The sequence below is a fragment of the Adiantum capillus-veneris genome, chromosome 14 (genome assembly GCF_014529385.1).
Source record: "Adiantum capillus-veneris isolate H3 chromosome 14, ASM1452938v2, whole genome shotgun sequence".
Lineage (NCBI taxonomy): Eukaryota > Viridiplantae > Streptophyta > Polypodiopsida > Polypodiales > Pteridaceae > Adiantum > Adiantum capillus-veneris.
Genome location: NC_140944.1, coordinates 127,129,773 through 127,273,951, shown reverse-complemented (window position 1 = coordinate 127,273,951; position 144,179 = coordinate 127,129,773). Strand labels below are relative to the sequence as shown.

The following is a 144,179-nucleotide window of genomic DNA, read 5'->3' as shown; positions in this document are numbered from 1 at the left end:
CCAAATCCTATCAATAGCAACACGCTCCTGTACACACTAGGAAACAAAAGGAATACCTCCAGGAGGCACATTAGTGGGAAAAGAGAACTTCGCTAATCTCTCAACTCTAAAACAGAAACACTCCTATCGTACTAATCTTACCTACCCTCCATCAGTCAAGTGATGAGGATCAAAGGTGTTTTATGGCATAGGTTTCTGTTTCACTATACCAGATGTGACATGGGTAGGTCTGAGTCAATGTTTTGACTTTTAATGTGCATACTCGTTTGCTAATTGCTCTTGCTCTTTATTTTTTTTTTATTTTTTTTTTGTGAGTATAAAGCTTTATATGTACATTCCCTAAGATTGGGAGATATAGAGGTCAGGGAGAAAGGTTGAGAGGGAAGCAAGTGAATGATGGATGTCCACAAACACTCCCCCCTTCCTTGGGTAGATCATACTGTTTGAAATGAGCTTGTCACCCTTTGAAACCAATTGTTCCAGTTGGTAATAGGTGAGGATTTTTGCCAGTAGTTTTTTATTACCCTAGGCGCCTCGTCGAGTTGCAAGGGTGGTAAGGTACTCTCCCAGGATCGAACTTGAAGTGGTTCATCAGGTGATTCTTGAACACTGGGAGATGTGGATTCTTTTGTAGCTTCATGGAGGTCCACTACTATAGATGGAGGCTGTGTAGAAGCTTTTACCTCTATGGATGTATTACATGAGGAGCTAGAAGCTTCATGGGACTCCCCCCTTCCTGAGCTAGGTGGAACAAATCGTTCTTTCTTTGGTACCCAAAATAGCTCGGGAGCGGGTGTGTAGCATTCTGTGATTTTTTTCTTTCCACGATCATTGATTGGTTTTGGAGCTACGGGATTGGGCTCACTTGGGTCAGGTGATAGGTAAGAGCACAATCTACATTTTGGCACCCAGATTTGATCATTTTCTTGATAGTAGCCTTGGGCTTCCAATAGTCGTTTAGGGATCCATCGCAACATTTTCTTACTTTTCTTGGAGCGAGTGGTACGTTTCTTACAAGGCTTCTGTTTTTTAGCACTAGCTATGGTCACTAAAGAAGCTTTAGGGACCCACTTGTATGTTTTCTTCGTTACATTAGGATGAGTCTTGTCGGAAGCGATATGCATTGTTTGTAGCATATTTAAGGGTATAGGCATTTCATCCCCCTCAGGTGTTACCCAGGTCGCCCCCCTATTTCCCCAAGTGTCTATGGTTGCTGCTAGGTGGACCCAGTCCACATTGTCCGACGCAGTCATCCCAGGTAGGATATCCATATAAGGAGAATCTTGGCCAATGTCTGTATCCTTCTTACAAGTGTAACAATATTGTAGTGGGGCCGAGTGAACTGTGGTGTCAGAGCGATGATCAATAATGGTTTTACTCCCTAAGGGGTGTACCTTACCAGTCACCAAATCCACTCTATATAAGGACAGAGTCTTGGAATTGCAAATAGACATGATTTTTAGACCAATCATGAACCATTTGTGCTTCCCTCATGAATGGTCGTCCTAAAATCATTTCATATGACATAAGGTGTTTAGAGAAATCCATTACAATGAACGTATGTCGTACCTTGTGTCCTAGAACTTTGATCTTAAGATCCTTGAGCATCCCCATAGGTTTGGCTATGGTACCATTTGCCATCTTTACCACAATGTTAGTAACACTGAGGCGGGGTTTTCCCATGGATTCCCAACAATCTTTTGTAACGATGCTAACTCCCGCACCACCATCAAGAATTCCTTTATAGTTAATCCCTTGGTAGTGATGGGTAGGGTCGCATTAGACTCGTCGCCTTCAAAATACTGCCCTAATTCGTTAATGGGTACCTCGATCACAGACTCGTGTCCATCTAAGTCAAGTGATTGCACATGATTTTCCTCATCAATCATAATCGAGTCAGGCCTATTTGGTTGCGCAAACTGCGGTAATCCCGTTCGTAGCTCTCCGTTAAGGAATGCTCGAAGTGCAAGGAATAACTCAGGATCTCCATACAGCTTTGCTATGATCGTGGTTCGGACCTCAGAAGACATGAATTCCACTAGTTTGGCAACATTCATTGGCATTTTGCAGGGTGTTTTCAGAGGCTCTTTATGGTTTTCTCTTATTAGGTTTTCATTTGGTTCCATGTTACGGTTTTCTTTGTTGGTCTTTCCCTTTGTGGTATTACGGTTTTCTTTGTTGGTCTTTCCCTTTGTGGTATCTGAATCATCCTCGAGGTCATTCATACACGGGGTCATCTCCTATTCCTATGTTTGTTTTGGAACTTGGCTTTGAATTTCCCATATTCTGCGACTTCTTCCTTCGTGTCTTCTTTTTCTTTGCTTGGATAACTGACGCGGTATCTCTCTCTTCGAGGATATGGCCTGGTCCTTGAAGCATGGACCGTGTAATCGCATAAGCGGGTGCGATGGGTGGTATTGGCGATGTCACACTAGCAATTTCGACCAAATTTAGGGGTGTGATTTTAGGCACATTTGGGTTATAGGGGCATTGGGCAATCAAGTGATCTATGCCACAACGATTACATGTGAGTATTGGCATTGCAGACGTGCTTCCTTGATTCATTTGCATCTGGGCAACATTCTTTTGCAGCCTAATAGGGCACTCCGCTGCCCGATGTGGTCCACCACACTCGTAGCATTGAAGAGGTGGCCTCCTAGCCTGGGTGTTGATATTTTGACCTCTGGATGCAAGAGCAGCAGCTTGATAAACCGGCTTAACTTGTCCCCAACAATCTTCCATGTAGTATATAGGACACTCTTCCAATGTATCAAGTCCGTAGGCAATACTAGTGTCTATTTCCTCCTCACAGCCATCTGCATAAGCATTAGATGACTCGCAACCCACTTGGTTCATAGGAGCGACTCTTGGATGCGGGGGGTGCGGTCCTAGCACAGGAGGTGGTAGCGGTGTAGCTTGTACAACATTTTGAGATCTAGGGACCATGTGTTGCGGTAGTTGCTCAACAGGTGGAGCACGCATCAATACAGGAGCTCGAGGCGCATCCGTCCAGGCTATAGGTGGTCTATTTGCCATCATACGTTTGATCATTAAACAATCCTTATCTTGGTGACCATACCTACCACATGCGTTGCAAGTTCCATTAAATTTTACTCTAAACGTAGGGCACTCACTAGTGCTATGTGGTCCTAAGCAAATGGAACACCATTGTTGCTCCCTTCTTGGATACATGTGACTATTTTGAGGGGGTCGATTATCCTTAAGAGACTCTTGGATTGCCTTGGTGAGGTCTGTCAAGAATGTCTCAAATACCTTTGGCTCATTGGCAATGGGCTTTGCAGTCATGGGTTCATACTCAATGGCTTGTGAGCTAGTGGATCTCGTGTCAGTAGACACCCTCATGCCTGCTATCATCAATTTGTCCTCTAATTGGATTGCATTGGCAGTGACATCTTCCTAGGTCGTGATACCTCTAATCACTAGTCCATTATAGATTCCTTCATTCCTCAACCCTCGAATGAATCGATCAAGCAGTTGGTTATTGTTGAAGCGCTCATTTACAGGGCAGCGAGAGTTTAAGTGCTTTAGACGACTAATGAAGTCCCTTACTGGCTCTCCTTCCTTACGTTCGGCCTTCTGTAGCTGAGATGCTACACCCCAAAGCACACCTTCTCGTATGTACTCCTTTAGAAACAACCTTCGAAGGGTAGGGTAGATTGTTTTCTCGTCCATACTTAGGGTTCTATACCAATCTCTAGCCTTCCCACTTAATGTCAAGCTTAAGGCATTGCACTTATGTAGTTCGTTGGGTTCCCCTAAGGAATCACATACTTGTTCAAACACTTCAATGTGTTTTCTAGCATCTTCGTCCCCATTGAATTTTTGCGTGAGTTTGGCAATTTGTACTGCCTTACTTCTAGGTTCTCTATCAGATGCATGACGCATATTTTCCGCGATAGATCGACCTATGGTTTGAGCAAACACTGCCAAGTCACCTATGTGAGGAGGCAGGGCCGGTGGAGGTACTCTTGGAATCATATGTGGGAGAGGGACGGGTACCGGTCTTGGTATATGTGTGGATGATGCAGGATATGGAACATAACCGGGCATAGGTCCACTCGGATAAGGAGCGGCACTCGAGGAGCATGAACAAGTGGTACAATTGGAGGTGTGGGGGCCATGTGTGCATAAGGGCTAGAGGCACATACGGTCGAGGCCCCATATTAGGTACTACGACACTAGGTAGTGGCACTGCGCTAACCGTAGATGTCATCGTACATTCTCTGTCAAGCTTATCCCTGGAGTGAGCACTGTGTTTTCCTTAATAGAGGGTTGAGCCAAGTTAGGGAAGCTAAAGTTGTCGCTCGGAGGCTCAGATTGCATAGAGACCCCAGGTGAAATGACGTAAGATGGGTCCATGGACTCATTAGAGGAGTCTCCATTTGTGATAGAGTGGGCTGTTGAGCCTTGCTCGTATCCAGAAATCTCATGGGGCCAGTTGAGAGTATATTTACCCCTCGGTTTGCCTTCCGATTGAATAATGCCATGGATAACATTACAGATCATTTTCTGTTGATCTTCGATGCTCATGGCACTAGAGGTGGATTGTACAATCTCTATCCATCCTACATGGTAGGCGTGGCCAGAGTGTAGATCCGTCAACACCTCAGTGTGGAGGTCATATGTCCAATGATCATTAATGAACAATCCTTCTAGAGTCGACGTGTTAACGGTTTCTTGTGAGGTAGAAGCAATGTTGCTCCCCGTGGTTTTACTTGTCACCAACGGTACTCTAGAGGGAACTTCTGAAGGAGGCAGCTCAACAGGGCCTTCTTGGTAAGAAGTTGGCAGGATATCCACATGGACACTCTTTGGGGGTGTGGGGTCCACGTGTGATGTGAAAGGAGAGTCCACTTCCCCACCCCCTTCGTGTGCTTCATTTGCATCAGGTTCCGAGCGAGTAGATCTACCTAATGTTTCCATGAAACGGCTAAACATACTAGTACTAGGCTGTGGAGCTTCGGGAGGTGCATGGCCTTCTCTCTCAGTGTTTTGGGTAGGGTATGCTTCCATGATTTCTGAGTCGGAAGAGGAATCACTAGCGGCTATTTTAGGGTCTTGGGTGGTGCTACCTTGTGTCCCCGTTGAGGGTCTAGAGCCTATCGTGGATGGGTAATGGGTGTCCGTATGAACAGAGGCACCCTCAATATGCTCGTGTTCTAGCACCAGCCCATAGCGTAAGTGCATGTGCTTTTGATACCCTAAGGTGTCAAAAAACTGCTCTAGGAGGCCTTGTGACTAGTTTTTTGCGTGTTTTTTTGTTTGTTTTTTTTGCTAGATTTTTTAGAGCGTGTCGTGGAATGGGCCGTGTGATAGCTCGAAACGAGCGTATCGCTAGGAGGGACGCGCTGTGCTTTATAGCCCACCGTTTGGTTCTATTTTGCTCCAGAAAAGCCCGAAACAGTCTTTTCCTAGCTGGGGAACTAGGCTCCAAATAGCAAGTCTAAGGGTGCAAGTGGGAAGAGAAGGGAGGAGAGTGGAGGACTTGTCCCACATGCTCTCATTCCCTCTTGAGGGAGTAGGGTATATATATAAAAGTGAGTCTAATATATATCATAAGACTGAGGATTGAGGCCTGGGACTGGGCTTGGGCTTGGGCTTGGGGAACCGATCCCGATCTAACTTTTATACAAACCAACCTGTCTATTTTAAAACTCACGTTTTTTATTTTTGAAAATTTAACCTCCCCCTCACTCACGTTTTTTTTTTCGAAAAAAAATTTATTTATTTATTCAATTTTTTTAATTTTTTTTTTTTTTTTGGTACGCGTTTTGGTGCGCGTTGACCTCGCCTACCTACTTTCTGTCTCACCTAATTACTAGCCTACTTAATTAACTAACTGTGCGTCTAACTGTGCACAAACCAGAAAACACAGAAAATGCAGAAAATTGAAACTTGACAGAACTGTGCAGTGCAAACCAGAAAATAAACGCAGAAAAGAAGAAGAACGCAAGAAACGCAGAAATAACTGTGCAGTGCAAACCAGAAAACGCAAAAAACAGAAATCTCCACAAATTACACACACTCATTCCCGGCCTTTCTATGATAGAAATTGCACCACAAGAAAGGTAAAGTGCTTAACCGAGCTTAGTGTAGGGATTTTCCCAGCAGCGGCGCCAAAAATGTGCGCTCCTTGCTGCACTGTCGAAGCAAGGGACTTGCCAATACACGTGTGCCAGCCACAAATGGCTCCAAGCACACAACAAGCCTAAACTAGCAAGCTCAAGAGAGCAAAGGGTGTGTCACTCACCGCTCTACGCTCGCCTTCGTGGTGGATTCCTCGCCGCGATGAAGAAGAAGCTGCAGTCGTGCCACGCTCAACCGCTTCGCCGCCGTCGTGCCTTCGTAATGCTCGATCGCACACACACTCTCCCTCTCTCTCTCTCACACACACACACACACACACACAAGGAGGTGAAGAAGAAGGATGGAGATGGAGATGGAGCAAGAGCACTCTTCTATTGCACAAATGAGAGAATGAGTGAATTTTAGGTTTAGTTGGCTTTTATATGAGCTCACCCCATTCACACTTGGGCGCCCATGCTTAGCCAACTAATCCCTTGAATATTCCAGTTAGAGTGCGCCTGTCATCGGCGATCACTCTTACCCTTTTCCTATTGGTCCGACAAGCCCGGTACCTGACTCTACCAAATACATATACTCGTCGGTCGTAGGTGATGGGTGTCGTGAGCTGTGAGGGTTAACAACGTGACATGTTCATTTGGTCCCATAGGTCATATTTGACCTCCGAGGACGATAATAGAGCTAATATATCTTCTCTCTCTCTCTCTCTAGAGTCGTGTATGTACACGTTGTTGCATCCTAGCCGCTCAAAGCTAACTGGTGCCACATGTTCGCTTAACCGTGATCTGTCTATGGTGTGCATCGGCTCCTGGTGTTTTCAAAGCCGTCAGGATTCATGTCACACTTTGCGCCCCGTTAGTGCTTTGCTTGCTCTAGTAGCCCTTCTTCATATGCTCATGCTAGCACTCTATCTTTAGGGGCAAAGGGTCTGATGGTGTGTGTTCGATAAAGCTCCATTGCATAGGACTCACAAACCTTTTCTAGATGTCATTGAGTTTTGGTCCAAAGAGAATGGCGTTCAATGTGAAAAATCATGTATAAAATGCTTCTTTGAAGGTGTTCATGAAGTAGGATGGCATGAACATGAGATGTTCAAAGAAGCCATGTAGAATTTTCTCATCTGACTACTTACTGATGTCGTAGACCAAACCTCTCTTTCCTTTCAAAAATGATAACCATGGAGTTTTTGAAATCTAGGGTTTACGATACATTGTGATGCATGCAACCATCGTTCTGCATATTTTCCTTAGCATCTGACAAGATAACTCAAGAAGTCCTTCATACTGCTCGACTATTACCAAGAGAGTATTGAGCATGTACTTCTCATCAAGTCTATTGTTACCTTTGGGCCCTTGCAACACTGGGTATTTCATTCAATTGCGGTGTCATTTGTGTAGCATTTCATGCTAAATCCACATCCGTACCTGGGAAACTGGGCAAAAAGTGACATCTTTTTCAAGGGGAGTGAGTGCCCTCATCATGTGATCCTCATTGATTGCTGTTGGATTTAGGAGCTACAAATTAACTAAATGAAGGATTCTAATCTATGGCCTATGAACATTGATAATAGCGGAATTAAGAGAACTATAGTGAGCATTTTTATGAGACTACTTTGAGAACATAGAGGGTGAATTTAATTAGCATAGAAACACAACCATTATACTTAGTCAACTTGGCATGAACAATAATTTTGCAAGAGAGAAAATTAGAGAACATGAAAACAATTGAGGACTCGATTTATGTGGAACCGGTCCTCCCTCCAATAGGATTTTGTATTATAGATTCTCCCATAAAGAGAGACTTGATACAATACAATCTTTGGGTTCCTTGAGACCTGGGGGATGCAATGAAAATGGAAAACTTCATGCATCAGAAGCATAACATACCCTTTGTAAAAGCATTGACCATCCCCGACCTCAGTCCCAAGGTCTCAAACACCTTTGAAGGTGGAGAGAGCTAGCGGGGAATGATGGTAGATAAGAGGAAGAAGAAGTAACATAAGAGAAAGAGATGGTTCCTCACTTATCATCACTCTTCTTGCATAGCATAGCATAATAGCATAATAATGATGATGAAGAATATGGAAATATTAAGCATTGAAGCATGGCTCTTGGTTGGATTTGCATTCCATAGCGAAGAGTATTGGTGAAGGCTCTCAACTTCTCAACAAGCTTGGAGAAGGAGATGTATTTCTTGCACTTTTCCAAGTGAGGATGAGCATGAGATTGTGTGTGAGAGAGAGTATACCCCCAAGCACACCCCTAGCTTCCTTGGTCGAGCCCTTTTTGTAGCTCAAGCTTCAATTTGATTGGACCCCTACAAGCTTAGCCAATCACATGCTTGTGTCATATCAAGCAACCATGCTAGCATTAGGACAAGTGTCTTCCTTTCCCCTTTGAGGAGAGGACTTGAATAAATGCATAAACGATTAATTAATAAACTAAAATCTCATTGGACCCCTTTAGAAGCAAACCAATAGGCTTTAGGCACCTTATGAGGGCAACATGTAGAGAAACTTGACATGTGTCCTTGTTGCTTCTTTAGACTAGGCTTGCCTTGTGTGATAGGATGTGTGTGTTCTCTCTCATGCCCCTACAATTAGGGCTCTCCCACCCATGAGTAGGGATCTTGGTTGACTTTTGGAACACCTTGAGGCCCTCAAGCACCTTAGTCATGGAGCACCTCAAGCACCTTAGTCAGTAAGCACGACAAGAACCTCAAGCACCTTAGTCAACAAGCACAACAAGCACCTCAAGAACCTTAGTGAGAAAGCACGACAAGCACCTCAAGAGCTTCGACCGGGTTCCCATCTCAAGCACATCCCCAGCTTGCCTAAGGTCTAAGGACTTTTAACACTAACCTTTGGATGGCTTTAATGAAGCTAACCCTAAGGTATTCAAGCTCCATTATCTAGCGTTGCTCTTTTTGACAGACCATCTCTCATTTGGACCCTTTGACCTTGGCCCCGTGTTGAGATAGATCCATAAGCATATGTCTATATTCTAACCCTTGTTCCCATTTATTCTCCCACATTAAATGATCAATTTAATATGAGAAAATAATTTGGGTTGGTTAGATGTTAGATTTTATGAAATTACCTCTCTCTTGAAATCACAGTCGTCCTCGACTATGAGGTAGAAGAGATAAAGCCTTAGTCATTAGTCGATTTGTCCTACTGGGTAGAGGATCCCTTTTTACCCTATAACATCATTCCAAGATGGATGACTAGTCCATTTGGGGCTTGGGAGACTGAACTGCCACAAGCATGTCTGCTCTTTAGTCCATATCATAGTTCCAAAGTAGAGTGACAATTTCTACTTGGTGTTTCATCAACACAAACATGATTCTAAGCGTGCATACTACTTCGATTTGTGCACAAGAAAAAGAGAATTAGTCTTATAAGCCAAAAAAATTTATCATTTAAAAGAAACATGTACATTTGCTTACTCTAGTGTAGCATTGTAAGCATTGACAAGGTTCATACTATCCTTAAGCTGTATTCCTTGCATCCACCTAGCATCTTCTAAAGGATGATTCTTGAACTTAATAAGATATCTTCGGATAATCTTACCATGTCGTAGTACCTTGTCCTCCTGCAGAAGGATAGCTTCAGGTCGTAGCACCTCTTCTTTGTCTTTGATTTCTTAGGGGTCTTCAATAATTGGTTCTCTTGGTGGCTCTCCTTTGTAGGGCTTAAGCAGGCTCACATGAAAAGCATTGTGTACAAACCAATGGTTGGGAAACTTGAGTTGATAAGCCATGTCCTTGATTGACTTCAAGATTTGAAAAGGACCATAGTATTTTTGCTAGTTTAGTATAATACTTTTGATGGCCCGCAGAATTTTTGCTCATCGTTTGCCTCAATCAAGCCTTGGGAAACTTAGGTAGGACCCAATTATTTTCTTTGAATGTTAAGACCCTTTTGTGCTTATCAGCAACAACTTTTTGCCTTTGTTGAGAGATGGATATAGCCTCCTTAATCTTTTGGAAAGATTCTTGTAGGTCACGGCTATACTCATTGGCAGCGAAGATCTTCCCATGTGCTTTAAGTAGAAAGGGACTTTTAGGTATTCCCTCTATGATCTCAAAAGGTGTCTTTCCCATAGTAGTATGGACATTATTATTTCACGCATACTCTACAAGGGGTAAGTACTTTTCCCATTGTGAGCGTTGATCTACTTCTGTAACATAAGTCTTTAGTAGATTAAGAATTGTAAGATTGGCTATCTCACTTTGGCCATCCATTTGTGGGTCATAGGCCGAAGAGAAATTCAATCTTGTACCTAGATTTTCAAAGAGACCTTTCCAAAAATTACTGATCATTCTAGGATCTCTATCCAACATGATGGATGTTGGCAATCCATTGGTGTTTGAAAATCTGAGATATGAAGAAGGTTGCCATTTGGTGTGCCTTATAGTCTTTTTGATAGGAATAAAGTGTGCTTGCTTTCTAAACTTGATGACTATTGTCCATATTCCCGTAACCCCATGGATAGACTTGCGTAATCCAAAGATAAAATCCATGGAAATAGTCTCCCGTGGTGAATTAGGGATTGGCAATGGATGGAGTAATTGAGTTTGCTTCCCTCTATCATACTTGGTCTTTTGGCATACCACACATTTTGAAACATACTCTTGTATGTCTATTTTCATGGTAGGCCAATAGAAGTATGTCTCTACTCCTTGAAGAGTAGGTTGAATGCCTCGATGCCCCGCATAAGGAGGAGCATGGGATTCATACATGACTTTCTCACAAAGGGAGTGGGTAACACATAGCCTATTTCCATGGAGAAGATAACCATCCTGCAAGGTGAATGGTTATTCTTTTTCCATAATGCAAGGGCTGACATTATGTCTTTAAAGTCAGGGTCAATAGCATACTCAGCTATCATAAAAGATAGATCATTGTGAGTTGCTATAGACACCGCATTGACTCTTGGTGATCATGAAAGTGCATCGGCCACTTGATTATGCTTACAATAAATGTGAGAAATATGAAAATAAAATTGGGAAAGAAAATTTTCCCACCTCATTTGTTTATAGGAAAGCTTGGTTTACATAATGAAGTAGTTGAGACTTTGGTGGCCTATTCGCAAAATAAACGGAGTCCCCAGTAGATAGTGCTTCCATGTGTCTAGGGTATATAGAAAAGCTAAAAGATCTTTTTCGTATATGCCCAAGACCCATTCATCGGTATTGAGCCTTCAACTCTCATATGCTATGGCATGCCCTTCTTGAAGAAAAATTGCTCCAAGGAAATCACCACAAGCATCACATTGGACCTCAAATGGCTTTGAGAGATCCGGAAGCATAAGCAATGGTTGGAAGGTAAGCTTCTCTTTGAGCTTGTCAAAAACATTTTTCTCTTTAGCAGTCCATGAGTACTTTATGTCCTTCTTTGTTAAGTCATGTAATAATCCTGCTATTTGAGAGAAATTTTTTATGAAGCGTCTATAGTATGCACACATACCAATAAAGCTTCATAGATCATGTAGATTCCTTGGATTAGGCCATGCTTTTATTACTTCCAACTTTGATGGATCCATACGAATAGCATCTTGAGAGATAATATGACCTAAGTATTGAATCTCTTGAAAGAAAAATTTGCTCTTCTTTTTATTGTTGATGAAAATCTTGTTCTCCCTCAAAGCTTGAAAAATTACCTAGAGATGTTGCTTGTGCTCCTACAAGGACTTGGAGTAGATGATAATATCATCAAAGAACACTCTAGCGAATTTGCGGTAGGATCTAAATATTTTCTCCATCAAGCGATTGAATGTGGCTAGAGCATATGTCAAACCAAAAGGCGTGACAAGGAATTCATAAAGACCAAACATAGTACGGAACGCGGTCTTTACGATATCTTCATTCACTATCCTTTTTTGATGATAGCCACTTTTAAGGTGAATATCTCCTTTGTTGATTTTTCTTCGCTCTAGGTCTTGTTGAGTTCTTGAGATCTTCATGCAGGTCTAATGTAGTTGCGATTGGCTTGTGGTTGACTGGTAGCCAAATCTATGTATACCCTGTGTAAAATCCTTGTCTAAGAGGAAGATTCCTTGAGAACCATCTTTGTTTTGTATCCTCTTGAGAGTTGTGGTTGACTTTAAGATCTTTTAATGTTGTTCTGTTGTATACCCATATCTGTCTGTTACCTCCATAGTACTCCTGTTCCTTGAAGCTCCATTGTGATGCTATCCATCCCATGTGTTTGTCTTTCTGTGTTGATTGACTTTCTTTAATCCAAACCGGATCAATGATTTTGACTAAACTACTCGGAACAAACACTTGCTTGACTTTCCTTTGATTTCTTGTGTACTTTGGCTGAAATATCTTTTCTTTTTCTGGGTGTCTCCTTAGAGGCTTCAGTTGGGTCAGCAATTGGATTGAAATTTTGAATACCTGACTTTCTTGAAGAAGTTGATCCATGAGGATTCTTTGATGTAGAGGCATATTCTGTCCCACCTTTTGTGCTAATCGGTGGAGGGTCCACTTTTGCTTTTAACTTTGTTTGCAAGGTTTGTCTTTGATTCCTGTGACTTTTGTAAGTGTGAATCTGGCATTAACGGTACCTGTAAATGTTGTTGGCTGCCTCTTGGACAATAGAGTATTAGCATTTTATCTTCTTTGTAGGTCTTGTGTTGGTCTAGCCACTGATGTCCAAGTATGACATCTGCATGCATGTCTTTTGAAGATTTTACCTGAAACTTTACGTGCTCTTCATGATTTTGGATGCTAGGGGTAGCAATCAATTCTTTTTGACCCGTAGCCTTACCCATGATTTCTCTATAATCTGGATTTCCTTGAGTAATCTCTAGAATGCTTTGAATGTGATCTGCAACCATATTGTATTGTGCTTCATTATCTAGTAGAGCATTGCATCTGACACTTGCTCCTTTTGTACTATTGAGAACTATAGCTATTCTCATTGTTGGTTCTATTGAAGATCTTTGTCTTGATTTTTCCATGGTCTCATCTTGATCTAACTGTGTCTCTATGGAGGGTGACTCGAGACTTTGTTTTCCAATCTGACTTTCTTTAGCTGATTTAGATGGCAATGTCTAACTGATCTTTGGACTTCCTATTGCTTCTTGGTTGACTGCAACCTCAATCTTCAAAACTTTTGGCTTTGATGGTATTCTTTGCTCTTTTTGATCTGCACTTGTTGTTGCATGATCTCCTTCTAGCTCTTCTGAAGTTCTGTTTGATGGAGATGAATCATCTTCCATAAGATTTGCTTTGATATCAATCTCCATTCTAACTATGCTTGAGGACTTTGTGCTCTCATCTGCGGGTGACCAATCCTGGTCTTCATTCTTTGTTTTCTGTGATGACTCCGTCATGTTTGAATTCTGTATCTCTGACATCTTCTGGGCCATTGGAATTCCTAATATGATGTCGTTTGCCATATCTTTTGCTATGATCACATGGAATTGAGCTGTGATAATCTGTGAACTTCAATGGTGGTGGAGATGATTCCCCAACATTCTGCTCATTTGTTTTCTGATATGGCTGAAAGCATGCAATGGTGGTACAAAAAGGACTGTCCTTGGCACAACATGAGCTTAGTGGTTCATTTGTGTATAAATTGGACCTTTTATTTGGAAATGGAGAGGGGCCATATATTTCTTTGTTTTTAGATGTTTCACTATTTGGAGGGGCCACTCCAAGAGAGGAGGTGGGGGGAGAGGGTTGGACCCACATTATGGTTATTGGCTTTCACGACACCACCTCTCTCTCTCTCTCTCTCTCTCTCTCTCTCTCTCTCTACACACTGTTGTGTTGCTCTTGTGCACCTTCCATGCTCCATAAACAGCGAACTTGGGCTGTGATCTCGTTATCTCTCTTTCTATCTCCCTCTCCACCAACAAGTTGAGCCCTGGTTGCAAAGGATAAATGGATAAGATAATCGAATTGACCAGCCGCCCACTATATCTCTTTCTCTCACTCTCTGCACCAGAAAGATTCACACGAAACCCTGGTTTTAATTGATTTTTATTGACCATTTCTCTCTCTCTTTCTCTATGTGTGTGTGTGCGTGCGTGCGTGCGTGTGTCTCTCTTGCTCCTTTCCAAAGGACAATACTACAAGAGTTTACCGCTCGGGTGACTCACAGCTACTCTCTTTTGACGAGCTGGATGAGGATGAATCATGCATGGATGAACAGATACAAAACCATCCCATTGTCAGTTCCATTGAGACATGTGTCACTAATCAAGCTTTTCTTTGTGATTATTGGGCTGCAAAGAAATGCGCAAAGAGAAGGAAAGAACGACATCCTTCTTTTGCACTTGGATTACCAAAAGCCAGGTCAAGGAAGAACATTTTTTGGAGCGGTGGAACGATGTTGGCGCAAGCAAACACTCGGGATGTCAAGGAATGAGCAAAAGAAAATATTTCAGCAACTATTGGACCACCAAACATTTTCCGAGCTGCAAAAATCAAATTTCAACAATGTTGAAGACACCATTCTATCGGGTGTGCGCAACACTTTGGCTCAAATTAAGGTCCCGCACTCAGAAAGTGAGTTTTTTGTTAAGAGAACCTCTCTGATGATGATCTTGAACAATAGTACAGGTGTAGCCTTAGTAAACCAATCCAAAACTGCTAGTATCCTAGGTGTCCATCGAAGGAATATAGCTGTTGCAACTTCAAGGCTGGAGAATAAAGATGAGGATGAAGTGTTGCCATTGAGTGCTTGTGAGAGACAATTGCCACAAGGAACCATTATCACTAATGAAATAAGAGATTTGGTGTATGCCTTTTGGACATCAAAAACCAAAGTTTCACTTAACAAGAAGGACATATGTAACAAGAGAATTGGAAGGAAAAGTGTTGTCAAACATCCTGTGCATCTACTCGATGACTCTCACGTACCAACAAATCTTAGCAATTGTAATTTATTTGGTGATTCTTAAGGATGATTTGGTCAAGATAGTACCTAATTTGGTGTTCTTCTATATGGTAGTGGTGCTATACTGTACCTTTGTAACATTTAATAGCCTAAAAACTTGTGTGTAGCGGAAATTAGCATGAACATAGTGGGGATTTCATTAGAATATATTCCTAATGAGAATTACAAGAGTGCTTGGGTAGAGAGCACAACAAAAATCATAACACCTAGTTAGATAGCATGAACAATACTTTCAAAAGAGAGAGAAATTAAGCTATTAACAATAGTTGAGGACCGGATTTGCATGGAGCCGGTCCCCCGTCCAAAAGGTTTTGTATTATGGTTTCTCCCATCAAGAGAGACATTGTACAATACAATTCTTTGTGTTCCTTCAAGACTAGCTAGTGCAATGAATATGAAAGCTTCATGCACTAAGAAAAACACTTAGCAAACAAAACATCAATTATCCCCGGTCTCAGACCCAAGACCTCACACACCTTCGAAGATGGTGAGAGCTAGCAGGGTATGAGAGTAGATTGAGAGGAAGAAGGAGTATCTTATGAGAAAGATGTACATCTCCTCACATAATCACTCATATTAGCATAGATTATCTTAGTAATTATCTTGGTAGAGGAGATAAGCATGCATTGAAGATTGGCTCTTGGTTGGATTTGCATCCACATGCCAAGAGTGTGTCGATGTAGGCTTCTATCTCACAAGCTTGGAGTAGGTGATGAGCTCTCCATTAAAGCTTGGGAAGAGATAGTCTTCTTTACCTAACACATAGACTGTGTGTGTGATAATGCCTTGAAAAAATCAGCCCCCTCTCTCTCTTGGGCGATCCCTCTTGCTATTTGCTCTTGCTATCTCCCCATTGGACCTCCCCAGGGCTAGCCAATGACTATTAAGCAGCATAAGTGATAGCCTTCTGACATGTGTCCCCCTTTCCCCTTTTGAGAGAGCTTTAGGGAATTTAATAATTCAACTAAACTCTCATTGGACCCCTTTGCCTCCTGGCCAATAGGAATCAGGCAAGCCATTGGGCTGCTGAATGCTCATTGGACCACTTTGGAGACTGTCTAATAGTTTTCTAGAGGACTTAATTCTCATTGGTTATTTTATTAAGTGTTTTTAAATTAATTAAACTAGATTTACTCTAGCTTAATTATTATTGGTCCACCTCCAAGGCCATCCAATAGGAATTGGGTACACCTTGTGGGCATCTGGGCTAGGGAGTTGACATGTGTCCCTCATTCCCTTTGTGTAAAGGGAGCTTGTGTGTGTGTGTGTGGATTTCTCTCTCATCCCCCTACATGCAAGTCTCGCCCCCTCCCAAGTAGGGATTGCAAAGACTTTTTTGGTACACACACAAAGCATCCAATTCCCTTAAGGTTGACCTTTGAACACAACCTTTGAATTTTGGAACCTTAGCATTTTGGAAGTCTTAATGGGCTGAACCTTAGGGTCTTTTAGCCCATTGTTTCACATGGCTCTTTTGCAGATTGGCCCCCCTTTGGATCCCTATTTTCCCTCCTTTGGATCCCTACTGTGGCCGGTCTGCTAGCTTAACCAATATTCTAGCTTTTTCTCCCCTCGCACTTTCCCATATTAAATGATTAGTTTAACATGAGAAAATCATTTAGGAGAATAAGATATTGATGATTATGACAACCTTACAAAGGCTGTATACAGAACCAGTGCATTCTGTGTGGTTCCAGAGCTATCCTTTATAGAACCAAAGCCCTTGTGCAGTAGCAAATTTGGTAGTCTTCTATATGGTAGTGGTGGTATACAATATCTTACAAAGGTTATATACAGTACCAATGCACTCCTATGTAGTTCCAAATCTATCTTGTAAAGAACAAAGCCCCTGTGCAGTACCAAATCTGGTAGTCTGCTGCATACTCGAAAGCCTATCTGTACAATACCAAAGCCTCTGTATAGTACCTTTCCGTCCCTAAGGCACCAAAGCCTCACTCTATTTTACCAAATCCTACTTGTGTAGTACCAAAGTCTTTCTACAGTACTAGAACTATTCCCAGTATAGTACCAAAACATTCTTGTTTATCACCAAAGCATTTGCAAAGTTTCCATATGGGTACTCTTCTACAAACAATTCTAAAATGAGTCAAAAGCAGACAGATAGTACAATTTCTGGTCGTGCTTACAACCAATTTGGGTTCTACAATACTATCTTTGGTACTATTTACAACCAATGTTGGTTCTACAGTACAATATTTGATACTGTTTACATACAATTTTGGTTCTACATTACTAAAATTGGTACTATTTACATCCAATTTACTATCTTTGGTAATGTTTACATTCAATTTTGGTTCTACAATACAATATTTGGTACTTTTTACATCCAATTTTGGTTCTACAGTACAATCTTTGGTAGTGTGTACACCCAATTTTGGTACATTACTATCTTTGGTACTGTTTACAACCAATTTTGGTTCTATAGTATAATCTTTGGTACTCTTTACATCCAATTTTGGTTCTACAGTACTATCTTTGGTACTGTTTACAATCTTTTTTGGTACTACAATACAAGCTTTGGTAGTGTGTACATCCAATTTTGGTACATTACTATCTTTGGAAATGTTTAAAACCAATTTTGGTTCTACAGTACAATCTTTGGTACTGCTTACATCCAATTTTGGTTCTACAATACATTCTTTGTTACTGTATACAACCAATTTTGGTACTACTGCACATTAGTGGCATTTTACCATTTGCATGAAGTTGGAAATTTCTAACTCTTATTGTATTTGTTCCACAAGTAGAGCTATACCAAAGATTCAAGAGGACTCACCCTACAGTGGTCGTGTCTCTTAGATTCTTTGAGGCATCAAAGCAGTACTTTGTTTGGAAGTTGAAAGAGTGGTATACGTGCCTGCTGCTGTGTATCCCATGTGCAGATACTCTATTTCAAAGAGGCTTTTAATCAGATGCGGTAAAACAAGTTTGGGCATCATGGGAAAGGTCACCTTTGCACTTGCTCCGTGTGCTGTAGAAGTGATGATATAGGAGAGTGTTTTGCAAACCAGGTAGTATGTTAGCACATCAGTAGTATGTGGGAATGCATCATGTGCCCAAAGCCAAGAGATAGTGAATACCATGCCAAGAAATGCTTGATGGGGGACTGTTCCCAATGTGGTGTACAGAAGTTGAAATTTTGTCCCAATGAGATAGCAGAGGATAGCAGGGAGGTGTCTGTGAAGGTCTTCATGGATGTTGGAACATGAAAACTTGATGGAGGTGGGAATGAGAAGAAGAGAAAGGACTTGATTGTGCGATGGATGAAAAGTGCTGCTTTTCTTAGCCTGTTTTTAGCCCACCTCACAGGCTTCATCAAGCACAACTTTGTCTTTCGTTGGCAAGCCCAACAATTCAAGGATTGTTTGGTCAAGTTTCCTAGCAATGTCATTGTATCAGTTGTTGACTTTGGAGAGAATTATTCTTTTAAAATTCAGAATGAGATTCATTCAATGCATGGGTGGTCTACCCAAGTCACAATACTTCTGCACATCACTTATGTAAGAAATGCAGTTGGTGGTGTTCAAAAGACGTTGCACTTTTACATATCCGATGACAAGTAGCATGATACATTATTTGTACAACATTGTCTCTTGCTTCATGACAGGTGGCTGAAATAGCAAGGACATTGTTTGCAACACCATTGGGTGTGGCCAGATGGTGTGGCTTCACAATTCAAAGCATGTAGACCTTACTATTTTGTGGCTAGGTACTATCAAATGACAAGCTTGCACATAATGCATAACTTCTCAGCATCCATGCATGGAAAAGGAGAGCATGATGAGGCAAGGGCAGTCATCAAGAGAACCTTGAAACATGAGGAATTGAAACCAGATGTCCGGCCTATGAAGTGTGCGGCTGATGTGGTGAACTTTTTGAATGCAACATTTCAGCCAAGAGATCAGTCTCACAGGTGTACTACACAGAGATTCTTCTGGCTTATTCGTGTGGATGATGTGCAACGTGATCTCCAATGGGACTGTGAGCACATTGTGGGCTCCCACTCATTTCATTGTGTTGATGGGTATTCAAAGGACAACCCGTGTGTTGTGCACTTTAGAACCCTTTCATGCTTCTGTGATCCATGTATGAGTGGGTTATGGAGAAGATGCAAAAATAGACTATACATAGAAGAATGGAGATATGTTTCCATCAAACCACTCCTGGAGTCTATAAATACAGGAAGGTATGAGAGGATGAGGAGGAGGATGACAAATATTCAAATTTTGTGCCGATTAGAACAGTTTCTAACCGGCCATTGTATGAAGGAAGCCCTAAAATGTTATGTGAAATGCTGTCCATTGGGGTTAACTTTGCATTCAAAGTAGCCAAGACTAAAGAGGACTTCTACCTTATCAAATTCATGAAGGAGTTGTACCAGACGATGAGATCACAAAAGGATATGTGGCATAACAATATTGTTAGAGGTGGGAAGGTTGTTGAAGGTTTCTACTATGGCCAAGTCAAAGGAAAAGTTAATACATATAGCTTACTGGATCAGACACCTATACTCATGATCTACTCACATCCTGTAAGGGCCATGAGTTTCCCAATGGAGCCTATTGTTGGAATCCCTAATCAGTTCAAGTTATCTGCTGAAGTATATGAGAACATATACAATAGCATGTCATATGATGATGATGATGATAGTGATGATGGTGCATCCATGATACTTGAAGTTACACAATGCCAAAACCCCTAATTGGGCAAGTCCATGCTTTTCCTCTTGGTCAGAATATATATTTTTGTCCTCATGGTTTACTGTTGTTCTTTCTATCCTTCACTTCCTATGTTCAGTACTTGAGATTGATGTAAAATAACTGTTTGGATATATCTTTTTTTCCTCATGGTTTATTGTTGTTCTTTCTAGCCTTCACCTCCTCTGTTCAGTACTTGAGATTGATGTAAAATAACTACCTGGATATATCTTTTTCTCCTCATAGTTTACTATTGTTCTTTCTATCCTTCACTTCCTCTATTCAGTACTTACTTGAGATTGATGTAAAATAATTTCTTGGATATATCTTGTTGACCTCATGGTTTACTGTTGTTCTTTCTATCCTTCACTTCCTCGGTTCAGTACTTGAGATTGATGTAAAATAACTGCATAGATATGCACCAACTTGACCCTAGCCAGTATCAAAAAAATACTAATCAAAAGGGTCCTAACCAATGCCAAAATGATGCCAGGAAGTACCAAACTTTGGTACTATAGCCAATACCAAAAGGGTCCTAACTAGTACCAAAGTGATTCCAGGAAGTACCAAACTTTGGAACTGTAGCCAACTTTTCATAATTACAAGACTATGGATCCAAGCTGCAACCCTAGGCTACCAAAATACAAGTATGCACATCACGGTCTCCAATTACTGACCTACCCCTAACCAGAACTAAAATAATACTAGCCAGTACCAAAAGGGTGCTAACCAGTGCCAAAATAATGACAAGAAGTACTGTAACACAATCTTAATAGTACCAATAAAAGAGAGCAAACAGTACCAAACAAAAAATTTGGTACTTTAGAAGTACCAAAACTTGATACTGTGAGTACCAGTACCAAAGGAGGTATTGTGTAGAACACGGATACATAGTGCTAGTACTTGCTGATACCATTGTATTAACACCAATGTCAGGGATTTTAAATAAGTTCCTTTTAGACTAGAAACTACTAGACAACACCAAAAAAAAGACAGTACATGTCAAGTACCAAACAAAAAATTTGGTACTTTGGAAGTACCAAAAGTTGTTATTGTGAGCACCAAAGCAGGTACTGTGTAATACCTAGATACACACAGTACTGGTACTTACTGATACCATTGTATTACACAAATGTTAGAAAAGATGCTTTTAGACTAGAAACTACTAGACAACACCAAAACAAAGACAATACAATTCAAGTACCAAATAGACAATTTGGTACTTTGGTAATCCAAAACTTGGTACTGTGAGTACCAAATCAGGTATTGTGTAACACCCAAATACACACAATACTAGTACTTACTGATACCATTGTATTAACACCAATGTTAGGGATCTTAAAAAAGATGTTGTTAGACTAGAAACTACTAGACAACACCAAAAAAAAGAGAGTACAGTTCAAGCTCCAAGACAGTGTACAAAAATAGTGGGTTTCCATTATATATGTGTACGACATGATACAAATTTGGTTCAAGTACCGAAGTTCAGGAATCTCCATTACATTTTATGTGACATGATACACAAGTTCACCAAGTACAACACTTTAGGAATCTCCTAGGACAGGGGGATCTAATCTGTAAGAGTACCCCTCCATCTATATGAAGTAATCAGCAACGTATGCAAAGACATCATCTTGTGTGTCAAAAATTGGGTTTTTGCGAGTGTATGTTGTTGGGTATCGATCATGTATCCATCCTTGCAACCAGGGCAAAATACGGTCCAGCAGGTAAAAAGGGTAATCTTTTTCAACCACCAGAGGTTCATATGATCTAATGGCTAGACAATTCTCATAGACATTTTTCAGCGACTTGTATCTCTAGTCATCCACCAGTATTGTGTTGCTAGCATCAAAATGGGGGTGCCTTGCCCACACTGTCCGTAGTTTATTAAAAAAACAGGCTTGTTGGCCACATCTTCGGGCACGTGCGGCACCTCCGCCATACTTTGCTGCCAGGTCTCACAGTCTTCTTGTGATATTATACCTGCCATGCCATAAAGGCGGTTTAGAAGTCTGAGTAGCTTAACATCTAAAGCACTCAAGGCATTGTTACTTGCAAGCGTTCAACATATCTATCAATTTTTGCCTTCTACACCAAGACCACACAATTATCTTGGCTTTCTTCTTAAGAGTTTGTATGAACTCGTCAGCATCTGGCCTTACACAAAAAACCAGCGAGCGCCTCACATGGACAATCCGTGGTTGGAGCTCATCCGCCAAAACCCAAAGGCCTTCTCGAAGCTCTGTGTAGCTTGTCAAGAAGACCCCATTAAGGTCAAGCACAATCATCCGGCCAAGTTTAGCAGCCAGATCAGCCGCAAGTGTTTTGTTTGGTTGTGTCTCATCTTGCCACCAAGATCTTACTTTAGTCCAAATGAGTGGTGGCAAATATACAATGCAAACATTATATAAAAAACAGAGCACCACTATGACACAAGAAGTACAAAATTTGATATTGTACTGTGCAGAATTTGATACTGTATTGTACCAAAGTTGATACTATACAGTACCAAATATGGTAGTATATAGTACCAAATTGGGTACTATACACTACCAAACTGGGTATTATACATTATCATATTGTGGTACAATATTGCACAATAGAAGCGTAACATTGGAAAACTACATTGTACTATACAGTATCATATTGTGGTACAATATTGCACAGTAGAAGTGTAACATTGGAAAACTGCATTGTACCATAGTGAGTAGTAACATTGGAAAACTGTATTGTACCACAGTGAACAGTTACATTAGAACAAAAGTGATGAAAGACAAAGGCCAAAAGCTGATTGTATTGGAAGAATGAAAAGCACATTGTGCAAAATACATAAGCATATGAGAAGGTCTACAACTTGCATGCACGAGAAAATTGGTCACGGGCACGGTTGCGCTTCTTTCTTTGCAGACTAAAAAGCTCCGACTAGGTCACCAAATCAGTGGAATCACCTGAAATCTTTTGCACAGCATCTTCAGCTTCACGATCCGCATTCCCGTCAGTACTGTCCACTTTTACATTCTCCACTACCACTTCCTTCTTGGCATCCTCGGGCCCGTCCCCCTTCATCGCATTGACTGCGTTTTCCTTTTCTGCCTCTTCCCCCTTCCTGGCCTCCCCGTCATCCCCTTTCTTGGCATCCTCTTCACATTTGTCATCCCTGGATTCCACCCCCCTCTTGGCCTCCCCCTAAACCAACTTCTTATTCTCCTCTGTTGGAATTAGGGTTGCAGAGAAACGTACACAGCTTGGAGAAGACGAAGGAAGCTCAAGGCACACAATAGAGAGTGTGTTTCTTAGTGTGCAATGGAAAAGATAGATAGCCCTAGAGTGATGGGCGTATATACAATGCATGGGGGAAAAAACCTCTTAAAGTGGGAAAAAAATGCCCCGACGGTCCTAGTGTGTTCACACACATCACTAGCACATGTATATGGTAACAAATCGCCCCTGGAGTGATGCGGTGAACGAGAGCTGGCACATGAGTAAAGGGAAGTGCCATGCCCTGAGGACGTGATCAGTCCACAAAGGGGAGTAAGCCCAAAGCTTTGCGGAAAGATTCAAGCTTCTCACAAGACAATTCCTTTGTGAAAAGATCTGCAAGGTTTTCTTGTGTTGGCACATAAGCCAAGTTGATCTCTCCTGCTGAGAGCCTCTCCTTGACATAGTGGTAATGCACCTCAATGTGCTTTGTGCGAGCATGAAAAATTGGATTCCTCACAACTACCAATGCGCTCTGACTATTAGTGTAGATAGTGTTGGCAGTCTTGTCCAACACCCAAATCAGCCATAAGGCGTCTGAGCCATACACACTCAACCGTAGCTGTGAAGACTGCCTTGTACTCAGCCTCACAACTCGAAGTATCCATAGTAGGTTGCTTCTTGCTCAACCATTATATACATGAACTACCAAGAATGAAACAAAAACCACTTGTGGACACTCGAGTGTCAAAACAACTAGCCCAATCTGCGCCCGAAAAAGCATGTAAGTCTAGTGGCAATGATCCCCCCTTGGGATAAAACAAGCCAAGGTGTAAAGTGCCACTAAGGTAGCGTAAAATCCTCTTGACAGCCTGCCAATGATTAGAACCTGGGCTATGCATGAATATGATGACCTGTGAGACTGCAAACTGAATATCTGGCCTCGTGTTGCATACATAAATGAGGCAGCCAACAACAGTTTGGTAAAGAGTGACATCAGCAGGATCGCTAGCATCATGTAGACTCAACTTCAAACCTGTTTCCATGCGAGTGGCAATAGGTTTGCAATCCTCAAGTCCAAACTTACATAGCAATGTCTCTATGTAACTTTTCTAACACAAGGCAATACCACCATCACACTGCTTAAACTGTATACCCAAGTAATGATGACACAGCCCCAAATCTTTCATCTTGAAAGTAGCATTCAAATCAGCCTTAAATTCAGCAATATGTCTCTCATTTGGTCCAGTGATCAGAAAATCATCAAAATAAAGAACCACAATGAGAAGTACATCACCCTCACGCTTTACATACAATGTGCTTTCTGTTGGACTGTTATGAAAGCCTCGTTTAACCAAATGAGTGTCAGCTTTCTCATACCAAGCACGAGGAGATTTCTTCAACCCATACAAAGCCTTCTTACATTTTCACACTTTGTCCTCTTGTCCTTTTATGACAAAACCGCGAGGCTGCGTTACATAAACTTCCTCAAATATGTCACCATTCAAGAAATCAGTAACAATGTCTGATTGATGTACATCCCAGCCAAAATGAGCTGCCAATGCACATAGAAAATGCACAGTAGTCATACGACAAGTGGGAGCAAAAGTCTCTCAATCCATGCCTTTTTGTTGTGCATAACCCTTTGCAACAAGTCGAGCCTTATGGCGATTGATCTCACCATCCGGCTTGCGTTTCAACTTGTAAACCCACTTCGTACCAATGGCCTTTTTGCCAGGAGGACATAAAGTCCATGTGTCATTTTCTATAAGTGCATCATATTCTGATTGCATGGCAGCCATCCAATTTTCTGAATTCTGTGCTTCATCAAAGACAAATGCTCCTCAACATCATGTAAGCTAGAGACAGCCAAAGCATAACAATCTGATGCATAAGATGCATGGAGGGAGCCTGAACGAGTATGGCTAGACAAAGGTGCATCCAATTTACTGTCACGAAAAGTGTGCACCAACCATTTTGGCATACCTCTAGCCTGCTCATTTTCAGCCCTTTCCTCATCAAGTACATCATGTACATCTGCATCAGTAATAGGCTGATCTATAACATTTCAGAACCCCCCATAGGCTGTACATTTGCCTCATTGGAACTTACATTAGTATTTCCACCACTGAAAAGAGGCAACAAAGTGTCATCAATGTCCTGTGAGCTTACATTACTATCTCTAATACATGACAGCAAGGGATGAACAGAATCTTCCACAAACGCTACATCCCGTGAAACCAGAATACGTTTTGTTTGTGGATGATATAACCTGTAACCTTTGCTTTCAGCACTATAACCAACAAAAATACATTTGACAACCTTATCATCCAATTTTCTGTGCTGCAATTGTGGCACCAAACAATATGCCAAACAACCAAAAACATGAATGTGCTCAATAGAAGTCTTTCTATCATGCCATGCTTTATATGGAGTAATAGACTGCAAAGCTTTCATACGACACCTGTTAAGTACATAAGTGGCACACATGATGGCCTCAAGCCAAAAAGAATGCGGCAAAGCTTGACTTTTGACCATACATCGTACCATTTCCGTCCTTGACCTGTTTTTCCTTTCAGTTACACCATTTTGCTGAGGTGTATATTGCACTGTACATTGGTGTTTTATCCCACGACTAGCCAGAAATGCATTAAATTCATAAGACATATACTCCCCCCCTCGATTGGAACGGAGGGTGCCCATAGTACATTTCAAGACATTTTCAATCATAGCCAGAAATTGTTTAAAGCACATAAAAACTTCAGACTCCTCTGTAAGCGGAAATACCCATGCATGCCGGGAGTAATCATCAATTAAAGTCACGAAGTATAGGTAATTGCCCAAGGACGGAGTTTGCATGGGCCCACAAACATCACTATGCACAAGCAACAACCTGCATGTGGCCCTAACTGAACCATCCTTTGGAAACTTAGAACACTGCATTTTACCCAAAATACAGCCTTCACAAACATGTTTGACGGGTGCTTCAAGAGGCGGCAAAGAAGCAACCATATCATATTACTGCAAACGTAGCAAACTCTCAAAATTCAGATGACCCAAATGTGCATGCCAAAGTTTTGCATCTAAAATAACCCTTGAAGCTACAACAGCATTTGCAAAATTTTGTCCACACTTGTCGTACAAAGTGAGCTTATAGAGCCCACGGCAAAAAAGGCCAGATGCAACAATTTCATCACCAAAACTGAGATCATGAATTGTACATCTGTCATCCACAAATTTGACTACAAGTCCAAGTCTAGCAAGTGCGGATATAGACAAGAGATTATTCTTGATCCCAGGTACATAAAGTGCATCAACAAGTGTGAATGAACTGCCATTAGCAGCAGTAAGCACAATCTTTCCAACTCCCTGAATGGATAAGAGGATTTGTTGGCACAAGTGATTGAATTCCCATGAGGGACAGACTCGAGAGAGGTAAACAATTCACGATGTGAGGTAATGTGCTTTGTAGCACCACTGTCGAAATACCACACATGTGAATCTACAGCAACTGACAAGCATGCATCATGGACAACTGGATTTTAAGTGCACTCTGCACTAAAAGCCCATTCTACATCAACATCAGAATCACAGTCTCCTTTCACAGAAGACTCAACAATGGTTGCATTTGTAGTGGAACCAGCATTTGCAGTGGAACCTCTTTGGCCTTCAACTTAGGACACGACATGATCAAGTGATCATTAGCTTTACAATAATGGCAATGCATCTTCTTTTTGCCCTTATCACCAAAATTGCCAGAGGAAGTGCTGCCAGCAAAAGCATTAGGAACATAAGTTTTGCCACTCGCAGCAGAACCATAAGAAGTGGCTGCATTGCTGTTACCACCCTTTCTTTGAGAAGCAATAAAATCCTGTTCAACTGGACGTTGTCTAGTCCTGGTTTTTTTGGAAAGTGACTCTTGCAACAGCAATGTGCATAATGCATCAAACTTGAAAACTTGGGTCAGAACTCTCCAAGTACTAGCAAAAGTCTGGTAAGAATTTGGTAAGGATTTAAGAACAGTATGCACAAGGGAACTGTCTGAAATGAATTCACCTGCCTGCAGAAATAAGCTGCTCATTGATATCCTTGACACTAGCAAGGAAAGTGTCCATATCATCTTCCTCATGCATAGTCTTCGACTCCAGCTCTTTACACAGCAAAGCAATTTTAGCCTCATTACGACTTGCATAAAGACCTGCTAGAATATCCCAAGCCTGTTTTGTAGATTTTGCTGAATGGATGTGAGGAACAATGGTGCGCTTCACAGAAAACGCAATCAGTGCATGAGCCTACGCATCCTTAACATCACAATGAGCTTGTTCTACCGTAGGCAAAACAACTCTAACAGCAGCAATCCTTGCAGCAAGACCTGCAACATCCTCAACATCGCATATATCCTCAAAACTAGGACGTACATCAATGCCCTGCACAATGTTCCAGACGCCCTTTGACACAAGAACATGTTGCATCATATAAGCCCACATAGGGTAGTTATCCCCATCCAACCTGTCCTCAACAGCAAACATCTTGAACACATCTGTGTTGTTGTTGTCAGCCATGGTAAATGCTGCACCTGATGTGAAAACTGCCCAAAAATAGGATAAACGGAACCGAAACAATACATGCTATATAGCACAAACCGTAGAAGAATATAAGGCACCTGGTATGCAGAAAACGCTACTAACATAAATTCTGCACATAATGATGAAATAGCATGTGCAGTACTGCCTGTGGTGGAAACGGAGGCCGAAATGAGGCCAAGCCTCACTGTAATCGGATAAAGTGAGCAGGCATGTACTAGAGCAACTGGCGACTAAGCCCGGGAGGACACAAATTTCTCTGATACCAATTGTTGGAATTAGGGTTGCAGAGAAACGCACACAGCTTGGAGAAGACGAAGGAAGCTCAAGGAACACAATAGAGAGTGTGTTTCTTAGTGTGCAATGGAAAAGATAGATAGCCCTAGAGTGATGGGCGTATATACAATGCACGGGGGAAAAAACCTCCTAAAGAGGGAAAAAATGCCCCGACGGTCCTTGTGTGTTCACACACATCACTACCACATGTATATATTAACATCCCCCTCCCCCCCCCATAGTGGCCTCTTCCCTTGCACCTTCCCTTTGCCTATTCTCATCCTCGCTAGTGACTCGATCCTCAAGCCCCTTGGCAGTAGCATCTGATCCATCCAGCTCTAGAGGCACTTTACCTCCAAAATTGTCTTTATTCGTTTTAGCATCTTTTTCCTCACAGTCATTGTTTTCTTCGCTATCTCGCATGGTATCACAATACTGTCCCTTCTTAGTCCCTTTACCTTCCACACCACCATGATTTAAATCCCAGAGAACATCCCTTATCTGTGAAGTATCCTCATCCTCCTCCCATGCATGACTTGCAGCAAATTTTGTGGCATCTGGTCCATCCTTGATTGCCTGTCCATTTTCCCCACCGAACCAAGCCGCTGTAGCATCCTCTTCCTCTATAAAAAAAAAGAAATAAAGAACATACTTACAAACAACCTCACATTTAGTGCAGGTAAGCATATGATTTGCAGAACACACACATACTTACTCTTCACACCACGATGCCCATCGACCCAAGACTTTGCCACCTCGGGGATCACCATGTTACAACCAGGTTTCACACAATGATCCCTGCTTAGTAGCAAAGAACTAAAGAAAAGGGGGTGATACCAATGCCAACACTCAAGCATAAAGGTTCATACAACTCCTAGAAACTCCAAGAGCTCACCACATGCAACACACATTCCAAACACATGGATCATCTCCCCCAAATCAACAACCTGGGGCCTAGGATATAACATAAATCTCTTCCCGCAGTGAACATCAACAATCATCTACTTCACAAATAGGACATGGCCTTGTCTTCCTTCCATGTTGCCTCCAACACATCATACTCAGCTTGTTGTCAACCAACAACAATACAAACAGTCCCAAATTAGACAGTACCAAAGGCATCATGCTACCAATTAGTACCAAAATGTAGCAGACAGTACCAAGGCCATCATACTACCAATTAGTACCAAACAGTATCAGATAGTACCAAGGCCATTATACTACCAGTTACTACCAAAAACTAGCAGACAGTACCAAGGCCATCACCAATTAGTACCAAAAACTAGTTGACAATACCAAAGCCATCATACTACCAATTAGTACCAAGAAACTAGCACATAGTACCAAAGCCATTATACTACTAATCAATACCAGAACCTAGCAAAGAGTACCAAAGCCATCATACTACCAATTAGTACCAAAAACTAGCAGGTCATCAATGCAAGAAGACAACCATAAACTACCAAAATTAGTACCAAATCATAACCAAGAGCTACCAATTAGTACCAAATCATAACCATGAGCTACTAGTTAGTACCAAATCATAACCATGAGCTACCAATTAGTACCAAATCATAACCATGAGCCACCAATTAGTACCAAAAATCATAACCAAGAGCTACCAATTAGTACCAAATCTTAACCATGAGCTACCAATTAGTACCAAAAATCCTAGCAGCCACCAAAAAGCATTGAAGGAAGCTACCCTAAAACCCTAAAACTACCAATACATTCAAAGTAGTGTCGTTACAAAAGAACCATAAATTACCAAAGGGAGTGCTAGAATAGTACCAGATGCTACCAGTTAGTACCAAAAGCATTACAAATACACCCAAGTCCACCAATAAACTACCCAGAAGCAACCAAAACTACCAAAAGAACATTGTTAGATCCACTCCAAAAACTACCAAAGCATTACTAAAAGCTACCTGTAAGGGTTTAGTGGTACTAGAAACACAACCAGAACTACCAAAACTACCAAAACAACAGATTTATCAAACTACCAAACTACTAAAAACAACATGATAGAAGATACCAAAACAAGAAATTATATCCAAAAAAACACAAAAGATACTAGTATGTACAAAAAGTACCAAAATAACATAGAGAAAATTCAAAATTTCCACCTGGACCTAACAATCTACCTAGAATATGCAACTGCCATACAGAAGCAAAACCACCAACTCTGTCAAACTAGCTAAGAAACATTTATAGATACAAAAAAGATGCATGCACTACCAAAACCACTTTCTTACATGGTAGGAATTACTTGCTATAGATGAACCTCCTTCTCTAGCTTCATCATGTCCTCACTCTTTCCAAGTTGGCAAAGCATGCGTCGCGACTGGCTCCCAGATCAGCCTCAACCTCTTTGATGTCCTCATCATTGAAAGGGTTTTCCTGCTTTAGCTTTCCAAGCTGCACTTCATAGTGCTCTATGACATCCTTTATCCACTTCACAACAGCATTGGAAACCTCAGCTCTCAACAATGTTTCCTTGTTCTGCTGCAGAGATTCTTTCAGCTCTTTCAGCCTGTTCGATGCTATTGCACTTTTGTGAGGCACTCTCTCAACAATACTTTCCAATTCTGTAACATAATCAGGCAAGTCTACATGAAGCCGTGGGGGGGCTACCTCTATACGCAGGTTACTACCACTTTGCGTAAGGCGGGGCTTCTTAATAGATGACCCTAAACCGCCGTGGGAGGCACCATTTTCCATTCGCCAAGTTTTGACCTTCCACTCCAACGCGGCTGGAACACATGTTCAGTACTTCCTCTCCAAACCTTGCCCATGCGGCTTTATGGTGCGCAGGGTCCTTTGTTGCCGCATGGCATCTTTCAAAATCATAGCAACGCACAAACTTTGTAGTGATTTCCCCACAAGATGTAGGGGTTTGATATACCTTGTGGAAGAGGAACCTGCAGTCTTCAAGGAGTCTTGGGTGCACGTGATTCAAGTAGATCTTTGCATTCTTCTGGTAGCTTTGCTTGAACACAATGCATGCAATGTGAAAAAAGGATAGAAATGCAAAGCTCCTGAGCAAGAAACAAAAAATCAACTTACATGCAATGCATAGATGAAACAATACACTCGTGCAATTGTTGAAATTTCTCTTGAAATTGTGCACATACGCTTTCATTAATGCATAATGCAAGGCTCTTGAGCAAGAAACAATACATAAACTTGCATGCAATGACCTTACAACCTTTGACATAGCTACCGCTCATGAAACAAAATCAAATCCTATAATAGGACATGGCAACGTAGAAACACCAACCTCTTGTTTTGGTTGAAGACAGATTCTTGTCCTCGGCAAAGGTGTTGTAGAATTTCCTGATTTCTCCACAGAAATGATCCCCTTTCTAGCCCTCGTGTTCGGTGTGTTGATGCTTCAGGGAGACTTTGTGCCTTGAGGGGGGAGGTTTCATCCATTGTCCTGGGCTTCTTGCCTTTGTCGGGTGAACCCTTGGCAGCAGCAGACTTCCTCGCAGGTGTCCTCATTGTGGCGCCGATTCACAGCAGGAGACCACGCTAACTGCACAGGGGAATCTTGAAGGTGATTCCTGAGAGCTTTGTGAAAGTGTTGCGTAGTCGAGAACCACTACAAAAAGCCACTGGTACTACGCAGGACACACATGCCATGTCACACGAGTTCAAACGTGCTGTAACTCCAATCCAGCATTGGCCCCATCCACAATGTCTCTTCAAACGGAGTGGTCATTGGATTTTTCATTTCTACTAGCTTTTGACCTACACCATTTAATTTTAGAGGCCGAAAATGGTTCCCTCCAAAACACCCTCTTGCTTTTGTAGAAGTACCAACTAGGTACAAACTAAAAAGGTCCTTTTTTTGTACCACCATTGCATGCTTTCAGCGATATGCTCACAAATTCATGAGCATCTTCCAGTTGTGGTTGGCAACATCTTTTCCAAGTGCGAAAATACATGAGGTTCTTGTCTAACTGAAAATCTAGCTTTACTTCGCTTGAAAGATTTTCTTCGTTTTCACCAACAATGTTGCACTTGATCATCTCAAGATTCGTGTCTGAATTGATTGCTTTTGCTATGGCAACATCCTTTGGTTGAACTTCATCTGCATTTTCTTTGCTTTGACCACTTGTTTCAATCGATGTTGACTCCATTGACTGTGATATTGTACCTTTTTGCAATTGTTGAGCATTTTCCATCTGCATTTGAGTAACCTTTGATCTTAGAAGATCCATTGTATTGTCTAGAAAAATATGTCTCTTTGGAGGAGATTTTGGTGGTGACCTTTGTGTAGCCTTCTGGACTTTAGCTCCCATTGACTTGTACTTTTCTATCATCTGTTCTGGCAGCTTCAGGCTTTGCATCATCTTCAGATAGTCTTTGACTTCAGTCACGCCATCCATAGGGGTTTATACAAGATCATGATCTTGCTGATATTTTTTATCATGTGCATCTTGATATGCATATGTGAGCTTGATCACATGTAAGTGTTTGAAGACTATTGGATTTGTTGGCTTTTGGCTTTGACTTGTGGAGATCAACTGAAGCTTTTGTCCTTGATAATCTTCATAGAGGCATTTGTCTATAGATTTTGAGGGAATCTGGGTCATTTGGAAACTTACAACAACCATATGATCTTTCAATGGTTTCTTCTTTGAAGGGATGTATTGGTTAGAATCCCTAGGGCTTCTAACTGGTGTAGCATTTCGTGGAATAAGAGCTCAACTTGATGGATTTATAGCTCCCCCCTTCCTAGGGTGATCACTATAGCCTGCTTCATTGTAAGCGTTCAAAATTGTTTGGCTCTGATTTAGTCTCACCTTCTAGGACTGTGAAGGTACACTTTGGTTAGCACTGTTGACATTTGGCATATATAAACCTTCTGCATAGTTTCCTATGTATCTTCTTGAAACATCACAAATTAGTCCCCAAGTCAAGCTGTAGATAGCATTATCTTTGCCTTGATATTCTCTATCCCATGGGTCTCTTATGATATGAGCTTCTGTGGTTTCAGGACCCAAGGCATCATAGATTCTAGACTCTCGTCTATATCTATGCCTGTTTTGGTCAAAGTATATGCTCCTTTGGTCACAACATCGAAGCTTGATTTCCAATGGAGGAGAGTTTGGATCTGAACAGATTTCTGGGTTCACTTGGTAATATATTTAAGCTCTAGAGAGGATAGGCTATAATAGATTCTTTCCTCTGAAATGAACCATCCTTTCTGATCTATCACTGGACGCACTTCTATAGTTGGTATGTGGGCCGTTCAAACATTGGTTGATCCTCTTTGTACAATTTTCCTTTTTGGTCTACATGGTGTGCATATGAATTATGTGTACCATACAATGTTAACATCATTCTGTTGGATGTGTCCCTTAGACTCGTGAATGATTGCACACTTGTGACTGTGAATGTAAAATCATTTGCAAATTTAACAGTCTCTTCAACCTTTGGTGATATCTCGACACCTATACTAAATTCATTCCAAAAAAATTTGTTCAAAGAATCAATTTTAAGCTTTTCAGGTGCCTGTGCATCTTTATGCTCATTTTGAATTTGCAGTGCTTTTACTGGTGCTTCTAATGGTAATGTAGAATCATATGATTGCATTAAAAGTGACGAGTTAAATGAACCTACATCGAAATTCACATTCCAATTTGCGATGTATCTTGATTTTTAGCAGTTGATGTATCCCTGTTGTCAAGATTTCTTGGACAATCTTCAAAAAAATGTCCACCTTTTTGTCCACAATCTGAGAAATATGCCATGACTGGTGGTATTTCAATTGGTTCTGTCATGTCAATCTCTAGCTGAGAAGTTTCTTCTTCTATGCTTGCCAAGTTGTCGGCGTCTTCTTTTAAAACATTGAGCATCAAGCTGTAGATTGCTCCGTCTTGACCTTTGTACCGTCTTTGGCTTGGTTCCCCAATTAAAGTTGCTTCTATTGGTTGATCTATTGGATCTTGCAATCTGGCTCTCGACTATAGATCTGACCACTGTAATCCATGTACAATGACCATAATTGCATATGCACCAACTGTATGTTTTGGTTGCTTGTGCAGATTTCTAGATAACCATTTGGATCAATTTTTGCACTTCTATTTGCACTTCATCTTTAAGCTTGCAATACCTGGCTCCACTGAAGTCTGTGAACATCTGGGATTTCTCTAAATCTGTCTTTACTCTGATCAATAGGATCTTGGCTCTTGTGCTGCTTTTACTACTCATCAAGTATCTATGGCTTTTTGAATCTGCATATAAGACTTTATCTCCATTGTAGCCATATAGCTATAAAATCAGGTCTTGTGAAGTTGTGCACGTGTTACCACTGCTATTGGTTTGCTCTGCTGTACTTGAACTCTCGGCTTGATTTGAGTCCATAAAAACCGTCCCTTAGCAGATGCTAGTGTTGGTTAGCAAAATTTCTCCTGCTTCGTTTTGATTAACTGCTTTAGCCAAAGCACTTTTGCAGTTGACTGCTCTTGAGAATCGTAAGAGTCCATTAACTATAGCTTGACAGTTTCAAAATTAATTGCAACCTTTTGAAACGATGAAAAACTGGGCCTTGAACAACTTAATCTCCAATTCAATGTCATTTGTGCCCTATTCGTCCAATTAGAAAGCTCAATTTGAAGTGCAATTACTTGCACTTGCCAATTTCTAGCATGCACAATTCTTGAAATTTAACTGACGCTCCACTATTGGTGGTTTCACTTGCTTTTTCCGACCGTTTTTATGCTTCACTTTGCACGATATGCTCGGTTTGCGGTGTTTGCTCGGTGTGAAATACACTACTTCCCGGCTTTGATTTTCGGCTTTTGATTTTCTCGTTGCTATTTTTCTCGATGCTGTCTTTGCTTTTTGGCCTCATTCTGGCTGTTTTTGACACTTTTTGCGACTTCCTTTTTATTTTTCCTAATTATTTATGAAATTCTGAATTTTCTAATATTTTTAGTCTTTTTATGAACTTTTTACGATGTTTTTAGGAAAGTTTAGATTTTTTATGAATCATTTTAAGGATTTAAGATTTTTTTTGAAGGTTTTATGAATTTTGTGATTTATTGTGAATTTTTTTGATCAATTTTGAATTTTTTGTTACCTTCTTGAGTTTTATTAATTTTTGAGCTTTATCTGTGCATTTTTCTAATTTTAATGTGAATTTTTTAAAAGAATGTTGTGTGTTTCTTATGAAAATTTTTGATTTTATGGTGATTTTTTGTGAAATTTTGATTTTTTATGAATTTCTAAGAGGTTTTTAAGTTTTTTATGAATTTTTTGTTTTTTGGTGGATTTTTATTATTTTCTTGGTAAATTTTTCATGATTTTTTAATCCCCTTTCTTCAGATTAATCTATTGGATTTTTTATTTTTTTTATTTTTAAGTTTTTTGTGATTTTTTTGATGTTTTTACTATTTTTATGATATTTTTCTTTTTTTCTTTTTGTGTTTTTATTTGTTTTTTTTTAATATATATTTTCGTTGATTTTTTTTTCTTTTTTATGGTTTTTACGATTTTTAAAAGCCATTCTTTTCTCATTTTTATTGATTTCTATTGGTTTTTTTGTTTAAATAAAAAAAATAAAAAAAAATAAATTAATTAACTTTAACTAAACTAACCTAAGGCTAACTAAACTAGCTCATTGGTCGTGCAGCGCGTTGACGGGCTGGTGTTGACATGGCGAGTGCGGGGTCACAGGCGGCGTGCAAGCAGGCGTGGGCGCTCAGCGGTGCAGTGAAACAGAGAGAGAGAGAGAGAGAGAGAGAGAGAGAGAGAGAGAGAGAGAGAGAGAGAGAGAGAGAGAGAGAGAGAGAGAGAGAGAGAGAGAGAGAGAGAGAGAGAGAGAGAGAGAGACGGGCTAGCGGGGTTTGAACTTTGGCGGCTTGGCGCATAGGGCGGAGATTTTGGGGCTGACAACGGGTCTTGGCGTGTAGAGCAGGGCATGACAGTGCGGGGGGGAGTGGGAAGCAGAGTTTCAAGACGCAGAGAGAGAGAGAGAGAGAGAGAGAGAGAGAGAGAGAGAGAGAGAGAGAGAGAGAGAGAGAGAGAGAGTGGACGGGAGTGTGTGTGATGGGTGGTGTCTCCCCAGAGAGAGAAGAAGAAGAGTAGATTGTAAAGATCTATCCGCCACGGAAGTTTTATGCGCCGCAAGGCATGAAATCAAAGTCCAACCTGGCTTTTTATCAAAAGAAAATAATTTTTAGTTTCCAATCGTCCAGAAATGCCAGAAATAGACCGAAAATTAGTCGAAACTCCAAAAATCAACAAAAAATCCCTAAAATTACCAGAAACATCCAAAAGATTCCCGAAACATTTTAGAAACCTTAAAAAATCATCATCATTTACAACCGAGTATTTTCGGCATGCAACAGCACACTGAAAATAGCAAATTTTACCGAACATGCAATTTGTGACACAATCGTCAACCCGATCCCCGGAAATAGTAAAACGCTCAAAACTCGACCACGGAGGGCACAAATGTGGACAAAATGATGCCGTAAATATGCACACATAAAATAGCTCGTAAAGATCGCAAAATATCAATTTTTATGGAATTATGCAAAAATTATCAAAAAATTGCACAAATTATCCGAAAAATACCCAAAAAATTTCTACAAATTCTACACACATTGGGAAATAGTACAACCAGATAAATATGTAAAAACCACATCAATTCAATTGCCAATTAAATTCATCAATAAAATCAAGACTAGGTAATTAAACCGGTAAAATTACCGTCAAAATTAGGTGAAAAATTGACGCAATTAGAGTGTAAATCCTTGTTTTGAGCACAAAAATGTAGACATTAATCATTACACACATCAATTATGCAATCCTTAATCATGCAAATTTAAACACTTTTTAGACGCGCACACACAAAAAAATTGGCAATTTTTACCAATCTTTAGGTGCGCACACAAAAGGGTTAAACTCGTGATATTTGTAGTGTGACTTCACAAATCATTAGTGGGCATGAGAAAAACGCACATCAATCATCACAATTGAAAAATCATAATGCACACATTGATTTCTAGGTGCTCAAACATGGGCAAAATAGTGCACACACACCTAAAATTAGCATAGACACATCAATTAGAATGCACACACACTTTATTTTAGTGCACACACACTTGAAATTGACCATCCAAACATGCAATTAACTCAATTAAGCATCCAATCAGCAACACACATTCACGAGTTAGTAGTTAAAACTTGTCAAATTCACGCGCCACCAATTCTTAAAAATTTCGGCATTATGATGGCGTGAAAATGAATAATCGCAAAATTTTTCAATCCATAACATCAACATTCCATTGCATCAACATAGCATAGCATTAAATTGCATCAACATTATATTGCATCATAGTGGGATTTCTACAGAATTCTACACATCCTTAGATTCTAGGGAGGTTGAGAATACCACGTTAATTACCTTCCGTTGAAGATCAATTGACTGGTCGAATGCTCCAATCCTTCATAGCACATTAGTAAATTAGCAAAAATTAGTCAAATTAGCAAGGGGTTATGAGAAATTAGAGTGTGTAAACACACAATTGGCAAGATATGGTTACACATTAGGGAATTATGAACACATTGCTTCATGCACACATATTCAAAATCCACAGAAACATAAACACACAAGTGAAATTAGTGAGGGAACGCGTTCGATAATGCCACAATAACATAGGCCATTGTTCCCGGCAACGGTGCCAAATGTTGGGGGTCCCATCGTTGCAATAGCTCCAATGACAAACAAAATTATCAATCTGAAGGGATGAGCTACCCGGCAAGGGTATGGAAACACTCACACGGTTAGTGAGCTAATCGTGGCAACACTAATGGTTAACTCTATGAGGTGAGCTTCTTGGCCTATGGAGGAGCTGAGCCACAATGAAGGGCAATCTCCATATCCACTTCTCTTCACCTCTAATCAACCCAAACACACATGCTATAATTGCAAGAAGCACCCAACACTAATCCTATCATGCAACACACTAATCGCAAGCACACACACATAGATCTATCGAGCACCACACTCCAATCAAACCTACATGCACAAACAAGAAAAAGAGGGTAATCACACAAGATTAGAGTGGGATTAACCACTAATTAGTTACGATCTAGCTAATATAAGGATCATAGGCAATCATAAGAAGTATGAGAGAGGTGGAATTGGAGTTGATCTCTTGAGATAGCTAATTCCAGTGCTAGAAGCTTACAGCTATGTATTATTTCAGATAATAGACTGGACAAAGGAATAGAAACTGAACTGGAATACATCTACTGGAATAAGAACCAGACTAAGTACTGAGAATGATATTCAGATTTAGATTCACAGTCAGATTCAGAATAACTGAGTACAGAGTAGGTATAACTAGAATATACTGCACTGTTGTAATTCATTAGGAAAAATATGAACCCTCTAGGGGCCCTTTGGGATTAAGGTTAATTAGAGGCCAGCCAATGAGAAGTAGGGGGACAAAGTAGTCTTATACTTCTTAAATGGGCTCTTACCTAGTGAGAAGGTGGGGTGGGGGGGGAGGGGTTGGTGGGCCATATGGAACCTCCAACTTTCCTCCTTTTTGATCCGGTTTTGAAAAAATCCCAAAAATTTAAAATTTTTCAAAAATTTCAAAACTCAAATTTCATCTTCTGAAAACCCCCCTAAAACTATTTTATGGTCTAAAAAGCATTTTTTGATCTCAAAAAGTCAAAACGTGCATCCAAAAACCCTAAAATTCAATTTTTTTTAAAAACTTAAAAAAAAACTTTTTTTGCTATCCAGAGCTCCACCAAAAGTAGTTATTAGGCAAAAAGTGATTTTCTCTCTCTAGAACCCCTTTTCCAACCCCTCCTTGGTTGCAACCATCACACTCATCCTCTACTCCAACACTCTCTCTCTCTACACCATTTCCATTGCTGCAGCAAGGAAGCTCCTCTCTCCTCCCCTACCACCTTCCATTGCCACACCAAGCAAGGGTTATCCACCTTCTCCTCCCAGTGCCACACCAAGCAAGGGTTGTCCACCTTCTCCTCCCATTGCCACAAGGGTTAACCACTTTCTCATATCACTTTATCCCACCTACATTGTAGCAACAAGCAAGGTTCTTCTCCTCCTCCTAGTTTTCTTTGCTCAACCATGGCCAAATCTACTTTGCAAAGGCAGCCAAAGGATGAGGTCACAGCACTTGCATGCCACAACACTAGAGGTGTAGATGATGAGTGGGTGCCACAAGAGTTTACCAAAGGTGCTTGGGTATACATGCAACCATCTGCTGTTAGCCCTCATCGTGTGCGGAATCGTGCAAACTTGGATCTTCATTGGAAAGGAAAGCTCCTTAGCTTCAAGAACCGCAAAGAGAAGGGGACCGTAGCCATTGTGCAACATGTTTTGTCAATGTCAACTATGCACTTGCAACAACCACCTCGATTTCCAACACATTGTAAGTACATGTTTTGAGAATACAAAGCTAGGTGTGAAATCACAGTGTAATGTTATTATGGATTCATACTTAACATTTGTCATTCATTTATCGTCATATTTTCATCCACGTTGGTGGAGGAGCAGCCACTACATATTCTCTCCGGCACATTGAATGCTATACATGCAGATATTGGAGCAATAATGTTCCCACATCTTTGCCCAACCAAACTGGTTCAAAGAAGGATTTTCTTCTATTCTCACTCCTATATTGTCCCTACTTCTACACAAGCATTTGGAACGCTTGAACCCATCAAAGTAACTTCCTTATTAAGTATGGAGTGGCCGGTCCCAGATTTGTGGTCGGTAGCATCTTTCAAGAAAAAGATGATAATGGGTGTCCAAAACTCTTTGAAATACTCTAAAGCTTCTAGGTCTGTGGGCTTGAGTTGGTGTTTGCCTATTCATTGTTTTGTGCACATTTTTAAAGAGTTTAGATTTGTGGAGACTACCACAATGCTTGTATGTAAAGATGCGCATTACGAGGAATTAGGAAGGCTTTTAGAAGAGGACTGGGGTTTTGTGGAGCGCATGCACAACGGGGATCGGTACCGTTGTAAGGTTGGAGCTTCAGGTATTGGAATGCGCTATTTGAAATCCCGCACCTCCTTGTACATACGATTTCACTATGATCGTTGGATGTGCAAGCTTGGAGTGTGGAATCCCTTACAGAGTGTAGACGGCGCTATTGCAAGCTTTGACATTGTAGTGAAGATGCCCAACGATGCTTTGGAGGCAGTCCAAGTGAGCAAGCATTGGACTCTCAGTAATGTTCGAGAACATTTGGCTATTATGGGTTTTGAGGCCCTTCAACAAGCACAATTTCGTTTACAAGGTCACAAGGTGAGAATCCTTCCACCACATTTTCAATACATCATGGTTTGTCGATCATTAGATGCTTATTGTAATGAATGTCCGCAGATTGGGAAGAGAATGGAAGACAAATTGAAGGTCGAGGAGGACTGGGGGATAGATGGAACTATGCTATCCATCTTATAACTTTGTAACTCTTGCAATTTTCATATTGATCCCCGTTGTAATCAACATGATTTGCTTCGGCAAATCATGCCTTTGAATATAATTTTTTGCATTGGGTGGAGAAATCATTTTTTGGTGAAAGTGCCTTTTTTTTATGTCTTAAAAAAAGGGTCCATTATAAAAGGGGGGCCAGCTAACTCATTCACTATTTTCACTTTTGCAACTCTTGAGCTCCTCCACTCTCTATCCACACCCCAAGCTAGACATGGATGCTGCCACAGCCTCTGCATCTGCACCCACATCCACCCCTTTGTCACGCTTCATCCTCTTCCTCGAGGACACCAAATACAAAGGGAAGTTGGACCTCCACACCTTTTTTACTCGTCTCCCTGACCTTGACGCCACAGTTGCCCTTCACATGGATGCATTTGAGGAGATTTCTGCGTTCATGGAGGAGAACATCATAAACTATTCTGTATCTATCCCCCCACATGCAGGGATCTAGGTGCCTTGCGATCTTTTGCTTTATATACACAAAGGTGATCGCCCATTCTCCAAGCGGTTTCAACGATTCCAAGAAATTGCAACCTATGCAGACCATTACTTGGACAAGCAAGCCCCTCGGGTGTCAGCGCTCAAGAAGGGCAAGTTGGGGGTGGAGTACCTTTCTCGGCTCGCAACATTTATCTTCTTGGTGAGCGAGGAACCTGATTTGGAGGAGCTCCGCTTACCACACCTTCAAGTTGGGTCCTTTATCAAGGACACCAAGGAGAAGCAGGGTATCCCCATGAACCCTACAGCGGAAGGAAAAGCACACCGGATCAAGTACCCTAGGGGTCTTGAGGAAGTGGTTGAGAAATCCATATTTGCGGCTGGCCCTAGTGACACTCCAGTGCCACTACCACTGACGGATGTGGCAATCCCAGAGGTAGAAATCAGTCGCTTCTCCTCAGTGTTAGTGGATGGGGAGGAGTATGTGTTCCTGCATGATTTGGAAAAAGCATTTGGCCTGCGCATGGATGAATGCTTGAGCGTGCTATGCAACAGCAGCAAACGTCCCTTAGAAAATACGCCAGATGCCCTAGAAAGAAAGCTCGTGCTAGATGGGGACTCTGTTGATGACACTATTGCAGTTGTAATAATTCTTTTTGTATGCTCTACTTGTCTATTTGCTTGTGGGTGATAGGGAGCTGATTTGTTATGGATGACCATAATTTCATTAAGCAGATACTCAATTACGTCATTGAGGAAATGAGTTCCCTTATCACTGACAATTTCCATTGGCAATCCATATCTTGTGAACACATTCTCATACAATAAAGTTTTTGTGGTTATGGAATCATTCTTTTGGGTTGCTTTAGCTACAGTGATATATTGAGCTTGGGTTCTATCAGCAGGTGGTTGTTTTGGCCCTACAAAGTCTATACCCGATTTTGCAAAAGATCTAACCCCCATCATTGGTCTTAAAGGCATGCTATCTACACGGGTTGGTATTTTTGCTCATTGACATGCATCACACCTTTGAACATATTCTTTGGCATCTGCAAAAAGTGTTGGCCACCATATGGTTGCCTTCAATAAGATTTCTCTCACGGTGGTTTCACTCAAAAAGCGACATGTGCTTGTTCTATAATGGGAATATATTCGTCTTCATTTGCACAACGATGCAGATTTTGATCCTTTCCTTTTTTATGTAATTGGTTTCCGATAAGATCATAGTCTCTTGCTTCAGTTTCAATTGCTCTTTGGGGGCGTTTAGTCATATCCTCAGGAAATGTTCGGCTTGATAAGTAAGTAACTAGATAGTTACTCCACTTAGGAACAAGTGATATTCAGAACAATGTCACATGAGGTATGCGTGCTTGTTTCTGGCATTGAGGACATTTTTTTACAAATGAGTGAACATCACTCCTCATAGTTAGCGAAAATACTCCAAGTCTCAAGATCCGTTGTATAGTTTGGTCTTCGAAAAAGTGAAGTCCTACTATGGTAATATGTGCTTGATCTAGGAATTGGGTTTTCTTCTTAGGATTAATGCACAAAAGCAATATTCCATCTCTATTTCTTTTGTACATCCTTCCAGCTAGTAATTGATACATAGCTGATTGCTCAATTAATCTGGTTGTGATAGAAAGTGGTATTTGTGAATCCACTTGAGCTATGGTCATCAACGATAGCATATTTTCCAACCATCAAGGTATCATTTCCATGGAGAATAGATATGCATCTGGTAGGTCATCGTCTACTCCCTTTGGTGGTTCTCCTGATATAATCCTTGTCAAATGATTTGCTCTTTGATGAGTGGTGCCCTTTTTCACAACTATAGTGAAATCAAATTCCAAGAGAATAATGAACCATCTCACTATTATTCCTGTGTTGCACGGCTTATTTACCAAGTAAAACAAGGCTTGATGGTCCACAAAGACCATAAATCTGTTAGCAAAGGTAATTTGTATACTTTTGTACGACATAGATCATTCGTAATCCATCCCTTTTGGTGGTTGTAGAGATTTTCTCTGCCATATTCAACTATCTACTAGCATAAGAAATAAGAAAATAAAATTTTCCCTCCCATGGTTGAGCTAGTATTCACCCAATGGAAAAATTGGAAGCTTCTACATGTATGTGGAATATCTTATTGCAATTTTGTGCTTTCAATATTGGAGCTGAAGTGAGAGCTTGCTTAAGCTTCATGAAAGATTCCTCACACTCATCAGTCCATTCAAAGAATGTAATCAAGATGTACATGGGTTTTGAAATTATAGCGTACATGTAAATGAATTATTTGTAATATCCACAATGTCCCATGAAAGCTTGAACCCCTTTAACTGTTGTTGGTCTAGGCAAATAAACAATAACATGAATATTATCTATATCAGTAGCTATGCCATTTTTAGATATTATATGCCCAAGAATTTTTCCTTGTCTGCCCATAAGCGTGCACTTTTTAGGATTTAAACAAATCCTATAAAGTCAACATTTTTTGAATACATTTTTGAGGTGTTTAAAATCATTAGGTGAAATTTGAACTCACAAAGGGGCCCTTTAAGGAGTTTCACTTTACCTCTCTCTACCAAAATGGGTGCATGGATAAATTTTTGCAAACAAACTCCAAAGTTGGTGGAGGTTTGACAGTTATAATGTTCTCTTGAAGCTCTATCTATTGATATATAACACGCCATGAGATTCCTCATATTTTAGAAGATTCTTTTTTTGATTCACCTATGATGTGACAACTATGAGGAATCTCATGGCGTGCTATATATCAGTAGATAGAGCTTGAAGAGAACATTCTAACTATCAAACTTCCGCCAACTTTGGAGTTTGTCTGCAAAAAAATTATCTATGCACCCGTTTTGGTAGAGAAAGGTAAAGTCAAACTCCTTAAAGGGCCGCTTTGTGAGTCCAAATTTCACCTAATGTGATCAACCCGGATTGATGAATGTACACATAAATCATCCATTTATACTTCCAAGAAATTCCAAAGACATTATTTAAAAGTATGGCTCATCAATCTTTGAAAGGTGGCAGGAGCATTAGTTAGCCCAAAAGGCATAACCCGATAGGCAAAAATACCCCATTTAGTTGCAAAGGCAGTTTTATGATGATCTTTGGGGTCAACCAAAAGTTGATTGTATCCCAAAAAGCCATCTAAAAAGCTGTAAGCTTCTTTTCCTAAAACTCGTTCTAAAACATACTCAGTGGTTGGAAGAGGAAAGTTGTCTCTAATGGTAGCTGCATTCACTTTCTCGAGATTCATACACACCCTTCATTTTCCATTTTTCTTGGGTACTACCACAATTGGAGACACCCAATCTGTGTGTTCAATTTCATAAACGAATTCAGGTTCCTTTAGCTTTTCTATCTCTTCTTTGATCTTTCTAGCAAATGTCTCATTATAAGAGTATGGCCTTTGTCTGCTTGGTTTCTCATCGTCTCTCATAGGTATGGTATCTTGACAGATTTTTGGATCAAAACCCTTGAGATCCTTTTAAGACCAAGCAAAGATATCTCGGTATTATTTTAGTAAACTTAAAAAAAGCTCTTCTTCTTCTTCCATTAGGTCATTTTCAATGTAGGCAAGTCTAGGCTCTTCTCCTGGTTCAGTCTGATCTATCTTTTTTGCGATTTTAGTTCCTTCGTAGGACTCGCCCTGTTTTCATAGTTCCCTGACAGGTTGTTCAACTATGATTGTTTGGTCCTAGAGAGTATATCTCTTGTAATGGGATGGAACACTTATTACATCTTTACCTTCCTCCTTAGTGCTTTCCATTTTAGTTGTATATATCTCCTTTAGAGATTTCTTCAACTCTTGATACTTCTTTCTCCGTTCAACTCGTGTCATGGTTGAATCCTTGTCCTAGTATTTATGTTTGCTTGAGTTTTAGTTCTCATTTTTCTCAATGTTTTTGATATTTTCTGCTTTTCTCTTAAAGGATATCTACCAGTGATTTTGTCTTTGACACAATCATGTGCATCTATTTGCATCAAAAAATGTGTTCTACTGGAGAATAATGGCATACGTCTAGATTTCAAGTTTCTCGTGTCTCTTTTTCTTCTATACCATTTCTGTCTTCTCGGTTTCTGGTTTGGAAAGTCAAAAAACTTTTCCTCCCGTCCTTTCATGAGTAGTTTAGCTCTCACATATTCTTTTCTCGACCCCGAATCATCTGAGGTAGTTGAATATTCTTCTAACTCATGTGTTGCATCATAGTAGAGGTCTGAAAAGACTTGTTGACCCTTCATCAAGTCCTTGGATTCTTGTGTTTCGTCTTCAATGTGAAGGGTCCAGATCATTTGTATGGGAAGTATGTCATAGCCGTCCTCATTGCAAAATTGAGTAGGCATAGACATATTTACACATACGTCCATTGTTGCTAAAATTTGAGTCCACTCAAATGGCTCAGACAAATGATCTAGAAAGGGTTCATGTACATAGTCTTCATCTGTGCAATCCCTTTCTAAGATACATTCTTCTCGTTTTAAGCTCCCATTTTTTGAGGCTCCGCACATCCAAAGAGGTGTGTCTTTGCTCAACCAAGATGAAAGCTTAGTTTCAAAGAAAGAGACTGATTCAAATTCTTGTACGGGCGTTTTCATGACATCTGTATAAGTGTGATCTTTTAGATCAACTCTTGTTATTGATCCCACTTGCTTCAAGTACAGATAATTGTTTCCCCAATCCTAGATAAGTTGTACTTGCTGCATGAAAGGTCTTCCCAAGATGATTTCATAGTTGAGTTTCTTTCCAAAGTCCACTATTGCAAAAGTGTGTTGACAATCAATCCCACAGGAATTAACTATCACTTTTTCAAATAGTCCTAAGGGTCTTCCAATGTGTCCATCAGCCAATTGCAATTTCATTCGAGTTTGTTTAATGGCTGGTTGCCCCCATGATTTCCATATTTCTTTTGTGGCTATGGCTATGCCTGCCCCACTATCTAGTATTGCCATGGTTTCTAGATCATTATATCTCACTTGAAGGGTTGTGTTTCCTTCTTCTCCTTCGTAGTATTCTATGACTCGTTCATTGGAACATATCTAATCTCTTTGTTATCCAATTTGTGTTTCAATTTTCCCAAATTTTTTGCGATTAGCCCTGTTATCCCCATCTTCTCTAGAGTTTTCTATAGATCATTCCATAAATATGGTCTAATTTGTAGCAGTTCTCCTAAAGTAAGAGTTCATTGAACGGGTGTAGACATAATTGAATGGATGTTGTCTACCTTTAGGGTCTGTTCTGCTCTTTTTATTTGAGTGGTTTTACACACTATGGATTCGTCTTCATTATCTCCCAAGTAAGAGGGTAGTGTTTTTAGAATCATTGGTTTAGACATTCTTGAAGCTTCAGAGCCACAATCCCCATACAAGGATTGTACATCCATGTCCATATCAGGAGGTAGATTGTCTTACCAAACTTCCTCTATAGGAGCTGACTTTAGAGTTAGGCTCCCATCATTAATTTCTCTAACTTTTTTCCACAAGTGTCCTAGTCAGTCTTCTTCTACAAATGGAATTTCCTCTATGGCATCTTCACTGTCAGACACTATGAGTTATGGCTCTTTAGTTTCAAGGTGGGGTTCTACCACCACTTCATATTTCTCTTTACTCATTCCTACCACAAGCTCCTCAGGTTTTGCCATACTCTCGAGCTTGGGTTTTTGTTTTTCCATCATCTCTTGAGTAATTCTTACCAGATTTTGATAAGCTTCTAGCTTAGCTGCTTTCATATCTAGAGAAGGATAGTTTTTTCATTTGTTTTCCATGTTGTGGCCTACTTTAAGTCCTGCTTGGTAATCTTCCAAGGCTGTATTAATTGGCTCAAAAATTTTGTCTACAAAAATTGATCCTCCAGATTTTATTGTGGTTTCCTTGATCTCACTTCCAGTTTCTTTCATTTTTTCTTGGAATAGTTTCTTTGCTTTTTCCTCGATTTCAGCCCTTTGTATTTGTTTTCTCATCTCATACCTTTTGCTTCTGCTTCTCTTGGTCTTTTGAGAGGAAATTTTAGTATTCTTCGAATCATCAGAGGAGTTATGTTTCTTGTTCTCAGCCTAGGCTCTAGTGATTACCTTAATTGGAACAATAGGTTCACTTTCTGATGACCTACTAGGTATCACTTGGACTACGTTCACTACTGTTTTACCCTTGTTTAAAGGATTTTTTGGAAAATCTTCAAGGAAGTGTCCTCCCTTTTTGCAACATTGTATACAAAAAGCTTCAGCTGGCTTAATGTTCTTGTCAGGCTCTCAGCATTCATTTTTCCAGTGATCATCTGCACCACAGTTATGATAGTTTCTAGTCCTTGGCTTAATCATGGGTCTTACCATCGGAGGCCTAACACCTTGATTAGCTACATAATTCATTGGTGCAAGCTCTCGTATAGTATAGGTCACGGGTTCTTCCATTGGTGGTGGATGTGAATTATACCACTCTCCTTCTACCATTACTGTAGATGCACTAGGCTCAGCATAGGGTGTAACAGACACTAGTGCTTGTTCATCTAGGACTCCCTCTGAATGAATGTACGTTGCATGCACTATATTATGTCCATGATATGGAGGTTGTTCACCCAACACCGGTTGAGTTCTTTCCATACCCATCGGTGCTCTTTGAGCAGGGGCCATATTAGGCAAAATACAACCCATCCTAACCATAACCATATTCGACCACCATCCATTATAACCAACCAGTCATTTGGAAATCAGTTATGCCCAAGAACCATAGATACAACAGGATGGACCTTAAGGTTCATATAGACTTGTGAAGCCATGGATAGAGTACTTACCATCGGATTGACTTGTTATCACCTTCTTCCAGTTGACTTGATTGCACTTCTGTCAAGCTTTCAATTCCTTCTTTGTAACCTTATTCATGTATCAGTTTTAATCAAGTTAGCTATTCTTTCACAAAGACTGTACAATTTTTGCTAACTGTTGTGATTGGTCTATGTGTATCTCTTCAAATTGAGCTAGGTGAGTTAGCAATTGAAAATTTCAGGCTCTACTTTTGCAAGAAGACAAAAGACTAATATGCAACCTGGAAACTAAGTGAACATGTACCAATTTGGATCCGATTGAAACCAAAATTGATCGGTAGCGCTGTATTATGTTGGTCTAACACTGTACAAGCTCAAAAGTCCAAAATGGTGTCTTTGTGTATCAGAAGTAAATAATCACGACTATTTACTTTTCTCAAATTTTTTACTTTTTGGCTTGATTAGCCAAGTGTTCAACTTGTTAAGGTCTCTGGACAAGTTTCACTAAGTTTGAACAAAATGTGTTCAAGTTATTAACTATTTTGTGTCCGCAGACTCAATTTTCAAGAATCTGGCTTAAGTCTCACTTTTGTGATCCAAATTTCACCAAATTTGATTTCTGTAGTCTACTTGATATGTGAAAAAATGTCCAATTTTGGAGCAGATGTAAATAATCACGATTATTTACTCTTGCTATTTTTATGCAATTTTTTGCCACAAGCTTGACGCAGATTGGTTAAACAACTCAACTTAAGCTCCCTAGCCAAGCTTCATCAACTTTGGATAATTCCTGTTCAAATGGTCAACAATTTTGTGTCTACATACTGAGTTTACAAACTTGGCCACAATTTTCATTCCAATGATGCAAATCTTATCAAATTGGATTTGTGGGCTTAAGTTAACATGCTAAAACTAGCGGTATGCTCGGTTGGTCAAAAAAGGTGAGAAATGGGATAAAAGTAAATAATCGCGATTATCTACTTCTAGCAAATGTTTGCATCTTTTTGCTCAACAGAACATGTACACTTGTTTAACACATCAATATAAGCCTATGAGTCAAGTTTCACTGAGTTTGAACAAGATTTTTCCAATTTACACTCAAGTTCTCGACAATTAGTATAGATTTCGGTTTTTATCAAGGTTTTGGTCAGTTTGGTGATCCAAATTCTATGGGCCTTTACAAAGATGTTTGTACACATGCATAGTGTCTCTAGTATCAACCTTGGTCACTTTTGAGTTGAAAGTAAATAATTATGATTATTTACTTTTGGCCTAAAATGAGCACCTTTTTCAACTTTTTTAGTGGATAGTCTTTTTATGAGCTATTTTAAGCCTCTGAGTCAAGTCAAAACTGATGGGTACAGCTATGGGGGGTGTAGTTGGTGAGGGTTCACCATGGCATAAGGGTGCATAATGAGAAGGTTGAGCGAGAGAGAGACTCGATACACAATAATAAATAACGCTCTATTGATATGATTGTGTGTAAAAACAGCCCTTTTTCTGGTGTCTAAGCTATGGGGGGTGTAGCTGGTGAGGGTTCACCATGGCATAAGGGTGTAGAACGGGAAGGTTGAGCAAGAGAGAGACTCTATACATAATAATAAAATAACGCTCTATTGATATAATTGTGTGTAAAAACAGACCTTACAATATATAAAACCAAACTTGCCATGCAAAACTTAAACTCCAACTGAAGCTGCCTGCATGCTTCATAAAGGGGAGTTTCCCAGAGGCTAGGCGCTTGACACACTGGGCTTGCATACCCAACAAAAACTTAATTTGGCCTAAAATGTCAAGAAAAAGTAAATAATTTGAGTTTTTGCAAACTTTTGAAATTTTACCTCAAATGCGTCCTTAAGCTTACCCACTGGTTCATATAACTTTTAAAGCATAATCTCCAATCGGATTCAATGGTGGAGAGTCTTTTTGGTGCTATTTCTGGCCGTAGACTTGAAATTCTACAACTTCATATAAACAACTCACAATTGATTCTTTTGGAGTGAGCAATGTTCTTAGATCCCACCTCGGATTCTACTTACCTACTCCTAGATTCTACTACAATGGGGTTGTGGAAAGTGTCCACAAACACTCGTTTTATTGTTTTTTATGGTTTTTTGACCATTGATCTTATGGCTTGTTTCGTCCATCAATCATTCTCAAAACCCTAATCTAATCCTACAATCCTAAAAGGTACTTATCAGGTACAACCTACTTCGAAGCTACCTCTACACAACAAAAGAAGACAATCTTAAGCTATGCGGATTTAAAAAGAAACTTTTGATTCTAGGTGATCCTAGAGGAAGTTAAAGGATAGCTTCACAAGACGCTCATGTTTTTCCCTAGTTTAGGTTTCTTCGATCCCCAGCAGCGGCATCAAATGTGGAACGGGTCATGTCTAACCTCACTCTTATCTAATTGTAGACATAGCGAGAACCACGAATATAATTGTCAATCCATGGGACGAAGCTGACTTGACTAGTGCATAGAGGCTACAAAGAGGTTGCCAATCTCTTGGAAAACAACAAACAACTCGAATCTAACTCAAGCTACACTCAAATGAAAGAAATCACCAAAAGCTAGTCACTCATTGGCAAACATATCATAATCGTTACAGCATCAAACGACATCCAAATGTCATGAAACTTCTAGGACGTGTTTATAGGACCTAAGCACACATGCGTATGGTCTCAAATCTCACTTTAGGTCAAGTACAAAAATCGAGATTATTAACAACAGTGAGTTTTTGACCTAGTCGTTTTCCACCTAGAATAAATCTAAATGCTTAGCAATGATGCCCCAATACCCCGCCTATACTTATTTTATGAATTTGAAGCTTAAAATCCTCCTTATGATGAAATTAGGCCGTAGGTTGGTGATGCCAGAAGCTATGGATTACCATGAATAGAGCTCTTACCTATGGTTGCAACGCAATAGAGACAGTGCAATGTGACAATCGGGAAGGGTGTAGGAAACGCGAGAAGGAGAGAAGTGAGCGTCATTAGCTCATGCTATGTTTTTATTATCCAAAACTTACCAAATTACTTACAAAAACTGTCTTTTATAACTTAGCCAAGGGTTTGGTGGTTAAAACTGAGCTCTAACTAAAGATAAGTTGATACAATCTGGAAGCTTGTAGCTCTGGCTCATCAATTACATTGTTTATTTGGAAAGTAGGAGTTAAGACATTCCCAATTCATCAAAATAATAAGTGTTTTTACAATAAAAGATCCACAAAATGTTATCCAAATTATTCGAGTTAGCTTGCTGCTAACATATGGCCACTTTGAGGCACTATGGGTGGTCGAAGATTGAAAACCTTTCAAGCTAGGCTATGGTGGGTAGATAACGGTGCATTGGGAGAGAGAAACAGGGAGAGCATGATGTGTGGTGCTCTAACCACCATCTGGGTATGACGTGAAATCATCAGCACTATAGGGAGATTCTAACAAGCCCAAGCCCACACGGTATTGAACCGGTTAACTCCCTCCTCATTCCCAACACAGGGGTCATTGCACACGGTTGCCTCCCACTTCTTCTTCCTCGACTCCACTTCTGCCTCACTCTATGGCATGCAAAAGGCATGTAAAGACAAAGAGACCATGCCTACGGTGAGATTTGATACAAATGTGAAAATCCAGGGAGTTGCCTACGGGATTGTCCACTCTATCTTCCTTTTCATGCACCCTTCGCCTACCATATCACAATCCCCTATCCACACCTAGTAGTTGGCCCTTGGATTGGGTGTGTGACACCCTTGGGTTCGCCCTTGGCCCTTATAGTTTTAGTAGAGTAGTTATGACATTCAAAATTATTATGCTCCCCTCGCGTCTCCGCCCCTCCCAACCTCTCTCACTCTCTCTTTGTATGTTTTTACAACCATGTCTTCTCTCTCTCTCTCTCTCTCTCTCTCTCTCTCTCTCTCTCTCTCTCTTATACACATGCATATGCACACACACACACATACACACACACACACACACCCATGTGTTGGGTGGATAACGCCTTTCTTGGACCTCATGTGTGCATACACATAGGAATTGTCACCATGGCATAATAGCTGACAAATTGGCATTGCAATTGAAGAGAGGGCCCTAATGTTGGCAAATATTCCATTAGCAGATGCTAGCATAGTGAGAACTAGACCAACAAACCAAATGTCATCCAAGGACATAGCCCGATCCGTAGGTGCATGGAAGAAAATATATGGTTGTCAATCACCTACTTGACCTTCTAAGACAATCACTACTCGAGGAAATTAAACTCAAACATCCTATGTGCTCATGACTACAAAACAATCCACAACACTCACACTACCAAAATCAAGACCAAAGTCCTCGAATCAACTTGAAACTCAGAGGGGTTACTCTACTTATCTGGGGGTCACTATCCTATGGACTCTAACCCTATATCGTGCACATAGCCACTTGGTGCAGGAATTGCATATGAAGATAAGCAGTCTATTATAGGTCACCAATTCTTGACTTGTATGATCCTAATGTGTAGCTCTACAAAACCATGAACCTAGCGGTATAAATAACTTGCAAAACAGACACATGGTTTGCAAGATAACTCACCCATAAACTTATGGAATCTCGACTCATGACAGAATAAAAAAGGCACAAGCTTGGCATTGGCACATAGCCCTTGTTGTTGCTAACCCACTCATGGTGTTTGCTTTGCAATGGCTACCCTGTAGCATGCATATCAAAGAGATAAGACCACTCTCTCTCTCTCTCTCTCTCTCTCTCTCTCTCTCTCTCTCTGAGTGACACAAACACGACACAGTAAGTGCAATAGTCTGATTAATTCAAAAGTGTGCTTAGGTTTACAAAACTTTGTCTTATATACATTCCTCTTTAGAGGCTCATTCCCACCAAAAATGATCTCTTAACCCTTAAAAAATGTCATGCTTCTCATCAAAATTAAATAATACAAAAATGGTGTTGCTTTCCCTTGTTCTAGTATCAACACTCTCCCCCTCTACATCCATGTCATCCTTGACATGATGGGTCTTTTCCTTGTTAGGTCTTTAGCCTGATTCTTTGCTCAATAGAATCCCGGTGGCTTAATCATCTTCAAGTAAGATTCATATCTTATGTTGTTGATGCTCGCCATGTTCCAAAAATTCTGTTATCATAAGTGAAAAAACGTGTATAAAAAGCCTCTTCAAAGGCCAGCATGTGATAACTTGGTAAAAACATCAATCTTTGGTAGAAGTGATGTAGCACATGTGGCGACGGTTGAGTGGAGAGATCATATGACAATTTAAGGAGAATGTTTCCCGTTGGCAGCAGACCGGAGTCTATAGCTTTGTGGAATGTGAACACCTCAATGTAGGCTAGCAATGGTTTGCAGATTTTCTAAGCACCACACACATCAAGCCAGGAGATCCAGTGAAAATCTTAATGGTGCTCGTTAGGTTTTTCACCATATAAGTTCCACTTATTATCTCTCCTTCTTTGGGTGGTGAGAGACTAGGATAACTGAGCCAATTGGGGTGCTTCTCCAATATCCGTGAGTGATATTTCTGGGTTCTCATCCTCGGTACCAGGAAAAATGGAACATCATCTCATACGAACTATGGTGCATCAACTAGACATACGAGGTATGTTGGGTACTTTGTGATTGGGTACTTTGTGAGCCATACTTTTTTCCATTTAGACTGTGAATCTACTATTCTTTTGGAGACTTCTTGATATTTTATGTCATCCTCAAATATTGTCTCCTTTGATTGGATGCGCTTCTTCTTTGTAAGCACTTCATATTTAAGAAAAGTGTGGGGGAGGGATGGTTGCATCCATTCTTCTCTTATTACTTTTGTGTCTAGATTTAGAACTCCCATAGAGTGTAGCATCCTCTGATCCCACTCTATCGCTACTTTAGCGCTTTCTTTAGTGGCCTTCTGATCTATGAAATTGAGTTGTTAGCTCTTGCTGAGTCTTATAACACCATTTTAGATAATTTGGGAAAATCCCGTTTCCCAAATTCTAAATGTGTAGGCTAGGATTGTGTTATTTAATGATTTCGAAGCTCTAGTTGCCTTTAATTTAGATAAATTATCATGATTGTATGACTCTATTTTAATTTCTCTACTATAAAATTTAAGAATAAGCTTCCAATATAGTTTTTGGAAAGAGGATTTGTATGACATCAGTGCTTTTCAAAATTCAACAAATGCTTCTAGAAGTAGCTTCTCAAAAAATGAGGTGTCAAAAAAACCAATTGATATGATTTTAAAGCAGCATATAGATTGATTACAGCAATTAAAAAAGATAATATGTAAAGACAAATACTATTAAACACTCTTGTCATAATTTGGTGACCTTAATCCATGTATAACAAAATACTTGGTCATGGTTTTGTAGCATGCTATCAAGTTTTAAATACAGGATAATTTAAACAACATTCAAACTAATATTTCACACTTAAAAAGTCAAAACAATACTATATAGTATCCTATGGCTATAAGACCATGAGATGCCATCTATTGCACCTATGGCCTTAAGGCCATATGGTGCTCTTTGTAGACATGTCTATGAATTTAATATGTCTCTTTATGACCTCAAGGCCATAGGGTTAGGATTGTTAGCTGGTCCCAACCTATAAAGAGGTCCAGTCCTTCAAAGCCATATGGGACTTTATTTATGTGCCACCCTATGTCCCTAAGGCTGTAGGTTGTCTTAGGGCCACAAGATGTTGTTTATGCCAATAAGAAACCCTTCTATGCTCTATGTTGGCACACTATGTCCCCAAGCGCACAAGGTGTGCCTTGTATGCTAGTTAGAAACCCTTTATTCTATATGTTGTCACCATATGGCCTTAGACCATAGGGTGCCCTATGTGCTAGTAAGAAATCCTCTATGCTCAATATTGAGACCATGTGGCCCCAAAGCCATAGGATATCCTCTATGGTAGTGAGAAAAACCCTCTATGATCTATGTTCACAAACAATTAAAAAATCCAAACAATACTATAGAGTATTCTATGGCCCTAAGACCATAAGATTTCATCTATTGCACCTATAATTCCATTTGGTATTTTATTTAACTATACAAAGTTAGATGAGGCATTTACTTAGATAAATTATCATAATTCTAACTTTGAAATTATTTCTTAACATAAAACTACAATATAAAAACTCCTAATATAAGTTTGTGCCAAAGAATCAATGAAAAGATGAAGATTTTTTACATCCGTACATGCTTTAAAACTTCACTCAAAGGTTTTAGAGATGGTGTCTCAAAAAAAGGAGGTGTTTAAAAACACCATTTGATGTGAATAATACGAATTGTATACATTGATTATGTAAAAATAGTATAAAGTATAAACATAAAGATTACCACCAACTTGACAGTTTCATAAAAATGATGGTCTTCATCGCATGTACAATAAAAGACTAACTAGAAAGAGTATGATATCTCCAAGATTGAGGGTGCTCAAAAAACACCGTTTTGTAACACTACCAAATGTCAAGAAATTCTGATTGTTTGGATCACTTAATAAAGACAATTAATAAGAAGAAAAAGTTAACAATACCATAGAAGCATCAAACAATGAAACCAAAGAACTTGAATGAGAGAAGTCTCTTGACAATAGGATGCACTTCATTAAAAAAATATCTTAAAGATGTTTCAAGATATCCCACAACATTCCATGAAGTTTAAATTTTGAAAAGTACACATTGCCAAATACTTGGTATATGTTATTTAGAATACTTAACTAGTACACTTAAAATGGCCTCCTTCTCTTGAGATTTCAAGTCCTTTGAGACATATAACATTGCATTACATAGTGAGTCTCAGGATCAGGATGGAACATTACAAAATTTTTTATGGTATAGTCTCTCTTGTCTTTAGCATACAACCATCCACATAACCATGGAACAATTTCCTCTTTTCAAAAACGTTGAAGCAATTGAGTAGGTTGGTTCCAAAACTTTGGAAAAATCATATAAGTTCCTTGCATATTCCACATCACTAGATATGGACTATCATCAAATATTATAGTGTTGCCCCCATCTAAATAATCAAATAGCTTCCATATGGTCGAAAGATTTTTGTGATAGGCTCTTTTGTAACCGATCATGAAATTTGAATTTTGGCAGCACCGGTTATCCATAATCATCTTGAATTTGTGACTTTGTGTAGGAAAACAGGTCTTGATTATGTGTTGAGCTTTTTGTAAAATATGGAAGCTCCAAATCCAAACCTCAAAGAACTCAAAGCAAAATCTTAAGAAATACTCTGCATCTGGACGCACCGCATACACCTCATTGCTATCTTCTACAATGCACATATACTTGGTCCAAGTTGGCCTTGATTGAAGCTCAAATGTTGCAAGAAGCACACCCTCTAAATCCAAGATAAGCGTTCTTTTGTCCCGTTTGAAAGATGTTGGTAGATAATGAAACCACTGCTCTTGGTTTGAATGTGATATTTGATATAATATGAAAGGGATCTCCTCTTTTTTGTGATAATCTAATAGAAAAACATTTTTTCTTAGAAGCCCTGAAATGATTAAAAAAAAAAAGTTAATATAGAAATCTTAAGTGTGTTGAAGACCTTAGGGACATAGGGTGCTAATATGTGGTTACACTTAGTAAGTCCTATGCAAGAACACATGCCAAACTATGACCCTATGGCCTTAGATTCATAGGGTGTTGAGACCATAAAGTGAAATTTCCCCAAGGACATATAGGGTGAGTTTTGACCTTATGAGCATGTAGATTGTCCTTGATGGCACAGTGAACTCAAATTTCAAATCAAACAACTATAAAAGCTTTTTAAAAAAAAAGATCATTTGGCACGTGAAACTCAAAAGTTACTTATAGTATTGAAAGACAATTTAAAAAACTATTAATCATTTACATCTTCATATATCTTGAAACCCTAAGCACTCTAACAAAGTCTCTGAGTACATAAAGATCTTTGTAAATGACAAAATGTTACAAAACATTGCTCCATCATTTCTTGATATAATTCCTGGCTTCATGTACTTTGATCACAGGCTCCTTGTATCCCAATTTTTGGGCAAGCATGATTGCTTCTGTACCTTTCAAGGCTGATAATGATTTGATATTCTTTAAGATCCTTACTTTTTCTCAATCACGTGCTGAAATTTTCTTGTCTTGACTTCGAGTGGACATTCCACTAGTGCTAGATGTTGTAACCTTCTCATCGTGAAGAGGACGAGAAACTTCTGGTAGCCTTCCTGTGGAGTAGGTTTTTCCTAGAAAAATTATTTTTCTCTCCTCCCACTCTGCAACAACCTTGTGTATACGGTTATAAAGCTCATGACCTTGAGAAATGGGTGCTTGTCCATATAAATGAGACCCTGTAACTATGCGAATGTCATTAACATGATTGAGAGCTTTGATATATGGTAGCAGCTCCCCAAGGAGGATATTATCCTCCTCATCATCAACATTAAATGATGGTGGAAAAATACAATTCAATGCAGGATTCACACATCCCTTTAATGGTTCATCATCTACAAGAAGCAATCTTCTTGCATCAAGCCCAAATTCTGATGATGCAATAGCCAGCGGTTTGAAAAGTGCTTCTACTCCTGGATTATCTAAGCGAGTGATCCTTGATTCTATGCATGGTTGACATTGGATTTGCCCCCAGATCATAAAGAATGGAAATTTTTCTTTAGCTTCCTTTTCTAAAATCTTGATGATGTCCACAACATGCATGTCATTAGCAGCTGATCATATCCCTAAATTGAAATTTCTAAATAGAGCCTTTAAAAACTCAATGCACCCTGAACGAAGAACAATATGCTCATGTCCAAACTTTAAGCTCTTCATTTTCTTGGACTTTTGCCAGCATCTCCTCAGGAACAATCCACACAAGCTCACTATTATAGTCAGCATTGGTTTGTTGGTGGATGGAAGGTCTGACTCACCATGCACTTCGATTTCCAAATCCTGGGGTGCTAAAATATTTGTGTAGGATTCTCCTTCTGGCATTGCACATGTTCTCGAGCTTCCATTGCCTTCTACTTCCATTGTGGTGTCATGCAATCCAATTCCGAACTCTTGGGCTACTAGAATATTTTTATTGGATTCTTCTTCTTCCCTTGCACATGTTCTGGAACTTTCATTGTCTTCTTCCATTGCATTACTCTTTAAATTTATCTCCATTCGTTGTAGCAGTTGACCTTCAAAGACTTGTAGATTCTTGTCATCTTCGTCAGAAACTCTTTGGTTGACATGGAGATTGATAGAATCTTTCTCAGTAGGGTCAATGGCATTAGCATCCTCTATACCAACAATCTGGAGTAAAACTTTGTCAGCCGCAATATCTTGTTGAAGGACTGCAAGTTTAAAGAACACCTGATTTTAGATTCCAAAGTATCTACATTTTGATAACTCTTTTTTGTCACACTCTTAGAAAAAACTAATCGCAAATAGCAAATTTACTAACTGACAACACATCTACAATGGATTTATTTTTATGCTCCTTATTGTCTAGAGATTCCTAATCTTTATCTAGCTACATTAGTTCTTTGTCCATGATGGTGGTGCCTAGAAGTATACTTGGAGAAACATTTATGCCTTTAAGCTCTATAGCAGAAGTCTCATTTATTATTGCCATGATCTTCTTGCATTGGATGATTTCCTTGACTAAGTTTCTTATGGCCTTCAGGCCATACGGTTCTCTTTGTAGATATCTCTATGACTTTAAGATAATCCAAAATATGTTTGTTTATGGCCTCAAGGCCATAGGGTTGGGATTTCTGGGAGGTCTCAACATATAAATAGATATATGGCTTAAAATCCATATGGTACTTTATTTATGTGTCACCCTATGTCCCTAAGGCCATGGGTTGTCATAAGGCCACAAGATGCCCTCTATGAGCACTAGTAAGAAACCATATATGCTTTATGTTGGCACCCTATGACCCGAGGGCCACAAGGTCTACCTTTTATGCTAGTAAGAAACCCTTTATGCTACATGTTATCACTCTATGGCGTTTGGGCCATAGGGTGCCCTATGTGCTAGTAACAAATCCTCTATGGTCTATGTTTGCACCCTATGGACCTAGGGCCACAAGGTACCCTCTATGATAGTAATAAATCCTCTATTCTCTATGTTTGCACCCTATGGACCTAGGGCCACAAGGTAGCCTCTATGCTAGTAAGAAACCCTCTATGCTCAATATTGAAACCCTATGGCCCCAAGGCCATAGGATTTCCTCTATGCTAGTAAGAAAAACCATCTATGCTCTATGTTGGCACCCTATGGAGACTTGAGGGCCACAAGGTACCCTTTATAATGCTACTAAGAAACCTTGTATGCTCTTAAGGAGCACCAAATATCCCCTAGGCCACAAGGTTCCCTCTATGCTAGAAAGAAAACCTCTATAGTCTACGTTGTCAACCTACAGCCCTCGGGCCATAGGGTGCATCAAATGGCTCCTAGGCCACATGGTGCCCTCTATGCTAGAAAGGAAACCTCTGTGCTCTACATTGACACTCTATGGCCCCAAGGTCATAGGGTGCCCCTTACGCTTAGTATGAAACCATTGAAACTCTATATTAGCATCTAAAGACCGTAGGCCACAAGGTGAGATCTATGTTAGTAAGAAACCATCTCAAATCTATGTTGGTAGCCAAAGGCCATAGGATACCCAAGAAACCCTTGAGGAGCATTCCCCTCAAAGACCACCTTATGGCCCCATGGTGATTTAGTGGCCTAGGTTTCCTTCTTAAGACTCTTTTATTTTTGTATCATATGGCCCAAGGGAAATATGCTATCCTCTATGCTATCAAAAAACCGTTTATGCTCTTTGTTGGAATCATATGGCCCCAAGTCCATAGGGAGCCCATAGGGTGCTCTCTATGCTAGCAAGAAACCCTCCATGCTATATGTTTGCACCCTATGGCACCAAGGACACATATGGTCCTCCATGATAGTAAGAAACCCTCTATGCTCTACGTTTACATCCCATTTGACTATGTTGACACCCTATGGCCCTAGGGCCATAGGGTGCTCCCTAGTGCCACAAGGAGCCCTTCAACCTAGGACGAGACCCTTTATGCCCTAAATTGGTACTCTTTGGCCTCAGGGTCATAGGGTGCCTTCTATGCTAGTAGGATACATTATATGGTCTAGGTTTCCACTCTATTGCATAGGTCTAAAAGGTTTGCTCTATGAAGAAACCATGTATACTATTTGTTGGCAGTGTATGGACCTAGGGATAGAAGGAAACCCTAGGGCTATAGGGTGTCCTCTATGCTACTATCATATGGTCCAAGGGCCAGATAGTGACCAAGGTATCATGTGTGTCCCAAGGGTAACAAGGTGGTAATAAAAATCCCTCTATGCTTTATGTTGGCACCCTATGGCCCCAAGGCCATAGGGCGATCTTTATGCTAGTAAAGTTCCCTCTATGCACTATGTTTACGTGTATACTTATAAGAAGCCATTTATGCACTATGTTGGAACCTTGTGACCCTAGATCCATAAGATGTCCTCTATGGTAAAAGAGAAATTCTACATGGGATAAGATGGCATCCTATGGTCCTAGGGCCATAGGGTGTCCTCTATGCTAGCAAAATGCGTAACTTAAAACTCCGAAATTGAAAGAGCTTTTGAGAAAAAAAAAACCTTCTACTTCCATTAAGGTGTCATGCAATCCAATTCTGAACTCTTGGGCTACTAGAATATTTTTATTGGATTCTTCTTCTTCCCTTGCACATGTTCTGGAACTTTCACTGTCTTCTTCCATTGGATTACTCTTTAAATTTATCTCCATTCGTTGTAGCAGTTGACCTTCATAGACTTGTAGATTCTTGTCATCTTCATCAGAAACTCTTTGGTTGACATGGAGATTGATAGAATCTTTCTCAGTAGGGTCAATGGCATTAGCATCCTCTATACCAACAATCTCGTATAAAACTTTGTCAGCCACAATATCTTATTGAAGGACTGCAAGTTTAAAGAACACCTAATTTTAGATTCCAAAGTATCTACATTTTAATAACTCTTTTTTGTCACACTCTTAGAAAAAACTAATCGCAAATAGCAAATTTACTAACTGACAACACATCTACAATTGATTTATTTTTATGCTCCTTATTGTCTAGAGATTCCTAATCTTTATCTAGCTACATTAGTTCTTTGTCCATGATGGTGGCGCCTAGAAGTATACTTGGAGAAACATTTATGCCTTTAAGCTCTATAGAAAAAGTCTAATTTTCTATTTCCATGATCTTCTTGCATTTGATGATTTCCTTGACTAAGTTTCTTATGGCCGTCAGACCATACAGTTCTCTTTGTAGATATCTCTATGACTTTAAGATAATCCAAAATATGTCGGTTTATGGACTCAAGGCCATAGGGTTAGGATTGTTGGCAGTTCTCAACATTTAAATAGATATATGGCTTCAAAGCCATATGGTACTTTATTTATGTGTCACCCTATGGCCCTAAGTTCATGGGTTGTCATAGGGCCACAAGATGCCCTCTATGAGCACTAGTAAGAAACCATATATGCTTTTTGTTGGCACCCTATGACCCGAGGGATACAAGGTCTGCCTTTTATGCTAGTAAGAAACCCTTTATGCTACATGTTGTCACTCTATGGCCAGCTTAGAATCCAGTAGTGGTATGTTGATAGCTTTTCTCCATGCACTTCAGCTGTTTGTAAAGGCATTTTTGTAATTGGGTTATACGGCATCAAGTCTGATGCACTGGAGACTGGCCTAGAGTGCCCTGAAAATTGCTTCAAGAGATATTTCACATATACATCTGACAATGGTCTGCATCTATAGCCTTCTGGTGCAAGGTTTCATTGCTCAACTGGGATCAATTGGGTAGCTTGTACACCAAATTTAAAATAGTGGTCAATTCCGACGTATCCATCTAGCCCACTCTTAGAAGTTTTGGCAACTTCTTTATCAAGATCTTTTTCTTTGGGCTGTATAATAGAGTCCAACACAGCTAAGGATGTTGAGTCCACAGCCACTGCCACTGAGGGGGTTCCAACTGTTAGGGTTGCAAGTCCACTAGAATCTCCTGCTTCTTGAGTCTGTAAGTGTATAACTGAAAGATTTTCTTCGGCCACATTTCCACTATTTTCTCCAAGTGAGGGAGTCTGACTCTCCTTGAGCGTCTTAGATTGATTTGCTGTACCTGTGTCTTCACTCTTTCGCTTCTTATTCTTCTTTGTGATGCTCAATTTACCTAAATATTGATTGACTTTCTTAAAGCCCTCAATATATAAGTCTATAAAGTTCTCACTTGGAGTGTCGTCTTGAAGCTCCACCCACCCTGCTTTTGTCATTGTCACTCCTTGATGATCAACCTTCACCAATTTTTGAGCAAAGGCCACAGGCTCCAACAATTAGGAGTCAGCATTGAATAGTTTTACTCCAAGGCATGGAGACATTTCAAGATCTGAACAATCTTTCTTTATCTCCTTGACAATACCACAGTCCTTGAAGGGAAATTGCTCTTTATCTTGAAAGAACAAGTCGACTTTCTCATCACTTCCACCATTTGGTAAGTGAAAATCTAGATACCAAGAACTTGGTGTTGAGCCTGTTGCATCAACTGACTTTGACTTTCTCTTCAGAGACATTTTCTGTAAAAAGAATGACATATATTTAGACAAGATGGATATTCTTACATCCATATGGACCTAGGGCCATAGAGTCACCTCTATGTTAAACCATGTGGTCCTAGGTCCAAAGGGTGCCAACAAAATGGTTCTACAAGTGTACCTAGGCCACTCTATGGTAGTGCGATGACATGTTCCCTTATGACATTAGAGGACCCTCAAAGAAGTATCCCTTGAATGCCATAAATATCCCTTTAGAGCCTCTACACCAACACCATATGTAAATCTATGGCCTGAAGGCCATAGGGTCCCCTGCATGCTAGTAAGAACCTCTCTATGATCTACATTGGCATCCTATGGCCCCAAGGCCACAAGGTGGCCACAACGTTTTAAAGAAACACTTCATGAGGGTTTTTTGGTAACCTATGACCCCAGGGCCATATGGTGCTCTCCATTGAGGAGACCTTGTGGGATGAAGTCCATAGGGTCCCCTCTATGCTAGTAAGAACCTGTGTTTACTCTATAATGGCACCCTGTGGCCTGAAGGTCATAGGGTTCCCTCTATGCTACTAAGAATCTCTTTGTGCTCTATGCTCTATCGTCTATGCTCTATGATCTATATTGACTTCCTATGGCCCCAAGACCACAAGGTGCCCTCATCGTTTCCAAAAACACCTCATTGTTTTGGTATGGCCCTAGGGTCATAGCTCTCTATGCCGATATAAAGCACCATGCTCTATATTAGATCCCTAAGGGATGAAGGCCATAGGGTTGTCCTTAAGGGCCCCAAGGGTGCTCTGTATGCTAATGAATAATACTATTCTCTCTATATTGAGAAGACCTTGTGGACTGAAGGCCATAGGAACCCTTCTATGATGGATTTTTGACAACCAATCCCCCCAGGTCAGGATGTTCTATATGCTAGTAAAAACACTATTTGCTCTATATTGGGACCATGTGACTTGAAAGCCATATGGTCCCCTATATTCTAGTAAGAGCCTCTCCATGCTCTATATTGGCACCCTTTGGCCTGAAGGCCATAGGGTCCAATCTTTGCTAGTAAGAACCAATCTATGCTCTATATTGGCACCCTATGGCCTAAAGGCCATAGGGTCCACTGTATGCTAGTAATAACCTCTCTATGCTCTACACATCCGATGACCCCAAGGCCACAAGTTGCCCTCTATGTTTTGAAGAAACCCTTCAGGAGGGTTTTTTGGCAACCTATGGACCCAGGGCCATAGGGTGCTCTCTATGCCATTGAAAAACCATCATTGTTTTGGTACCCTATTGCCCCAGGTATAAAGCACTATTTGGTCTCTCTATGCTAGTTAGAATTGATCTTTGTTTTATATTGGCACCCTTGGTCTGAAGACCATAGGGTCCGCTCTATGCTAGTAAGAACCGATCTATTCTCTATATTCAGGCCATAGGGTCCTCTGTATGTTAGTAAGAACCTCTCTATGCTCTACACATACTATGACCCCAAGGGCACAAGGTGCCCTCTATGTTTTGAAGAAACCCTTCATGATGGTTTTTTGGCAACCTATGGACCCAGGGCCATAGGGTTCTCTCTATGCTAGTAAAAACACTATTCTCTCTATATCCCGGAGACTTTGTGGGTTGAAGGCCATAGGTTCCCCTCTATGCTAGTGAGAACCTCTGTTTTCTCTACGTTGACACCCTGTGGCCTGAAGGCCATAGGGTTCCTTGTATGCTAGTAAGAAGCTCTCTATACTCTATGCTCTATATTGACATCCTATGGCCCCATGTATAAAGCACTATTTGGTCTCTCTATGTTAGTAAGAACCGATCTATGCTCTATATTGGCACCCTATGGCCTGAAGGCCATAGGGTCCCCCCTATGCTAGTAAGTAACTCTATATGTTCTACACACCCTATATGTTTTGAAGAAACCCTTCATGAGGGTTCTTTGGCAACCTATGGACCCAAGGCCATAGGATTCTCTCTATGCCATTGAGGAGATCTTGTGGGCAGAAGGCCATAGGGTCCCCTCCATGCTAGTAAGAACCTCTGTTTTCTCTACGTTGGCACCCTGTGGCCTGAAGGCCATAGGGTTCCCTCTATGATAGTAAGAAGCTCTCTATGCTCTATGCTCTATATTGACATCCTATGGCCCCAAGGCCACAAGGTGCCCTCATAGTTTTGTAAAAGCCCTTATTGTTTTGGCACATTATGCTCCCAAGTATAAAGCACTATTTGGTCTCTCTATGCTAGCAAGAACCTATCTATGCTCTATATTGGGACCCTATGGCGTTCAGGCCATAGGGTTCTATGTATGCTAGTAAGAACCTCTCTATGTTCTACACATATTATGACCCTAAGGGCACAAAGTGCCTTGTATGTTTTAAAGAGACCCTTCATGAGGGTTTTTTTTGGCAACCTATGGACCCAGGGCCATAGGGTGCTTTATATTCCAATAAAAAACACTATTTCCAAAACACCATAGGGTCCCCTCTATGCTAGAACCTCTGTTTTCTCTATATTGATACCCTGTGGCTTGAAGGCCATAGGGTTCCCTCTATGGTAGTAAGAAGCTCTAGATATGCTCTATGCTCTATGCTCAAATGCTCTAAATTGACATCCTATGCCCCCAAGGCCACAAGGTGCCCTCCTTGTTTTGAAAAAACCCTCATTGTTTTGACACCTTAAGGCCCCATGTATAAAGCACTTTTTGGTCTCTCTATGCTAGTAAGAACCGATCTATGCTCCATATTGGGAGCCTGTGACCTTCAAGCCATAACCTCCCCTGTATTTTTGTAAGAACCTCTCTATGCTCTACACATCTTAAAGAAACCATTCATGATAGCTTTTTGGCAACCTATGGACCCAGGTCCATAGGGTGCTCTCTATGCCAGTAAAAAACACTATTTTCTCTATATTGAGGAGACCTTATGGGCTGAAGGCCATAGGGTCCCCTTTATGCTAGTAAGAATCTGTGTTATCTCTATATTGACACCTTGTGGCCTGAAGGCCATAGGGTTCCCCCTATGGTAGTAAGAAGCTCTCTATGCTCTTTTCTCTATCCTCTAAATTGACATCCTATGGCCCCAAGCACTATTTGGTCTCTCTATGCTAGTAAGAACCGATCTATGCTCCATATTGGGATCTTGTGGCCTTTAGGCCATAGAGTCCTGTGTATTCTAGTAATAACCTCTCTATGCTCTACACATCTTATGACCCTAAGGACACAAGGTGCCTTGTATGTTTTAAAGAAACCATTCATGAAAGTTTTTTGGCAACCTATGGACCCAAGTCCATAGGGTGATCTCTATGCCAGTAAAAACACTATTTTATCTATATTGAGGAGACCTTGTGGGCTGAAGGCCATAGGGTCCCCTCTATGCTAGTAAGAACCTCTGTTATCTCTATATTGACACCCTATGGCCTGAAGGCCATAGGGTTCCCTCTATGGTAGTAAGAAGCCATCTAAACTCTTTGCTCTATGCTCTACATAGAGATCCTATGGCCCGAAGGCCACAAGGTGCCCTCATTGTTTCAGATGGAAAGTAGGGCACCTTGTGACCCTAGGGAACATAGGGAATCCTATGGCCCTTGAGATTGTAGATTTTCACCCTATGGCCCTTGGACCACAAGGTCTTTAGATGGGAAAGAGGGCATCCAAGGGCCCGAGGGTGGCCTACGTACATAGGGTGCACCATGGTGCATATTAACGGGCACCATGGCAGCCCCATGCACCTAGGGCTCTAGGGCCTTAGGATCTCTGAAAGGAACATAGGGAATCATATGGCCCTTGCAATTGTACATTTCCACCCTATGGCACTTGGGCCATAGGGTCTTCCGATGGAACGTAGGGCACCTTGGGACCCTAGGGAACATAGGGAATCCTATGGCCCTTTAGATTGTAGGTTGTCACCCTATGGCCCTTGGGCCACAAGGTCTCTAGATGGGACGTAGGGCACCTTGTGATCCTATGTATATAGGGCCATAGGATCTCCAAAAAAAACATATGGAACCCTATGGACCTTGAGATTGTACAAATACACCCTATGGCCCTTGGGCCACAAGGTCTCAAGATGGAACATAGGGCACCTTTTGATCCTATGGCCATAGGTTCCTTATGTTCCTTTTGGAGATTTTATGGCGCTAGGGCCATAGGATCTTCAGAAGGAACATAGGGAACCATATGATCTCCAAAAGGAACATAGGGAACCCTGTGATCCTATGTCCGTAGGGCCATATGTTCATTTTGGAGATCCTATGGCTCAAGGACCATAGGATCTCCAAAAGGAACATAGGGAACCCTATGGCCCTTGAGATTGTACATTCGCACACTATGGCCCTTGGGCCACAAGGTCTCCAATAGGTCACCCTTTGATCCTATGGCCCTAGGTTCTTTATGTTGCTTTTGGAGATTCTATGGCCCTAGTGCCACCCTATCTCCAAAAGGAACATAGGGAACCCTATGGCCCTTGAGATTGTACATTACCACCCCAAGGCCCTTGGGCCACAAGGTCTCTAGATCAGACATAGAGCACCATGTGATCCTATGGCCATAGTGCCATATATATGTTTTGGAGATCCTATGGCCCTATGGCCATAGGATCTTCAATAGGAACATAGGGAACCCTATGACCCTTGAGATTGTACATTGTCACCCTATGGCCAGATGAGACATTGGTCACCCTTTAGTATGATGTGAGACCACCCTATGGCCTTATGGTCATAGGGTGCCTTAGGGCCATATGTTACTCTTCAGTATGAGGTGAAACCCTATGTAGCCACACCCTGTCTGCCCTTCTAGAGATTCAATATCTAGTTTTATTTTAGTGGCTACAAATGAATTTAAAGAAACTATACTACACCATATCTTACAAGCACATATAGTGTACACTTTCTTTCCCACCTTCTTCCCTCTCTTTCTTACCCCACCCTCCTGCAACTGAACCCTAATCCATCCTCATACAACAGCGTGCTCTACTCGTCCTCTTACAACGTGTGCCCAACTCCCCACAACCCAATTACAGGTATCCATAGTTCCAGCATTTTCTGTACTTATTGTCTTTTTACATTTGCAGGTTTATAATTTTTTGTTGTAATTAGAGATTTTTGCAGTTAGAGTTTTACAATTTTACAGTATTAGGTCACTTATGAGTTGTTTTTTGTTTTACAGATTTAGGTCCCTAATAAGAGTTTTTCGTTTTACAGATTTAGGTCCCTAATTAGTGTCTTCTGTTTTATAGTTCTACAGTCTACAGTTTTACAGTTTTAGAGATGTAATTAATGATTTTTGTTTATTGTTCTAGAGAGAGGTGATTCACAACACTGCGAAAATGTAATTATATTAAGAACAGTTAAAACTGAATTAAGCAAAAAGATTAGGGTTTCTACAGGTTACTTCTGAGTAAATCTGTGTTTGATGAAAAATGGATGCAGCAGTAGCAAGCAGTAACTTAGGTGTGTTGAGGCCGCGACGATGATGTTTACAGATTTGTGTTTGGGAGGTCGCGATAGCAGTCCTTCTGTTGAAGGTTGTGGCGATGGCTTTGCGTAGATCTGTGTGCGCGTCGCAATGATGGATAGAACTGTATGCGTAGGGAGAGAGGGAGAGAGAGACAAAGAAAGACAAGCTCTGTGCAGCCTTCTGTGTAGGTTTTGAGCAAGAAACGAGAGAGAGAAAGAGAGCGACAGCGCGGAAAAAATTGTGGTAGAGAGAGAAAGAGAGAGATAAGGTTAGTTAGGTTAGGTTAGAAATTCAAAATTCGAATTTTGAATGTAGGGGTTGTTCTCACGGGTTCGCAGTCGAGATTACTAGAGTTCTAGGCTTTGTGCAAAAATGAGACATAGCTCGTCGGCTCCGAAATTGAAAGAGCTTTTAAGCAAAAAAAAAAAAAAAAGAGTATGGAAAAAAAAAAGTTGGTGCAAGGCTTTGTCAATGTCCATATCTTTGTAGTACGAGTGGAACGACACCCATGAAGCAAAATTTGGCTTCAGAATCAAAATTTGCATAGTAAAAAATACACTGAAAATGGCTAAATTTTGAAAAAATTATCCCGAAAATTGTGCGCTATTTTTTTGTCTGATATCAATAAGTGTATTTGAAAACCCATTATGACAAAGTTTGTCGTCGCGTTAAAGTTTTTTAAAATTTTTAAAATTTTTAAAATTTTTTAAAAAATTTTAAATTTACTTTTTATTTACTTTTTAATTATTTTTTAAATTTATGCCGCTTGCGGATATCCCTTGAATAGCCAAAATTATTATGAAGACACCTCAGCCACCCCTGGGCTCACACCATAGGACGGCAATGTTGGAGGTCAAGGATCAAAGTGTGCACTTAGTTCCATCTGAAAATTCAATGTCCTAGGGTTTTCTTCTTCTATCTTGTGAGATCCTTGTGGCCCTACGGTGGCAATGTGAAAGCTTGTGGACCTAGGGCCATAGGGTGGCAATGTATAAGCTCAAGAGCCAAAAGTTTCCCTAAATTCCATTTGGAAATCCTATGGCCCTAGGGTTTAGGGGCGACAATAAATAAGCTCCAATACATAGCCCTATGTTCCAGTTAGAGATCCTATGGCCCTAGGTCCATGACAATGTATAAGCTCAAGACCCATACGTTGCCCTACTTTGTAGTTGGAGATCCTATGGCCCTAGGGTCATGGGGTGCCAATATGTAAGCTGAAGGGCCATAGGGTGCCACATGTCCCATATGGAGATTCTACGGCCCTAGGGCCATGGGGTGGAAATGTATAAGCTCAATGGCCATACATTGCCTATGTTCCATTCGGAAATCCTATTGCCCTAGGGTAATGGGGTGGCAATGTATAAGCTCAAGGGCCATACATTTCCTATGTTCCATTCGGAAATCCTATGGCCCTAGGGTAATGGGGTGGCAATGTATAAGCTCAAGGGCCATACATTGCCTACGTTCCATTTGGAAATCCTATGGCCCTAGGGTTATGGGGTGCCACATGTCCCATATAGAGATCCTATGGCCCTAGGGCCATGGGGCTGCATTGATATCTTGGCCACCCTTGAACCCGCACCCTTGAGCTTAGGGGCCTTAGGTTCTCTTATTGTATGTTGTGAGATCTTGTGGCACTAGGCCCATAGGGTGGCAATGTATAAGCTCAAGGGCCATACATTGCCTATGTTCCATTTGGAAATCCTATGGCCCTAGGGTCATGGGGTGGCAATGTATAAGCTCAAGGGCCATACATTGCCTACGTTCCATTTGGAAATCCTATGGCCCTAGGGTCATGGGGTGCCACATGTCCCATATAGAGATCCTATGGCCCTAGGGCCATGGGGCTGCATTGATATCTTGGCCACCCTTGAACCTGCACCCTTGAGCTTAGGGACCTTAGGTTCTCTTATTGTATGTTGTGAGATCTTGTGGCCCTAGGGCCATAGGGTGTCAATGTATAAGCTCAAGGGCCATACATTGCCTATGTTCCATTTGGAAATCCTATGGCCCTAGGGTCATGGGGTGGCAATGTATAAGCTCAAGGGCCATAGGGTGCCACATGTTCCATAGAGAGATCCTATGGCCCTAGGGCCATGGGGCTGCATTGAAATCTTGACCACCTTTGAAATCGTGGCCATAGGTTGTCTTTTTGTATGTTTTGAAGTCTTGTGGCCCTAGGGCCATAGGGTGTCAATGCTCACACCCTTGGGCTTAGGGACATAGGTTGTCTTTTTGTATGTTTTGAAGTCTTGTGTCCCTAGAGCCATAGGGTGTCAATGCTCACACCCTTGGGCTTAGGGCCATAGGTTGTCTTTTAGTATGTTTTTAAGTCTTGTGGCCCTAGGGCCATAGGGTGTCAATGTATAAGCTCAAGGGCCATACATTGCCCTATGTTCCATTTGGAACTCCTATAGCCCTAGGGTCATGGGGTTGGAATGTATAAGCTCAAGGGACATACATTGTCTTATGTTTCATATGCCGATCCTATGGCCATAGGGTCATGGGGTTGCAATGTATAAGCTCAAGGGCCAGACATTGTCGTATGTTTCATTCGGAGATCTTATGGCCCTAGGGTCATGGGGTGCCATAGGATGTATATATACTTGACATGAAACTCCCTATGGCCCTAAGGCCATAGGATGTATATATACTTGACATGAAACTCTATGAGGTGATCTTGAGGACAACCTTATGGCCTTCAGGCCTTAGGGAGCTAATATAGAGAAAATATGCTTTATACCGGCATAGAGAGCTATGGCCCTGGGGCCATAGCAAAACAATGAGGGTTTTTTTGGAAACAATGAGGGCGCCTTGTGGTCTAGGGGCCATAGGAAGTCAATATAGATAATAGAGAATATACAATAGAGCATAGAGCACAAAGAGATTCTTAGTATCATAGAGGGAACCCTATGAACTTCAGGCCACAGGGTGCTTCTCATGAAACACCCACATACATACTTGTTATGCTTTATGCTACGTAAATCAATATACTTTGCAAGCGGTTTGTTTAACAATTATTCTTGCAATCTTCTTGTAGGTATGGCTAATTTCAATCATGGTGATAGAGTGTGCATGTTTGTAGTGACACAAAAGGTTGCCATTGGGACTGTATTTGAAATAAATCCAAGTGCATATTGTTTTGGCATGCTTATTGGGGAAGGCAATGTATCGGTGTCAGTTGATTTGTGTTTTGAAAAGAAAGCACTCATCCCTTTTCCAACAATGGATGCATTGACAGTGGGAGATGCTTTTCATAGTATTGTGAAATGGAGTAGTGGGTTGTTGCAACATATAAATGAGATGCAGTACAAAGGGGATTCTATGCATGAGGATGACAAAGCAGAAGGAGCATTGGATGCACAATGTAATGGAATGAGCTACAAAGAGGTTTGGAAGGATAAGAGGGATCAACTTTGGGATGAAAGAAAAACACATGTAGTAGCCGAAGGGGTTGTCATGTACGTGTGTCCGTTTGACTCTGTAAACTTTGGTGAGCTAGGTGAAGATAACATTGGTATTGGTATCGAAACATCCTATGCAGATGAGGCTACTATTTCTGTAGAAGCTAGTGTATGTAGCATTAATCTAGTTTGTTGGCCTATCAAGAGAGTGACAACTATGGATGGAAAAGAATTGTTATGCTATGAGGATCTACATGCTATGCATGCGTTACAAGATACATGCATTGAATCAGCTTATTTGGTAGAGCCTATTTCAAAAAATCGGAAATATTGCTTTGTAAATAGGAAGCCAAAAATGTCAGTGAAAGCTTCTAAGAGATCCAATCAAGCATCTCTAGCATCTGTCCAGCTTGTTTCAACCATAGATTGTTGTTCCAAAAGGTGTTGTCAATATGCCAATCAAGATAAGGTCATGGCTATGCACAATGAATTTTGGGGATAGAGTTTGCAAAATAGAACAAACTATGTGTATGATACAATGTTGACTGCATGGCATGAGAACAAAACAACTACAAAGACATGCTATGTGTTTTCTTTTCATGGCAGTGAGGTTTGCAGTAGAGCTTGGTACTAAATTCATGACATTCCCAAAACTTCATTTTATCGTTATCGTGAACATTTTGAGAATGGGGTTAGACGCTCAGTGCATGGTAATGATGGTGTCATGAGAAAAGGAAGAGACCATACAGAAATGGGAAGGGCATTGATGCACTCTTTTGTTGATGAAAACTTGGAGAGAATGCCACATAAGAGTAGAACCATGGAAGATGGTACTAGGGAAACTTTGCTTGCAATACCAAACACGTACAAGCCAGTAGACATTTTACATGATGTCATTAAAACACTTGACAGTATGAGTCTCAAGCCAATGTCTAGCACGGCATTCAATAGGATTTGGAATACAGAGTTTGCTAATGTGACATTGTCAAAAACAAGTGAGTTCTCCAAATGTGTTGTGTGTAGCCGGATAAAGTCTCAACTAGAGTCAACAAAGGATGACGAGATGATTGCACGTTTGAAGGATGAACATCAAATTCACATGTTGCAACAAAAAAGTTGTAGGAATGTGTACTACACCTAGCGTAAGTTCTCCCAGTTGCAAAAGGATAAGTATTTATGCATTATACATGATAAAATGGATCAAAAAAAGACAGCAATACCTTGGTTGCGTGTGAACTCAAAAGATTATGTGAATGCATATCAATTGAAAGTATCATTAACAGGTATGATAACACATGGACATGGTCATGGAATGTATGGTCACTTCTCACTTAATGGTCTATGGCCTTCAGATCCGAATGCTACAATTGGTTCCCTTGCATTATGCTTACAGAATCTGGAAAGAACAAAAAACCATGGACAAGGAGATTTATGCCATGACGGTATGCCACGCAGCAATGTAACGTTATTCAATGCATTGAACTCAAGGAGAGCTCTAGACCTCCAAAACAAAATGAAGCAAGAGCGTGAGAGGAATGCATCAACAATGACACCACCGTTGGCCATCCAGGGATGTAATGAAGATATTGTACACATACAATCAAATTCCTCTCCATGTGTTGTGGATACCATATCCACTCCTGTATTTCAAAAATTGCCTGAGAATCTTTTGTTACAGCTAGATAATTGTGCAGGAGAGAATAAAAATCGATATTTGTTTGCATACTTATCCTTGTTAGTAGAAAAAGGAGTTTTCAAAACCGTGCATTTGGGATTCTTAATGGTGGGTGATACACATGAGGACATAGATTGAATGTTTAGTAGGTTCTCAGAAAGATTGCGAACAGGAATGACATTCACTTTTCCACATCTGATGGAACATTTTCAAAAATGTGAAAGCTCAGCTCCAACACCATTTTTGATGACACAAGTTCCCAACTTTAAATCCTTTGTGCAAGGGTACATGTGTGACGGACAAGATGCTCTAGTCGGACACTCTAAGCCACTTCAATTTTGTTTCTATATGCAAGGTGAAGTCCCAGTAATGCAGTACAAAATTCATCCCAAATCACCCGATTGGATGCCAAAGGAGTCGGGAATTGAGTTGTGGAAAAAAGATGACCAGGGAAAACCAAAATTACCAACAGGCTGTCTAGATGTGGTACCTATAGCAGACTATGTGAGAGATAGTCCGCTTGTTATTCAAGGGATTGAGTCATATCTTGAATTTTGGAAAAGATGTTCTCTATTAAAGGGAAAGGACCATGACTCCACAAAATACATGTAGCCTATTATCACTTATTGGCAAAACATAATCAATGAGCTTGAACAACCAACTAATAAACACATTGGTGAATATACAACATTTTGGCCAAAGACTATAGGGAGTCATAGAATGCAAGAGATAGAGGAAGACAGAGATGAGTTTCAAGGATATGAAGAATTGAATGATCACTATGTTGGTCCTCAAAGTGCAAGGCCACAAGAGGCCTTTAGGCCTCAAATTGATGTAAGAAAAGGGGATCTTGTTCTTGTGAGACCCGCAGATCCTGAATATCTGATATGGCTAGAAGTGGCAGAGTCAACGTTGATGTAGACAAATCATCTCCTAACTACAAGAAAGTTTTGATTCAGTATTGGGCACCTAAACATCGAAAAAGAAATCCCACAATACAAGAACAGTATGAGGATTGCTGGAAAAAGAGTTCGTGCTGCAATCTTGCTGACCCAAAGCGCTGGGAGTGTGTTGATACAATTGTATGGTCATGGACTCGAAGGGGTGGAAGAATTGCGGAAACAATCAAGATCCCATCAAATGTCATGGAGAAGGCACAGGCTAGCTTAATAGGAGAAATTGAATAGCATTTTATATCTTGCTCATTGTTTTATTTCCCCAGCTTATGTATGATTTTATGAAGTATTTTTAAACACCCACATAAAAATAAAAATTCTAAAAGGTGTTTCTCAACACCACCATTTTCTTGGGAATCTATCTCTTTTATGAAGTGTTTTGAAACACCCACATAAAAATAAAATTTTTAAAAGGTGTTTCTCAACACCACCATTTTCTTGAGAATCTATCTCTTTTATCAAGTGTTTTGAAACACCCACATAAAAAAATAAAATTTAAAAGGTGTTTCTCAACACCACCATTTTCTTGAGAATCTATCTCTTTGTCACATTCCCAAATTAAATGAAAATTTTCCAAATTTACTAGGAATTAAGAATCCATAGGCGTTGAAATTAGTCCCAAAGTTCTGGGATTTTCCCATTTCATCTAAAATGGTGTTTTATTCTTGGATATGTGGAGGTATCTCCACCTATATAGGTTCTTCTGAGATTTTTGGAATCTCCATAGGCTCTTTCTAGGTGTTGACTCTAGATCTTGAGTTTCTTGGACCCAGATTTGTAGTATGTACCCGTGCTTGCTCTACTTCTTGCCTCAATTCTGCTAGCTACTACTACACCTTCTCGTCTCTTTGTGTTTCATCTTCTGCATTGATGATTAGCAAATCTTGCAGCATCTCCAACTTTTGTTTCAACTCACCATTCTCTTTCTGTAGCTCTTGTTGTTGTGATTTTAATCTTTTTTTGAGCTGCTAAAGAACCTTCTGCAATATGTATTCTTTGCCTTTTCTCCAACTTTAATTCCTTTTGCAGAGCCATGATCTGGGCTCTTGGAGCTCCAACTTGTGTTCATCTCCACAATATCATCTCGAGCTGATTCCAACTCATCTTCAGTCCTCTCTTTTTCTTCTTGTTGGAGATCTTCTTTGACACTTCAACTATCAGTAACTTGAGAGTATCCCTCTTAGCTTCATCTTCCTGTAGGATTTTTCTTTGTGATTCTTGCTTTCTCTCTCTCTGCACTTTTTGCTCTCTAAGTATATCTTTGTAGCTCTCTTTCAAGGTTGTCATGCTCTTTCATCAAATTCTCCTCTCTTATTATTATGAGCATTATTTTTTTTCTGGCACAGTGAGAGATCTCGTATGGATTTGGTCTAAAATCTTGTAGGAAGCTCTCACATCTTCTTTGTTAACTGCTACCCCACTCCTTGCTACTAGCTCTGGTAGTGGTCCAACTAAGGGGACTTAGTGGACCATACTTAACAACTCTCCCACTAGAGCAGGACACCACAGTCTCTTCACAAGCCTCCATCTCAACACTTCTTGGATTGGTACCAACCTCATACTCTTGGCGGTGATTTATGCAATTCAGGTGCCCTTCCTTGTGTACCTTGGTCCTCAGGCTTCTTCTCAACTTTTGCTTCTCTTTTTGGAGCCCAATGGTGGGATAGAGATGCCATATACTACCTCAAAAGAATCCATTGTCATATATCCCACTTTGAGAAGATACTCATAAATGCATCTTCTGGTATTTTCCTTTTCCTCTAGCATTGGCTCGGTTTTTTATTTTCATCTTTGGCATATCCTTTTGTTGGGATGTTGGGGGTTTTGGCCTTGGAGGTTGTTGTGTGCATTTTGGGGGAGATGTTGGTGGTGTTCTACTACCTCCCTCCAGGTCTTTAAAGGTTGGGTTGGTTTTCTTCTTAGAGTACACCTCTATTGCGTCTCTTATTTCTTTGACAGAGCTGCGTTCGTTGTGCAATCCAAGAGTATCAGCAGAATGAGTTGAGATGTAATAGTGACTTCTTTTCTTTCTCCCTGTAATGTACCCAACATTTTTCAATAAAAGTATTTCATTTACTTTGCAAGTATTTGAGGTTTGCATTTTATTAAGTCAAAGAGCATTCTAATGGAAATGTCGGATAAAAAATTGGAGTTAAGAACTATTAATTATGACCCTTATTCACTTGAAAACAATAGGTTGATGGGAAACTTAAGCCTCAAGACTGTATCTAGAGATAAGAGTTGACCCTTACGAAAGAAGGAGCAATTTTAGGAAAGGAGGAGTAATTTTAGAAGAGAAGGAGTAGGAGGAGTACGTTTAGGAAAGAAAGAGAGGAGGAGTTTAGTTTAGAGCTCTTTTCTTGGAAGCCAAGCTTCTTACAAGAGGCTCAAAATGTGCATCGGAATACGTGTCCAAAAAAAATCCACGAACGTATGCGAACTTATCTCTCCTTGCTTCCCTCTATTCTTAGCTAGCCTTGAGAGCCTATATAAAGATCCCTCTCCCTTCACTTTGAAGACACACACTCTCAGAAGCGGAATCTCTCTTGCCTTGACGTTGGAGTTACTTTCTCTCCCTCAACCTCTCTCCCTCAAGCTCTTACCCTCAAGCCGTCTCCATCTCCAACTTATTTTTCAACCATCATCGTGCTACCCTTCAAAGTCTTGAGTTATCTTTCTCACTTTCTCCTTTCTCTTTTGTGATATTATGGCCCCGAAACAAGTGACTCGAAGCTCGAAGGACACTCATGTCACTCCACCTCCAAGAAATGTGCAGAGGAAGGCATCAACTACTCCAAACGTTGCTCAAGTGGAGGTATTGGTTGCGGAAGAAGTCAAAGCCATCCAACCTCAACCACGAGAGGTAGTCGAATGTGTTTCTAATCCGGTAAGATGAATTTATAATTTGCATTGTTATACATGATGGCTGGTAAGTCAAGCTTAGGAATTCCCTTAAACTGTCCAGGAAACGTGATTATAGCACAAGAAACAAGCATATGATTTTATAGAGTAGAGAAATAATTATTTGATTTATGGTTACTATTTGATAAATTGTCTCTGTTTGATATTAAAAGTTAGCTAATCATGTTTGAGAAATCACGTAAATAAAGAGATTTCTGAAAGAACATCTTCTTTCTAGATGGAACTCGCGGTTAGCTAGATGATTTCGCGGTTGCTGGAGAATAAGCTAAGGTTATCAGCTCTCTTTTTGTCACTTGCGATTAGCAAGATGCCTTGCGGTTTGTAGGATGCCTTACGGTTAGCAGGATGCCTTGCGGTTAGCGAGATGTTCCCTTGCGGTTAGCGACTGGGAAAGTATGCGTATTTCACGGCGGTAAGCAAATAAGTAAATCATTTGCAAATGCTCTATTGGTTAGATATACAAAGTCCGTAGGTAGCGGAAAACTCTTAAAAATAATTGAAAGATTCATTTTTGTTGATTTATAGGATTGTATTCATTAGACCATGTTTGAGAAAGAAATGGTTTGGTGATGTTTGAAGGGCTGGATGAAAGAACTCGTGCCTGTAATTAAGAAAAGGATATTGTTTGTATATGTAAAATAGTGTGGTAGTAATTAGAAAACAAAGTAAAAAGTGTGAGTGTGGGTGGAAAAGTGGAGGCTGGCTCACGTTGCCAGCCAAGGATGGGTGGTCTGCATTAGTCAAGAAACTCTCCACTCCCTTTTATTAGAAGAAGAAAAATTAGAGATTCATTGTGCCAAGAGTCGAGAAGTCCTGAATATACGTGCCCTTCAAAGCTATGGACCCGATTAGTCAAGTACTTTTCACAAGATTACTAGCTAGTTTAGACTAAGTCTTATATCACAGTTATGGTTTATGGATGGCGGTCGTGAGAAATCCATGCAAATCTACTCTTTCTATGTGATTGACGATGCCCACTTTACTTTCATATTCACATAGTTCTCTAGGAACGATCAACACATCCACAGTGTTTCCTTGCGGATCTCTGAAAGTTCCTTGGTATACCTTTATGCCTTCTGCTTCTAGGGTGACTTCATCCATTCATGCTTTGGTTGGCTTTAATGTCTCATGGTGAATTGTGAATGGATCTACCGCTACAATGATATTTTTTAAGGCAAGCCTTTTCTTCTTTACTGGTGACTTGACAGCTTCCATTGACCCTTCGTGTACTCCAAGTCCAAAAGTTAGCATCTTTTAGTAAATCTGGAAATCAGTCACCTTCTAGCTATCCAAATGATTTCAACACTAGATCACAAGCTAATTAGGGCCTAAGGATGCTATGCAAGTTGTCAAAAATGCATTTGGGTACTCGTTTTATGCTGTGAGACATCATACATGTATGATGTCTGTGTGCTCTAAATGAGGTGAGATTTCACATATGCATAGCCTATAGCATGTACATCACACACATATACCTAGAATGAGATTTGAACAAGTAATGAGCAAGATCTTGTCTTAGGAACTCTTTTCATACTCTAAAATGGTAATATGGCTATATTATGGGTATATGAGGTTCAAATGACTTGAAACTTGTGGTAGGGACTCATTGGCATAAGATGAGAACATTGGGTAGGCCAAAACCTCTTCAAGTTGATAATTTTACACTTTGGGACATCATACGCGTATGATGTCTTTTGTCTGCAATCTATTGGGAAATCATAGGGTAGGATATCCATAGCATGTGCATGGTGCCTATAGTATCATATTTGAAATTGGGCTTGTGTTTGGATATCAAAGGCCAAGAATGGGTTTTTTTTGCTTTTTTTTTTGCAACACGGGTCAAAATAGGCCAAATGACCTCCAAACATGATGAGGATTGATTGGCAAGCTAATAAAGATGTGATAAATGTACTGGAGATCTCAAAAACACTACAGCATGTCAAATTCAGGGGTCTAGACATCATATGTGAATGATGTCTAGGTTGGCTTTTTTGGCTCAAACTTGATTTACAACTTGCTCATGATGTGTGCATTAGTAGATTGATGTGTTCAAAAAGGAATTTGGATAAGGATTCATGTGCCCAACATCATAGAAGGTGTTTCTGACTTTTAGATTTGTAAAGTGAAGTGTATGATGACCAAAACATGCCCAAACTTGGTGTAGAGGCTATATATGCCATGATATTGATTGGGGTATGATGTATATGCTAGGTGCATGCCTTGTGTCAAGTTTCTATGAGTTTAGAGTACTCTTTCTATGGATAAGACCATATATTTCCCGAGGACTCTAGCTCAATGGTTTTTGGCTAAATGTTGGCTTCATGTGGTCCAATTTGCATGAACATTGGTATGTGAGCTGCTGTAATGAACATAATAAACAGGTTGGTGTGGAAAAATTACCATTTGAATGTGTAAAATCCTCAGTTAGACATCATATGCATATGATGTCTAGAATGCAAACTTTTGGTTTTGAAGTAGTCGGAAGATCACTTCTAGTGCCCTAAGCCCTTTTAGCTCAGGTTCAACTTTAAGATTCACTAGTTTATCTTAGAAACTCCCTGTTTGATAATTTTGACTTTGAAATTGATTTCAACATTTGGAGATGACTTTTTGCGATGATTTCTCTTGAGCTTGATCACCTAAGCTTGTAGATGCTGCTTGATCACCTAAGCTTCTAGATGTTATGAGGCACCTTTCCATGGCTTTAGTGTAGCTTTATGCCCTATGGAGGTCATTTTTGGCAATTTATCTCTTAGAATGTGTCTTTCAGTTAGGTGATGCTCGACATCAACGTTCCTTGATTTTTGACCATATGTTTTGGTTGTCGATGGTATGTCGATGATGCTCGTGAAGTTCGGTGGCAAATGAACGCACCTTTTAGCCATGAGAGCCAAATGACACTTTGCGTGTCCGAAGCCTAGATCAATGTTTAGACCTACTTTTTGATGATTGAGCATGGAGTAAGTTACTTAGGCTTGTAGACAATCTTGAAAAGCACCTACCTCTGAAGTTTCGTGCCATTTTGCTGACTTGTCCCCGACTAGCTTCTGGGGAGTTTGAGAACTTGGGGTTTTTCTTGCTGACCTAAATTGGAATTGAAGGGCATAGACATTGTCATCTAGCTAGTAGGGGGTTAACCCTAACTAGCTTAGGGTTAACACTAGACTTGTAATAAGCCACAAAAATGGCTCACATCAAGATTCTAGTAAATGAAACATAACTTTTGTATATGAAATCAAAATTTCATGAAACTTCTTAATTATGGATTCAAGAGATGAAAAAGGTTTCTAAATACACAATTTACATGAAAAGTTCAAAAATAGAAAAATTGCTTCTCTAAAATTAGTAAAGTTTACATAAAACTACACTTCAACATTGGAGAAGTAAAAAATGTTGGCAGCCTTTGTATATGGGTTAAAAAAGCTTGGTACATCTATCACATACCTATTTAGGGATTTTTCAAAGAAGTTTGGGCCCACTTAACAATGATTTGATTTACTTTCAAACGAAAATAGAAAAATTTTGTCCATCCGCACAAATTAGTTGTAGAAGACGGCAATGGAAAGACACCTTTAGACCTTCAATTAGCTATGTACTATTTTTTATCAACTCATATTGAGTGTTGGTCATAATTCCCTAAAACCATTTTCTATTTAGATACCTAACATAGTGTTGAGAAAATTTTTACAAATGTCTCAAAAAGCCACAAAAGTGGCTGATTTTTTACAGGACTAGTGTTAACCCCCTATCAAGTCTTGTAGCGATTAGTTTAGTGGTTGTTGAGTTACGGTCCTGTTTTGGTCTCTACCTGTCAGTGCCACATTGCCGCTTTTTGTGAGTTTTTTGCGTTGAAGTTAGCATTGAACAAGAAGACCACATGGGAATGAGACTACCTCTTGTGTCTAGCATCGACCAATGTCTTGTGTGCATTGTACAAATCCATAGAATATCTGTGCGCTCTAGATCTCTCAAGCTCTTCTCTAACTTTGAATAGTGGAAAGGTAGTAAGTGGGCCCAAATATCTTATCGGGCGTCTCAGGACCACTTGCCATGAAATTTGACATGTTCTCCTATCTTTTCGTAAAGTGCACTTTAGAATAAAAAAATTATCCATTTGTATTTCATTTGTCCTAATTCCGAAAAATTTGTCATTTCATCCAAAAATTGGTCGGATCGTACTTTCCACAACATTTTTATAATTTCACCCCATCTTCACCATATGTTGCCCTTGGCTTGCTGATCACTCACATATTTTTCTTTTGTCATTACATCATCATCTCACTTGCCTTATCTATTTCCTTTGATTTTCTCAAAAAAATAAAAGAAAAATAACTAAATTAAATCAAGAAGTCGATATGTATACTCATTTGTAATATTTTTGTCAAATTGCTCCGTTTTATCCTGTTTTAGCTCAAAAAACTACTAGCTTTACATATATACACACACATAGAGGCTCATCTTTGGCGTTTGTCCTCCTTTATCTATAGAACCACGTTAGATAAAGGCATGTATACTTGGATTCACAAAACAATTCCGCAATCAAATGCAAAAAGACCCAAAAACATCAAAAAATAGTGTCCTTTTGGTACTTTTAAGTCTGTCCGGTGAAGACTCCTCTCCTAATTGGAGTCCTCCCGGATGATGGTCTATTGCCCTAGGGTATGTGTCGTGCATAGGTATCAACAATTGGCTAATGCACGCCATGCATATAGCCTTATATGCATACTCAATCCATGCATGGAAAAAATTAATGTTGTGCAAGAGGAGGGTATAAGCAATATGCTTACTCGCATTCGATGTTAAGGTTTCTAGTTATGGTCTACCTATATAAGAGCGGTGAAATAGTAAGCATTCTAAATGTGACAGTCTTTGTTTAATTGATAGTGGATGCTCTTGACTTCCTGGTTCGTATTTTGACTCCAAAGACCAAATCTGGCGTAGGCTTCATCTGTTGTTTGGGAATCCAAATCTAAGGTTGAATCTGTTCAGTTTTCCATAATCTTTTGGGTGCCCAAATCTGCTTAACACTTTGTGTTGAATGTCTTGGCTTTGTTCTTGGTTGGATCTGAGTTGTTTGTACTAAAGGGAGATTCCTGATTGGTCTCTTCAGAACCCAGAGTTGTTCTTGGTTACCTAGGGCCGCAATCAGCTTTTTTGGCACCCACACTTTTGTGATATGTTGTGGACTTGTTTTCCTAGGTTTACCATATGTCGATTGAGAGGTAGCCTTGAGCATGGTCTGTCAAAATTTTGCGACTTCATCCTTCTTTACCCAGACTTGCTTAGGTGCTATTACGGGATGTGACAACTACCTTTTCTCTGTGGGTCACCCTGTAATATTCAATGGCATTTGTTTTGTGTTGCTCATAACTTCCTTGGGTGGAACAAATGTAGAAGTGATCTCTTTTGAGGTTCTCTTTTGTATCCGTTGTTGAACCATTGTAAGGAAGGGTTGTTTGCCCTTATCTCTTCACCCTACTACCGATGGTTTTTCAGCTTTGTGTGCAGCAAATGGAACCAATTGGCTTTCCTTAGTATGTTGAATGTGGACTTTATCAAATCTCCAATCAATCTGTACATTGTATTTTGTTTGCCATGGATGATGAAGCAACAATGGACGTTGCATTGGCTTATCTTCTACCACATAAACTTTATGTGGATAAACATATTGGTTAATTTGGACAAGTATGATTGTCCATCCCATTGCCTTCATTGAATGCTTGGAATAGCTTTGAATGTCCATTTGAGTGAGTTGGAGTTGTTCCTCAGGTACAAGCTGCTTGTAATAGCTGTAGAAAATAAGATTTCCTTGAGCTCTTCAATCTAGAAGCACATTTACTTCCACTTGATTACTTCCAACCTTGACTTTGATTGTGGGATCCACCGTATTTCTTTCATTGAGCTCTATTACTTTGAGTGCATTGATCCGCAGTGCTGGTCCTTGTTGTTGCCTTTCTTATAGAAGATTTCTCTTTGCCATTCGTTCCTTTGATTTTTCTTGAGATTCTTGACTATTCACTTTTTTTCTTGCGTCCTTTTCTTCTCCTCGTGAATTTTTGAAGCATGTCCTGGGTTAGTGTCAAATGATACTTTTTCAGCCTACATCCACTAATCCAATTATTCATGACAGCCCCGCTTGGTGATATATCTTCTTTGATCACAATGGGTCCCACCCCTCACTTTTTAAGTTTTTTGGCATGCTGTTTCAATGTATAAACTAGGACATAATTGTCTGTTTTGAAATCTTTTGATCGTACATGATTATCAAAAAGCTGATTTTGCCTTTTTTATGAACGTAAATAGAAGCTACGTCTTCCAAGCAAAGCTCATCTATCTTTTCAAGGTCATATAGTTGTGAAGAAAATTCATGGAATATCCATTTGAGTTGATTTGCTACCCATAGTGTTGGGATTAAAAACTCCACAAGCAAGATACCATTAAGACCAAAAATAGTGGAGAAACCCTATAGGGCCACTACCCTTTCAAGGGAAGAAGACGCCATGATGAGGGTGGGTCCGAGAGGATACGAGAGAGGGTGCGTTTTCTCTCTCTTTTGAAATAAAGATGCTGTTCTCCCCATCTCTCTTTGAATGATTAAGTGATCCTCTTGGTGGATAGTCATTGGTGAGATCTAACACTGAGACTGCATTGCACATTCCTGGGCAATAGATTTAGTAGCACTTTCTAGCCATAGTTCCTTGTTGGTGGGCTTGGGGGTTTAAGTATCATCCTTGCTTGGTTTTTCTTATCTCGGTTTTCTCCATGGCCTAGGCCTTGAAAAATATCCATTAGTGGCACGCCTTGTGGGACCTAGCTTCTAGCATTTTCGTTTGAGTGAAGTACCTTTGATTCTCAGAGATGGAGCTAGTTTTTCCTTTTTGGGTATACCTGATTTTTAGGTTGGTTTCCTTCCTTGCGGCCATTTGGAATGATTGCATATCTAGGAGGAGAGACTCCAAGAAGAGGGTTATTTTCAAGTTTGCTGCTACCCAAACCTTGAGCATTGATGATGATGTTGGTGAGACTTTAGGTTTTTATAGAGTTTGGGAAGAGTTTTTAGCCCATTTGAGTGATGAAGTTGATGAAGATGAGGGCATTTTCCTTGAGGTTATTGCTTGGAGCGAAGTGATGAGAGAGAGTGAGCCTCTTGATGAGAGTGTTTGGGATGGATTTTTAGCTAGTTTAATTGATGATGCCACTTTTAACCAATGTCTTATTGAGGAGGAGAATCTTGACGTATCTCTTGTTCTTTCCCACCCTCCCACCCTTGTTCAAGAGGTGCAGTCTAGAGTGGGGTTTACCGCTTCTTTTGACCATATTGATTATGCGATACGGCCTTTAGAAAGGATGGCCTTTGTACCAAGAGTTAAGTCATTTGTTGCAGTCACACCTTTTGAAGAAGATTTTCTTATTGATGATGTTCTTGATGCTTCTAGTTTTAGTTCTCTTGATGTTTTTTATGATGATATGGTTACCATTGAAAATGTTCTTTTGAAAGAGAAGATTGAGCCTCTAGTGGTAGATCCCATAGTTATTGATGCGCATGTATTTGTTAACTCACTTTTTGTTCCCCAAGTTAGGGAGAGACCAATGGAATATCAAGTTGACACCCTATAATGGAGTTGGGGCTGGTGCAACTGATTCCCATTTATTGAAATTTGTGCAAGCTTGTTGGATTGAGGGTTATGAAAAGCCTGAAGATCTCATGTGGTTATTTCCTGCCTTTTTGACTGGTGTAGCTATGCAATGGTATCATAGTATGTTGCAACATTCTCCACATTTGATGCAAACTTGGGATGGAATGGGTGGAGCTTTTGTTGCTAGATTCTCTCCTATTTTACCTTCTAATTTAGCTTTTGCTAAACTTCTTCCAAGGGGAGGGTGAATCAATTGCTGAGTATGTTGGTCGTTTTCAAAGTTTCAAAAGGAAGCATTGTGACCCCTACTATTTTGATGAAAGGGTTTAATTGGAATGTTTTCTTGAGGGCATTTTGAGGGATATTCAACTCCATGTGAGGTTGTCAGATCAAAAGACACTTGAGGATGCATATGCATGAGCAAAGGTCGTGGGTTTGGCCTTTGAAGCTACCGACCTAGCCGTCTCATGGAAAGTTACCTCTAAAGCTGAGAGATACCAAAGAGAGGCTTGTTTAAATTATATGGCATGTTCTCCTGTTGTTCTTGTTCCACTGACAAGTGCAAGTGCAAAACGAACCCCCGCCGCCTCTACACAAGGACTATGCACGCCGAACTCATCACGGGGATTGAACAGGGGCACCACCTAGCTTTGAGCAGCTAGGACGTGGATAGCAGCGATGCCAATAACACTAATCAGAGCACACCACAGAGACAGAGGGGGGGGAGAGGGAGAAGGAGAGAGAGAGAGAGAGAGAGAGAGAGACGTAGACGTAGATGATGAAAACCCCTCAAGATGTGAGGGCAAACTTGATGCAACGTCGTATTTACACGTTTTTGCGAGGTGGAGACTGTGATGATAGAGAGAGATATATAGATCAAGAGAGGAAGAGAAAGCCTATAGTGCGTTCTCTAGGGAAAATTCAAGGGTGCCAAGATACACCACCTGTGTGTAGGGACCCTTGGAATCAGTGTTTGTATATGGCTTCCGTCCCAAGTGCTGACTCCCCCAATTGTGACCTCTAAGTGCTCTTTTACAGGTGCAGGCTTGCTTAGTTTAGGATAGTATGATTAGGATTGGGCCCTATTCAGGAGAGACAAAGCAAGGAACCGGGTCCCAATTGGTTGACTCCTCCTTTGTTTTAGGAGAATTTTAAAATGATATCTCGTAGGTGGACCGTTGTGACCATCACCCAGAGAGAGGTGGCAATATAGAAATGGATTTTTTTTTACAAGGTTTGGCTTGAAAACTGGTAAAAGGATTACCCTACGGATGTTTGCTGAAGAAGTGTGTCATGGACGAGATGCCAACAAATTGTAGGCTTTACTAGTGCATAGATATAGCACGATCGTCAACTTCGGTGCCGGCTGGGGCATGCCTTTGGCGTCTTTCTTTGCATTGTGGTCGCTATCGCTTGATTTTGGTCATTCTTCTTTGTTGCTTTGGGTGTCGATGTCGAGCTTCTTTGGTTTTTCTTGCTGTGTGTGCGTATGGCGTGCTTGTTGGTGCATATGTAACTGTGTGCATGAGCTCATGCGTGTAGTGTACGTATGTACGTATGTGTGTGTGTGTGTCTGTGTGTGTGTGTGTGTGTGTGTGTATGGAAAGAGAGAGCTGAGTTTTTGAACGAGAGAGAGAGAGAGAGAGAGATGAGGTCGAGAGTGCTTTACTAGTGTGTAGATATAGCACGCTCGTCAACTTCGGTGCCAGCTGGGGAATGCCTTCGGCGTCTTTCTTTGCATTGTGGTCGATATCGCTTGATTTTGGTAGTTCTTCTTCGTTGCTTTGGGTATCGATGTCGAGCTTCTTTGGTTTTTCTTGTTGTGTGTGCATATGGTGTACTTGTTGGTGCATATGTAAATGTGTGCATGCGCTCATGCGTGTAGTGTACGTACGTACGTACGTGTGTGTGTATGGAAAGAGAGAGCTGAATTTTTGAAAGAGAGAGAGAGAGAGAGAGAGAGAGAGAGAGAGAGAGAGAGAGAGAGAGATAAAGAGATCTGAGGTCGAGAGTGTGTGTGTGTATGTGGTTTTGTAAGGTGTGTGTGTGTTTATGGTAAGAGAGAGAGAGGGATGATGTTACTGAGAAAGAGAGAGAGAGAGAGAGAGAGAGAGAGAGAGAGAGACGGTTGAACAAGTGTGTGTGTGTGTGTATGGAACGACAGAGAGAGAGAGAGAGAGAGAGAGAGAGAGAGAGAGAGAGAGAGAGAGAGAGAGAGAGAGCTGAGGTCGAGAGTGTGTGTGTGTATGTGGTTTTGTAAGGTGTGAGTGTGTTTATGGTAAGAGAGAGAGAGGGATGATGTTACTGAGAAAGAGAGAGAGAGAGAGAGAGAGAGAGAGAGAGAGACGGTTGAACAAGTGTGTGTGAGTGAGTGAGTGTGTGTGTGTGTATGGAACGAGAGAGAGAGAGAGAGAGAGAGAGAGAGAGAGAGAGAGAGAGAGAGAGAGAGAGAGAGAGAGAGAGAGAGAGAGAGAGAGAGAGAGAGCTTTACATGTTTGTCACCTTGTTAGATTGCCTAGAGAGAGATTTTAATTTTGGATAATGGAGGAGAGAGAGAGAGAGAGAGAGAGAGAGAGAGAGAGAGAGAGAGAGAGAGAGAGAGAGAGAGAGAGAGAGAGAGAGAGAGAGAGAGAGAGAGAGAGAGAGAGAGAGAGAGATATGCCAAGCAAGAGGGACAGCCCCTCTGTGGGCACTGAGACAAGGAGGGGCGGGGGGGGGGGGGGGTGGTAGCAATCTGAAACAACAAGAAAAAAACGTTCTTTATTTTTTTTCGTTTTTTAATGCTTCCCTCTTAGGACTAGTTTTCACGGCCATGGCTTCAAAATCCAGCCATCATTAGCCCTTCCCTTCGGGCTAGAGGCATTCATGCCTCTAGCTTTGCTTCTGATTCTCTAATAGTGAAGTTAGAGGGTTCTCCCTCCTCTAGAATATCTACCATGAACTCCGGATCAAACCTTAATAAGTACCTCTTTAGCCTCCATCCATTTACTCTAGTCTTGCGAATTTGACCATCTACCTCCATCAATTTGTAGCTACCATTGCCGTATCATTGTCTGACGATGAATGGCCTTCCCATCAAGGTTGAAACTTCTTATCTTTCCTAGTGTGAATCTATTGCATATCTCAATAATACTAACATGTCTTTCTTCAGACCCTTTTCCTTAAGCCCTTGATTGAATGTGAGTTGGCTACGTTCTGCTTGCAATGCATAGTAGTTGATTGCATCTTCCCTGTCTAGCTGAAGCCTTTCTAGGTCTAAGATGTGGTTACGAAGATGGTCAATTGGGCGTTGTACCTGGCTAGCCATGACTCGCAAGCTGGCTATCTATACCTCAATGGGTAGAATGGCCTCTTTTCCATATACCAGATGGAAAGGGGTGAAACCTAGTGATGTTCGGAGTGTATTGCGGTAGGCCCAAAGAGCGGCCATGAGATGCTTATATCCCAATCACTTGTGTGGTTATTCACCTGCTTTGTGATGATCTTAGAGATCCTGCCGTTTACCTTTTCTACCAGACCATTGCACTGTAGATAGTATGTAGTGGAGTTTCGGCGTGTGATACCTAGCTGCGGAAACAAATGTGCTCAAATATGAACTTCGCCACTTCTTGGGCTGTAATACGTGGGGTGGCTGCAGCTTCCGTCCATTGGGTCATGTAGTCTACACCAACTAGAATGTACAGCTTTCTCGACTAGGCCCTTGGTAAAGGACCGATTGCATCTATTCCCCACTTCTCAAACGGGCCATATGCTTGGGGAGGTCACCTAAGAAAAATGTAACCTATCATGTGAGTTCAACAGAAGGGTATTTAAAGTTCTTGAAACTTACATAAATATATATACAGAAGGACATTATTTTTTCAAATTTGAAAAAGACTTACAGATTTTAAAAGAAAAGGGTACATTATGTTCCTAACAAAGTTCACAGATAAGGGGTTTTACAAACATGTCTTGAATGCACATGATATGATAGTTTTACACATAGTGAACCCCTCGGGGCCATATGAGATGATAGGAGTCTGTGGCTCATAGGTTAGTGTTTGATCATTGGATACTTGACAAGCTTTGCATCTTTACACCAATGATGCACATCCCTGTTCAGACTAGTCCAAGAGAATCTTGCATGTAGAATCTTCCTACTAGTAATATCTAGAGCAAAGTGGCTGCCGCAAACACCATCATGGAAACTTGAGATTACCTCCATGATTTCACTGAAGATTGGCAGTCGTGGAGGATTCGGTCTTGGCCCTTGCAGTACAAGGTGCTGTTTATAAGGCGGTATCTTGTTGCCTTTTGGAAAAGCCATTGTTTTTGGCCCTTGGTATACCCTTCATGCCATTCTCTTGTATCTAAGAAGTTGATGATACCAGGCATAGCATGCTACCTTGAAAGAGGGGCAGCTTCATTTTGATTTCTCCTATGGTAACATCTTGTATTCTTTCCTTGGATAAAGCATCTGCTTCTTGATTTTCTATCCTAGGGACATGAAATAGCTACACCGCTTCAAACTTTCTTAAAAGATCCTTAACTTGGCATAATTGGCCAAGAAAAACCTGATTTTTACAAATCCAAGTACCAGGGTGACATGTGAGTAAGCAGTTCATGTGTGGTGGGATGCAAGGTGGGACGTGAAGTCACAATTTTTGTGAATTCGCGAGGCAAGATGGTCGACATTTTGGATGAGGTGCCATGCCATGTCACTTGGTTGGGGTAATAAGATGATGTGGCATGTAAGGTGTCATGGCTAAAACCTTTGACTTTGATCATATGGCATCCTAGTTGTCATGGTATATATGAAAAGTTGTCGCTACAGTTTCTCCACATTATGACTTAGCATGGCCGAATACGATTAACATTACTTTCACACTCAACGTGACTAAAATCATCAAAAGCCAATCGCTCATCGCCAAACAAATCACATACGTTACAGCATCAAATGACATCCCAACGTAATGAAACTTCTAGGATAAGTTTATAAGACCTAAGCACACATGCTTATGGTCTCAAGCCCCAATTTAGGTCAAGTTCCAAAATTGCGATTATTAACAGTACTGGATTTTTGACCTAGTCATTTTCGACCCATAATGCATCTGAATTCTTAGCAATGATGCCCCAATACCCCACCTATGCTTAGTTTTTTATTTGAAAGTGTGAATTCCTAGTTATTATGAAACTAGGCCGCAGGTCGGCGATGCCAAAAGCTAGGAAATATTGTGAACTGCTTACATCAATGCGTAGAGTTGTTACCTGCAATTGCAATGCAACAAACGCGACTACAATGTGACAACCGGGGAGGAAGTAGGAAGCGCGAGAAGGAGAGGAGTGAGCACCGTTAGCTCACGCTGTGTATTTCTTATCCAAAAACTTATAAAAAACTTACAAAATTTGGCTTTTATACCTTAGCCAAGGTTTTTGGGTGGTCAAAACTATTAATCTAGAGTTCTACGAAAGTTAGGTGATGACTGGCTGATACAATCTAGAAGCTTGTAGTCCCTGCTCATTAATTACAGAGTTTATCCGAGAAAATAAGAGTTTCAATATTCTCGATTTATCAAAATAATAAATATTTTACAAAGAGAACTCCAAAAAATGGTGTCCGTGTTAGCTTGCTGCTAACATTCCCCCCCTCCTCGCCTGTGTCGTCCCTTGACACAACTTTATGGGCTGAAATAGTCTTCGGGTTGACGGCTAGCAAGGCGGTCTTTAAGCCCATTTAGTGCCTTCTAGTATCTGATTTTTCTTTGTTTGTCCGGCACTTGCAAAAATTGCATGGTCACTTTATTCTTCAGCTCCATCGTTGAGTAGCTTACAAACCTGGATGTAAGGTTGTTGATCACCGATGCAAATATCTTCGTTCGCTAGGTGAAGAATCCAGTGTAGAAAGCTTCTTCAAAGGCCAACATATTATTTGATGGCAAGAACATACATCTAGCATAGAAGCTGTAAAGAACTTCTTCCAAAGGTTGCCCGCTCAGATCGTAGCATAAGCCTTTGTAACCTTACAAAAATGATATCAATGGGGCTCCTGTTTTCTCAGGCTCATTAAAAACTTGGATGCATGTGAGCAACATTCTGCAGATCTTATATAACATGGCACAGGAGAGATCTGGTAGACTCTTGAAGAAAGACATGGCACCCGTTAGGGTTTTCACCATGTATTCCTGTGTTCCTTATCCTCTCTCTAGAGCTGGCAGCATGGGGTAGTTAAGCCAAGTTGACCTCTTCTTTGTCAGTGCGTCATGCTCTTGCCATGTCCTTACTCTGGGTATAAGACAAAATGTTGGATCTCTTTGAAGGGCTATAGGTGCTCTTGTGAACATAATCAGGTATCTTGGATTCTTGTTATTCAGCCAGCTTATCCTCCACTTTGGGTGGTCTTTATCTTTGGATGGTCTTTATCTGCACCATCTTCTTGCATATCTTTGTACAATCTCTCTTTCACCTGTAATAATTCCACTTTAATGAGAGGGTATGGCAGGGATTGTTGATGCCATTGCGCATTGATCTGAATGGGAGTAATTTGAGTGACGTTGACAGAGTGTAAAAATCTCAACTCCAAATCCATTGCGGCTTTCCACTGCTCATCCACCTCTTGGGTGATCTTCTCTTTGAGTGCGTCTTCTTCAGCTTTTGACCATTAGCACTATGTCTGCATCGGTGATGTTGATCTAAAAATCCTCATCACCACTCGACTCTGCTGTGGATTGTGTCTCAAACTCAGCAAATGACACCGAGGGTATGTCTATCTATAGTGGCTCTGAAGTGCCCGTCTCTTCCTGCGTGTCTGGTTTTCCATCTCTAAGGAGTTGGTTAACTCGCTTGAGTTTTGCTATTTTCTTTAGGAGCTCCTCTTCTCTCTGAACCTGCATCAGTGTCAAGTCCCTGCGTTGTGATTGTTCCAGCTTTAATTCCAACTCCAGATCTTTGTTCTTCTTTTCAAGTGCCTTTTATACTTCATCAGTCCCTTTGATCGAGGCCACGACTGTATTTTCTCTGATTTACCGTAAGAAGATTTCTTGATCATTTATTCTTTGTTCAGAGTACTATAACGAGGCATTGGAAACATCTAATTGCACCTAAATTTTTTGAGCTGACAGAGATGTCGTAAGAAGTTCATTTGTCACTTCGGTCAGCTACTCGTCTTTTGCTTTGCAGGCATCGAATCGTTTGGTGAGCAGATCACCTAACTCCTCCATTTCTTTTTGCTGCCTATCTCTGGCTAACTGATGCTGTTCAGCTTCTGGCTTCATCTCTTGCACTTGCCTCTAAATATCGGTGATGACAGTCATCCTGTCCTCTAACTCTCCTTGGAGAGCGTCGATCACCACCTCAAGCTCTTTGGCCTTCGTGGTGCATTTTAGTGCTACTAAACGGAGTCTCTCCATCATGTCTTGCATTTGTTTTTCATATTCATTCACTTGTACTATTACCTCGTTGTTTGACCGCCAATCATCTTGTCTTGTCAGCTGAGATGTGCCTGCAGCCTCATGTGTGTCTTTCTGCTGCGTAGTAGCTACTGGTTCTTCTTGCGTGGAGGTAGAGGATTGGTCTTTTTCCTGGCTGAGTGGAAGTAGAAGGTGTTTCATCCTTCTCTTGTTGTATTGCAGTGGAGGGTTTTGGCTCAGATTCTGTTGTCTCTTCTAGTGCCGTCCTCTCTTCCTTCTCTTGGCTCGGGTTCTTTCTCTTGTGGAGTGGTAGCCTCTTTTTCTGGCTCTGCTTCTTGATCTTTCTCTTTCTCTTACTGGTCCGCCTCTTGTGCAGATTCTATTTCTTTGTTGGATTCAGATTCATTAGTTTTCTCTGGCTCCGCTTCTTTACCAGACTCTTTTCCCGTCGGTGATGGTGGTGGGCTTGGCATGGGGTGTTCCTATTGTTTGGTAGGCGGTGAGGTTGGTCTGGGAGATTCATATCCTTGCTCTTGGGCTTCTTCTCTAGCCGTCTCCTCGGCTTGTCTTTGTTCTTCCGCCTCTTTGGCTTTCCTTGCCGCGTCTTCTGTCTCCTTCAGCTTGAGGGCTTCAGCTTCTCGGTATATTCTTTCCAAACACTCTTTCGAATCTTTAGCCTGTTTTCTTGTAGGATGCTTTGTCCTTGGGCCTTTGAGTTTAGCAGGCACCCATTTTTATGGGTCCTTTCCTTGTGCTTGTCTACTGCACTGGTAGGCTTGTTTCTCTCTTTCAAAGCATGCTTGTTTTTGAGCTGGCTCTTTTTGGTGTGCGGCCACAACTTTTCTTTTCATTTCTTCTCTTCGAGCTCTCTTTTCCTCGTTGTCAGAACTCTCACTGTTGTGCCTTTCCAACGAGCTATCAGATGACTCTTCATCGGATTTATATGATCTTTTTCCTGACCTTCTAGCTCTTGGAGAGGGTTGTGCTGCCAATATCCAAATGTTTTGATCAGGAGCAGGCAGTAAGTTATCGTCCATGCCGATGGCATGGTATGCTATTCTCGTCAAGACCTCTGGCGCACCCAAGTAACTGATTTTGACTTCCTTCTTGGTGCCCTTCAAGGTGGTCAAGACATACTACGTGTGGTACACTTGTTGCCTTGTGGTCGACTTGAGAAGTTGAGTGAATGTGGTGGCCACGGCGTGATTTGGTGTAACAACAAACCTCGACATTGGAAACCCTTGAGTTAATTACTCAAGACCCACCTCTTGCACAGCATATTGGTTTGAATTGCATTGATCTTCATATCATGATAGAGCCAATCACCACTATGCATAGACGCAATTGTTCAACCCATGCACACAACGGTCCCGGAGTACGCTATCTAGGAGGGGTGGAGGGGCACTAAGCACAAAGTACTAAGTAATTCAGGGAAATGTTTGAAGAGGGAGGAAAAAGTTTGATGTTAACGTGTGATTTTTTGCAAAATTACCTAATAATTCCCTTATAATTCATCATCAAGGAAGAATTCATTGATAATATCTTCCCGATGAGTGTAAATAGTGTATATACTATCAGAAAATCATTAAAAATAATGAGACTTAAAAATAGAAAAATCCAACAACAAAAAAATAAAGCTCTGTTTTTGAAGGGATTTTCTTAATTATCGGATTTTTACTTTACCTTTTTAGAACATTTTTCTATTTTCTTTTATTTTTTTAAATAAATAGGCCAAAAATTAATAATAAATAGAAGGGAAGCGCATATGGAAAAATGAAAGACACGATGGTGATCAAAAAGACGAGGCGGACAAGCACAAAAAATTTCAATGAAATCAGAAGATGGAAGCAGGAAGCCTAAATTAAGCGACCAAGCCTACTTTTGTTAAATTCTTGCAGAATGAGCTACAGGAATCTGATCAGGGAAACTTTTGAGTCTAACATAGATTTCACGGCCTAGTAGGACTAACGAGGGAATCTGAGGAAAATTGGTTCGGGAAGTTTGGGTATAGATATCCAAGGTAGAATAAAACCACCTCATTTCCACTTGGAGCCTTTGCAAAGAGAGATTTCGGCCTCTTTCCGCGCGACTTTTCCGGAGCCCGTAGCTGACCATTTCAACGCCATCTCACACGAGACATGAGGGGTAAGTTCTTTACTCGACAATGATCCATTTTGTACAACCGGTAGCTAGTCTAATGCCCTAGAAAAAACCCTAGAAACTGAGCAATGCACGAAGACCTGCGACCTAAAACTGACCATAGTGGCCTACCAGCTTGACCAAATCGTATGAGATTTAAACCATAGCATTCCCTAACATAATAGGACCTTTCTATACCATCAAATGACCATTCAGAAGGGGTCAAGGGGGTCCCCAATAGAAAAGTTAGATTTTTGGCAAATGCCAGAATTCCGATCTGACTCCACAGATGGCTTGCTAATGAGGTCCATATACAATGTATATGATTGGTTTGGTGAAATCCATCACGAAAAGCCCTCGAAAAGCAAAAAATAGCTCGAAGGTTACAAAGCGTCAAATTCGACATACGAGGTCAAACTGACTCCAAATGAGCCTGAATTGGACAGGCTGCTTCACGACTATGTTCGGACAAGTCCAAAGCCTCAAAATTGACCGACCAACCCAACAGACAGAGTAGTCACAAAAAATGGTGATTTCAGAGTCGACAGAACAGAAAGTGATTCCGACATGACCAAACTTGACCAACTTCAATTTAGGACTTGTATTAGGTGTATGAAACATTTCTAGGTCAAAATTTATAGGTTTTGCAAAGTTTTTGTCACTGTTGTAAATAATCATGATTATTTACTTTTTCATCAGTTTTGCTTGGAAATTGTCAAATCATCTCACCTATCATGTGTACACACCTATTACATGCCAAAATGAAGTATGAGCCAAAATGACCACCCATTACTTGTAAAATTGCCAAAAAACGCAAAGAAGTCTTTGCAAGCCAAAATTTGGGTTATGGACAACTTTTCTTGATCCAAATCACCTCATATCTCATATACGAGGTCTATACAATGCCCGGAACCAGTTTGTATAAAAAATTTGTCAATTTTGGAAGAAAAGTTAATAATCACGATTATTTACTTTTTGGTCAATACATCCAAAGTACATGATGTGTTGAGCCCACTAGCCAATTTTGAATCATTTTGGAGCTCAAAATCTTCAATTTCCTTTATATCTACTGTTTCAGAGACCTACAGCCAAAATCTGGTACCATTTTCACCCTGTGCATCCAAATGAGCCCATATTTCACTCAGAGCATGTATTTGGTATATACTTCTAGCCTATAAATCCAAGTTTGCAAGAAGTTGAAAATTTTCCTCAGCTGTAAATAATCGCGATTATTTACTTTGGTTGCAAATTTTTGTTTTGACCATACAGTTTTGTTCCTTGAATGTTTTTATGCATCTTTGCTTGTTAAAAAATTAATTTGAAGCAAATTGGACCAAATTGTCAGCATTTCAACCTAAAGGACATTTCAGAGATAATTCCGACAAATCTGCTAACTTTGCACTCTATTCACTGAACATGAGCAATGCAAGCAGTGGAGAGGGCCAAGAAGAAGCTAAACCATAAAGAGAAACTACAAGAACTGCCCGTGTATCAACTAGACCCCGAGTTAGTCAAAGCAGCAAAAACACACTATAGTTTTCACTAGCATGTTCAAAAGTGAAGAGGGGCATGAAGTGGAGTTGCAGCTCCTGCCCAAAGAAGTCTATGATGTAGCTGCTAAACCAGAAACCAAGGAAGCTAATCGCAGACTGGGGCTCAGGGATTTCTACGAACAAGAGCCTTGCAGAGTGGACTTTCAGAAAGCTTATGAGCTTCTATCCACCATCAAAGAAGACAAAACCGCACAAATATCAGACACCCAAGGGAACAAGGCCGCAGTAGTGATCACAAAAGAGATAGTGGCAGAGGCAGTCACACTGTCCGCTGAAGGAATGACCATGCGGGCAAGAGACAGGAAAACCGTAGGCACTGATGGATGAAAATGACATGCCATATGGGGTGGCCTCTACACCACACATAGCCTGAACATCCCCAAGCATCATCTCGAGGTAGGACTGATCCTATAGGTAGGAGGGGGCACCACCTAGCATAAATGCGGCTAGGAGGAAAACATACATGACCTAGTGTAGCAAACGTGAAATTCTTTGTAAGTAGTCAACACGAAATGGTGGTGTAACAACCGTTCAGATGTAGAGGAATGCCTCATCACAAGTCATTAATATGTTCACCAGAGAGATATGTGAAAAAAAAGCTCGGAACAGGGCACACTGACTGATGGAAGAGATTGCACATGATGGAGCACGAGTAGGGTGATATACAAGAGAGGAAACATCTCGTAACTATGGGAATTCTGAATAGAGGATGGACCCTAAAGATGAAGACAAAATTACACTCCTTTATTGGTGATGAAGATACTTACAAGTGGTGGTCTTGACGATTACAAACCTAGCTCTTGGCATTTGGGATGCAACATGAGATACGAGAGCCATATGGTGCACGGTGAGGTTGGAGTTAGAGGGAGGGTTAGTTGAGGGAGAACAGCAAGATGATGCAGTCATCGACGACCTCAATCACCAACATTGAGAGCGGGCCAATGTGGCGTGGTGTAGCGACTACCTCACGTGCATAGAGTGGTCGTGATTAGTAATTCAACGTGGTGTGGTGGATCATGGGGAGAATGGTGATGTTGCCAATGCTAAGTGCCCAAAGCTTTCAACCAAAAAATATGCCATTAGCTCTCAAGCATGGGTACACTACGTGCTTAGTGGTGCTTACAATGTAGAGTGCATGGAGCTAGTATGCCCCTCCTTCACTTCAGTGTTCTCTCTTGGGTGTCTCCTCTCCCCTGTGTATGCTCCTTTGTGCTAAGTGGAGGCCTCTTTATATAGGCTTGAGAGGTGGTCCTTACCCGCTGGTCATTGCAAATATCCTTTGGTCACTGTAGAAGGCTTGGATGCCTCTCTATGACTCTCTAGTAAGAGAGTTAGAGAGAGAGAAGGTAGAGATAGACAGAGAAAGAGTGGGGTTGGGGAGAGTCTTTTTACAATCCACTAGCCATGGCTAGGTTATTAGGGAAGAATGGGGGTTTTAGGGTATTTACACGGGTTTTGTCGATGGTTCGGGTGGTCGGTGTGAGGTTTTAGTGCTGCTAGAGTTGGTTTTTGTCATGAGAAGCCGAGATGTTTGAGTTACCCCCTTTCAGTGCTGGCCAGGGCACGCCTTTGGCGCCCGTGCTTGTTTCGGTGTCGACGACGCGTGCTTTGGCCGCCTTCTCTCTCTCTCGATGTCATTCGGATTTTTTTTTATAATGCTGTGAGTGTGCGTATATGTGTGCGTGTATATGTGTAGGAGAGTGTGGGTAGGCGTGTGGGTATATGTACGTGAGTGAGTGGGCGTGAGTGTGTGTGTATATATACGTGTGTGCGTAAGCATGCGTGGGAACGGGGGGGAAAGCATATTATGTATATATAATATATATATAATTTTTTTTTTGTTTTTTTGGTGGTTTTACTGTTGTAGGAAACGCAGAGCGTGAGAGGTGGGGAGAGAGATGGAGAGAGGGCGTTGTGTGTGGGGAGGGGAGGGTGTGTGTGTGTGTGTGAGCACGCAGCGCCTATGGGCTGAAAGCACGCGCGCGCGCGAGAGAGAGAGAGAGAGAGAGAGAGAGAGAGAGAGAGAGAGAGAGAGAGAGAGAGAGAGAGAGAGAGAGAGAGAGAGAGAGAGAGTTATTGGCCGCCTGCCCGCTGTGTGAGAGAGAGAGAGTGAGGGTGGGGTGAGGTGGTGAGGGAGGGAGAGGGAGATAAGGTGTGTGTGTGTGGCTGTGGCGATGCCCAGGGTGCATGAGGAGTGCGTGGGCGAGCGCGAGGCGCGGAGGCCTGTAGCCGAGAGATGGTGAGACGAGGGGGGGGGATATAGTCAATGAGGAAAAAAAGGGAACTATGGTTGTAGAGAGAGAGAGTGTGTCATGGCGGGTTCCCACCGAGTAAGAGAGAGGGTGTGAGTGGGGTGAGGAAGATAGGGGGGGGGTAGGTGGAGGGGAAGTGAATAGAGAGAGAGAGAGAGAGAGAGAGAGAGAGAGAGAGAGAGAGAGAGAGAGAGAGAGAGAGAGAGAGAGAAAGAGATTCTCTCCTATTGTCCACGGGGCCGCTCTCCCGAGAGAGAGAGAGAGAGAGAGAGAGAGAGAGAGAGAGAGAGAGAGAGAGAGAGAGAGAGAGCTAATGGGAGGGGAAGATAGGCGGGGGTGGGTGGGGGGGGGGGTGGGGGTGTTATAGGCCGGTGGTCTGCCAGAGTTGGGAAGAAAACAGAGACGGGGGGTATAGTGAGGAGAGTGAGGCCGAAGGGGGTGTGGACAAGAGGGGAGATGGAGTAGCAGGCCAGGGGAATGGGAAGGTAAGGCTGAGTGTGTGTATATGTGTAAGTAAGAGAAAGAAAGAGATATGGTGAAGAAGAGAGAGAGACTTCGGCTTCTTGTAGACAACGAAGGAGATAGAGAGGGAGAATGGTCGATCACTGTGCCATGTGGGCAAGTGAGGCCGAAGAGGGTGTGGATAGGAGGGGAGATGGAGTAGCAGGCCAGGGGAATGGGAAGGCAAGGCTGAGTGTGTGTATATGTGTAGGTAAGAGAAAGAGAGAGATATGGTGAAGAAGAGAGAGAGACTTTGGCTTCTTGTAGACAACGAAGGAGATAGAGAGGGAGAATGGTTGAGCACTACGCCATGTGGGCCGTCGACGGGCTGTGAGAGAGAGAGATTAAGTGAGAGAGAGAGAGAGAGAGAGAGAGAGAGAGAGAGAGAGAGAGAGAGAGAGAGAGAGAGAGAGAGAGAGAGAGAGAGAGAGAGAGAGAGAGAAAATATGAATGAGGAAAAGAGAGTGTGTGCCAAGAAGGGAGAGAGGGGAAGAGGGAGGTGCATAGAGAGAGAGAGAGAGAGAGAGAGAGAGAGAGAGAGAGAGAGAGAGAGAGAAATATGAATGAGGAAAAGAGAGTGTGTGCCAAGAAGGGAGAGAGGGGAAGAGGGAGGTGCATAGAGAAAATGGCGGCCTACTAGGCTCGGGTAGCTAGGTCCGTGAGGTGGACCAGGGCATTGCCGAGCCTTTCGACGGTGTTGCCAAGGCTTAAGCAGAGGAAATATAAGTTTTCCTTTTTTTCCTTTGATTTTTTGAAAATTGGCTATCATTAGCCCTCCCCTTTTGGCTAGAGGCATTCATGTCTTTAGTTCATCTTCTTGATCATTGGCGTCGGAGGTGGCGGTTGATGGTGTACCCTCATCTGGAATGTCGATAGGTGGAGCCTAGTCAAATTGAAGAAAATAAGGTTTGAGCCGCCAACCATTTACCCTGGTTTTATGAAGTTTTCCATCAGCTTCCATAAGCTGGTGTCTTCCATTGGCATACTTTTTCCTGATGATGAAAGGGCCTTCCCATTGGAGTAGGAGCTCCTTATCTTTGCGCGTGTCAAAACGATTGTCGTAGCGGAGCACCAACATTCCTTTCTTCAATTCTTTTTGCCAAAGATGCTGGTTAAAGCTAGCCGTCTGTGCTCTGCTTGTGCCACATAATAATTTATTGCTTCTTCTCTATCCAGCTGTAGTATCTCCAAGTGGATGATGTGATCTCTCAAATGCATGTTGGGCCATTGAAGTTGGCTTGCCATTACTCTGAGACTTTGTAGTTTCACTTCAATGGGAAATATTGCTTCCTTACCAAATACCGGATGATATGGTGTGAATCCCAAGGATGTACGGAATGAGGTTCTGTAGGCCCACAAAGCTGGTAGTAGGTACTTATCCCAGCCTCCAGGATGATTTTTTACGGCCTGCTTGGTAATAATTTTAGAAACCATTCCATTCACCTTTTCAACTAGGCCATTACATTGAGAGTAATATGGTGAAGAGTGCCTCCTTGTAATGCCCAGTTTCTGCATTATTTATCCTACCAAGTATGCTCTGAAACCTGGCCCTCTACTATCAGAGATGATCTCTAATGGTGTGCCAAACCTACAACATATGTGCTCGTATATAAACTTAGCTACCTCTACCACTGTGATTCTAGTAGTGGTTGTAGCTTCTGCCCATCTAGTCATGTAGTCGACCCCCATGATGATGTAGAATTTTCTTGAGTTGGCCCTAGGTAATGGTCCTATGGCATCGATACCCCACTTTTCAAATGGTCCATAAGAGATAATAGGTGTCTGTGGTTCAGGCATAAGTGACCTAGTGCCGGCCTTTTGACACAACTTACATGTTTTGTATGAGTAGTGTACATCACGGTGGAGGCTAGGCCATAGGAAGCCATCCTGTAAGATTTTCCTACTTGTAATGTCTAGGGCAAAGTGACCACCACAAACTCCGTTGTGACAGCTAGCAATTACTCCCATGATTTCATGAGAGAGGGGGACCTTCCTGAGTATTTGGTCCTTACCCTTACAATAAAAACCGTCATTGATGAGCCGATACCTTGTGGCCTTCCGCATCAGTCATTGCTTCTGTCCCTTTGTTAAATCTGATGGGCATTCCTCTGTTTCCAAAAAATGCATGATGTTGGGTAAGGCGTCACTACCTTGAAATAGAGGAAGCTTTTAGCTTTATAGCCCCAACCACCACTTTCTGCAGTCTTTCACTTGCTAGGGCATCTGTTTCATGGTTTTGAGTCCTTGGGATATGGTGTATTTGAACTTCTTCAAACTTACCCAATAAGGTTTTTACACCACTTAAGTGAGTCCTCAAGATCGGATTCTTGCATGTCTATACTCCATTTACTTGCCTTACCAGAAGTAGAGCATCCCCAAATACATTAAGGTGTTGTACACCTTGCGAGACGCACCATTGTAGACCGTTGGTTAGTGCTGCATACTCAGCTTCATTGTTAGAATGTGAATATAACAATTGGCCTAGCAAAAATACCTTTGTCCCTTTGTCATCAAAGACCACCATGCCTGTAGGAGCTGCTTTGTCGGACGCTTTCTTGTAGGCTCCATCAAAGTAGAGAGAGTGTGCTCGTTCTAGCATCACGTAATCGATCTTCTTTCCCTTTAGATTGCTTCTCCTTCCTTTCAAAGACTTGGTAGGTCATGAGTCCCCCCGCGCTTGCCCTTGTCGTGCCTTCCACCTTTAACGTGTAGTCAAATTCTTGCAGACGAACTAGCCATTTAGTAATCCTAGCAGACACATCCATGTGTTGTACGACATAGGAAAATATCTCATCCGTGGTTAGAATCAAAAATTGCTTAGGCAGCAAATATGACCTAAAATTTGTAGTTGCAAACCTAAGGGCTAGGATTAAGTGCTCCACATGGGTGAAACCTTTCTCTGATCTGTTGTCATCATTCGACTAGAGAAGTAGATTGTCCTCATGAAAGATGTCATCGTATCCTTTTGGAGTAGCAGAGCCCCCAATGAGTTATCACCTACACTTGAGGTGACATATAATTTTTCATCCCACTTAGGTGGTGAGATAGTTGGCAGGGTGGCTAAGATCTCCTTTACCTTATTGTAGTGATGTTCGCTCTCCTCGTCCCAAGTGAAAGTTGATTTTTGAGTGAGTTGTTGCAGTGGTAGAGTAAGTTGCGATAGTAGATGTATGAATCTACTCAAGTACCTCACTTTTTGTAGAAAAGAGACCAATTGACATGCGGTCGTTGGTGAAGGTAGGGCTATGAGTGCGGACACCTTACTTGGGTTGGCGTTGATACCTTTTGCAGAAATTTCATGGCCTAGTAGAATGACTTTACTCTCCCCAATGTGGCATTTATCCACATTTAATTGCCCGCCTAGCCTTTGCAACCTTGCCAAACCTTCAGTTACCTTTTCTAAGTGTGAAATGTGGGAGCTATATATACAAAAATCATCAATGAAAACTCTTATGAATGTTCCAAAGAATGGTTGAAAAATATATGTGACATATTTTTGAAATGTGGCAGGTGCATTTGTGAGACCAAATGGCATAACCCTATATGCAAAACAACCCCATGGCATGATAAAAGTGATTTTTAGCTGATCTTCCAAGGCTATGCGTATTTGAAAGTATCCAGAATAACCATCACACACGATATAGCATTCAAAACCCGCTACTTCATTCAAAATTTCATACAAGAAAGGGAGAGGAAAGCGGTCTCTCTTTGTAGCTGCATTTAATGGTTTGTAGTCAACACAGACCCTCCACTTACCATTCTTTTTAGGCGTCACTACTACGGGTGACACCCATTCTCAGTTTTCTACAGGATAGATGAATCCTGCCTCCAGCAGTTTCCTTACCTTGGTCAAGAGTGCCTTCTCTTGTATGACCCCCAATCGTCGTAGCTTTTGCACAACTGGTTTTACCCCTTCCTTCAGCTTAATATGATGTTCCACCACTGTAATGCCTGTGAATCTTTCATAGTTGTCAATGGACAGGTCAGGAAATCCCATTAACATATGCAAAAAAACTATCTTTCTCCTCAAGTGTTAGTTCCGTGGACAACATACCCTTCAACCTACTTTCTCCTAGGCCAGGTTATTTTCTTCCTCTTCATTGCGTTGCCCTTCTGGTGATGGATCACCCGTTGTGCTTATCCTTTGTGGATCCTTCATAATGATACCCATCACATCGATGGAACTGTCACTTTCATTGGTGTATGTGGTCTCCTCCTCAAAAGTGGAAGACTTGCTAGTGGTTTCATCTGTCGATGTTTCTAGATTCATTTTCTTCTGCTTGCCAGTCTTCATGTCGTAGTAGATTGTCTCCCCTTTCTTACAGGTCCTGCATAGAAGACCAGTGCCCCAGTCCTATTTTGCCTTCATGGCCATCAACCATGGCCTTCAACCATGGCCTTCCCAAGATTTGTGGATAGCCCTCTTTCTTAGTAGTCATTACAAAAACATCTACTTCTACCTCAATGTTGAAAGCCTTTATCTTCACAGCACTTACCACACCCACACACTTTACTTTTGTGTTGTTTGCCATCTTTGCCTTGCATAGAGAAGGCCTGTCAACCTCGAGCCCTAACTGAAGCATCATAGCTTTGCTCATCACACAGATTTGTGCACCTCCATCAATGTAGGTGTTTCCAACCCTCTTTCCTTTTATGTTGATGTCGACAATTGGAAGGATGTCCTCCATGTTGCAACCCGAAATTGTTGCGGCTACCTTTGCTTTGCAGCGTCTTGTACTGACCATTTTGGACCATTGCCGCCTTACTTTTGGTGCGAGATGTAGCAGTTGTGGCCATGTAATCTTGGGTCCTTGCTCTGCCACATCCAATGTTAGATCATAGGGCTTAGAACTTTCCCCTAAGTGGAAGTTGGTGATGCCCAATTTCCGTTGTGGCCTAGATGGCCTCTTGCTAGTCTCTCCTCCCATGCTTCTCTCATCATCTGATTGTGTGGCTTTCTCCCTCCTAGCTCTTTTCACAGTCATGGCTTCAAATGGTTCTAAAAAGGTTACCTTCTCCTTACCCTTGTCCCTCTCCTTTTCTCTGGGTGGATCCACTACTACGGCTTTTCCTTTCTCTTCTAGCTTTATGATGTTTACAGGGCGATCAGGTGGCAGTGCTGGTGGAAGAGGTGGGATGGATGCTTGTGGTGGTGTTTGGGGTGGACGTAGAATTTGTGTTGGTGGGGCTGGTGCTCGGGGTGGGAGTGTTCTTTATCTAGGGGGTGACAGTTAGTTCCTGATACCTCCTCTATTATAGTTTTGTCGTGGTTTGGGACAATAGTACATACCGTGACCATCTTCTCCGCAGTTGTAGTAGTGATATTCCCTATTTTTTCATCGTGCTCTTCCTGGGTCTTGATCTCTTTCTTGACTCCTTCCTTGCTGTATTAAGTGGACATACAAATTCTTCACTTGGTCAGTAGTATGGGCCAACATATCTTGTTGGTCATCTCTTACCCCAAGAGCCGGTGGTGGTGGTGGAATGGTGGTTGTCGTGGTTTCTGGTCGGTTCCATGTTCCCGCTTCTGCTGACTTGGTTTCTTTGGCTTTCATTCGCAGCTTCTTGTCCTTAAGGCGAGAAATCTCAATGACTAACTCGTACGTAGCCGGGAATCTACCCTTCACCTTCTCCTTGAGAACTGGCCATAAGCCATGCGTAAAACGGTCTTTCTTTAGGAAATCCGGTGCAGATTCCCCCCTTGTGAGTGACTCAACCCACCGTTCCCACAAATCCACAAAATTGGACTCATAGGTGGCATATTCTAAAAGACCCTCCTGCTTCAAGTCTCTCAACTTGTCCCACAACTTCTCTGAAGTGGTACCTCCCCGAAAACGCCTCTTAAAAGTGATTTTCAAGGGCTCCCAGTCATCCTTGGTTGCTTGTGGAAGTGCATTGTACCATGATCTAGCTTCTAGCTTCATGAGATGCTTAAAGATTCTAACCCGGGATTCATCCGTATCTTTGTTGCTCACTACACATGCTACTTCAAAGTCATCTAGGAAGTTTGTTACTAAATCCTCCCCATTCTTTCCTTTAAATGTTGGAAATGCTACACTTGCCATGATTACTGAGAGAGAGCTAGAAAGACACACTCCTTAGCTTGCAAAAAGTTTTTTTTTTTTTTTTTTTTTACAAGGAGGCGTGTATACCCTCTTATACTAGGACATAGATTAAAACTTCAAACAGTACATTGCCTTGTACCAAAGGTAAGACAAATGGCTGATCTAATGCCAGAACCTCAAAAAACCGCTCCCCACCTAGCATGGTGTCGATGACATGCTGGTAGTGAGCCTTCAAGTCTAGTATTACTTGAATTGAGTGTACATGTGTTGGTATGTGTGATGTGTCTTGAGGTAGGTTGTACTGATTCATGTGAAGATTAGAGGTGCTTAGTCACTCTCCAAGCTTGTGGGAGAGGGTGTTATTGTTTCCTGAAACAAACTCAGTAGATCCCTAGTTTCTCTAGTGAGAGTGTGAGCAAATGCTTCCTTTATCCGTGCTGAAGCATCAGGTGCGACTTGGAAATTGACTGTGATAATTACCTCGGTGACTTGAGTTACCCGAATCTCGAAGTAGAATAGTGTTGATTCTCTATTGTGCAGAGCTCCTTCCATCCTGTTGTTGCGGGTTGGTTGTAGGTTGTGGACATGGTTTCGACCTTATCCTTCTTCTTCTTGGAACCTGAACTATGTATATCCACTGCGTTTGGCGTGTTGGTTGACTCTCCCACTTCAAATTGATTACCAATACCCCTGGCACTCGAGCTTCGATGGAGATGCGGAGTTTGTCTAGTTGTGCTTGGAGCTGTTCTTCTTCTGTCGTCCAATTAGCAAACCCTGCTAGCCATTCATCCATCCACAAAAGTTTAGGGGTTTTAATCTTGTAAGCTGGAGGGTTTCATGATATGATCCTCGGTGGGGGCGCCAAGAAAATGATGGCCGAAAATGACATGCCATATGGGGTGGCCTCTACACCACACATAGCCTCACCATCCCCAAGCATCATCTCAAGGTAGGAGTGATCCTATAGGTAGGATGGAGCACCACCTAGCATCAATGCGGCTAGGACGCAAACATACATGACCTCGTGTAGCAAACATGAAATGCTCTCTAGGTAGTCAACACGAAATGGTGGTGTAATAAACGTTCACATGTAGAGGAATGCCTCATCACAAGTCATTAGTATGTGCACGAGAGAGATATGTGATTAAAAAATCTCGAAATAGGGCACATTGACTGGCGGAAGAGATTGCACATGATGGAGCACGAGTTGGGTGATATACAAGACACGAAACATCCCGTAACTATGGGAATTCAGAATAGAGGATGGACCCCAAAGATCAAGACAAAATTACACCCCTTTATTGGTGATGAAGATACTTACAAGTAAGACCTATTTAGGAATTTTGGGAATTATTCAAGTCCCATTTCTTATAACGCTATTAAAAAACTTAGTATTTTTGTGTACTTTGAGCTATCATGTATTCACGGTTACACTCTATGTTTCATATAGCCCTTAACACATATCTATAGGGATATGTGTATTTATATACATACTTATATGCATCAACTACAATGACATCAAAAGAATGAGGGAAGCATGGCATTAAACTGAATTTGCATTATACAACATTATTCATGCAGAAAAAATTCTTTGAATCAGTAGCTCAGATTTGAGACATTAACGTTAAAGAATTGGCTATATCAACACTCACAAAAAAAAATGTATAATAATAAAAAACAAATTTTAGAATTGAAGGGACCTCAAAATAGTGTGGTGTTTAGAAACACCAAGATTAAAGTAAAATCCAATTCACATATTTACATGGATCCAAGTATTGTACAACTCATCTGAGGAAATGATACTATGTCGAGAGGCTCAATGACTATAAATACATCATTAGACTTTGCGTTTTCTCATGTATTGCTCCAATACGTACAAGGTTTTTCTATCACAAGCTTCTTCATTTACCAACATATTGCAAGTATACTCTCGTTTGTCCCTTGCATAGATCCAACCAAGTAACCATGCAGTGATTGTTCTCTCCAAAAAACTTTCAAGCTCTTCTTCTAATTCATTCCACATTTTTGAAAAAATCAAGTAGGTTTCGGGCATATTCTACATTACACTGTAAAGGGCCTCGTAAAAAATTAAGGTATTATTTCCATCCAAATCATGAAAAATTCTCCGTGTTACATCCAAGTTCTTGTGGTATACAAATCGATATCCAATTAGAAGATCTGTCTTTTGGCATGCTGCGTGTCCTGCTATGACATTAAATTCTTGATGGTGTTGTGGAAAGCATAACTCAAGAATACAACGAGTCCTTTGCAATCTATTAGTGCTCAAAATCCACACCTCAAACCATTGCATGAAAAAATCAAGGAAAGTGAATGCATCTTTGCAAATAAAATGCCACACATTTATACTCTCTTCAACGAGATGCATATGTTTTCCCCAATTTGGGCATACATCACAATGTTGCATTTCAATGGTCTTAAGTAAAACACCATTGAGTTCAAGGATCAATACTCTTCTTTGTTTCCGTATAGTATCTGAGGGTGGTGGAATCAATTTCCTTCTAGGCCTATGAGTCCTCAATGACATGTGCCACCTCAATAGTAAATGCTTTGTACATTTGAAATCAAATTTATATGCTTCAGAATCTCCTGTTCCAAAAAAAAGGCATGATGGTCAATGGAAGAGATATTATTTTCAATTAACACATTGTGCACCAACATTATTTATTTTATCCATGATATATATATACTTAAACCTTGAGAAGACAACAAAAGAAAATATTTTTCTTCAATACATAGAAGAAATCTTGTACAAAGCGCTCCAACCACAAAGATAAAAGAGAGACTTCTTTTCCAAGGTTGAATAACATCTGGTTGATGAAATTTAAAAGTTTACATATTTGGTTCATGTTCAAATAATTGGACCCAACACATTGTTTGGCTGGAATACTAGAGCCCAACACATTGTTTTGGTCAAAATCTTCTTAACACATTTCCACCACTCTAGATGTATGTGAACATTCCAGGTGATTGAGTCAACGTGCACGCCAAGCCCTTACTGGTTTTTTTCTTCCACCTGCAATAGAAAATATGCTAGATTAGATAAAAATTTGATTTTAATTTTTATATTTTTTGATAATCTAAAGTGAGTCCTACCCATAAGCTTAAGTAGGCCTTTTGTAGCTTTGATATGAATGCTTTTGCTGCAACTCCCTTAATGAAATGACCACGACCATACCCCAAGCTAGTAGCATAAGCAATAGCATGTTGATCACTTAAGTTTTTTGTTTTGTGAGACAATTTTAACAAGTTCAGCTGGTTTGAAGATAATTGTGGCGCACCAAACTTGAATGCCAACACAGATGGATCCTTGCTTAAGGAATTTACTACTTTTTTGCCCCTACTTTCTTGAACATAACTTAACTTGTTATTGCACAATGGTAGCTGTGAAGATGCACAAGATGAGATTTCCACTTCGACTGAATTGTTGTGAAGTTCTTCCCTTAGAACTTGGACATTGAACATGCCCCATTCTTCCATAATGTCTTGAAACTTTGTAAATAGGTCATGAACCTCTGTGATTGGAGATTGTCCTAGTCGATTGAGTGAAATAACAGATCGAATGTCATCTGTATTATCTAGATTTAAAAGGTATGGTAGAAGATCATTGCAAAGAAGATAGTCAGGCCTCTCTTGAAAACTTTCAAAATATAAGCAGTTATCTTTTGGGTTAATACATCCCTTGAAAGGTCTATCATCAATGAGCAATGTATTCTTTCTACTTAACAAAGGCTTAAACATAGCCCCAACATTAGGCTTATCTGGTCTATACACTTTTCGAAGATTATGGATGTAGCAATCTTCTTGTGCCCATACCATAAAGAAACGATATTTTTTATGTGCATGCTTTTCAAGAGTGTTCACATAAGTGCAAACATTCTTTTGTAGCATGGTGGACCAAATACCAACATGAAAGTACTGACATATCTCATCCAAAAATTCAAAAAAACCCAGGCGAACAACACTTCTGGTGTGACCAAGGTCAATTTTGACACAATCTGTACATGGATGCCTATTGTCTTCTTTGCTGAGTAAAACTCCATTAAGATCAAGAATGAGTGCATGTTTCTTCATGTTGAATGCATGAGCAATTTTTTTGCATACGATACAAGAGAATGATAACAATTTAAGTTTTTGCACTTATAAATCTCAAAACAAGGGACCATATATTTGCAGCACACAATTATAAATTGCACGCGTTTATTTATGTCTCATACTCCCATACTCATTTATAATGATGTCTCCTAAAAGTGATTGCGTTTCTCTATTGATGTGGAAAGATTGAAAGACTAGTTTATCTCCATCTCTCTCAAAAGAATATAAGCTTCCAAGTGGCCTACGTTTTCGTGCATTAGGACGTAGCTCCTCAACGTTGATGTCTACTTGTGGCACACTAGATCCTTGATTTTGAATGTCAATTTCACCTGCAAAGACAACACAATAGAATTTTGTATTATCTTCCAAAAACGGCCATATCTATACTAATCACATTGGACAAATAAGTACCTTTGTTTTTCTCACCAACTTCAATCCCTTGCTCCCTTTCTTGAATGCTTTGGACTTTGTTTGTATCTGGTGTTTCTTTTCCTATCCCTTTGTCACTTTTTTCTTGTATGTCCTTGGTTTCCAGAGTCACTTGGAGCTCTTCATTGGCTTCACCCTTCTTCTCACTGCCCTCTGTATCCTCATCTCTTTGAGGCATTGTAACATTTAATGGCCTAAAAACTTGTGGGTAGCGGAAATTAGCATGAACATAGTGGGCATTTCATTAGAATAGATTCCTAATGAGAATTACAAGAGTGCTTGGGTGGAGAGAGCAACAAAAAGCATAACACCTAGTTAGATAGCATGAACAATACCTTCAAAAGAGAGAGAAATTAAGCTATTGACAACAGTTGAGGACCGGATTTGCATGGAGCCAGTCCCCCCACCAAAAGGCTTTGTATTATGGTTTCTCCCATCAAGAGAGACATTGTACAATACAATTCTTTGTGTTCCTTCAAGACTAGCTAGTGCAATGAAGCTGAACGCTTCATGCACTAAGCAAAACACTTAGCAAACACAACATCAATTATCCCCGGTCTCAGACCCAAGACCTCACACACCTTCAAAGATGGTGAGAGCTAGCAGGGTATGCGAGTAGATTGAGAGGAAGAAGGAGTATTCTTACGAGAAAGATATACATCTCCTCACATAATCACTCATATTAGCATAGCTTAGCTTAATAACTAGCATGGTAGAGAGATGATCATGCATTGAAGCTTGGCTCTTGGTTGGATTTGCATCACAAAGCCAAGAGTTGTTGGTGTAGGCCTCCCTTCTCACAAGCTTGGAGTAGGCGATAAGCTTGGAGTAGGTGATAATCTTTCCATTAAAGCTTGAGAAGGAAAGAGAGTCTTATTTTCTTCACACATGAGATTGTGTGAGTGTGTGTGTGATAATTCCTTGCAAAACTCAGCCCCCTCTCTATCTCTTGGGCGACCCCTCTTGCTATTTTCTCTTGCTGTCCTCTCATTGGACCTCCCTAGGGCTAGCCAATGACAATTAAGCAGCATAAGTAATAGCCTTCTGACATGTGTCCCCCTTTCCCTTTTTGTGAGAGCTTTAGGTAATTTAATAATTCAACTAAACTCTCATTGGACCCCTTTGCCTCCTGGCCAATAGGAATGAGGCAAGCCATTGGGCTGCTGAGTGCTCATTGGACCCCTTGGGAGACTGTCCAATAGTCTTCTAGAGGAATTAATTATCATTGGTTCTTTATTAAATGTTTTTAAATTAATTAAACTAGATTTACTCTAGCCTAATTCTCATTGGTCCACCGCCAAGGCCATCCAATAGAAATTGGGTACACCTTGTGGGCATCTGGGCTAGGGAGCTGACACGTGTCCCTCATTCCCTTTGTGTAAAGGGAGCTTGTGTGTGTGTGTGTGTGTGGCTTTCTCTCACATCCCCTACAATAAAGGCTCGCCCCCTCCTAAGTAGGGATGTGTAAAGACTTTTTTGGACACACACAAAGCATCCAATTCCCCTATGGTTGACCTTTGGACACAACCTTTGAATTTTGGAACCTTAGCATTAATGGGTTGAGCCTTTAATAGGGTCTTTTTAGCCCATTGTTGCACATGGCTCTTTTGCAGATGTCCCCCCCTTTGGATCCCTATTTTCCCTCCTCTGGATCCCTATTGTGGCCGGTCTGCTAGCTTAACCAATATTCTAGCTTTTTTTCCATTACCTCTAACTTTGATGGATCCATTTGGATGCCATCTTGAGAGATAATGTGACCTAAATACTGAATCTCTTGCAAGAAAAATTCGCTTTTCTTTCGATTAACATAAAGTTTATTCTCTCTTAAAACTTGAAATATTACTTGGAGGTGTTGCTTGTGTTTGTCTAATGAATTAGAGTAGATGATAATATCATCAAAGAACACTCTAGTGAAGGATCGATGAGGCCTGAAGAGCTTCTTCATGAAGCGGTTGAATGTGGTTGGTGCATTGGTCAAGCCAAAAGGCATGACAATGTATTCGTAAAGACCAAATGTAGTGCGAAATGCGGTCTTTACAATATCTTGATCAACTATCCTTATTTGGTGATAGCCACTTTTTAGGTCAATCCTACTAAAGTAGTTCGATCCTTGTAGCTTATCAAATAGGTCTTCTACCCGTGAAACAGGAAACCTATTCTTGATAGTGATCCTATTTAGTGCTCTATAGTCGACACACATACGATATGTGCCGTCTTTCTTTTGCACTAATAGCACAGGTGAGCAAAATGGAGATGAGCTAGGCCTAACCGTGCCCTTCTCAACTAACTCATTCACTTGCCGCATAATCTCCTCTTGTTGAGCTTGAGAAACTCTATAAGGAGGTTTATTAGGCGGTGAACTTCCTGGAAGAAGTCCAATTGCATGGTCATCATTACCTCGTTTAGGAAGTAGCTCACAAGGGATGTCGTCAATAAAAATATATTGAAACCCCTTGAGAAAATTGGATAACTCTAATTACTTTTGGTTGCTTTTATTTTCTTTTCCTAAAGCATTAGGTTCATTTTGAGAATCTTTAACAAAAATCATGTACACGAAAATAGAGCTCTTTATTGACTTGTTGAAAGCTGGTGTATGTACAATGGGAATAGTGTTACCCATTTCCTTAGCATCTATATACATGTCTTTTTACCTGAACTTAAAGGAGATTCTCCTTTCAGGGAATTTAACATTGGCAGCCAAGTGATCAAACCATGGTGCCCCTAGGATTACATCCTCATGCTTGAGAGGAGAGATAAAGAAGTCCTCTTTGTCCACATAGCTTTGGACATGAAGCCTTAATTTCCCGATTAAGGGAGTGACTGAAGCTTCTTGCCCCTTGAAAGCACTATCTGCGGCGGGTAGAACATCTCCCATCTCATAGGCTTGTATGCCTAGCTTGGTGGCCAACTCTATAGATTTAAAATTGTGAGTAAAACTAGGGTCAAAGAGAATAAAAGCATCATGTTCTCTTACCTTTCCCCAAGCATGGCATAGAAGATATCCTTTGTGTGTGGTGAATTTGGTGAGTCTCCTCCTCTTGGATTTCAACCAAGGTAGCTCTAGGAGGATCTTGACGGTTGTTCTTTTGGGGACAGGGGCGGTACGCATGCCCTTGTTCGCCGCACTTGAAACACCGGTTATCCTTGTGATAACGCTCAAGCTCTTCAGGAGAGAGTTTCTTTTTAGCTTTGTAAACTCCCTTCTCTTTGGCTTTGTTGGAGTTGCCCTTAGGAGACTTTTGGACATTGTCCTTCCCCTTAGGCTCGTTGGAACCCTTGTTTTCCGTGGGATTATTATTTCTTTCAACCCCCGTTTGGAAATTGATTCGAGAGGCCACCATAGTATGGTGTATTACCACCGATATGGTACGTGGCCTTTGGGAGTTGACATACTCCGCCATTTCTTCGGTTAAGCCCACACAAAATTGTTGCTTTTGCTCTCCAAAATAAACATTTTTGAAGACATTGGATTTGAGTTGTAGGTCCCAAAACTTGTCTACATATTTGTGGATGGATTCATAGGGAGAGAGATTTAAGATTTGCCATTCGGTGAGTACTTTTTCTTTGGCATCAGTGGCCAAAAACTGCTTCATAATGGAAGCTCTTAAAGCTTTCCATGTTCGCGGAGCTTCACCGTTGGCTCGTAGGCTAGACCACCATTGCCTGGCGGAATTTTGAAAGTGCATAGCTACATGGCATAGCTTAGAGGACTCCGTGAAGCCCTCATCTCCAAACGCCGCATCAAACTTTTGGATAAAGGCCAAGACTTTGTCCGTAGCACCAAAGGTGCCATCATAGGTAAGGAAAGAGATGCTCTTTCCTCCCTCTTTGAACTTCTTCAGCTTGGACGACCTCTTCCATGCTGCATAGGATATCCTATGGCCTCTTCTTTTTGATAGTTCAAAGGTTGCACCATCGCTTTCTTCAGAAGGTGAATAATTTGAGGAAGGTGGAGAAGAGGGTGACCTCTTTCTCGCCTTTTTCTTGTCTTGATCTTCATTGTCTTCACCATCACTTTCATAAGAGGAAGAGAATGTAGAAGATGGAGTAGAGGGTGTCCTCTTTCTCGCCTTTTTCTTCTCTTGCTTTTAATCATCCCTCTTTGAATTATAGTGTGGAGAAGGGTGCGATGGTCTTCTCGGCTTTGGTGGTGATGGAGAGTGTTTAGCCCGCCGTCTTCGTGGTGCCATCTCTGCCGAGGTGGCGGGAGACTCGCTTATTTCTCGTTCCTTCGGTGGAGGCTCTTGAGTTCTCCTTTGGGAAGGAGATGCATCATGAAGAAGTAAATTCTTGAGCCCTTCGTATGGATTCTCTTCTTCTTCCTGAATCGGAGAGAGACCTCTTTTTGAAGTCTCACAAATAGGATTTCTAGGTATTCTCTTGTCATGGTGGTGAGTTTGGAGAATCCCATGAGCACCGAGTTGCCGCTGCACTTCACTTTGAAGAGATGGATTGCCCATGGCTTGTTGAAGCCTAGAAACAAGATAGTTAACAAGCATCGGAGCATCATTAGTAGCTTGCTCATTAGCACAATCAAGGTTATCAACATTAATTTCACTATTGTTAGACATTCTAACAACTTTTAGGTGTACTCTGGCACTTCAAGCCCTACTTGCTACTCCTCTTTAACCCTTTAGAAAAAGCACTCAAGCTAATGTACCCGTGGCTCGAATACCATTAATTGCAAGGAGTAGAAGAGAGGGTCGTTCAACACCAAAATAGCACCGGCTTCTGTCAAGCTTCTAATAGCTCAATAGTGGTTAAGCTGTAGGCAAGCCCCGTAGGACTCCACTATTAATACCATAGCTCTCGAGGGTGATGCCCCATTAACTGCACGAAGGCAGGCGCACTACAAGGCTGAAAAATCCCTATTCTACTTACTCACAGGCAATTAATAATACCAACCATTTATACCTAGCTTGAGGAACTCCCTTCTTGAGCAAGAAAAGAGAAACCTTGTGCTCTGATACCAGTGTAACATTTAATGGCCTAAAACCTTGTGTGAAGTGGAAATTAGCATGAACATAGTGGGCATTTCATTAGAATAGATTCCTAATGATAAGTACAAGAGTGCTTGGGTGGAGAGAGCAACAAAAATCATAACGCCTAGTTAGATAGCATGAACAATACCTTCAAAAGAGAGAGAAATTAAGATATTGACAACAGTTGAGGACCCGATTTGCATGGATCCGGTCCCCTCTCCAAAAGGCTTTGTATTATGGTTTCTCCCATCAAGAGAGACATTGTACAATACAATTCTTTGTGTTCGTTCAAGACTAGCTAGTGCAATGAGCATGAATGCTTCATCCACTAAGCAAAACACTTAGCAAACACAACATCAATTATCCCCGGTCTCAGACCCAAGACCTCACACACCTTCAAAGACGGTGAGAGCTAGCAGGGTATGAGAGTAGATTGAGAGGAAGAAGGAATATTCTTACGAGAAAGATATACATCTCCTCACATAATCACTCATACTAGAATGGCTTAGCTTAGTAATTAGCATGGTAGAGAGATGAGAATGCATTGAATCTTGGCTCTTGGTTGGATTTGCATCACAAAGCCAAGAGTTGTTGGTGTAGGCCTCCCTTCTCACAAGCTTGGAGTAGGTGATAAGCTTTCCATTAAAGCTGGAGAAGGAGAGAGAGTATTCTTTTCTTCACACATGAGATTGTGTGAGTGTGTGTGTGATGATTCCTTGCAAAAATCAGCCCCCTCTCTCTCATGGGCGACCCCTCTTCTTGCTGTCCTCTCATTGAACCTCCCTAGGGCTAGCCAATGACAATTAAGCAGCATAAGTAATAGCCTTCTGACATGTGTCCCCCTTTCCCCTTTTGTGAGAGCTTTAGGTAATTTAACAATTCAACTAAACTTTCATTGGACCCCTTTGCCTCCTGGCCAATAGGAATCAGGCAAGCCATTGGGCTCCTGAATACTCATTGGACCCCTTGGGAGACTGTCCAATAGTCTTCTAGAGGACTTAATTCTCATTGGTTCTTTTATTAAGTGTTTTTAAATTAATTAAACTAGATGTAATCTAGCCTAATTCTCATTGGTCCAACTCCAAGGCCATCCAATAGAAATTGGGTACACCTTGTGGGCATCTGGGCTAGGGAGTTGACATGTGTCCCTCACTCCCTTTGTGTAAAGGGAGCTTGTGTGTGTGTGTGTGTGTCTTTCTCTCTCATCCCCTACAATTAAGGCTCACCCCCTCCTAAGTAGGGATGTGTAAAGACTTTTTTGGACACACACAAAGCATCCAATTCCCCTATAGTTGACCTTTGGACACAACCTTTGAATTTTGGAACCTTAGCATTAATGGGTTGAACCTTAGGGTCTTCTTAGCCCATTTTTGCACATGGCTCTTTTGCAGATGGGCCCCCCTTTGGATCCCTATTTTCCCTCCTTTGGATCCCTACTGTGGCCGGCTGCTAGCTTAACGAATATTCTAGCTTTTTCTCCCCTGGCATTTTCCCATATTAAATGATCAGTTTAACATGAGAAAATCATTTAGGAGAATTAGATATTGATTATTATGACATGCATCTTGTTAGTGTCGTGTGAAGGTTTTGGAGAATTTTGCACAACAAAATCACTTTGATGTTCTACCACCACCATCTCCTCTTCACTATTCATAATGTCACTTTCATGAATTTGGATCTCTCCAATTGTAGGTAGCATGTGCTCGCTCTCTTTAGTCATGTCATTTGATGTTTTTTGAGAGGTTTGTTCTACAAGATCACTTTTGTGCTCTACAAGATCACCTTTATGAAACTGGGTCTCTCCAAAAATGGTGGATAGCACTTGTGCTGCTTGAGATATGTTATCTCCGTCTTCTATTTTGTTGTCTTCATCTGAAAGATGAAAAAGGCCAAATTTTTACTTATGTAGAAAATAGTTTAGTGGATTTTCAATAACCATCGAATCCATTTCATTTCCATCATCTAACCCAAACGTTTTATGCTAGAAAGGCTCCATTTAGCACATTAACACAAAAATGCTAACCTAGAATGATACCTAAAGCACGTTTGAAAGTGAGGCTTAATCTTAAGCTCTAGCCTAAGGCTTAAGTCTCAAAGTTTAGGCTTTTGTTTCAAGCCTAAAACTTAAGTCTCAAAATTTATGCTTATGTTTGAAGTTTAAAATGTAAGTCCTAAGCCCTGTTTAGTCTTCATCATTCACTATGTGAAAACCTTTTATACTATGTGCACTGAAGACCTATTTATAAAACCCCTTATCTATGAATTTTTCAAGGTATCATCCAATTTTCTTCATAATCTATAAGTATTTTTTTATTTGTAATATTTTTTTGCTACAATGCTCATGAGATTGGACTCATATGGTAGTGCTACAATAACATACAAAGACAAGGCTCGAACTTAAGTTCGATCCTACAAAATAAATATCAGTTTCTTGTTATAGATTATGACTCTTTCTTAACATATGTAATCGCTACAATAGATTATGAAATTGTGAGCTTCACTCGGAAGTACTTAGGTAGGATTCTATGACAAGGACTTTTGTTGTTGAAACTCATACACATGATCACGTGATGCTCACCTAACATGCTACCTATTTCACATTTGGAGGTGAGGCTCAAACTTAAGTTCATGCCTAAGGCGTAAGTCTTAACCTTAAGCTTATGTTTCAAGTGTAAGGCTTAAATCTCAAGCCATGTCTAGTCTCAATGCATTCACTATGTATAAAATTATTATATTGTGCACATCTAGGGCCTATTCAAAAAACTCTTAACTATGAATTTTTCAAGGTATGATCCTTTTTACTTCATGATCCGTAAGTATTGCTATTTGGAAGACTATATTACTACAATGCTCTTGAGATTGGCCTAACATGGTAGTGCTCATGAGCTCAGCCCCACATGGTAGTGCTACACTAACATGTGGAAGCAAGGTTCAAACTTAAGTTCGAGCCTACAAACTAAATTTCAATGCCTTGTTAGGTACGAAGACATTATGAGTTTCACGTAATATATGCAAGTGCTACACTAGGATATGGAATTTCAAGTCTCACTTAGATAAACTCAGCCCCAGGACTTTTGTGATTGAAGTTCATACACAAGTGCTTCACTATCTCTCCTTGTTAGGCTTGAACTTAAGTTTGAGCCTCATTAGTGTTTGGTAATGCTTCATTATTGTCTCACCAAAACCAAAATTTCTTACTCTTAATACACATCTGTATGTTAGCTATGCTTTGTGATGGCTCAAACTCAAGTTTGATCCCCCCCATCATTTTTTAAAACAACAGCAATTAAATCTAATTAAAATGACATACGTTTAGATAAAGACACAAGATAGTATTAGTAAAATAGTGTTTGAAGGACCTAAAGTATCACAATTGATCAATTCAATACACTATCCTACCGTTTTATACTTTAGGAGTCTATTGGTACATGATAATGCCATGCATCATTAAACCTAGCATCAAAAATACTCTAAGAAACATTTGCACCTTTTTCATCAGCTACTACAGTGTCTTGAGGGGCTCTATCATCCTCTTGTGCATCCTCATTGCCTGCATCATCATCCTCATTATCTTCATCATTTTCTTTTGCACACTCAACATCCACAATTGGACTCATTTCTCCAACATTGTGTCCCCCCCCCCCCCCCCCCCCCCCCCCCCCCTTGATGATCAAAATTCGTAGCTTCTTGAACTTCACAATCATCCATGTTGTCTACGTTATCGTTGTCTTCATTTCCATCAACATCCTCTCACTGCTTTCTTTCTCATCGATGTCAAGATTGTTAAGGTCTTCTTTTTATTTATCATCTAGCTCCACTATTTGTCTTACAAGTCATGCTTAACTTACACCACACCACTCCTGTAAGGATAGATTGCTCTCCAAAAGACTAGAGCATTAAGATTCTAACTCCATTGCTTCAGAATCATCTTTACATAGAGAAATTTCCCTTCTCTTCTTTGACAAGCTTTTCTCCAACACAGCTCCACTGTAAAAAAATTCCAAAACATGGCTTTGCTCAGGACAAAACCTGTGATAAGGCCATAAATGAAGTTTCTATCAATAAATTCATGATCCTTGCCACAAGAGCCTGAGAAAAAGACTCTTTTTGTATGAGCTTTTCCAATAGCCTCAAGTCTATCAACCTTGCTAACAAAAAGAGCAACCATTGCAGAGTCCACAGTTCCATCTATCCATGAGTCATCTCTTGTTGCTTGGATATTTCCATATTCAATATGGACCTTAGTTGATTGGATAGAAACCCCTTCAACAAGCATTCCGATATTGATGAAATCAATAAAACACACTAGCACATATTCGTATTGTGCATTCAATGTGTTTAGATTGAGTGCCAAATTTGCAAAAAAATCTATAGAGAGCTTTTCTTTAGTACCATGAAGATCCAAGACGAACAATTGAAATGGTATGTGATCTGTATTGCAAAAGTCTTTGATCTTCCCCATATCAAAGCCCACCCCCTTGATTCTCCATGGAATAGACTCATCTTGAGATATTATGCCCATATTAGCTCTATAAAGATGATTGAGGAGAGTTATTACACTTTTTGGAAGTGAGGGTGGAGTCTTCTTTGCTTTGTTGAGGGAGTCCTTGACATAGTACTGGCTATAGCTCCTCATTTGATTGTACTCATGCTCTCCTAGCTTGTACTTATCTCAAACTTGCTCCCAAGATAAATCTTCCCTTGTCAAATCAAACAAGAATGATATTATTGCTTCTTTCAACACTCAATCTGTTTTTAGCTTCCAAGCCATCTCATCCATGTCCATTCTATGAGGGGTATGCTTGCTCTTCTTTAGCAATATGGTTTTGTCCAGGATTGCATTTTGTAGTTCAAGAACTTCTTTATTCTTGGGGCCTAAAATGCACCTGAACAATGTAGGTGCCAGTGTTGCTGTTCCACGTGCTTGTCAAATCTGACCACCTTTCATAGTTAGAAATTTAGTATTTTTGTTGGAACCTTCATCAATTGTTTCTCCCTTTGTATTTGGTAGCAAGCCTCGAGCATATTGTCTCATGATCTTGACCCAATTCTTCCATATCTTCTCATCACATAGAAGCAAATGTAAGTCGGTGTTGACAAACGTCTGCAAAAGTGAAAATTCCAACATCAATATTGACAAGGCTCTAACTTGTGGGATTGAGACTCATATTGTCTCATGATCTTGACCCAATTCTTCCATATCTTCTCATCACATAGAAGCAAATGCAAGTCGGTGTTGACAAACGTCTGCAAAAGTGAAAATTCCAACATCAATATTGACAAGGCTCTAACTTGTGGGATTGAGACGCATACTTAATAAGTTCAAGCCTAGCTAGATTGAATTGTTTCTTTATATGCTCACATACATCTATGAAAATTCCAAAATACATGGGTTTATGTAAGTGGGGCTCAAACTTAAATTTGAGCCTCACTTGTTTGTGATATAGCCTCATATGCAAGTGACATTAAATCTTAAATTAAAACCTCAATTTAAGTTCTAAATGAGCACATGGAGGTCTTTCTTGAGCCTATGATAGACTCTAATTTACAAATAGATATTGATTAAAAAGACTCACATCCATGTTTTCAAAGAATCAAACAAGTACCTTCCAAGCCTCAAAGTCCTTCTTGTTTTGTGGTTGAAACCACGTGGTGTCTTGGAAGGACAACCATTTGCATGTCATTGTGCGCGTGCTTGCATAAGTTGGTCAAGAAATGGCTCCTTTTGCATTGACATTGCAACAGATAGATTTGCATCTTTGGAGATTTCACGAGAGATCTTTGGTGGGCAATTGAGAATAATATTTGATCGTCTATATTTGAATTCTTGGCGCAATTGAGGGGTAACCTTTGCAACGTTTTCACCCTGCAAACTTTTTGCAGCACTAATAGAGTGTTGTCCAGAGATGATCCAGTAATCAACATTGCGAACATCCTCTTTGGCAAGTTTGTCAAGAGGATGTTTTCTGGAAGGATCACAAGGCATCAAAATTGCTAGTATCTCCTCTTGCTTTGGTTCTTGAATGAAGTCTAAAGTCAAAATCCTGACCCAATCTAGATTTAATCTTCTATATACATAGTTTGATGGAGCAGGAAAACACCTTGTCACATAAATGCTAAAGAATTCATTAATCCCAAAAGGATAGAATCCCTTCTTGATTTCTAAAAAGGTCAATGCCTTGTTATCTTTGGATGGAGTTTCCATGTCCATCAACTCCTCTTCAGAAACCTCTCTTTCTTCTACGCTCTTTTTCATCTTCCTCTTTGCTAGTTTTTGTCGATCTTCCTCAAGAGTAGAATCATCCCTTGCCTTTCTTTTTCTTCTAAGTCCTTGTGCATCTTGCCCTTGTGAACCTTCTTGCTCCACTAAATTATTGGTGGTAGTGATCTTCTCTACATGTGTTGAAGTGCTTGCACGGGCACCCCTTGATGCTGCAAGTGCACTCCTAACTATGGCTTTCCCTGTCTTCTCCACAATTTTCTTAGATAGTGCCCCTATTGGTTTCTTTGCAGGTACAATCTTCTTTGGTAAGCTCAAGACTCGCTTTGCATGTTTCACTGCCTTCACTAGGTCTTCCACATAGTCTACACCCGAGTCTTCTCGATTAGTGAAGCTAGAGATCTTCAATCCTAATTTTACAATAGAATTTTCTTTTCCTAGTTTGCTACCATTCATGTCTGCTACATGAAAAGTGCCCAATGATAAGCAAAAACTGTTTGCCTTTGTGGTCCCTCCAATAGGTAGCACATTACATGCAAAGCATGGCATTGTTGTTGCATCCACATCATCTTTGACACCCACAAGAATCCCCATGTCTCCATATTTCATACCACCTTGTGACAAATATAGATGGATGTCACCTTTGTAGTTTGCATCTGTATCGTAGGTATCCACAAACCACTTCACTCCTTCTTATTTTGTTAACTCAAAGGTCCTGTCAACCTTTATTCTTGGAGCAGTAGTTTTGGCGTCAGTAAACATTCCAAGAACATCGAGTGTGAAGACTTGTGCACCCTGCTCTGGTATACTTGGTACATTGGAAGCTCCATTCCTGAAACAACCAAAAAGAACAATATTATAACCTAAACAAGGAGCATATGTTTAAGTTAAATAGTACATTTTAAAAAAAACACTAGCAAAGGCTCGAACTTAAGTTTGAGCCAAAAGATGTTGTTTTGTACCCTTGCTAGCCACAGGGATGTCATGAGAGTAGTCTTGCAAGTTAGTGCTACATTAAATTTGAGCCTAAAAGTGAAGCTCTATGATTTTTCTAGCTAGGAGGATGTCATGAGGCTAGGCATTCACCCTAGTGCTACATTAGTATATGGAGAGGAAGCTCAAACTTAAGTCTGAGCCTAAAAGTGAATTTTCATTCTGTGATGCACTTGAGGCTTCGAGCCTAAAGGTGCTATTCTATGCCCTTGATAGAGATAAATATGTCATCAAGCTGGCCTTCCATGCTAGTGCTACACTCAAATATGCAAGTGGGGATCAAACTTAACACTAGAATGGTAACAGGACACTTTTATGTCCCTGGACACTTTTGTGTCCTGTTAAGTGACCATTTTGCTTGAATTATTTGAAGAGTATGAAAATGAATTTCTAGGTGCTATATATCCACAAATTTGCATTATGAGCTGAAAAAAACTTAGCATTTTTTTTTGAGTAGCGACCTCACCATTAATCTTACTCTTGCACAACATTTTTGAACCTAAACTGTGTGAAAAAACGAGTCCTGTTTTTGGCTTTTTTAAAACTTTTGGCAACTATACCACTCTAAACTTCATGTTTGTGAGGTTTAGATGTCTAGAGGTTAGGCCTTCATAGTTCTCAACATGTTTTGATGCTTGTAGGGAGATCTAAGAGTTGAAATTGAAAGTTATGACCAATTTACAAGAATTGCATAATCCTGTTTTTTTGCCAAAATTAGCACTTTTATGAGTTTTTTGGTGGCTTTCTTGATATCCAAATTCAATTTTGATTGTGTAAGGGTAATGTATAACATAAATCTAATCTTCCTTGAGTTTTGGGGGACCTAATATTCTATATAGCATAGTATATGATGATGGTTGAGTTTTTTGATTGCTGAAGAATACGATACATTCTAGAGTAGCAAGTATAACTTTCTGAATATTGCTAGTTTCTTAGGCCAATTGTGTGTATTTTGTAGGTAGTAACCATATCTAATCATAGAATACAAACTTGGCTAGATATTGAGTAGTTTCTATGGGTTTCTAGAGGTCATAATGCTAAACCTAGTTTTTCATGTTTAAATATAGCACTTTATCATTGTCACCAAGGTTCCAATTGTACGAGATCCATTATCCTTTTGACATGCTCCATGGCTCCTTTTCAATCCAGAGGCCCAAAGGGAACTAAGAAAACATGTATATAGTATCTATATTGAGCGTGACTATAGAAACTTTGATGATAGGTCCGCAGAATGGCAAAAATGAAACTTTTTTATACCTATTTTTTTTGCCCAAAAACAAATTAGTGAGGTAAAATCAACCATATGTTTTGGTCACCAACCCATTGAAGTTAACGGGGCATTTTATCTCATGTCTTACAAAAATCTCCAATCTTATTTATATGCAATCAACCGTATGAAATTGTTGTTCTGGGAAAAATTCACTGGTCCATCAACTTTGGAGGCTTGTAGTGACCAAGGGATGAGAAAAATTACAAGTTTCTCATTTTTTCCATATGTAGTAGTTATTGAACTATAAGCTCATGAAAGGATTTTTCAAAATGAGTGGATCTACTATAGTTTTGGAATTTTTTCCCAAAACCCTGAAAGGACACTTTTATGTCCTGTTAGGTTACCATTCTAGTGTTAAGAAATTCAAGGCTACTTCAACATAGCTTGGGTTTTTTCTCACACCTCTTGTTGCTCGTAGATTTCTAACACTTGAATGTGCATCTATGCTGAAACTTGAGTTTGAGCCTTCTACCAAATTCCATGGGTGCCTCCATGTAACTTGGGCTACATCTTGCAACCCGTGTGACAAGTATAGATTTCTAACACTTGGATGTACATTTAGGCTCAAACTTGAGATCGAGCGACCTACAAAATTCCATGCTTGCCTCTATGAAACTTTGGATTTGCGAACCTCTTTTTATCTAAGCATTTATAGCACTTAGATGTACATCTAGGATCAAACTTGAGCTCAAGCCTCCTACCGTTGTGCATGGGTTGACTCAATATAGCTTGAGATCCATCTTGCAACTATTTTAAGCTAAAGATTTCTAGCACTTAGACCTACATTTAGGCTTCATCTATGCTCTGGCATTGTAACTTAGGCACCATCTTGGACCTATTTTCATATTTAGATTTTTAGCACTTAGATGTGCATTTAGGCTCAAACTTGAGCTCGAGCCTCCTACCATCCCCAATGGGTTGATTCAATATAACTCGAGATCCATCTTGTAACTCTTGTGAGCTATATATTACTAGCACTTGGATGTGCATAAAGGCTCCATCCTCCTATCAAAGTCCATGGGTGCCTCTGCAATGTAACATAGTCCCTATATTGCAACTCTTGTCAACTTTAGATTTCTAGCACTTGGATGTACATACAGGCTCAAACTTGAGCTCGAGCCTCCTACCATCCTCCATGGATTGACTCGATGTAGATTTTATTAATTGAATGGGATGAAAGATTTTGCCAAAATTGTGAGTGTATCTTGGGAATGCATTAAATTTTGAGTTATATGTTCAGACATACAGTTTTACTGATATCTCTTGATTTTCTCAAAAAAGTGCAGGGTCCAAAACAAGATGATTCAATGTTTCTTGTTGATGGTTCCACATGGAAAGATCGTGGGGTTATTCATTCCACTGATGCATCTCAACATTGTGGTTTTGAATTGATTGGCACAACATGTGTGGCAATACATGTACTAGAAAGTTTTGATGACACCTTCTTGATTCCATTCGTCACAATGGATGCAAGAACCATGTCTCAAGCAATTGAAAGAATCATCAAATGGCCATTGCATAATATTGTTATGGACAGAGGAAAATCTCACACAATAGATGAGGATTTTCTTATTGGTCAAGAAGATGGCTTGATATATAGAGCGAGTTGGAAAGAGAAAAGAGTCATCCTTTGGGCTGACAATAGATCTAGAAAACTTGGTAATGGAGTGGTATTCCTAGTCCACCCATATGAGGCTATAAACTGTACTGAACTAGGTGAGAGTAGCTTGGGTGTCATTGTGGAAGGGTCGATGCATCCACATCAAAGTGATATTTCAAGTTTGAATTTGGTAAGCTGGCCTGTTAGGCAGCTCACCTTTGAGAATGGTGAACCCTTGATCAAAGACACAACATCTTCTTATGCCATTGAGGGTATTCAAGATTTCCTCATGGAAGAAACGGGAGATTCCCTTGATAGCTTAGATGCTTCTAGTGATGACTATGAGGATGATGGCATAGATAACAACACTGAAACTAGTTTTGAAGAAGGTATCACCAGTACAAAACTAGGTCTTCTTCTTCATACTCAAATGACAGAGAGTAGGATGCCATTGTCGGTGACTATGATATCAGAGATGGGATAGGTAAGAAAAGGAGTTATGTACATAGAGTTAGGCCTATATAAAAAAAAAGTAATGCTCATGCTTTCAACAAACAATGTGATGCTGCAAACATTCACAAAGTTGCAACAACTGATTGTTGTGAGATGCAATGCTGCCAGATTGGAAACAGATCCAAAATCATGGAAGCAAGGATAGACTTTTGGGGACAAAGCTACACTAGCCAATGCACATTTGTATTGGATTGTATGAGCATGGCTCATAGAAAAGATCAAGAAGAGGAATGCTTTGAGTTTACTTTTGATGGAAAGAAAGTATGTAGTAAAGCATGGTATGTAATTCATGGAATAGGAAAGTCAACATTTTACAGGCTGCATAAAAAATTCTTGGATGGAGCATGCAATGGCAATCATGGAAACACTGGAATAATAAGAAAGAGATTGACACATGTTGAGATGGAAAAAGAACTCATACAAGGCTTCATAGATAATAATGCAGATCAAATGCCACATAAGTCAAGGACAACCATGCATGGCACTCGGGAAACTCAACATGTTCTACCAACGATGTACAAACAAGTGGACATTTTGCGGAAAGTAAACGACACACTTGTCACAATGGAATACAAAACATTGTCACAACCAACATTATAAGGTTGTAGAACACAGTTTTCAAGACAGACACTTTATCAAAATCAAGCACATTCTCTAAATGTGACATTTTCACATCAATAAAGGTCAAGCTCGAGTCTACCAAAAATCAGGTGGAGCGTGCTAGATACATGGCATAGATGAGAGCACACATGTTGCAACAAATGAGTTGTAGAAATCTGTACTATGCTTGGAGGAGATCTTCAGAAATGAATCCAACCAAGTTCTTGTGCATTATACATGACAAAATGGACCAGATAAGACTCCTATACAACAAATTAAACCAGCTCCAAAATCTCTCAATGGAGTTGAGAGGCTTCTAGTATCCTTGATAGGAATGCTCACTCATGAACATGGACAAATAGCTTATGGTCACTTTGCATTGGGATTATGGCCGAGTGATCCCAACTTCACAATTGCATCTCTCTCAAAATGTCTAAGAAACTTAGAAAGAAGAGATAAACATATGTTTGGTGACATGAGCTTAGAAAACTCAAGTGTAGAACCAAGAACAAATATTTTTGATTGTGTTTTGTCTACAGCTTCTCTCTATCACCATATGAAAGTGCTTAAGGAGAAAAACCAGTACTGCAAGGAACAGAGTGCTCAGAATGAAGAGGTAGAGACTGATCTAATCACAAATGTGAATGTGGACACTGAGAATTTTGCTTCTAGACAGGGAAATGATTGTCCAAGGATGCAATCAATATTTTCTACTAATGCACATGTATAGGAGTATGGAAATGTGTTTGGGTTCAAGAGGTTGCCAAGAAGATTGTTGTTGCAACTTGACAATTGTGGTTCAGAAAATAAGAATCGATATGTGTTTGCATACCTATCATTGTTGGTTGCATGAGGAGTATTTGACACTGTGCAACTTGGATTTCTTATGGTTGGTCACACTCATGAAGACATTGATGCATTGTTTAGTCGCTTTTCTGAGAAGCTTAGAAAACAAGCCATTTTTTAATTTCCACATTTGATGAAGATCTTCAGTGAGTGTGTTAGCATGCATCTAGCACCTTTTCTCCTACAAAAGGTGGCTGACTTTAAAGATTTTGTAAAGGGGTTCTTACACGATGGAGCACATATCTTAGTGGGTCATTCAAAGCCATTTCAATTTAGGTTCTATATGAGTGATGGAATACCTTTGATGCAGTACAAATTACACCCTAAAAATGTGGATTGGTTACCCAAAAATGGTATAGAGATATGGAAGAGAAATGACCAAGGAGGATCCAAGCTTCCTGAAGGTGTTCCAAAAGTATTACCACCCTTTGAGTATGTTAGAGATAGTGAGAAAGTTATGGAAGGAATAAAGAAGTATGTTAGTTGGTGGAAAGATCACTTGCAAGAGAAAGGAGATGAAAGTGAGTGTGCTAGGTGGATCAACCCAGTTCTTAGGTACTGGGAGAATCTCATGCAAGCTATGCAAAACCCTGGACAAAGTGAAAACACTTTATTTGATGACTTTTGGCCAAGGAGTATGTGTGAACAAGATCATCCTCTTGAAGTTCCATTGGAAGATGGTCTAGATGAAGCACTTGACATAATCGAGGGCCACTATTGTGGTCCAATGCGCAACAAACCTGCTGAGGAGTTCAACCCAACTCTTGATGTGGCAAAGGGAGACTTTGTACTTGTGCAACCTTGTGATGAAAATTACCCAATTTGGTTAGGAGTGGCAGCAACAGATATTGATAAGAACAATGACTTGGCAACCTAACTTCAAGTGAGATACGATACTGGGCACCAATTTCAAAGAAGAAGAATGTAAGTGATGTGGAGGTTTACAAGGATTGTTGGAACAAGTATTGGAGAGAGAACATCAATGATCCTCAACGCTAGGAAGACACTAGCTGCATCATTTGGGCATGGAAGCCCAAGGGTGGACGAATTCCTTAAAAAATCAAGATTCCAAAGGCAATAATCCTCAAGGCCAAAGAGAGTCAGTTGAAACTTGATGAACATGAGGCACCATCAAATGTCAATGCAAATGAAGAGGAATGATCGCTTAGCATTCACCTTTCAACTTTGTAATCTTATAGCAATGGCTCCAATTAGTCCACCCATAGCTAGGGTCATTATCAACATTGATAATGGCATCCCACCTTTGTAATCTTCAAGAAATCTTATTCAATATGAATGGTTTTTTTTTCACTTTAGTCACCCAAGTTTTTGTTGCAACTTACATTTTAATTGTTTTATCAAATGAAGCATGTGGGGGAAGAAAATTTTGTTTTGGGTGCATGAGCATGTGTGTGTGTGTGTGTGTGTGTGTGTGTGTGTGTGTGTGTGTGTGTGTGTGTGTGTGTGCACGTCCGTGTGAGTGTGTGTGTGTGTATTTGTAAACTAACATGTGCAAAAACACTCTAGTGTATAGTATGGTTGTTGAAAACGGACCATATTGAATCTTGCAGACTCATAAGCATCCACTAAACATTGTATCTCAGTTTTCATATGTGCAACCTAGTACAATACAACCTTACCTCAAGTCCATGAGACACAAATAATCATCCCAAATGTGTGAATTTTTCCCTATTTTCCTAAATATGTGTTAAGTGGCGGTCTTGACGATTCCAAACCTAGCTCTTGGCATTTGGGATGCAACATGAGATACGAGTGCCATATGGTGCACGGGGAGGTTTGAGTTAGCAGGAGGGTTAGTTGACGAAGAACAACAAGACGATGCAGCCACGGACGACCTCAATCACCAACATTGAGAGGGGACCAATGTGGTGTGGTGTTGATACCTTCAATCCAAGCGTCCTCATGTTGCTTGGTGGGAGAGTAGCGACTACTTCACGTGCATAGAGTGGTCATGATTAGTAACTCAACGTGGTGTGGTGGATCATGGGGAGAATGGTGATGTTTCCAATGCTAAGTGACCAAAGCTTTCAACCAAACATGATGCCATTAGCTCTCAAGCACGGGTGCACTACGTGCTTAGTGGTGCTTACAATGTAGAGTGCATGGAGCTAGTATGCCCCTCCTTCACTTGAGTGCTCTCTCTTGGGTGTCTCCTCTCCCCTATGTATGCTCCTTTGTGCTTAGCAGAGGCCTCATTATATAGGCTTGAGAGGTGGTCCTTACCCACTGGTCATTGCAAATATCCTTTGGTCACTGTAGAAGGCCTAGATGCCTCTCTAGTAAGAGATAGAGAGAGAGAAGGTAGAGATAGACAGAGAAAGAGTGGGGTTGGGGAGAGTTTTTTTACAATCCACTAGCTATGGCTAGGTTATTAGGGAAGAGAGGGGGTTTTAGGGTATTTACAGGGGTTTTGTCAATGGTCTGGGTGGTCGGTGTGAGGCTTTAGTGTTGCTGGAGTCAATTTTTATCGTGAGAAGACGAGATGTTTGAGTTACCCCCTTTCAGTGTTGGCTGGGGCACGCCTTCGGCACCCTTGCTTGTTTCGGTGTCGGTGATGCGTGCTTTGGCCACCTTATTCTTTGTCGATGTCATTCGTTTTTTTTAATGCTGTGAGTGTGCGTATATGTGTGCGTGTATATGTGTAGGTGAGTGTGGGTAGGCGTGTGGGTATATGTACGTGAGTGAGTGGGCGTGAGTGTGTGTATATATATACGTGTGTGTGTCAGCATGCGTGGAAACGGGGAGGGAAAGCATATTATGTATATATATATATATATATATATATATGGTGGTTTTACTGCTATAGAGAATGCATAGCGTGAGAGGTAAGGAGAGAGGGTGCTGTGTGTGGGGAGGGGAGGGTGTGTGTGTGTGTGTGTGTGTGTGAGCACGTAGTGCCTACGGGCTGAAAGAGAGAGAGAGAGAGAGAGAGAGAGAGAGAGAGAGAGAGAGAGAGAGAGAGAGAGAGAGAGTTATTGACCACCTGCGGGCTGTGCCAGAGAGAGAGTGTGATGGTGGGGTGAGGTGGTGAGGGAGGGAGAGGGAGATAAGGTGTCTGTGTGTGTGGCTGTGGCGATGCCGAGGGTGCACGAGGAGTGTGTGGGCGACCGTGAGGCTCGGAGACCTATAGCCGACAGAGGCCGAGACGAGGGGGGGGATATAGTCAACGAGGAAAAAAAGGGAACTATGGTTGTAGTGTCATGGCGGGTTCTCACCGAGTAGGAGAGAGGGTGTGAGTGGGGTGAGGAAGATAGGGAGGGTGGTAGGTGGAGGGGAAGTGAATAGAGAGAGAGAGAGAGAGAGAGAGAGAGAGAGAGAGAGAGAGAGAGAGAGAGAGAGAGAGAGAGAGAGAGAGAGAGAGAGAGAGATTCTCTCCTATTGTCCGTGGGGCCGCTCTTCCAAGAGAGAGAGAGCTAATGGGAGGGGAAGATAGGCGGGGGGTTATAGGCCGGTGGTCCGCCAGAGTTGGGAAGAAAACAAGGGGGGGGGGGGGGGGGGGGGGGGGGAGAGGGTATATAGGGAGGAGAGTGAGGCCGAAGGGGGTGTGGATGAGAGGGGAGATGGAGTAGAGGGCCAAGGGAATGGGAAGGTAAGGCTGTGTGTGTGTGTGTGTGTGTGTGTGTGTAGATAAGAGAAAGAGAGAGAGAGACATGGTGAAGAAGAGATAGACTTCCGCTTCTTGTAGGCAACAAAGGAGATAGAGCGGGAGGATGGCCGAGCATTGTGCCATGTGGGCCGCCGACGTGCTGTGAGAGCGAGCGAGAGAGAGCGAGAGAGAGAGAGAGAGAGAGAGAGAGAGAGAGAGAGAGAGAGAGAGAGAGAGAGAGAGAGAGAGAGAGAGAGAGAGAGAGAGAGAGAGAGAGAGAGAGAGAGAGAGAGAGAGAGAGAGAGAGAGAGAGAGAGAGAGAGAGAGAGAGAGAATATGAATGAGGAAAAGAGAGTGTGTGCCGAGAAGGGAGAGAGGGGAAGAGGGAGGTGCATAGGGAAAATGGCGGCCTGCTAGGCTGGGGTATGGACGAGCTAGGTCTGTGAGACGGACCATGGCATTTTCGAGCCTTCCGACGGTGTTGCCAAGGCTCCAGCAGAGGAAAAATAACTTTTTCTTGTTTTTTTATTTTCTGAAAATCGGCTATCAGCACATTTACCAAAGAGACAGCCGCCACTACATTCGCTGATCTTATCCACAAATAGGTGGAAGAGGCAGACCGTTTGTACCACCAACACTTCCATTTTCTGGCAAAAAGGCCACCAAGGTACACTACACCAAATCATGTTGTGGCCACCACATTCACTCAGGTTCTCAAGTCGATGACAAGGCAACCAGTGGACCACGTGCACTATGTCTTAACAACCTTGAAGGGCACCAAGAAAGAAGGAAAAATCACATACTTGGGTGCGCCAGAGGTCTTGACTAGAATAGCATATCATGCCATCGGCATGGCCGACAACCGCTTGCCCTTGATCATAATACATGGATATTGGCATCACAATCCTCTCCACGAGCTACAAGGTTAGGTAAAAGATCCTATAAATCTGATGATGAGTCAGCTGATAGCTTGCCGAAACGGCAGAGCAGTGAGAGCTCTGACAACAACGAAGAAAAGAGAGCTCGGAGAGAAGAGATGAAAAGAAAAGTTGTGGTCGCACACCAAGAAGAGCAAGCTAAACAACAAGCGTGCTTTGAAAGAGATAAACAGACATACCAACACAGTAGGCAAGCAGAAGGGAAGGACCCAGAAAAATGGGTACTTGCAGGACTTAAAGGCCCTCGAACAAAGCATCATACAAGAAAAGAGGCGGATGACCCAACAGAGCATTTAGAAAGAATGTACCAAGAGGCTGAAGCTCTAAAGCTGAAGGAGGCAGAAGAAGCTGCAAAGAAAGCCAAGGAAGTGGAAGACCAAAGGCAATCCAAGGAAACGACTAGCCAAGAGCAAAGTCATGGATCTCCCCAATCCACCTCACCGCATATAGAACAACAATACCATTCCATGCCTAGCCCACCACCATCACCTGTAGGCAAAGACACCAATAAAGAAGCAGAGCCTGAGAAAGAGAAAGATTCTGAGTCCACCCAACAAACAGAATCTGCACAAGAGGTTGACCACCCCGACGGACAAAAAGAAAAAGAAGCCAAGCCGGAACAGGAGAAGGCAGTAGAAGATACTCAAAAGCCCGAAGAGGAAAAGGCAAGTAGATCTGAAAAAGAGACTGATAAAGAAGAAGATGCAGAAAAAGAACCTATCACCGCACATGAGACGGAACCTGAGCCAAAAAAGGAAGAAAGGCCGGCACCTGAAGAGATAGCATAGATTGAGACAACACCCTCTACTTCTACTTAGCCAGAAACTGTTGAGGCATCAAAGCCTCAGGATGGCCAAGAAGAAGACCGACCATCTACCTCCACACAAGAGCCACCAGCGGTTACAACGCAGCAAGAAGCAACACATGAGGCTGTAGGCACATCTCAGCTAGTACGACATGAGGAGTGGCAGTCAAACGATGAGGTAATAGTCCAAGTCAATGAATATGCACGTCAGATGCAGGAAATGATGAAGAGACTCCGTTCAACAGCTTTAAACCGCAGCACAAAGGCCAAGGAACTTGAAATGGTGATCGATGCTCTCCAAGGAGAGTTAGAAGAAAGGATGAATGTCATCACTAATCTCCAAAGGCAGGTGCAAGAGCTGAAGGAAGAAGCGGAACATCATCAGATAGACAGAGATAATCAACAAAAATAAATGGAGGAGTTAGGTGATCTACTCACCAAATTATCTGATGCCTGCAAAGCAAAATACGAGCAGCTGTCAAAAATTATGAATGAACTCTTACGACCTCTCTGTCAGCTCAAAAAAGTCAAGTGCAATTAGATGTTGCTAATGCTTCTTTGTAGTATTCTAAACAAAGGATCAATGATCATGCCATTTTCTTACGGCAAATCAGAGAAAACCTAGCCGTGGCCTCGACCAAAGGAACTGATGAAGTGTACAAGGCACTTGAAAAGAAAAACAAAGACTTAGAATTCGAATTAAAACTAGAACAATCACAGTGCAGGGACCTGGCATTGATGCGGGTTCAAAGAGAGGAGGAGCTTCTAAAGGAGATATCAGAATTCAAGTGGATTAATCAACTCCTCAAAGATGGGAAACCAGATACGCAGGAAGAGGCAGGCACTTCAGAGCCACCACAAATAGACATACCCTCGGTCCATTTTGCTGAATTTGAGACACAGTCCACAGCAGAGCCGAGTGGTGATGAAGAGTTTCAAATTAACGTCACGGATGAAGACACAGTGCCAATGGTCCAGCTACTATCAAAAGCTGAAGAAGACGCACTGAAGGAGAAGATCACCCTAGACGTGGATGAGCAATGGAAATCTGCAATGGATTGGGAGTTGAGAGTTTTACACTCAGTCAACGTCACTCAAATCACTCCAAATCAGATCAATGTTGAATGGCATCAACAATCCCTGTCGTACCCTCTCATCCAAGTGGAATTATTACAAGTGAAAGAGAGGCTGTGCAAAGATATGCAAGAAGATGGCGCAGATAAAGACCACCCAAAGTGGAGGTTAAGCTGGATGAACAAGAATACGAGATACTTGGTTCTGTTCACAAGAGCACCTATGGCCCTTCAAAGAGATCCAACATTCTGTCCTGTACCCAGAGTAAGGACATGGCAAGTGCATGAAGCACTGCAAAAGAAGAGGCGAACTTGGCTTAACTTTCCCAGTCTACCAGCTCTAGAGAGAGGCCAAGCAATAGAGGAATACATGGTGCTAACATGTATACAAGTTTTTAATGAGCTTGAGCAAACAGGAGCCCCATGGCTATCATTCTTGGAAGGAAACAAAGGCTTATTCTACGATCTGAGTGGGAAACCTTTAGAAGAGGTCCTTTACGGATTCTATTTCAGATGCATGTTCCTTCCATTGAATAATATGCTAGCCTTTGAAGAAGCATTCTACACTGGATTCTTTACTTGGAGAATGAAGATATTTGCGTCGGTGATCAGCAACCTAACATCCAGGTTTGTAGTCTACTTAGTGGTGGAGCTGAAGAATAAAATAACAATGCAATTTCTGCAAGTGCCCGACAAAGAATGAAGAATTAGATATCTAAAGGCACTGGACGCGCTTAAAGACGCCTCGCCAGCCGTCAACCCGAAGACTATTTTAGCCCATAAAGCTGTGTCAAGGGACGACACAAGCGAGGAGGGGGAAATGTTAGTAGCAAGCTAACACGGATACCATTTTTTCAGAGTTCTCTTTGTAAAACATTTATTAATTTGATAAATTGAGAATATAGTAACTCCTATTGTCTCGGTTAAACTTTGTAATTAATGAGCCAGGGATACAAGCTTCTAGATTGTATCAGCCAATCATTTCCCAACTTTGGTAGAACTCCAATTTATTAGTTTTGACCACCCAAAAACCTTGGCTAAGGTATAAAAGCCAATTTCTGTAATCTTTATACAAGTTTTTGGATAAGAAATACACAGCGTGAGCTATTGGTGCTCAGTTCTCTCCTTCTCGCGCTTCCTACTCCCTCTCCTATTGTCACATTGCGATTGTGTTTGTTGCATTGCAACCGCAGGTAAGAGCTCTACGCATTGATGTCCATTCACAGTATTTCGTAGCTTTTGGCATTGCTCGTGGTCTAATTTCATCATAACTAGGAATTTACACATTTAAATCGAAAACTAAGCATAGGCGGGGTATTGGGGCATCATTGCTAAGCATTTAGATGCATTCTGGATCAAAAACAACTAGGTTAAAAATCCACTGCTGCTGTTAATAATCGCGATTTTGGAACCTGGCCTAAAGTGGGATTTGAGACCATAAGCATGTGTGCTTAGGTCTTATAAACTTGTCCTATAAGTTTTCATTACATTTGGATGTCATTTCATGCTGTAACGGATGTGATTTACTTGTTGCCGATGAGCGATTGGCTTTTGGTGATTTCAGTCACTTGAGTGTAGCTTGAGTTAGATGAGAGTTGTTAGTTGTTTTTCGAGAGATTGACAACCTCTTGTAGCCTCTATGCACTAGTCAAGTCAACTTCGTCCCATGGTTTGACAAATTAATTGTGATTCTCGTTAATACTGCAATAAGATAGGATGGTGAGGTCAGACATGCATCCCACAAAATCCCTTAGCTTCTTTGGTTTCTTGCTTGGCGGCTACATCATAGAATTCCTTGGGTAGGAGTTGCACTCCACTTAATGTCCCTCAAGATTCACTTTTGAACATGCCAGTAAAGAGTGTAGTGTGATGCTCTTCTAATTGTTCTCTAGAGAGGTATAATGCCTTGGCTGCTTTGACTGACTCGGGGTCTAGTTGATAAGCGGCCAGTTCCTGTAGCTTTTCCTTTTGGTTGAGCTTCTTCTTGGCCCTCTCCGCTGCTTGCATGGCTCCTGTTCAGTGAATAGAGTGCAAAGTTAGCAGATTTATTGGAATTTTCTCTAAAATATTCTTTAGGCTGAAATGCTGACAATTTTGGTCCAATTTGCTTCAAATCAATTTGAACAAGCGAAGATGCATAAAAACATGCAAGGAACAAAACTGTAAAGTCAAAACAAATATTTGCAGCCAAAGTAAATAATCGCGATTATTTACAGTTGAGAAAAATTTTCAACTTTTTGCAGATTTGGCTTCATAGGCTTAAAGTATATACCAATTACATGCTTTGAGTGAAATATGGGCTCATTAGGATGCATAGGGTGAAAATGGTACCAGATTTTGGCTTTAAGTCTCTGAAACAGTAGATATAAATTTGAGATTTTGGGCTCCAATTTTGTTCAAATTTGGCTTGTGGACTCAACACATCATGTACTTTGGATGTATGATGGCAAAACATCAAAACTCCCCAATTTTGACCAGAAAGTAAATAATCGCGATTATTAACTTCTCTTTCAAAAATTGATATTTTTTGGTACAAACTGGTTCTAGGCATTGAATAGACCCTGTATATGAGATATAAGGTGATTTGGATCAAGAAATGTGGTCCATAACCCAAAATTTGGCTTGCGACATCTTTGCGTTTTTTGACAATTTTCCAAGTAATGGGTGGTCATTTTGGCTCATGCTTGATTTTTGGCATGTAATAGGTGTGTACACATGATAGGTGAGGTGAGGTGACAATTTCCAAGCAAAACTGATGCAAAAGTAAATAGTCACGATTATTTACAACAATGACAATTTCTTTCCAAAACTCACAAATTTTGACATAAACATATTCCATACACCTAATACAAGTCCTAAATTGAATTTGGTTAAGTTTGGTCATACCGGCATCACTTTGTGCTTTGTCGGCTCTAAAATCACCATTTTTTGTGACTACACTACCTGTTGGGTTGGTCGGTCAACTTTGAGGCTTTGGACTTGTCCGCAACATAGTCGTGAAGCAACCTGTCCAATTCTGGCTCATTTGGAGTCAGTTTGACCCCGTATGTCAAATTTGATGCTTTGTAACATTTGAGCCGTTTTCTGCTTTTTGAGGGCTTTTCTTGATGGATTTCACCAAATCAATCATATAAATTGTATATGGACCTCATTAGCAAGCCATCTGTGTAGTCAGGTCGAAATTCTTCCATTTGCCAAAAACCTAACTTTTCTACTAGGGACCCCTCGACCCATGCCGAATGGTCAGCGGATGATATAGAAAGGTTCTATTATGGTAGGGCATGCTATGGTTCAAATCCCATCTGATTTGGTCGAGCTGGCAGGCCGCTACGGTCAGTTTTAGGTCGTAGGTCTTTGTGCACTGCTCGGTTTCTAGTGTTTTTTCTAGGGCTTTAGACTAGCTACCGGCCGTACAAAATGGATCATTGAAGAATAAAGAACTTACCCTTCATGTCTCATGTGAGACGGTGCTGAAAATGGTCAACTGTGGGCTCCAGAAAAGTCGCACGAAACATTCCGAAATCTCTCTCTGCAAAGGCTCCAAGTGGATATGAGGTGGTTTTAGCCTACCTTGGATATCTATACCCGGACTTCCTGAACCAAATTTCCCCAGACTCCCCCGTTAGTCCTACTAGGCCGTAAAATCTATGTTAGAGTCAAAAATTTTCCTGATCGGATTCCTGTAGCTCATTCTGCAAGAATTTTGCAAAAGTAGGCCTGGCCACCTAATTTAGGCTTCCCTTTTCCATCTTCTGAATTCATTGAAAATTTTTGTGCTTGTCCGCTTTGTCTTTCTGATCATCATCGTGTCTTACGTTTCTCCATCTGAGCTTCCCTGCTATTTATTATTAATCTTTGACCTGTTTCTTTGAAAAAATCAAAGAAAATAGCAAAATGCTCTAAAAAATAAAGTGAAAATCCAATAATTAAGAAAATCCTTTGAAAAACACAGCTTTCTTGTTTTTTGTTGGATTTTTCTATTTTTAAGCCTCGTTATTAATAAAAATGATGAAAAATACCCAAAAAAGGACTATTTTTAATGATTTTCTCATAGAATATACACTATTTGAACTCATTGGGAAGATGTTATCAGTGATTTTTCCCTTGATGATGAATTATAAGGACATTATTAGGTAATTTTGCAAAAAATCACACATTAACATCGAAATTTTTCCTCCCTCTTCAAATATTGCCCTTAATTACTTAGTACTTAGTACTTAGTGCCCTTCCACCCCTCCTAGATGACGTACTCCAGGATGACTATGTGCATGGGTTGAACAATTGTGTTTATGAATAGCCATGGTTGGCTCTACCATGCTATGAAGATCAATGCAATTCAAACCAATATATTGTGCAAGAGCTGGGTCTTGAGTAATTAACTCAAGGGTTTCCGACATCGAAGTTTTATGCTGATGTCTTCCAAAGAGAAAATCTTGTAGCTTGTGTGCTCTCTGTTTAATTGTATCCTCCGGATGCTTCATCACACTGATTGATTGAGCTGTTGGAAGAACTTTTGACGGTTGTCAAGTTTTTTCTCGCCATTGGTAGCTTGGTAGGCTTGGTGATGCATGGTGTGGTGGAGTCTTTTGAGACTTAACTTGCCATTTCTTAATTGGTTTTCCAGTTTGTGGAGAATATAAGTGCATCTTTTTCTTCCAAACCATTTCCATGTTAGGTTCTTTTCTCGGAGATGCTCGTTTCTGTGTTTTAACCCTTGGAACCTTCTTTTGTTTTGTCGGTGAAGTTTTAGGTACCCAGATCTTAATCGGTTTATCCTAAGCTATGGTTTTGGTACCCAAATTTGCCTGACTCCTTGCACGCTACTTGTAGCATTTGATTGTCGAGGGGATGGAGAAGCATTGACTACTTCGTGGTTTGGTCTGCTGATTGCTTCTTTTCCATTCCTCCTTGCTCGGTGCAATTGGAACAATGAGTTGCCCTCCTTTAGGTGATAGCTTTAGCTGATTTGTATCCCAATCTAGTACTTCTTTGTATGTTCGCATCCAGGGAATTCCAAGAATCATCGTCTTATTCATGTGTTCATCTGGTAAGCATACAAACTGATAAGGACATGAACATCCATGTACTATCACGTTCAAGTTGACTGCTCCCAATGTTGGAGTTGGGTTCTTGTTGCATCCTTTGATTGTCATTATTCCTTCCGTCAATGCTTGATTTGTTGCCTTCTTGTATGTGGAATAATTGACTACATTTACTCTAGCTCGTGTGTCGACCAAAGTATTGGTGCTATGATTGTTGAGATGTACTTTGATGCGCAGGTCCATTCCATCCAACCAGTAATCATCTGTTGAAACTGCATCTTTAGGTAAGTCCCATTGTCGATCGTCTATTTCCAAAGTGTTGATGGAAATCGGTATCTATTGATTCTTGAGAGCAGCTTTCCGCTTGAGTACCCAAAGCCGAGCTTCCTCTTGGGCTTCATCAGCAACCTGCTATCTTTTGATCTTCCTTTGTCTGGTTGCATGCACTCTTTCTAGCAGTTCATTGGTTGTATTTCTTTAAACGACATCCACTAATCCAATTAGCCATTGGTTCACCATTTAAGGTGGACAATTTTACTGCTCCACTTGGAGATACATCTTCAATGATAAACGGTCCGCTCCCTTTTTCTTAAACTTGGGAATGTGTTGCTTAAGGGAATACACTAAAACTAAGTCCCCTTTCTTGAATATTTTTGTGATTAAGTGGGAATCAAAAAACTATTTTTGCTTCCGCTTTTGTGCATAGATATGAGCTACAACAATTAGACTTTGCTCATCTAGCTTTTCCAAATCATCAAGTCTTTCTGACAATTCATGTTAAGTCCACTCAAGATTGTGTTCTACCCTTAATGTCGACAATAGAAATTCTATTGGAAGTATGGCGTCAAGACCATAAACAAGGTTAAAGCGTGTAGCATTTAAAGCTATTTTGAATGAAACTCAATAAGCCCATAGAGCAGCATGGAGATTCATTTCTCATTTTGTCCTTCCTGAACTTACCACTTTAGCCAGCACCGAGATAAGAATTTTATTCGTACGCTCAGCTTGTCCGTTTGCTTATGGGTGATAGGGAGCTGATTTGTTATGGATGAGCATAAACTCATTAAGCAAATACTCGATTACCTCATTGAGGAAATGAGTTCCCTGATCACTGACAATCTCTATTGGCAGTCCATATCTCATGAATACATACTCATATAAGAATGCAGCAGTGGTTCTCACATCATTCTTTTGAGTTGCTTTAGCCTTGGCCCACTTGGTCAAATAGTCTGTAGCTACAATGATATATTGAGCTTTGGTTCTATAAGCAGGTGGCTTTATTGATCCAACCAAATCTATACCCCATTTTGCAAAAGCTGTAGCTCGCATCATTGGTCTTAAGGGCATGCTATCTACTCGTGTTGGCATTTTTGCTCGTTGACAAGCATCACACCTTTGAACATATTCTTTGGTATCTGCAAAAAGTGTTGGCCACCATATGCCTGTGCCATCAAGATTGCTTTTGTGGTGTTCTCACTAGAAAAGTGACCTCCAACTAATCTAGCATGTGCTTGTTTATAATAGGAATATAGTCGTTTTCATTTGCACAAAGACGCAAATGTTGATCTTTACCTCTCCGATACAATTGGTTCCCAATAAGAGCATAGTCTCTTGCTTCAATTTCAATTACTCTTTGACGGTGCTTACTCATATCCTCAAGAAATGTTCGGCTCGATAAGTAAGTAACCAGATAATTACTCTACTTAGGAACAGGTGACATTTGCAACAATGCTACATGAGGTATGGGTGTTTTTTTTTTACATTGAGGGAAATCCTTTACAAAAGATCGAACATCTCTCCTCATAGTCGGCCAAAATACTCCAAGTCTCAAGATTCGTTGCATAGTTTGGTCTTCCGCAAAGAGAATTCCTACTATGGTAACATGTGCTTGACTTAGGTATTGTTCTGTTTCTTCAGGATTAATGGATAAGAGCAATACCCCATCCCAATTTATTTTATATAGCCTACCAGCTAGCAATTGGTACATAGCCAACTGCTCAATTAATCTGATCGTGATAGGAAGTGGTATTTGTAAATCCACTTGAGCTATTGTCATCAATGACACAATGTTTTCCGACCATCTAGGTATCATTTCCACGGAGAACAAATAGGCATCTGGTAGATCATTGTCTACCCCTTTAGGTGATTCCCATGAAAAAATCCTTGACAAATAATCTGCTCGTTGATGTGTAGTGCCTTTTTTTACAACCACAGTGAAATCAAATTCAAGAAGAATGATGAACCATCTCACTATTCTCCCTATGCTGCATGGCTTGTGGTCCACAAAGAACACAAACTTGTTGGCTAATAGGTAATGTCTATACTTTTTAAGTGCATAGATCATTCTTAATCCTTCCCTGTCGATGGTGGTGTAATTCTTTTTTGCCATGTTCAATTGTCGGCTAGCATAAGAAATAGGAAAAGCAATTTTTCCATCTCCTGGTTAAGCTAGTATACAACCGATAACAAAATTGGAAGCATCTACATGTACGTGAAATACCTTATTCCAATGTGGTGCTTTCAATATTGGAGCTAAGGTGAGAGCTTGCTTAAGCTTCATGAAGGATTCTTCAAATGCCTCGTTCCATTCAAAGTGCGTAACCAAGCTATACATGGGTTTTGCAATTATAGCGTACATGTAGATGAATCGTCGGTAATATCCACAATGCCGCATGAAGGCTTGTACTTCCTTTACGGTTGTTGGTCTAGGAAAATCTGTGATGACATGAATCTTCTCAATATCAGTAGTAGCTATGCCATTTGTAGACACTATATATCCAAGAATTTTTCCTTGTCTTTCCATGAATGTGCACTTTTCAAGATTTAAGAAAATCCTATAAAGTCTACATTTTTCAAATACCTTTTTGAGGTGTTCCAAATGATCATCCCGGATTGATGAATGTAGGTATAGATCATCCATATATACTTCTAAGAATTTACTAAGATATTCTTTGAAATCATAGCTCATCAACTCTTTGAAACGTAGCTGGAGCATTAGTTAACCCAACGGCATAACCCGATAGGCAAATATACCCCATTCTGTTGCAAAATCAGTTTTATGATGATATTTTGGGTCAATCAAAAGTTGATTGTATCCCGAAAAGCTGTCTAAGAAGCTGTAAGCTTCTTTTCCTGCAACTCGTTCTAAAACATGCTCAGTTATTGGAAGAGGAAAGTTGCCTCTTATCTGCATTCACCTTTTTGAGATTAACACACACTCGTAAATTTCCATTCTTCTTGGGTACTACCACAATTGGAGACACCCAATCTGTGTGTTCAATTTCGTAAATGAATTTGAATTCCTTTATTTTTTCAATCCCTTCTTTTATCTTCCTCGCGAATGTTTCATTATACGTCTATGGTCTCTGTCTACTTGGTTTTGCATGATCTCTCATGGGTATGGTATATTGACAAATTTCATGATCATACACCCTTGAGATCCTTGTAAGACCAAGCGAAGATATCTCGGTATTCCTTTAACAAGATTAGAAAAAGTTTTCTTCTTCTTCTAATAGGTCATCTGCGATGTAAGCAGGTCGAGGGTCTTCTCCTGGTTATCCTTTTAGCGTTTTCAGGTCCTTGGTAAGATTCACCTTGTTTTCGTAGTTCCCTAACAGGTTGTTCGACTATGATTTTCCGATCGTGGAGAGTATAATTTTTGTAATGGGATGGAACATGCATTACATCCTTACCATCCTCTTCTGTGGTTTCCATTTCGGTTGTGTATATCTCCTCAACCCTTGATATTTCTTTTTCCGCTCGACTCTGGTCATGAGTGGCTTCTTATCGTGTGGGTTGGCTTGAGTACCCTTTCCTGTTTTTCTCGACGTTTGATACATTTTTGAGTTTTTGTTTGAAGGATATCTGCCAGTTATTTTTTCCTTGACACAATCGTTACTAGTTAGCATCTATCTGTATCAGGAGTTGTGTTTTACTAGAGACTGATGGCATAGGTCGTGTTTTCACAATTCTGGTGTCTCTCTTTAGTCTATACCATTTCTGTCTTCTTGATTTCTAGTTTGGAAAGTCAAAAAAAATTTCCTCCTCTCCTTTTAAGAGTAACTTAGCTCTCATATGCTCTTTTTCTGACCCTGAATCTTCTAAGGTAGCTGAGTGTTCATCTAACTCATGAGTTGCATTGATGGGGGCTTTTCACAAGCCAAGATCCCATACCCCTCTTCTCTCGTCCCCACCCCATGAAAACCCCCTCTTAGGGAGGGAGTGATAAAAGGCATTGGAAAAAGTAAGAAAGAAATAAAATATGATTATGTAAATATATAAGAAAGGTAAAATAGGCCACCTCATGCCTACGGGGTAGCCCATCCCCACCTTGCCTCCTTTTTTCTTCACTATTGCCCGGCTGTGTGTCCGTTTTCCTCTCCTCTACTCAAAAGGTCAATCCCCTCTCTCTTCCCCTTGTCCTTTCTCCTTTCTCTCTCCCCTCAAGCTACCCCACCTCTCACCAATAATGCATTATAACTCACCAATAATGCACCTTAACTCAAATGCAACTTACCCTATCTTCCAAAATAGTATACCCCACCCCCTCTTTCTCTCTCCTATCATATCCCATGACCCAAATACCCCCCTCTCTCTCTAAAGGGCGCCATGTCTCTTTTCTTGTAGCTAAATAACCTCCCCCACACTCACACACACTCAGTTTCACTGAAAAAGGTGCCCACAGACCCATCCCTGCCCGGTGGTTACCTAATCTTTCTTGTATTCACACACATCTGCACACAGATTCACCTCTGAACACACTCCCGTCTCTCCCCTCTTGTAATTACTTTATTCTCCATGTCACCTCTCACTTTTTTTCATCAACCCATCTCTCTCTCTCATGAGACTGCTGTTCTGGCACATATACACACAGCCAGACAAGTGGGGCCCACAGACACATGGCCTATGTAGATAATGATTTCTTCATTTCCAAATTCTAGAATTCCTCCCCCCTCCTCCCCTATATAAAGAGGGGACACCATCACACTAAATACACACACCACATCACCAAAGAACACACTATGCATTGTGTGTGCCTAGTGCACACACACACACCCACACCATCACCATCACCGCAATCACCATGCTTGTCTTGAGCATGACCTCTACACCCTTGGCTATGGAAGATGAAGGGAGACTAAATGAAGGATGATGTCCATAACCCTCGTGCGAGTCTTCGCCATCAACTCCCACCTATCCGCCATGTGCTCTACCACTCTCTCCCTTCTCATTCCCCTACCCTATGCTCCCCATTTCATCGCCTTATTCTCTAAATAAAGCTTGAGGTTTTGTGAGTATGTTTTCTTGCAATGTTTTGCCCATGTGAGGTGTGCGGAATCACCACCTAATCTTGTGTTTGGAGTGAGCTTGTGTATGTGTGAAGGGTGTGCCGATTTGCCATCCTTTTGTGGTGCCTAAGTACTAAGCCGCTATACCCTCACTCTCTCTCACTCTCTCTCTCTCTCTCTCTCTCAGTTGATCTCATTCCTTTTCCTCTTCATCATTACTCCCAAGCATCCATCTCTCTTGGATGAAAACTTCGTTATGGTGGTGTGTTGTTTGCGTCCTAGCCGTTGAAGCTAGGTGGTGCCCCTATTTTCTTTACCATGACAGGCTGGAGGTGCTCCATTTGGTCCCCGGTGTTTTAGAGGCCGTCGGGGGTTCGGGGTTCGCTTTGCTCCCGTCATTTGGTGCCCGCACAGAGGATCTTTTCATGAAACCCTTCAGTTTACAAGACTGAAACCCCTAAACTATTGTGAATGGATGAATGGCTAGCAGGATTTTCTAATTGGACGGCAGAAGAAGAAGAGCTCCAAGCACAACTAGATGAACTCGACATCTCCATCAAAGCTCGAGTGCCAGGCGTAACGGTAATCGATTAGCAGTGGGAGAGTCAACCAACACGCCAAACCCAGTGGATATACATAGGCCAAGTGCCAAGAAGAAGAAGGAGAAGGTCGAAACCATGTCCGCAACCTACAACCAACCCACAACAACAAAATGGAAGGAGCTCTACACAATAGAGAATCAACACTATTCTACTTTGAGAATCGGGTAACTCAAGTCACCGAGGTAATTATCACAGTCAGTTTTCAAGTCACACCTGATGCTGCAGCACAGATAACGGAATCATTGGCTCACACTCTCACTAGAGAAACTAGGGATCTACTGAGTTTGTTTCAGGAAAGAACACCACCCTCTCCCACAATCTTGGCCAGTGACTAAGCACCTCTAAGCTTCACATGAATCAGTACAACCTACCTCAAGAAAGATCACACATACCAACACGTGTACGCTCAATCAAGGTAATACTGGATTTGAAGGCTCACTACCAACACGTCATTGACACCATGCTGGGTGGGGAGCGATTTTTTGAGGTTCTGGCATCACATCAACCATTTGTCTTACCTTTGGTACAAGGCAATGTACCGTTTGAAGTTTTAATCTATGTCCTAGTATAAGAGGGTATACACGCCTCCTTGTAAAAAAGAAAAAACTTTTGCAAGTTAAGCAGTGTGTCTTTCTAGCTCTCTCTCAGTAATCATGGCAAGTGTAGCATTTCCAACATTTAAAGGAAAGAAGGGGGAGGATTTGGTAACAGACTTCCTAGATGACTTTGAAGTAGCATGTGTAGTGAGAAACAAAGATACGGATGAATCCCGGGTTAGAATCTTTAAGTATCTCATGAAGCTAGAAGCTAGATCATGGTACAATGCACTTCCACAAGCAACCAAGGATGACTGGGAACCCTTAAAAACCGCTTTTAAGAGGCGCTTTGGGGGAGGTACTACTTCAGAAAAGTTGTGGGACAAGTTGAGAGACTTGAAGCAGGAGGGTCTTTTAGAATATGCCACCTATGAGTCCAAATTTGTGGATTTGTGGGAACGGTGGGTTGAGTCACTGGCAAGGGGGAAAGCCGCACCCGATTTCCTAAAAAAAGATCGGTTCACGCATGGCTTATGGCCGCTTCTCAAGGAGAAGGTGAAAGGTAGATTCCCGGCTACGTACGAGTTAGCCGTTGAGATTGCTCACCTTAAGGACAAGAAGCTGCGAATGAAAGCCAAAGAAACCGATTCAACAGAAGTTGAAACATCGCGTCGACCAGCACCTATGACAACCACCATACCACCACCACCAGC

General features: G+C 40.8%; 1 pseudogene; it reads right to left on the bottom strand.

Annotated features, from left to right (window-relative positions):
* Positions 1 to 30,095: 30,095 nt before the first annotated feature.
* On the bottom strand, positions 30,096 to 113,104 carry LOC147443100 (uncharacterized; annotated as a pseudogene).
* Between the last annotated feature and the right edge of the window lie 31,075 nt (positions 113,105 to 144,179).